Source organism: Anastrepha obliqua, chromosome 6 (genome assembly GCF_027943255.1).
Source record: "Anastrepha obliqua isolate idAnaObli1 chromosome 6, idAnaObli1_1.0, whole genome shotgun sequence".
Classification (NCBI taxonomy): domain Eukaryota; kingdom Metazoa; phylum Arthropoda; class Insecta; order Diptera; family Tephritidae; genus Anastrepha; species Anastrepha obliqua.
This window is the reverse complement of record NC_072897.1, coordinates 186926-331104: the sequence shown is the minus strand read 5'-3', so window position 1 is coordinate 331104 and position 144179 is coordinate 186926. Positions and strand designations below refer to the sequence as shown.

At 37.8% G+C, this 144179-nt stretch overlaps 2 protein-coding genes across 6 annotated transcripts; one reads left to right on the top strand and one right to left on the bottom strand.

The window, feature by feature from the left end:
• The first annotated feature begins 26249 nt into the window (after positions 1 to 26249).
• On the top strand, positions 26250 to 27665 carry LOC129250859 (tigger transposable element-derived protein 1-like). Its single transcript, XM_054890463.1, has 2 exons — positions 26250 to 27425; positions 27497 to 27665. The coding sequence occupies exons 1-2, from the start codon at positions 26429 to 26431 to the stop codon at positions 27502 to 27504; spliced, it is 1005 nt and encodes a 334-aa protein (XP_054746438.1). The 5' UTR covers positions 26250 to 26428; the 3' UTR covers positions 27505 to 27665.
• A 10241-nt stretch (positions 27666 to 37906) lies between these two features.
• LOC129250857 (inactive rhomboid protein 1-like) lies at positions 37907 to 124044 on the bottom strand. 5 transcript variants are annotated; one of them, XM_054890459.1, is made up of 3 exons: positions 123959 to 124044; positions 38334 to 42168; positions 37907 to 38257 (listed from the first exon to the last, which is right to left on the bottom strand). In XM_054890459.1, the coding sequence occupies exons 2-3, from the start codon at positions 42072 to 42074 to the stop codon at positions 37907 to 37909; spliced, it is 4092 nt and encodes a 1363-aa protein (XP_054746434.1). In that variant the 5' UTR covers positions 42075 to 42168; positions 123959 to 124044. The 5 variants fall into 5 exon arrangements, with proteins under 5 accessions (XP_054746434.1, XP_054746433.1, XP_054746436.1 ...); XM_054890458.1 differs by lacking the exon at positions 123959 to 124044 and adding an exon at positions 123547 to 123697; XM_054890461.1 differs by lacking the exon at positions 123959 to 124044 and adding an exon at positions 119554 to 119641.
• Between the last annotated feature and the right edge of the window lie 20135 nt (positions 124045 to 144179).

The window sequence follows — 144179 nt, the reverse complement described above, 5'->3', positions numbered from 1 at the left end:
CAGGAAACATAAAATTCCAAATATAGCTCCTCCGACCCTAGGCGGAACGGCACTGTCATTTAGTGATGAGGCCCGCTACTTAGGTCTAATACTAGACCGAAAGCTAACTTGGAAGGCAAATGTCGAAGATAGAGTAAAAAGGGCGACAATACACTATACTCTTGTAAACAGCTGATAGGACTAAGTTGGGGTCTCTCCCCATCTATCGTATACTGGCTTTACACGGCAATTGTCAGACCAATCCTAACATACGGCATATTAGTATGGTGGCCAGCTTTAGATAAATTGTACATCAAAAGAACTATGGCACACGTACAAAGAATGGCGAGTCTTTGCATCTGCGGGGCCCTCAGAACCACACCCACAGATGCACTAAATATTATGCTTAACATTTTACCAATAGAGCAGTACGGTAAGTAAACAGCTGCCAAAGCAACTCTCAGACTAAGAGAAATCGGCCTACTCAGAGCGTACCAAAGAGGGCACTCCTCAATTTTAGAACAATTCCCCTGCATTCGCAGCACAACGGATTTCTGTAGGACCAAGCACATCAATTTCAATAAATCCTTTGTCACAGTATTTCCTTCCAAAGAGGAATGGGATAACGGGCTCATTGTTAAGATAAATGACTTAAACATCTACACAGATGGCTCAAAACTGGACAACTAAGTAGGTGGAGGGGTCTACTTCGATAAACTCGGAGTATGCCAATCATTTCGCTTACCTGACCATTGCAGTGTATTTCAGGCGGAAGTCACTGCCATAAAAGAGGGACTTAAAGAAATAAAAACGAGAGTATTATCCGCAAATGAAGTCTTCATTTACTCGGACAGACAAGCAGCAATAAAAGCGCTGGAATCAAAAATGCACTCGTCAAAAACAGTTCTAGAATGTTTTAAACTACTAGATGACGTATCTAAGTGCTACAAGGTGCACCTTATCTGGGTACCAGGCCACAGGAACATCGCAGGAAACTGTAAAGCGGATGAACTTGCAAGAACCGGTACAACGCTCGATCTCGAACCGGATAAGGCGCTGATACCCATGCCCATAGCCACTTGAAAATTACTTATAGACAGGGAAACCATCAAAAAGGTAATTACAATCTGGCAAAACCTCACAACATGCGAACTAAGCAGACAGACATGGCCGAACTGGAACAGCGGTCGATCGAAGATCTTGCTACGATTCAACAGAGAATCTATAAGAAAAATGATAGGTGTTTTAACTGGTCATTGTTTAATAGGCAGCCACGCTAGAAGGTTAGGACTCCCGTACTTCGATTTCTGTAGAAGCTGTCTTAATACAGAAGAAGAGGAAACAGTCAGACACCTTTTATGTGAGTGTGAAAGCCTAGCTATGAGAAGGCTGCGCACTCTCGATACAGCATTTCTAACCGATGTAGCGGACATAGCCCATCTAAAACTAACGAAGCTCTGCTCGTTTATTAAAGCAACCGGATGGTTTGAAAAGGAACACGTAGAGTAAGGATAAGCTCCAGTGGTATCACAATGGACCTGCCGAAGGTCTAAGCGTGTCTTACGACAACCACCCTACCTACCTACCTACCTAGATCCCTCTGAAGAGGGGAAATAACTAACGTCTCCAGCTTAGAAAATAACGTCAATTTGTTGACATCTGCAAAGGATGAAACTTTTCGTAGATCTTGATCAGGCCCCCAAAGAACCAAACAAACTAATGGTGGTCCAGGGAGCTCAAACTACTAAGAAGAGAAACAAGAAGGCTGCACAATGCAACAAAGACGTCAAAGACGACAGAGGGTTGGGACTGCTATCGACAAAGTTTCAATACCTATTAAGAGGCGAAACAAGAAACAAAGGAGGAATCCTAGAGGAGGTTTTGTGCACAACTGGAGGACACATCTAAGTTCTCGAGACTTAGAAAATGTCTCTGGAACGAACCCTGCAAACCAAGCTTTTTGCAAAGATCGGATGGCAGCTTCACAGAAACAGGGCAGGAAACACTTGAATATCTCATGCAAACACACTTCCCTGGATGCCAAGAATGGACAAACAATGTACAAAGTTCTAGCTCTTCTGTACTTCAGATTAATGAACTTACAAGGGAAATTGTCTGTGAGACCTGGGCGGTAAACTCCTTTCAACCCTAGAAGTTTGGAGGACCGGACGGAATCATACCGATAATGTTATAGCAGTCAATAGGTACGATTAATTTATGGTTACTTAAGATCTTCAGGCCGCTGTAGTCGAATGGGCTCGTGCGTGTCTGTCATTCGGAATTCAGAGAGGACGTAGGTTCGAACCTGGGAGAAACACCAAAATAAAGAAAAGGTTTTTTTAATAGCGGTCGCCCCTCGGCAGGCAATGGCAAACCTCCGAGTGTATTTCTGCCATAAAAAAGCTTCTCACAAAAAATATCTGCCGTTAGGAGTCGGCTTAAAGTTTGAGGTCCCTCCATTTGCGGAACAACATCAAGACGCACACCCCACATAGGAGGAGAAGCCCGGCCAAACACCCAAAAATGGTGTATATAAGACCTTCGGGGTATATCCCTAATTTATGGAGGAAGGTCAGGGTGGCTCTTATTTCCAAAGCAGGGAAACCGGGCCAGAACACTGCGAAATATTTCATACCAGATAGTCTCTTTTCGTTTTTACTCAAAAGATTAGAAAGGCTGATTGATCTACACACCAAGAGCACTCTTAATACTTAACTTCAGCAAAGCACAACATGCTTACCAGAAGGGTAAATGTGCAGAAACACCACTGCACGAAGTTGTTGGAACAATAAAGAAATCTCTTAAAAATAAGGAATTTACTATAGTAGCTTTTCTGGATGTCGATGTACTCATCCTGATGACAGGGAAGTTTCTCTCGACTATTAGCGGGCTCATGCAATTAGCGTTAAGGGGGTCCAAGTGGGTGACCTCAAACAGTCTAATCGTTAACCCAACTAAGACCAAACTAGTTCTGTTCACTAGAAGATATAAGATACCGAGTTTGCAGTTACTTTCTATAGATAGAGTAACACTAAACCTATCAAACGAAGCCAAGTACCTGTAAGAGGACATTTGGCAAACTGTACAATACGATCATCATACCCATTTTGACTTATGGGGCTTTCGTGTGGCGGGAGGCGGTGCAGACACAATCCTACCTAAAGAATCTCATAAAAGTCCAACCATTAGCTTCTGTAGGAATAAAAGGTGCGCTTCGTTCTGCGCCTCAGGCCGCGCTGGAAGTGATCCTATATATTCCACCCATTGATCAAATGATAGCGGCCAAATCTGATTCCAGGACTAAATTAGCAGGCGTGCTAAAAGAAAACACGTACGGTCTTGCATCTGTCCTACTATCTGGGGAACACTTGCAAGACGCCACGAAAACAGACTATCTGGTTCCCAAGATAACTCTTAAAGAAGAGTATAAAATACGAGTACTCGACAAAAAGGATTGGCAGACCAGTCATATCGGATGATAGTGGTCAGCATATTTATTAGGTGCGCAACTAAGTTCTCACTGTTTTGTGGTTTTTTTGTTTGATGAAAATACAACTTTATTCTGAAAAAAATGGTTACAAGTGAATCATTAAAAGTATTGCCCATCGGTGGCTACTACTTTTTCCCATCTTTCTGGTAGATCTCGCACACCGTCGCGGGAAAACCTGTCCTCTTTTGAGGCTATCCACGAATCAAGCCATTTTTTGATGTCTTCATATGAATGGAGCTGCTGGTCAGCTAAACCATGTGCCATTGATCGGAACAGGTGATAATCGGACGGGGCATTTCTGGAGAATATGGCGGGTGGGGTAGGATTTCCCATTTCAGTGTTTTCAGATAGATTTTAACGGGTTTGGCAACGTGAGGCCGAGCGTTGTCATGATGTATAATCACTTTTCCATGCCTCTCCGCGTATTGCGGCCGCTTCTCGCGCAGTGCTCGGCTTATTGGCATCAATTAAAGTCGATACCGATCCCCAGTGGTGGTATCGCTTGGTTTTAACATATATCATCATAATAAATAACATCAAGTTGGTCACACCAAAGACATAGCATAACCTTCGCAGAGTGAATATTCGACCGAGGCGACGACGTAGAAGCATGAAAGGGCAGTCCCCATTACTTTATTTTCTTTGAATTGCTGTAATGAATTCATTTTTTATCACCCGTCACTAAGCGAAGAACAAAATCCTTCCTTTTTTGCCGTCGGAGCAGTTGTTCACAGGCGAAAAAACGACGTTCAACATCCCTTGGTGTTAACTAATAAGAAACCCAAGTCCCCTATATCTGAATCATTCCGAAAGCATGCAATCGCTTGGAAATGGATTGGTGGGTAACTCCTTATACTGAAGCACGCTTTTCTTGCGTTTGACACGGATCCTCATTGAGCAATGCCTCCAATTCAGCGTCTTCGAAGGTTTTGGCCTTCCTTTACGTGGACGTTCGTCAATATTAAAAACAACGTCTTTGAAGCGACGGAACCAATCTCGGCACGTTGTTTCACTTAAATCAGCATCTCCATAAACTTTTTGTAGCTCTCGATGGGCTTCAGCCGCCGTTTTTTTGACGATTATTCGGCACAAAATCGGAGATTTTCACAGAACCAAAAGTATATGATACCAAAACAAAATCACTAATGCTCGACACACAGCAGTTTGTTTTCCATATGTCTAAGCTTGGTATATGACGTTTAAGTTATGTTAGAATCGACGAGCACATACTGCTGGTGACATCTATTGACAAACAGCGAGAACTTAGTTGCGCGCCTAATATATTGACGATTTAAATATGGACCATGGCTCTGGATCAGGGGTTTACTCGGAACAATAATCTTTAAATTGCTCCTTTAGACTCCCAGACTTGTGCAGCGTCCTGCCAGCTGAGATCTACGCTATAGAGCGAGCAGCAAAAACGATAAGACGGATGGACTTACATCCAGCAAACCTTACCATTTTTGTATATAGTCAAGCAGCGATCAAGGCACTGGCCTCAACGTGCATCAATTCAAGATGTGTTAAAGAATGCACACTTTGTTGTGTTCCAGGCCACTCTGAAGTGGAGGGAAATGAAAGAGCGGATGAGTGTGGGAGGATAGGCTCTGAGTTGGACCTTCATACAATGCGATTGACCTGAGCGTAATCGCGGAAACCAATAGAAGGTGGTCTCTGACTACTAACTGCAGGATCTGCTAAGCGCTCTGGCCAAAACTGAATCTTAAAAGGACAAAATGGCTGCTTTGATTCAACAGATCAACTACCAGCGTCCTCACAGCTGTTATAACGGGTCACCCTAGCTAGTAGAATGGGTGTATCTCACAATGACTGACTTCTGCAGTAGCTGTGGAGATGAATAAGAAATTGAGTCGGTACAATACTTCCTCTGAGAATGTTCTCTGTGTCGGCGATTATTTCTTCAAATACCTGGGAAATTTGCAAAATGTTATTAAAATGTTATTTAATGGGATTAGTTACCTTCTTAAAAAGATCTAAGTGGTTTAAGCAACTTAGTTAGGGGAAGGAAAACAAATGAAAGTATCAAAATGGGGCACAGAGCCACCGAGTGTCTTGTGTGAAACAAGCCACTTGACTAACCTAACCTACTTATGCCGGCCTTCGGCTATCAACCAGTATTACCGAATTAAGCTTGTAATATTGTTTTTTTTTTATAAAATGAGCCGTTAACCGATAACACCAAGTGAAATACTTGAGGAATTACTACGAGAAAATGAATAGAGCGAATCAGCAACCAAAGTTCAGAAACATGCGACCACATCGTTAGAGAGGCAACTCAATCTGCTGAGGAATCAAACAACTCGGAATGAGATGAGGAGAATTTACCTCTTTCAGAAATAAAAAGTTTTTTACGGGACGTTTTACGGTAACAAGGTGGCAAAAATCCAACAAAAATAGAGCGAGCCGCCAAGCTCAAAATATTTTCACTGAAGACTAAGGTACCCGTACGAATGGCGTAGGGGTGACAACAAAATCAGGGTGAGCCGCCAAGCTCAAAATATTCTCACTGAAGTAGGAATGGCGTTTATGCAAGACTGAAATTTATTCGCTGCGGAATATATTATTGAAAAAGTTGTTACACATAACAACGAATTTATTCAAAAGAAAACGCCATCGTATGGGAGCCTCGTTACTGCAAACCGATTGATGCTGTAGAAATTCGAACACTTTTCGGAGTACTGGATCTTTGAAGATATCACAATCAAATTTAAAATATTTAATTTCAAGTGATCGGACGGGCGTTACTATTTTTCCTAATACTATACTACGGCGGCCGCCGTAGCCGAATGGGTTGGTGCGTAACTACCATTCGGGATGCACAAAGAGAACGTATGTAGGTTCGAATCTCGGTGAAACACCAAATTAAGAAAAACATTTTTCTAATAGCGGTCGCCCCTAGACAGGCAATGGCAATCCTCCGAGTGTATTTCTGCCATGAAAAAGCTTCTCATAAAAAATATCTGCCGTTCGGAGTCGGCTTTAAGTTTTAGGTCCCTCCATTTGCGGAAGAACATCAAGACGCATACCGCAAATAAGAGGAGGAGCTCGGCCAAACACCCAAAAAGGGTGTACCCGCCAATTATACATGTAATTCTTTTATATACATATCCTAAATCCCTCAAAACTACTCCTACGCGAGAGGCGCCGCGGGTTAAAGCTAGTATATATTTATATATACGTACCCACCAATTATATGTAATATATACGGCTCCGCTCGCGTAGGAGTAGTTTTGAGGGATTTAGGATATGCATATAAAAGAATTACAAACAATAATTTCATAGAAAATATTTTTTTATTAATAACCATACTATTACAATACCAGGAATCCGTTGAATCTCGTTGAATAAAATCAAAACAACCTATCAGAAAAATATCAAGAAAAATTATTTTGATTAATTTTCTATCTCAAACCGTTTTTGAACTTTGCATTTGGGTCATAGTTGAACAGCTTATGAGGATTATGAAGTCTAGTCTATTTCTAGGGGGAAATAGGAAAAACTAAGATTTTCTAGATTAAATTTAACACTAAACCTACCTGTATTTTATGTATTCCTATTCCTACAAATGTGGGTCAAATGACCCGTCTTTAAAGTATTATATATACTATTAAGATCACATATATTTCTCGGTAAAACAATTAGCAACAGAAGAGTAAATCTTGAAAAATACATTCGTTGTATTTTTTAATAAAAGTCGTGAAGGCAAACGACGATTTAATAATGTTATTTCTAAGAACTTCTGACAAAAAGTTTAAAATGGGTAATTTGACCCGTCCATGGTAGGTTTAGTGTTAAGCAAATATTCGATTATTAGTGACGAATGAGAGTGGTGGCGCGGCCTGGGACTGTGGGAAGGGAGTTCCATCATAAAAACATGCCTATAACCTTCATTGGGTGAAAATATGAATGTATAAAAATTTTTAAGTCATTTGGTGTTGTCGTTTCGTAGTGATGCGCGGACAACGAACTGAAAGAACAAGAACAAAATTTTTGCTTAATTCATTACTGTTAGATAATGCTAATATACACGAACATCTTGTCATATTCTGGGCAAAACTGCACCAATCAGAACAGGTTTAGAAATATTTACAAAAAACTATATTTTACCATATTCTAAGGGACCGGACATCTTAAATGATGAGATGAAGGCACAATTCCCAGGAAAATACCATTTTTGACAGTACGTAAAATCAAAGCGCGATAAATACGGAATTTAACTTTACTCGCTTGTAGACGCTGATATGTTTTATGCCCTCAATAAGCTAATTACACTAATTGGTACATCAGTGTGCCTCTGTCGACTGATTTGACTAAATTATAATATTTCTGTAGTAGGTACCATGCGTAAAAATAAGATAGAAATGCCTCCATCCTTCACAGATAAAAACCGACCTGAACATTCAAGTCAATTTGGATTTTCTGATATGGCTAATCTTACGTGCCTAAAAATAAAAGATCTGTGGTTCTTATATTATCACTTCATTCTGCTGCTGAAATTTATGAAAGTACGAATGAAAATTGTAAACTCTGCATCGTTACATTTTACAACAAAAAAATTATCCTGCAGAAAACTAGAGCCAAGTATATTTATGTTTTATTCTTACACTCGTTGGTGGATAAGTCAGCAAGTGCAGTCGAGTTTCAATAGTGCGGAAATATAAATATAATATAAATTAAAAGGCGTTAAGCTTGTCTTTAACTAGCGATAAGCGTAACGCTGTAAAGAACAGTAAAAGCTCTACGCGTGAACGGTGCAGGTTGCCTGCTATTGTCAACATAAACCAAGAATAAAAGCAAGTAAGAATCAACCAGAGAATGTTAATGCAATGAGAAGGTGCAAATGTTACTGTAAGCTTTTTTTAGTACAATTGAGATCTGAAAGATTTGTAATAAGGTCATTTAGCACACCGAGTTTATAGACACCTCACTGACTTTTGCCCACACAAAAATTAGAAACACCACACATCTTTCACCTCAACACACAGCACATTTCTCACCTCGACATTAAACCAATTAAATTTGTACTATTTTCGTATTTTTGAAATAATAAGCGAATACGTAAAATTTATTACATAATTTTTTTTTTTTTCAATTACATTAAAAAAAAAACAAACGATTTTAAAAAATAAAATTTATAAAAAAAGTTTGCACTGGGAATTGAACTCGAGTCTAACATGTGGCGAGGAAAAATAGGCGGTGCGTTTATTTCTTCGACTGCTTATTTTTTTACCATTTTGTTACTTTTGAAATGATAAGCGGATACATAAAATTTATTAAAAATTTGTTTACGATTACATTAAAAAAAAAATTTAAAAACGAAAAAAAAAATTGGCGCCGAGAATTGATGCCGAGTCACATGGGGAGGATAAATACGCAGTGCGTTTATTTCTGCGCCTGCGTTGTGAACCAAGGTTTTGTGCATGCGCACGACGCGAATTAATTTAATAAAGTTCTGAAAGTAATTCATGAAGTTTTTCATTACATACATTCATAAATGAACGTATACTCTATATGTACATAAATGATGGTACATGACAATATACATACATAATATGTATGTACATGTCAATAGGAGGTATTTGCATTAAGAAAAAAAAACGGTTTAAGATAAATCAACACTTAATTTATATTGTATGTCAATTTATAGTTTATGTATTCGACAGCATTTACATACATATGTAGGTATGTACATTTGTATATGAAAAACAATAATGCACAAGCGCAAGAACATCATCTTCCTTTCATACATATGTACATATGCATGTATGCCCAAATAACCTTGACTTATGTATGTACACAAGTCACAACACATCACATTCTTACAAGACAAATACACTTACGCACTAGCGAGTTTCTTCCTAACAAGTGCAAAAACAATTCTGCTCTATGTATGTATTATGTCCTAGCATATATACATACATATATACCTACTTGCCTTCTAAACTTCCTACAAAATAATTGTATTCATATGTTACTACATCCATGCACGTTCATACATTCAAGCATACATATCCATATGCGCGAGCACAGCGCTCCCTTCTTGCTCCGTGTACTTTTGTCTTTCAGCAGTCGATATTCAAAATATTGTACTTACAAAAACACAAAACTTTGATAGACGCAAAAGCAACAGCAAGCACAACGCGATGGCCGCTTTGCCACCACACATTCTAAAATGTTCTAGAACACAACAAAAACACATACCTCACATGCGCATGTCGCCCAAAGCTAAAATCTAAGCCTAGCGGCTACAAAAACAAAATACATTCGTAGACGCAGTCGCAGCGGCCATGATTCTATCAGCGACGGCGCTGAACAATTTGGAACAAAACAAAAAGTTCATTCATAAGTTAGAGCTCATATTTCAATTTCATTCATAAAACGAGCCGCCCATATGCCAATTTTCGCGACCATTCGAAAATAGTCAATATTGGAATATTTCGCGTGGAATTATTTGCCAATATTTGATAAATCTTAAATTTTTGTCATGTCGAGTGGCCGCGGCTCCGTATGTATGTATGCACCCTTATATGTATGTAAATATGTCTTCTAACTGTGCGACAGTCGCGAGTTAATGCGACTTCCAGCGAATCACACATTGCTGTCCGCAAAGCCGCATATATGTACCTTATGATCAGAAAGTACCGGGAATGTTTAAATTAAACAAAACAGAGTTAAATTTAAGGAAAATTTATATTATCTCCTTCAAAATATGACCCGTCTGAAGGAACACACATGTGCCAACGCTTAACCCAGTCCTCCAAACACTCCCGGCAGGCCGATTTGTATTCTCTTTGATCAGTGCGATGGCGCGTTATCACCATGCAAAATCTGAGAACGGTTTGCAACACACAGCATCTCTCTAAGGTTTCAAAACGGATAAATAATATTCTCTATTGACTGTCTGGCCCGATGGAAGGTACTCATGGTGGACTATGCCTTGGCAATCGAAGGAAACAGTCAACATCACCTTCCCGGTTCTTTTTGCTCATAGGGTATACATATCCCATGTGTCAAGTGTGCGCAGAAGCTTGTGTTCTGGGTTTGTTAGAATGGTGGTAGTTTGTACATATATTTAAACACATATGTGAGTATGCGCGTTAGGCTTCCTGGATGGATATTAGAATATTTTCTCATCAATATGTGTATGTAAGTAGTTCAGATTTGACTGAAGAAATTAAATATAGGAATGCATATTCATATGATTGACTTTATGGCTGTTTTACATATAAATCAATTCAAATGAATAATGTTATATAGAAAATAAATTTCTAAATAACTGGTATTAGAAAAACCTGAATACACTATTTTAAATCAATTTCAATTAAACCAAATATAAAAAATGAAATAAAAATATCGAATAAAGAACTGCGCACAGGATTTGAACCTGAGTCAAACATGAGACTACGTACTGCATATACGACACGTCTTTCACGATTGCGCTAATCTACAATTATTAATGATCTTTTCTAAATCACTCATTTATTCGATTCGCAGTTTTATATGTACATATTCTGCGTTAGTTGAAAGTTTGTATGCGTAATTATATGCATATGCATCTGTATATGCGCGTTTGGCTTTCTGGACGGATATTAGAATGATATTTTCTCATCAATATAATTTGGATTTGATGAAATAGATTATAGACATATGTACATATTTTCTGTTTTGATTGATTTATATAAAAATCAGGTCATATCCAGTATGAACTATTTTATACCGAAAAGAAATTTCCATTTATAAAATACAAAAAACAGTATTTTAAAGAAATTTTAATTAAAATAAACTCAAAAATTTTACCAAACTTTCCTGGTTTGAATTGTAAAAAAAAAAATGTGCAAGAAAAAAAATATGACTTCAGGACTTGAACCTGAATTAAATACGTGCAAAAACACAAAACGAATAACTTCGCCGACTTTAGCTTCTGCACCACAAACTAACTACCGCGCGGCCTTCTTAATCGCAAATTTATTCGCTTCGATTTCCTTAGTAGTGTGCCGAAAAATCTTATGAACGTCCTCAGTAGTATGGTAAACGCAGAAAATATCTGAATTCTTGGCCTAGCGTGGTAAGTAAATATAGAAACCCTCCACTCGCGTCACTCGCGTGGTAAATATCTGCAATTCCGACCTATTCAGGAAAGTTGAATTTGAAATGACCTTATTATGAATCTATAAATTAGAACTCGAAAAAAGCTCTTTTAACATTTGCTCCTTCTCATTGCATTAACATTCTCTGAATCAACAAACAAATTCTTTTATTAGGAAGTGATTTGTTACTAAAACCAGAGAATGTTAATGCAATGAGAAGGTGCAAATGTTACTGTAAGCTTTTTTTAGTACAATTGAGATCTGAAAGATTTGTAATAAGGTCATTTAGCACACCGAGTTTATAGACACCTCACTGACTTTTGCCCACACAAAAATTAGAAACACCACACATCTTTCACCTCAACACACAACACATTTCTCACCTCGACATTAAACCAATTAAATTTGTACTATTTTCGTATTTTTGAAATAATAAGCGAATACGTAAAATTTATTACATAATTTTTTTTTTTTCAATTACATTAAAAAAAAAAACCATTTTAAAAAATAAAATTTATAAAAAAAGCTTGCACCGCCACGGGCGAGGAAAAATAGGCGGTGCGTTTATTTCTTCGACTGCTTATTTTTTGACCATTTTGTTACTTTTAAAATGATAAGCGGATACATAAAATTTATTCAAAATTTTTTTACGATTACATAAAAAAAAAATTTAAAAACGAAAAAAAAAAATTTGCACCGAGAATTGATGGCGAGTCACGTGGGGAGGATAAGTACATTAAACTAATTAAATTTTTACTATTTTCATATTTTTTGAAATAATAAGCGAATACGTAAAATTTATTACATAATTTTTTTTAATTACATAAAAAAAAAACGAATTAAAAAAAATAAAATTAATAAAAAAAGGTTTGCACTGGGAATTGAAATCGAGTCTAACATGTGGCGAGGAAAAATAGGCGGTGCGTTTATTTCTTCGACTGCTTATTTTTTTACCATTTTGTTACTTTTGAAACGATAAGCGGATACATAAAATTTATTAAAAATTTTTTACGATTACATTAAAAAAACACATTTAAAAAAATAAAAAAAAATTGGCGCCGAGAATTGATGCCGAGTCACATGGGGAGGATAAATACGCAGTGCGTTTATTTCTGCGCCTGCGTTGTGAACCAAGGTTTTGCGCATGCGCGCGACGCGAATTAATTTTAATAAAGTTCTGAAAGTAATTCATGAAATTTTTCATTACATACATTCATAAATGAACGTATACTCTATATGTACATAAATGATGGTATATGACAATATACATACATAATATGTATGTACATGTCAATAGGAGGTATTTGCATTAAGAAAAAAAAAAACGGTTTAAGATAAATCAACACTTATTTTATATTGTATGTCAATTTATAGTTTCGACAGCATTTACATACATATGAAGAGGAAACTCTCATGAGTACTGCTATACCGGCATAGCAGTATACACGACTTGTAGCCTCACAGCTACACCTACGTACTAAACACCTCTCCACTCTACCACTCTCCCCGCGGAACTGACCAGGAAGGAATTACCTCACGGGGCTGGTTAGCTCATAGGCTGCTAGTTACTTCGTCTACGAACCTCCGCGCGTCTTAGATCATTGTGGATATATTTTGCATGCGCGCAGATTCGCTTCCAGTTATCGCTCGATTTTAGCATAAAATCTATAATATTTTCTCCGTTTAAAATACCACAAGTTTCGGGAGCATAGCGTGGGCATTGGAACAAGACGTGATCAGCGTCTTCTTCCCTATCCGTGCAGATTGGGCAGTTTGGGGAACTGTCATGGCCGAATATATGGAGGTATTTTCGAAATACTCCGTGCCCTGAAAGAAATTGGGTTAGGTGGAAGTTTGTTTCCCCATGCTTCCTTTCTAACCACGTCGTAAGGATGGGTATTAGCCCATGCGTCCATCTACCTTTCGGTGATCTGTTCCACCGGTCTTGCCAGTGGGCGATCGAACGACGTCTTTCTTCCTCTGCAATAGTTTTACGACTTGCTCTACTGTCGTGTTCAGATAGCCTTATGTACACTCTCTGCATTTCTTTCGCCAAGATGTCCACGGGGACTAGCCCTGCTATAACGAAGGAAGCATCATCCGAAATTGTACGGAAGCCGCAGATAGTTCGCAAAGCGCTTAGCCGATAGACGGCTGTCAGTTTTTTTGTGAAGCTATTTAAGTTCAGTGCATCAGCCCAGATCGGTGCGGCATACAAAAGAACCGAGCTGACTACCCTGCTATATAGCATTCTTTTGCTGTGGCTAGGTCCGCCATTGTTTGGCATGATTCGCGACAGGCAGGCCTGCACACTCGATGCCTTCTTTACAGCGTACTCCAGGTGTGTTTTGAAGTTTAAACGGCTGTCAACCATCACTCCTAGATATTTTATAGCAGGTTTTGAAGTAATGGTTACAGACCCAACATTTACACTTATAGTTTCTACTATCTTCCTGCTGCTTATTAGAACTACATCGGTCTTATGCTCAGCTAATTCCAGCTTCATAGACCTTAGCCAAGTCTTGATCCTGCTTACTGATTCGCTTGCGATCCTCTCAATTTCGTGGATATGTTTTGCTACCATTACCACCGCGATGTCATCCGCGAATCCAATGACTTTAGTTCTGGGGGGCATATTCAGTCTTAGAACCCCGTCGTACATTAGGTTCCATAGCAGTGGGCCCAGAACTGATCCTTGAGGAACCCCTGCTGATACGATATACTCCTCAACGCCTTTGTCACTTCTATACCTCAGTTTACGGTCCCTGAAATAGCTCTCAATTATTTTGATTATATAACTAGGCGACCCTATTTTTGCGAGGGTTTCTAGTATACGCTGCCAACTAGCTGTGTTAAAAGCATTTCTAACGTCCAGAGTTACCACAGCGCAGTATTCTTTTTTCCCGCCGCGCCATCTCTTGCCTTCAATGGCTTCTGTTGCTAAATCTACCACGCATTTGATAGCATCCACTGTTGAGCGGGATTTTCTGAAGCCAAACTGGTAAGTGGATAGAATACCTTTGTCTTCAGCGAAAGACGACAGCCTGTCGCAAATAATTCTCTCCAGAATTTTCCCCATTGTGTCTAGTAGACATATTGGTCGGTAAGACTCGGGCTCGCCAGGCTTTTTGTTGCCCTTGGGTAAAAGCACAAGTGTTTGCTTCTTCCACCTCTTTGGGAAAGTGCCTTCGTTAAGGCAGGTTTGGAAGACTGCTTGAAATATGCCCGGACGTTTGGAAATTGCTAATATCAGGGCTCTATTTGGTATGCCATCTGGGCCTGGAGCTTTCTTAGGCTTTATTTTATTACACGCCGCCTGGAGTTCTTGCTCGGTGACACGAGGGATGTCGCTTGCTTCGTGTTGTATGTAGGATGGCAAAATGTTTTCGGATCTTTGAGGAAAAAGAGTAGTAACAATTTTGCGCAGCCTAATTGGGCAAGTAATTTGGGGTGTGTGTACACTTTTCGTTTTGGATAATACCACCCGGTACGCGGTGCCCCAGGGGTTGATATCAGCTTCCTCACAAAGCTTCTTGAAACTTTCTTGCTTGCTAGTTTTAATGGCTTTTTTTAGCGCCTGCCTGGCTGATCTAAGGTTTTGAACATTTTCAACAAAGTCAGGTCTCCCTCTACTGCGCTGCATCTTGCGTCTAGCGCGGAGGCATTGAGATCTTAGTGATTTGATATTTTCGTTCCACCAGTAGCATGGGTATATGTGTTGGTGCATTACTCGCCTGGGCATGGAGGCGTCGCAAGCTTCTCTTAGTCCTTCTACTAGGAGTTTCGTCCTATTCTCAGCAGAACCAGCAGGGGTTTGTAGTTGCTCAATCATATATGTTAGGGCTTCGCTATCAAGCATCGCGTCCTTCCACTTTGGACCTGTCGGCTTGGGTGCAATTTTTAGCCTCCTTTCATTGATGTCCATTACGATAGCTTGATGGTCACTGTGCGTGTAGCCCTCACTCACCCTCCATTTGATCTTTTGAGCAAGGGAATCATTTGCCAGGGTAATATCTATGACTGACCCTATTCCCATCTTACGGTAGGTGAAAGTTGACCCGCTATTTAGAACAGTAATGTGGAGAGGAGCGAATGCTTCAAGAAGCATCTCTCCTCTTTTGTTTGTGCGCCGGCTAACCCATTCGGTTGCCCAGGCGTTGAAATCGCCCGCTATTATTAAAGGCGATTTTCCAATAGCTTCCAGAACAATGTTTTGAAGAAGCTGTTCGTACTGCACTGTAGTCAAACTGGGTCTTGCGTAGCAACTGACGAAATTGATTCCATTTATTTTGGATCGCACGAACCCTTCGCCAGCGCTATTATTCTATTGGAAAGCGAGCTCTCCACAAAGCCAGATGGCCGCGCAGTTTTTGCTGTCAGAGGCCCAAGTGCTGTGGTTTTCACCCCTGTAGGGCTCACTTATAATGGCAATATCCGCTTTAATTTCTTTAACTCTTTGTGATAATAGGTCTTGGGCGGCCTCACAGTGGTTAAGATTTATCTGAACAATTCTCATTTGCTTTTATTTGTTAGAGCTCTCCTGAATGCAGGGCACCTATAGCTCCCGGTAATATGGTTGATGTTCTCCCTTCTGTCAGTCTCGCAGAGCACACATTTCGGGCTATTTTGACAATCCTTAGCGAAGTGACCGTCAACACCACATTTCCTGCACTGCTTAGATCTATCGAAAGAACTAGCACAGGTGCGCGACATGTGGCCGTATTCTAGGCATCTATAGCATCTTTGTAAAGAGACACGTTCTCGTAAGCGACAGACGACCCATCCAATTTTGACTTTGCCAATCTCCATTAGCTTTTTGGCTTTCAGAGCTGGCAGGCTAATGGTGGCCGTTTGAGTGCCCGCATAGGCTGCTCGGAGTCCAGTTATATCTGCCAACTCCACGTCGTCAAAACCAGGCAAAGATTTAATCGCGTTATGCACCTCTTCCTTGGAGGTCACTTCATCGATATCCTTGCATTCTATTGTGATGCGATGAGTAAGCGCCTTCACTGTTGCTTCGCTACCTAGGGTGGCACCCACGATAGTTTTGAAATCAGTAGATTTTTTACACGATTTCGTCAGTTCGATTAAGAGATCGCCTTTTTGGGTTCTCCTTATTTTCGAAACTGATTCAGCGAAATTCTTGAATTTTTCGTCGCTTTTCACTTTCTTTAAAATATCAGCGTAAGAACAGTTACCCGTTTTTTCAATTATTATGGCATCGGGTCTTACTCTTCCCGTACTTTTACTAATAACATGTTTGGCCTTTTTTGGGTTTTTGTTTTTTACCAGTGTCCACTCATTTGTTGGCTTCTGCTGGGCTGGGTGAGAAGAAGCTGGTACATGAACTTCCACCACCGATTGCGTTCTTCTCACTGCTTCTGCTTTTTCCGTTTTACTTCTCGGAGAATCCTCAGTGCTAGCCTTTTGGCGTTTAGTTCCTGTTGCATTTCTTGGCCTGGGTGACGTTTGTGTACTATTCTCATGGCAGGGCATACATATGTATGTATGTACATTTGTATATGAAAAACAATAATGCACAAGCGCAAGAACATCATCTTCCTTTCATACATATGTACATATGCATGTATGCCCAAATAACCTTGACTTATGTATGTACACATGTCACAGCACATCACATTCTTACAAGAAATCAAATACACATACGCACTAGTGAACGAGTTTCTTCCTAACAAGTGCAAAAACAATTCTGCTCTATGTATGTATATATATCCACTTTATGTCCTAGCATATATACATACATACATATATACCTACTTGCCTTCTAAACTTCCTACAAAATAATTGTATTCATATGTTACTACATCCATGCACGTTCATACATTCAAGCATACATATACATATGCGCGAGCACAGCGCTCCCTTCTTGCTTCCGTGTACTTTTGTCTTTCACCAGTCGATATTCCTAATATTGTACTTACAAAAACACAATACTTTGATAGACGCAAAAGCAACAGCAAGCGCAACGCCATGGCCGCTTTGCCACCGCACATTCTAAAATGTTCTAGAACACAACAAAAACACATACCTCACATGCGCATGTCGCCCAAAGCTAAAATCTAAGCCTAGCGACTACAAAAACAAAATACATTCGTAGACGCAGTCGCAGCGGCCATGATTCTATCAGCGACGGCGCTGAACAATTTAGAACAAAACAAAGAGTTCATTCATAGGTTAGAGCTCATATTTCAATTTCATTCATAAAACGAGCCGCCCATATGCCAATTTTCGCGACCATTCGAAAATAGTCAATATTGGAATATTTCGCGTGGAATTATTTGCCAATATTTGATAAATCTTAAATTTTTGTCATGTATGTAAATATGTCTTCTAACTGTGCGACAGTCGCGAGTTAATGCGACTTCCAGCGAATCACATATTGCTGTCCGCAAAGCCGCATATATGTACCTTATGATCAGAAAGTACCGGGAATGTTTAAATTAAACAAAACAGAGTTAAATTTAAGGCAAATTTATATTATTTCCTTCAAAATTTGACCCGTCTGAAGCAACACACATTTGCCAACGTTTAACCCAGTCCTCCAAACACCCCCGGCAGGCCGATTTGTATTCTCTTTGATCAGTGCGATGGCGCGTTATCACCATGCAAAATCTGAGAATTGTTTGCTCAGATTTCCGGCGGTTTGCAACACACAGCATCTCTCTAAGGTTTCAAAACGGATAAATAATATTCTCTATTGACTGTCTGGCCCGATGGAAGGTACTCATGGACTATGCCTTGGCAATCGAAGAAAACAGTCAACATCACCTTCCCGGTTCTTTTTGCTCATAGGGTATACATATCCCATCTTTTCACTGACGGACAAGAAGACGGTCGCAGTTGTTGTTTTTTATATGCATACATTTTGCGTTCGTTGAAGGTTTGCATATATTTATATACATATGCGTGTATGCGCGTTTGGCTTTCTGGATGCATCCATGGATATTAGAATATTTTCTCATCAATATGTGTATGTAAGTAGTTCAGATTTGACTGAAGAGATTAAATATAGGAATGCATATTCATATGATTGCCATTATGGCTGTTTTACATATAAATTAATTCAAATGAAGTATTAATAATGTTATATAGAAAATAAATTTATAAAAAACAGGTATTAGAAAAACCTGAATACACTATTTTAAATCAATTTCAATTAAACCAAATATAAAAAATGAAATAAAAATATCGAACAAAAAACTGTGCACAGGACTTGAACCTGAGTCAAATATGAGACGATGTACTGCATATACGACACGTCTTTCACGATTGCGCTAATCTACAATTATTAATGATATTTTCTAAATCACTCATTTATTCGATTCGCAGTTTTATATGCACATATTCCGCGTTAGTTGAAAGTTTGTATGCGTAATTATATGAATATGCGTTTGGCTTTCTGGACGGATATTAGAATGATATTTTCTCATCAATATAATGTGGATTTGATGAAATAGATTATAGATATATGTACATATTTTCTGTTTTGATTGATTTATATAAAAGTATGAACTATTTTATACCGAAAAGAAATTTCCATTTATAAAATATAAAAAAAACAGTATTTTAAAGAAATTTTAATTAAAATAAACTCAAAAATTTTACCAAACTTTCCTGGTTTGAATTGTAAAAAAAAATGTGTAAGAAAAAAAATATGACTTCAGGACTTGAACCTGAATTATATACGTGCCAAAAAACAAAACGAATAATTCCGCCGACTTTAGCTTCTGCACCACAAACTAACTGCCGCGAGGCCTTCTTAATGGCAAATTTATTCGCTTCGATTTCCTTAGTACTGTGTCGAAAAATCTTATGAACTTCCTCAGTAGTTTGGTAAACGCAGAAAATATCTGAATTCTTGTCCTAGCGTGGTAAGTAAATATAGAAACCCTCCACTTGGATCACTCGCGTGGTAAATATCTGCAATTCCCCACTCGTGAAGATAGTTGAATTTGAAATGACCTTATTATGAATCTATAAATTAGAACTCGAAAAAAGCTCTTTTAACATTTGCTCATTCTCATTGCATTAACATTCTCTGCTAAAACAGCTATTTTGCGGCGAAATCATTAGAAGTTTGAGGAACGCAAAGAAATATGGAGCAAACGCTCTGCTGTTGGGTGCGTCGAAGCTTTAACCGAAACAGCCTAAAACTATACTACAAAATCCATCTTTGATGGATTTAGATGCAAGCACGAGCCACATTGGTGGTGAAAATAAAAATGTTCTTATTAAAAAGTGTCAGAGTTAGAGACTTTATGCAGGAAACTACAGGCAGAGGTTGCCCAGCTAACGAATGAAAACCAAAAACTAAAATCGCAGATCGAAAATAAGATGAATTCAAATGTAAACCAAACAACTTCTAAAGTCGTTCATTGTACTGATGAAGAAGAACTTGCCAATGAGACAAATTGGATCGTTTAAAAACATAAAAAGAGAAATAGAAATAAAAAGCGCAAAGCAGAGTCCTCACCAGAAGTGGATAATAATGATGATGAAGCAGCCTAAAGTTCTCAAATGAAACAAATTTCTCAGCAAATAGCGAATGAAAGGCGAAAAACAATCAGAAAACCTCCGCCAATTATGATCTCAGGAGTCAAATAGTACAATGCAATTGTATATGTTTATGCATGTTTATATACATATATTAGTATACAACATATCTTATAAGGTATGTGGTAAATATTACCATACATTTTTTCCTTCATATATAATAAAAAAATTTATAATAATAACATTAAAACAACAGGTATTATTAACAAACTTGGTTTTATTTTAAATTATTTAAGTAAATCAAATTAATAATAATCAATAAGAAGACATATGCAAATACAAATACGTGAATTTATATATGTACATATGCTCATATACATACATATCGCACCCTAAATACAAAAGGGTCACAACTCAAAATGTACTTCTGCTCAAATATGAACGAGACGTTATCAATAAAACGGTGCGCGGATGACATATGGCAAAAATAAATTTTTTGTTTTTTGGTAGGACTGTTATAAGCTTACATGGCAAATTTCAGCGTCATATGTCACATAGTTTTTTTTTTGTGCTACTGTAAACAAGTCAAGCTCGAGTGTGGAAAATTTTGAGTTGTGACCCTTTTGTATTTAGGGTGCGATATATTCGCTCACTTAAGTAGGAGAGAGCAAGATGTCGAACGTTGCCGTTCGTTTGCTTGGTTTGCTTTGTCGTTCGTTCCGCGCTTTCGCTTGCAGTTCATTCAAGGTAACGACCATGAGCAAGATAACGACACATTTTTTCGTGCGTGCAGCCGGCTAAATCGAATTATAAGACGTTATCACGTCAAAAAAACTCTCAACCTATTTATGTTCTCGTTCGAGTCGTCTGAAGACGTAAACAAAATCCATGGCATACGAAGCATTCTACACTCTATAGTCAAAATTGAGCCGGTAAGAAACAGCAAACTTATACTGCAGTGCAAAAATTGGACACACAAAAAATTATTGCGGCAACGATCCGAGATGCGTCAGATGTGCAGGCAAACACAAAACCGAAAATTGTGAGCGCAAAAACCGAAATGATGCAACTGTGGTGAAGAACACCCTGCCAATTACCGTGGTTGTGCTGTCGGCAGAGAGTTGCAGAAAATGTGTGATCAACGTAAGAAGGAACTTAACCAAAACCAAAATAGTTGCCCTACAATACCCCCTCAGCATCCACCCGCAGCACGTAATCTGAATGGAGGAAGAACATTTGCTGAAGTCGTTAAAGATACAAACGAGAATGTTTCACGTGGACATAAACCCAATATATTATACTTATTACAAACATTCATGCAAAAACAAGAAGCTTTTAACAAGCAGCTAGAGCGCCGACTTGTCGATATTGAAAAAAGTATGTACACCTAATTCTCTTTTTACACGATTTTTTTTTACACGAATTTGATTTAACACGAGTTAAAAAGAGAAAAAAAATTTTTTTTTACACGAATTTCATTTCATTTCAATTTCAATTTACATTTAACACGATTTTCAATATTTTATGAATTTTTCTTGAATCTCATAGAGCAAATCGGATTCATTGTTCGGGATTTTTGTTTTAGCATATCGGTTTAGGTTATTTGTTTAGGATCTTAGAATATCAGCATGTAATCGCATCTATACAGGATGAGCGGCTTTGGGCTGTTATCGTGTACAGCTGTTGCTATAAAAATATGTGTATATGAGTGCGATTCCCCGAATTATGCATAGAGTAAAGACGTAATGTACAATTTCATTCATAAAACGAGCCGCCCATATGCCAATTTTCGCGACCATTCGAAAATAGTCAATATTGGAATATTTCGCGTGGAATTATTTGCCAATATTTGATAAATCTTAAATTTTTGTCATGTATGTAAATATGTCTTCTAACTGTGCGACAGTCGCGAGTTAATGCGACTTCCAGCGAATCACATATTGCTGTCCGCAAAGCCGCATATATGTACCTTATGATCAGAAAGTACCGGGAATGTTTAAATTAAACAAAACAGAGTTAAATTTAAGGCAAATTTATATTATTTCCTTCAAAATTTGCCCCGTCTGAAGCAACACACATTTGCCAACGTTTAACCCAGTCCTCCAAACACCCCCGGCAGGCCGATTTGTATTCTCTTTGATCAGTGCGATGGCGCGTTATCACCATGCAAAATCTGAGAATTGTTTGCTCAGATTTCCGGCGGTTTGCAACACACAGCATCTCTCTAAGGTTTCAAAACGGATAAATAATATTCTCTATTGACTGTCTGGCCCGATGGAAGGTACTCATGGACTATGCCTTGGCAATCGAAGAAAACAGTCAACATCACCTTCCCGGTTCTTTTTGCTCATAGGGTATACATATCCCATCTTTTCACTGACGGACAAGAAGACGGTCGCAGTTGTTGTTTTTTATATGCATACATTTTGCGTTCGTTGAAGGTTTGCATATATTTATATACATATGCGTGTATGCGCGTTTGGCTTTCTGGATGCATCCATGGATATTAGAATATTTTCTCATCAATATGTGTATGTAAGTAGTTCAGATTTGACTGAAGAGATTAAATATAGGAATGCATATTCATATGATTGCCATTATGGCTGTTTTACATATAAATTAATTCAAATGAAGTATTAATAATGTTATATAGAAAATAAATTTATAAAAAACAGGTATTAGAAAAACCTGAATACACTATTTTAAATCAATTTCAATTAAACCAAATATAAAAAATGAAATAAAAATATCGAACAAAAAACTGTGCACAGGACTTGAACCTGAGTCAAATATGAGACGATGTACTGCATATACGACACGTTTTTCACGATTGCGCTAATCTACAATTATTAATGATATTTTCTAAATCACTCATTTATTCGATTCGCAGTTTTATATGCACATATTCCGCGTTAGTTGAAAGTTTGTATGCGTAATTATATGAATATGCGTTTGGCTTTCTGGACGGATATTAGAATGATATTTTCTCATCAATATAATGTGGATTTGATGAAATAGATTATAGATATATGTACATATTTTCTGTTTTGATTGATTTATATAAAAGTATGAACTATTTTATACCGAAAAGAAATTTCCATTTATAAAATATAAAAAAAACAGTATTTTAAAGAAATTTTAATTAAAATAAACTCAAAAATTTTACCAAACTTTCCTGGTTTGAATTGTAAAAAAAAATGTGTAAGAAAAAAAATATGACTTCAGGACTTGAACCTGAATTATATACGTGCCAAAAAACAAAACGAATAATTCCGCCGACTTTAGCTTCTGCACCACAAACTAACTGCCGCGAGGCCTTCTTAATGGCAAATTTATTCGCTTCGATTTCCTTAGTACTGTGTCGAAAAATCTTATGAACTTCCTCAGTAGTTTGGTAAACGCAGAAAATATCTGAATTCTTGTCCTAGCGTGGTAAGTAAATATAGAAACCCTCCACTTGGATCACTCGCGTGGTAAATATCTGCAATTCCCCACTCGTGAAGATAGTTGAATTTGAAATGACCTTATTATGAATCTATAAATTAGAACTCGAAAAAAGCTCTTTTAACATTTGCTCATTCTCATTGCATTAACATTCTCTGCTAAAACAGCTATTTTGCGGCGAAATCATTAGAAGTTTGAGGAACGCAAAGAAATATGGAGCAAACGCTCTGCTGTTGGGTGCGTCGAAGCTTTAACCGAAACAGCCTAAAACTATACTACAAAATCCATCTTTGATGGATTTAGATGCAAGCACGAGCCACATTGGTGGTGAAAATAAAAATGTTCTTATTAAAAAGTGTCAGAGTTAGAGACTTTATGCAGGAAACTACAGGCAGAGGTTGCCCAGCTAACGAATGAAAACCAAAAACTAAAATCGCAGATCGAAAATAAGATGAATTCAAATGTAAACCAAACAACTTCTAAAGTCGTTCATTGTACTGATGAAGAAGAACTTGCCAATGAGACAAATTGGATCGTTTAAAAACATAAAAAGAGAAATAGAAATAAAAAGCGCAAAGCAGAGTCCTCACCAGAAGTGGATAATAATGATGATGAAGCAGCCTAAAGTTCTCAAATGAAACAAATTTCTCAGCAAATAGCGAATGAAAGGCGAAAAACAATCAGAAAACCTCCGCCAATTATGATCTCAGGAGTCAAATAGTACAATGCAATTGTATATGTTTATGCATGTTTATATACATATATTAGTATACAACATATCTTATAAGGTATGTGGTAAATATTACCATACATTTTTTCCTTCATATATAATAAAAAAATTTATAATAATAACATTAAAACAACAGGTATTATTAACAAACTTGGTTTTATTTTAAATTATTTAAGTAAATCAAATTAATAATAATCAATAAGAAGACATATGCAAATACAAATACGTGAATTTATATATGTACATATGCTCATATACATACATATATTCGCTCACTTAAGTAGGAGAGAGCAAGATGTCGAACGTTGCCGTTCGTTTGCTTGGTTTGCTTTGTCGTTCGTTCCGCGCTTTCGCTTGCAGTTCATTCAAGGTAACGACCATGAGCAAGATAACGACACATTTTTTCGTGCGTGCAGCCGGCTAAATCGAATTATAAGACGTTATCACGTCAAAAAAACTCTCAACCTATTTATGTTCTCGTTCGAGTCGTCTGAAGACGTAAACAAAATCCATGGCATACGAAGCATTCTACACTCTATAGTCAAAATTGAGCCGGTAAGAAACAGCAAACTTATACTGCAGTGCAAAAATTGGACACACAAAAAATTATTGCGGCAAGGATCCGAGATGCGTCAGATGTGCAGGCAAACACAAAACCGAAAATTGTGAGCGCAAAAACCGAAATGATGCAACTGTGGTGAAGAACACCCTGCCAATTACCGTGGTTGTGCTGTCGGCAGAGAGTTGCAGAAAATGTGTGATCAACGTAAGAAGGAACTTAACCAAAACCAAAATAGTTGCCCTACAATACCCCCTCAGCATCCACCCGCAGCACGTAATCTGAATGGAGGAAGAACATTTGCTGAAGTCGTTAAAGATACAAACGAGAATGTTTCACGTGGACATAAACCCAATATATTATACTTATTACAAACATTCATGCAAAAACAAGAAGCTTTTAACAAGCAGCTAGAGCGCGGACTTGTCGATATTGAAAAAAGTATGTACACCTAATTCTCTTTTTACACGATTTTTTTTTACACGAATTTGATTTAACACGAGTTAAAAAGAGAAAAAAAATTTTTTTTTACACGAATTTCATTTCATTTCAATTTCAATTTACATTTAACACGATTTTCAATATTTTATGAATTTTTCTTGAATCTCATAGAGCAAATCGGATTCATTGTTCGGGATTTTTGTTTTAGCATATCGGTTTAGGTTATTTGTTTAGGATCTTAGAATATCAGCATGTAATCGCATCTATACAGGATGAGCGGCTTTGGGCTGTTATCGTGTACAGCTGTTGCTATAAAAATATGTGTATATGAGTGAGATTCCCCGAATTATGCATAGAGTAAAGACGTAATGTACTTTTTACGCAATTTAGTTTGGTTTTGAGAGTTGAAAAGAAAAGACGCTTAGTTGTTGTGAGTATTTAAAACATTATAAGTAAAATAAAGTTAGTGCTCGTATAGATTTATTAACTCAATAACAGGTAAGCTTTAAATAATTTTCAAATCTTTGCATTATTAATATGAAAAATATTTTGGTAGCCTTAACACAATGTCACATAATTCACCTGTAATAAAAGCCAAGAGGAAGGCGATCAGTTTAGATACTAAAATTAAAATTTTAGATCAACTTACAACAGGACAAGGAGCAACGGCTGTAGGAAAGCATTTTGGTATTCATGAAGCTACCATAAGAACGATCAAGAAAAATGAAACTGCGATTAGAAAATCGGTATGTTCTGGAACGAAAATAAGTGCTAAATCATCGTCATACATAAGAGATGTTGTCAAAGAGAAGATGGAAAAAGCTTTGGTAATGTGGATTGAAGATAAATCACAAAAAAGAATACCAGTAGATGGAATTGCTATCAAACAAACTGCATTAAGAATTTATAAACGTATTAAAGAAGTTGAGCCAGGCACTTCATCTCAGTCAAAACAATCCGAATTTTCTGCAAGTACAGGTTGGATGACAGGTTTTCTTAAACGACATGCTCTCCATAATGTAAAAATTAAGGGAGAAACTGCGTCTGCAGATGAATTGGCTGCCAAAAAATTTCCTGAAAAACTTGGAAAAATTATTGAAGATGGAGGATACACCCCAGATCAAGTTTGGAATGTAGATGAAAGTGGCCTCTTTTGGAAAAAAATGCCGAGCAGAACTTATGTTGCAAAATCGCAGAAAACTGCCGGTGGTTTAAAAGTAGCAAAGGACCGTGTAACATTGTTGTTTTGTTCCAATGCTTCAGGAGAACGTATGTTAAAACCAATGCTAGTAAATCGTGCTTTAAGACCACGCTCGATGAAAAGTATAGATTTCAATAAACTGCCAATTCACTGGACAGCAAACAAAAAGGCATGGATGACCAGTGCAATCTTTACAGAATGGTTCCAGAAATACTTCATTTCAGAAGTTAGACGCTACATGAATGCAAAATGTCTAGAATTTAAAGTTCTTTTAATTATAGACAATGCACCTTGCCATCCGCTCTTGGAGCACCCAAATGTGCAATTTTGCTATCTTCCGCCTAACACTACATCCTTAATACAACCGCTAGACCAAGGGATCATTGCTACTTTTAAAAAGTACTACATAAAACGTTCATTCCAATACGTGGTAGACAAACTAGACCATAATGAGGATTTAACAGTCATTGATATGTGGAAAAAATTTTCTATTATGGACTGCATTAATCAAGTTGGGTTAGCGTTAGCTGACTTAAAGCCATCAACCTTGAACTCATGTTGGAAAAATATTTGGCCAGAATGTGTCAAAAGCAAAGATCCTGATCCTGTCATCCATAATAACGCTGTTTTTACTGACATCACAACGCTGGCACATACAATTGGTGGAGATGGATTCGATGATCTATCATTTGCCGATATAGAGGAATTATTAGCTGATAAAAGCTTGAGCGAAAATGAAATTATAGACCTCACCCTTGAGACTCATCAAGACAGAAAACATAGGGATAATGACGAAGAAGATCCTCCCATTTTAAATGCAACTCTAATTAAAGAAGGTCTTGATCTTGCCAGAAAATTAGGTAATCATTTTCAACAACATGATCCTGATGAGGAACGAGCTGCAAAATTTCAACGTGAACTGAAATCATTAATGGCATCTTACAGGGAACTTTATAAAGGTTTATTACGAAATCAAACACAATCTTTAATGACTGATTTCCTTCTAAAAACTACTGAATTATCAACACAGGAGCCTAGAGATGATAATCCAGAAACAATTTCACAAGATGATGAACAAAATAATTCTAGTGATGGCAGTGATATTCTAGTCTTACGCAAACGTATGCGTTTATTGTCAGAAAGTGACAATGCATAAAAGTTTTTTATGTTTATATTATTTTTACTTGTTTTATATTAATGAATTTCAGATATTATTTTCTTTTTTTCAAAGAACAATTTATTTCTTATAATATATTTAAAGAATTAAAATGTGTAAACACGAAATAAATTCTTTAGTGAACTCTAAAAAGAATTTTTTAGTATTGTTTTCACCTAATTCTCTTTTTACACGAATTTTTTTTTACACGAATTCTTTGGGAACGTATCTATCGTGTAAAAAGAGAATTAGGTGTATTAACAATGATGAAAGCGTTACGTAACATGACATGGAATGCAAGCGGGTTGATAAAACATAAAAATGAGCTTGAAGCTGTTCTAGAAACCGAAAACATTGACATTTGTCTAATATACGAAACACATTTTACTAATGAGTCCTACATGAACTTTAAGAATTTTACTCTATACCACACAATTCATCCCAGCAACAACGCAAGGGGCGGAAGTGCAGTTATTATAAGAAAAAATATGCAACACCATGAGGAAGAGCACATTTGTACTGATAAATTTCAAATAACAAATATAAGCGTAAAAATGGAACAGGAATTTCTTATAGTTGGTGCACTATACAGTCCACCAAGGCACACAGTTACTACAGAAGACTATAAGCAACTTCTTGCACGCTATGGACATAAATGTATTATTGGTGGAGACTTTAGACCGAGCGCTATCTTACGCACTAAGAAAAAAAATGGGACGCAATATCTACAGCAAAACCAACATACTGACCGACTGATTGTGATATGACTCCAAATTTATTGCATTTCTTTATAATTAACAAAATATCAGCCAACTTTTTACATATAGAGGAAGGCTTAGATCTAAGCTCGGATCACTCTCCAGTTTATTTAACCTTCAGTGACGATATTATGTACAAAGAATAAACTCCCTTTCTAACCAACGGCAGCACCGATTGAGTACACTTTCGCAAGAAATTAGATGAGCACATTGAGTCTGAGGCAAATATATACAACACCGATGACATAGAAATCGAATCGCTTAAGTTTACTAAGACTATACAAAAATCTGCATGGGAGAGCCCACCTCAGAGTAGGAGAAAATTATTCGGCGTGAATTACCCACGCGACTTACGAGATCTAATAGTCCAAAAACGTAGATTAAGAAAAAAATGGCAACTTACCTGATCACCCGCTGACAAACACAACTTCAATAATGCAAGCCAAACTTTAGAACGGTCTTTAAGAGCGTTTAAAGATGATTCTATCAATTCGTATGTTACCAGCCTAAGCACGGAGGGGAGTTCCGGATATTCTATGTGGAAATGCACAAAACGATTGAAAAGGCCAATAAAACATATCCCGCCGATTAAAAAATCAGATGGCAAGTGGGATAGAAGTGATTCCGAGAAAGCCAACGCTTTTGCAGAAACTCTAATGGCAACTTTCTCTACAGGTGATCATGATGACGCAATAACGAATCAAGATTCCAATATGCCTAGCAACGAAATATTGTCTCAAGTCACAGTGCAAGATATAAAACACATTATACAACGTGAACTTAAAAAAAAAAATTACCAGGTTTTGATAATATCACTGCAGAGGTTCTGAAAAGGCTGACTTACAAAGCTATAAAGATATAGCTTTATAAAGCTATATAGATTAGCAGACATAATTAATGCTTGCCTTGCACTAAAATATGTACCCACCTGCTGGAAAGTTGCATTAGTCATAATGATACCTAAACCAAGCAAACCGTCGACGTCGTACAGGCCAATATCGTTACTGCCGACGATTTCAAAAGTTTTTGAGAAAGTACTACTGCAACGCTTACAGCTCTCTATTGAATCGAATCTTATCCCGCAACACCAATTTGGCTTTCGCGCTCAACATTCCACCACTGAAAAAATTCATCAAATAACTAGTAAAATTGAAAAATCCCTTGAAAACCAACAAGTTTGTTCTGCTATATTTCTTGACGTAGCTAAGGCTTTTGACAAAGTTTAGCACGCAGGTCTAGTTAAAAAATTGAGAAGCATTCTTCCACCTGACTTCTGTGACATTATAGAGTCATACCTACAAGACAGATTTTTTCAAGTAAAATATAAAAATAATTTTCTGATCTAAAGCCAATCAAAGCAGGGGTTCCACAAGGCAGCATACTTAGACCTGCCCTATATTTACTCTACACATACGACATGCCATCATCTGGAGATTAATTCATAGCCACATTTGCAGATGACATTGCAATCCTGTCGATGAAATAGCGGCTTGGACTACTAAATGGAAAATTGCGTTGAATAACTCAAAATCTACACATATTAACTTTACAACCAAAAAAATTACATGTCCCCCAATAAGCATATTCGGCAATCAAGTATCGTACTCAAATACAGCAAAATACCCCGGTATGACACTGGAAGCGAAACTTAAATGAAAGGAGCACATCAAGATGAAAAAAGATGAATTAGAAATGAAATTACGAAACAACCAGTGGGTCCTGAGCAGAAACTTGCAACTGTCTGTTCACTGCAAGCTGACCAAATACAATCAAATACTAACGCCGGTCTGGATGTATGGTGCACAACTATGGGGTTGTGCAAAGAAAAGCAATACAGAAGTCATACAGCGCTTCCAAAATAAAATACTCGGAACTATAGTAAATGCCTTATGGTACATAAGAAACAGTGACCTTCATCGTGACTTAAACGTACCGACCATCACCGCAGAAATTAACAAATTGGCAGTGTCTCAATAGGAAAGTCTTCGCCTACACCCAAATCAAGGAGCTAGCAATTTGATTAATATATACTAGCAATCTAAGAACACGATTGAAGAGTACAAAACCTTTTGAACTGGTAGCTCATGCTCAATAATATTCAATAGAATGTATTGATTTTAAAATATTATGTTACTCGATGTAAACAGCTCGTTGGTCAGTCATGACTAGTTGTTGTCTTAAAAAATAAAAAAAATAAAAATAAAAAAACAAAAACTCTTATTTTGTAATTTTTACTATTTTTTACTGGTTGTATAAAAAAGTCTGAGATACATATGTATGTATGTAAAGAGGTTTTCTGTTCCTAATCTGTGTTTTGATCCTATTTGATCTTTTAATGTATCTGAATAAAAAAAAATGATTTTATAAGTGTTATATTTATCTAATATATCCCATAACTTTCTTCCATTACGCGCACCCCTTTGAAGGTTAACATATTCAAATCTGTTTTGCCATTTAAACAAGTCATTTTCTGCTGCTTCTGCAGAAACAAACCATTGTCAACCATGGTCAGCCCCCAGAATCATAATGCCGCTGGAATCTTTTACCATTGCATTTTTGTTGGAAAAATGTACTGAGTTCTTATTTTTTGCTTACAGTTAAATTTAAATTATAACATTTTCTAAATTGGTAGTTTTAAATTAAACGTTAATGAAAAAAAAAATATAGAATAGAATATACATACAATATTTAAAGTTCACAATATTTGCTTACGGACTAAAAATTAGAATTTTTAAGCAAATAAATTGAAAATATGGCAACGGCCTTAAAGGTCGTCTGCCGGAATATGGAGTATATTTTTAGCGTATCCCGTACATTCATTTACAATTAATTCTTTGTACTTTAAAGCACCAGTTATGTAAGAAACTAGCTTTTTCCAAGACTCATCATTTTTGGATGTAAAAAAGTAATTGATTTCGATTTTTATAACTTCCACCAGCGATGTTTTATAACAGACTTACAGATACAGACTCATTTCTTTAATAAAGAAATAATAAAGCATATAAACCAAGAGATCTGGCGATGAGAAAGAAAGGAACGTATGAAATGCACTAGGTAAGTGACACGATTTTTCCTGCTAAGTATGTTAATTATGAAATTAATATATATATTATAATTGGGGCGTACACCCGTTTGGGGTGTTTGGCCGAGCTCCTCTTCCTATTTGTGGTGTGCGTCTTCATGTTGTTCCGCAAATGGAGGGACCTAAAGTTTCAAGCCGACTCCGAAAGGCAGATATTTTTTATGAGAAGCTTTTTCATGGCAGAAATACACTCGGAGGTTTGCCATTGCCTGCCGAGGGGCGACCGCTATTAGAAACAAATGTTTCTTAATTTTGGAGTTTCACCGAGATTCGAACCTATGTTCTCTCTTGAATCCGAATGATTGTCACGCGCTAACATATTCGGCTACGGCGGCCGCTGTAATATTACCATCGCTTGTTTATAAGCACAAACATTTTAAGCTCTATTAGTAAGAAGGCTCGCCAGCAGTTATCCAGCAAGTTACTACTGGAAAGTGCAATCAGTTTCACAACATTGCCACAGAATGAAAGTTTGAAACGACTAATTTATATTCGGTGAATTTCAGAAAGAATAAAGGCAAAAGCATGTAGTACACATGACGTGAGAACAGATCATTTAAGTGCGTATTATACGACACTAGGAGCTTAGTATTTAAATAATTTAAATCGTGTGAGTCGTTTAAAAATATATGTCATGGACTGGTCTATTTCAGCACCTACGCCTTATAAATCGATATCTAGTCAATCTGCTCCCATCTGAAATGCATCTTTTATTTTAAGCGACCTGTGAAGAATTCTTTAGTTCGTTGGTAACGCTTATTCTGGAACTGCCTACTGGTGCCTTTAATCTACCAATCCAGAGCAAAGTAGTTAGCGACGATGCGATGACAATTGCGCAACTTTGTGCACAGGTTTGGGAACTGACACAGTGGCAGACAGGCTTTGGGGGTGGCGTTAATGTCAGAACAAGGTGGCAACGTATGTAAAGGTATGCTTTTGTCAACAGAAACCAAAGTCATATCACTATATAGCAATCAATTTTTTTTCATATACTATTACTACATGCTTTTGTATTGTCGGTATCGAGAAAATGCAACAGCCTGGTAAGGCCAAATCATGAAAAAAGACGTGACAGGAGAGAACAGAACTCAAACGCAAGCTTTCGGGCGGTGTGCTTCTTATTTGGTGCGCAGTTTTGCTTTTATTTACGAAAGATTTAAAACCAAAAAATTAAGTGGGGAGAGTAATCCGCAGTAAACGCAGTCAGTCGCGGTAACCAAAAGGTACAAGGTCTTACTGGTTTAAGTAACCTGGAATCAAGGTCAAAAGTATCCCATAGTGAATAAGAGCATCACATGCACAAGTGGCAGGGCGCGGATACAGGCGTTTTTCTTCCCACGGCAAGAACAAAAGAGGCCTGCAAAATAGCATCCAATCCAGTGCAGGGTAACTAGTTAAACACACTTTCATTAACGAATACCTCGCCTTACAGGGTAATTTTTGTCTTAGGTGAGCCTAGATGGTGAAAATGAATAACTCGAAAAAATTATAATTTAGGGTAACTAGTTAAACACACTTTCATTAACGAATACCTCGCCTTACAGGGTAATTTTTGTCTTAGGTGAGCCTAGATGGTGAAAATGAATAACTCGAAAAAATTATAATTTAAGTTAAGTTGGAGGCGTGCTTTTGTCTGATCTCAATACTATTTACATCGGATCTATATTTTTTTCAACGTCTTTCCTTTCTTGGACTCATCACTTTCACGAAATTTGATCAACAGCGATCTTAACATATACCTAAATATTATTATTATTATTATTATCCCACGCAATGGTCTATTGCATGCTAATGTTTTGTCAGAGTAAATCGTTCAATCCCAGTAGATTTTGTATGTATCGTTTTCAATTATTGTGTCTGGCGTGTATTTATAGTATGGCAGAGTGTTTTCTTGAATATTTAGATTTTTAAGTATTTCTTTGTGAATAATTTTAGCTACTATGTTATGCCGCTCCATGTATTTTGTTGCAGCAAATATTGGACAACCTGATGTTATATGGTCTATTGTTTCAACATGTATATTGCATTTTCGGCACTTATCGGATATAACAGTCGGATCTTTTATTATATATCTATGATAATTTCTGGTAGATATTATTTGATCTTGTATTGCTAAAATAAGCCCTTATATTTCTGGTTGCAATTCGCCTTGGGTTAGCCAAGTATAACTATTGGATTTGTCAATATTGCTGTTTTCAATTATGTGTGGGTGCTTCCATGGAGTTGTTTTTGTTTCCATAGGTTAGAGTTAGGTTATTGTCTGCCTGGGTTATTGCTGTGTGAAGGGTTGTGGTTTGAGTGTAAAAATATGTTCTTAGATTTTGTATTTGGTTGATATGTAACTGCTGGATATCTATGTATTAGCCCCCTCCCTCCATCTTTTCGGGATATTCTTATTCTTTCTTTGCATGCATGTGGGTGGTGTTTTTGATATTTTGTAAGCTTTGTTCTGGTGGCTATTTTTAGATATTCTATATCTGTGTCACTGAGTTGTTTTTGTTTTCATATTTCTTTAATTTATTCTATTGTCGGTGTACGTCTGATGTGGTTGCGATGATGTAGATTAAGAGGAGTTAGGTTATTGTCTGCTGGGTTATTGCTGTGTGAAGGGTTGTAGTTTGTGAGTAAAAATATGTTCTTAGATTTTGTATTTGGTTGATATGTAACTGCTGGATATCTTTTACCTCCCTCCCTCCATCTTTTCGGGGTATTCTTATTCTTTCTTTGCATGCATGTGGGTGGTGTTTTTTATATTTTGTAAGCTTTGTTCTGATGATGCCAAATGAGTATGTTAGTAGTGGTATAGCATACGTATTTATTGCTTTGAAAAGTTTTTTGAATTTAAAAAGGTCTTTGTGATTTTCTTAAGCCGTGTTAGATATGCATTTGTGATTTATTTTTTGATTGTGGTGTGGTCTATTTTGATGCTTTGAAGAGAACCTAGGTATTTGTAAAGTTCTTTTTCTTCCATGTATTGTAATATTTCGTTATGGTTCTATGGTTCAGTATGTTTGAGAGAGGATTCAAACATATGCAGAACCATAACGCACTTAGGGAATCTCCCTGAAAGATTCCTGTTTTAATTGCTATTTTATCTGTGATGATATTTTTTGAGTGAGTTTAGAAGTGAATGTAGATTACCCAGTTTGTCATATTTTTTTGAAAAAAAAGTAAGTAACTGGGATGTATTTTGTATATTTTTAAGACTTTTATTAGCCAGCTGTGCGGTATTTTATCAAATGCTTTTTTTAATCTATATAGCATGTGTGGAGATTTCTTTGTTCTCTTATTGCTTGCTGTGTGATTATTTGGTCTATTATGAGTTGATCCTTGCATCCGTGGCTATAACTTCTGCTCAAATATGAACGAGACGTTATCAATAAAACGGTCCGCGGGTGACATAACTCAAAAATAAATTTTTTGTTTTTTGGTAGGACTGTTATAAGCTTACATGGCAAATTTCAGCGTGATATGTCACATAGTTTGTTTTCTGTGCTACTGTAAACAAGTCAAGCTCGAGTGTGTTCTTCGAATTTAACGATGGAAATTCAAAGAATTTGTTTGAAATTTTGTAATTCCAACAAAATTTCGGCTTCGCACGCCTTAAAAATGTTGCAGACAACCTATAGGGACTCTGCTCTATCGCGTGCACGTGTTTTCCAGTGGTACAAATCGTTCAAAGAGGGCCGTACATCGGTTGAAAACTTGCCTCATGAACGTCGTCCAGCAACATCAGTAAACGACGAAAACATCGGAAAAGTAAAAGAAATTGTGCTTGAAAATCGCACAAATCGCAAAATCGGTTAACGCTGAATATTATTTAGACGTTTTAAAGCGTTTGCGCGAGAACATTCGTCTTAAAAGGAAGGAATTGTGGGACAACAAGTCATGGTTCTTGCATCACGATAATGCACCAACTCACACATCACGTCTTGTTCGCGATTATTTGAACAAAAATAATGTTAATATCGTTCGGCAAGCACCGTATTCGCCTGATATGGCTCCATGTGACTTTTTCCTGTTTCCCAAGCTCAAGTTGCCGCACCATGGAAAACATTTTGAGACAATTGAAGTCATAAAAGGGAACTCGAAGAACACACTCGAGCTTGACTTGTTTACAGTAGCACAGAAAACAAACTATGTGACATATCACGCTGAAATTTGCCATGTAAGGTTATAACAATCCTACCAAAAAACGAAAAATTTATTTTTGCCATATGTCATCCGCGGACCGTTTTATTGATAACGTCTCGTTCATATTTGAGCAGAAGTTATTTCCTGCAAACTTTTTGTTCATTTGTTGGTATGTTATTGTCTATGAGGTGTATGTATATTATATTTTGTGTGATATGAGTGATGTTATGATTTTGTAAAGAGTAGGAAGACATGTTATTGGTCTGTAGTTGGCTGTTTTTAGGTTTAATGAATATTATGCCTTATGTGAGATAGAAGGTATAATGAATTTTGCAGTGTGCTGTTAATAAATGTGAGAAGTTTGCAATGTAAAGATGTTATTGACTTATACCAAAAGTTATGTATGTGGTCAATCCCTGGGAATTTCCAATTATGAGTGTTACTGAGGGTTTGCTCCAATTCTGAAAGGGTTATTGTAATATTTTCCTGTTGTATTAGGTTTTGATATGTTTGTTCTTCTTGTTTTATCCAGGTGCTATTGTTGTTGTGTTGTGTGGAATTTGACCAGATATCCAGTATGTTTGTATTTCCTGTTTTGTTGGCGGGTTTGTACATAGTGGATTTTGGTCTTGTGTTAGATGTTTGTAAAAAGTTGTTTCACTGTATTTAAATTGTATGTTTTGTTTCCTTCTTGTGTCTGCTTCTGTATATTTGCGTAGTCTGTATGAGTAGACTTTGAGCTTTTGAATGAAGTTGCCTATTGTAATAGTTAGTGGTTCTTTGCGTTTGTCAAATTGTTGCATATGTTTCATTATTTTCTGTCAACGGTGAACCCTACAAAGGCATAATGAACAATTGTGGCCGGAAATTGGAGACATAGACTTATACGATCTTTGGTTTCAGTAGGATAGTGCACAATGCCACACAGCCCATGCCACAATACATAGATATTTTTTGTTAGTTCGGTAATCGTGGCCACCTCGGAACTGCCGTTTGAGAACTTTAGACTATTTGTGATATATTACAGGATATATAGATATCAAAAGGCTGAGAATGGTGAGAAGAGTTGATTTAACCATGTTTGCCCGTTCGTCCGTCAGTGCATATGCCAATAAAACTTGGTACACATATTACTTTTTGTTTAAGGAGGTAAATTTCGGTATTTTATTTTGGTAATTTGGGATTTTAAATTTCGAAGTACAGATATCGGCTTTTTTATGAGCCACCACAAGAACCCCAAGAGTTATTTCTATGAGCATAGCTCATAGTAAATTACAATTCAATCTTGATCACTAGACCTTAAATTGTGGCCATTTTATTGAGAGTAGTGTATCTCCTCTGGAACAAGCATATTTCGTTATTATATTGTAAGACTTACACTTTAATTTCGATTATAGCTTCATATCCATTCATCAAAATATTTGGTTCACATAACATCAGCTTGCACAAATTTAGCTTTAATCACCAATAAAATAATAACCGCATTTCAAAATCAAATTCCATTGGATGCCTATATGAACTTCTCTAAAGCGTTTGATAATTATAATTCAGGTATTCTCTGGGAAAAACTATGTGCTTTTCGTATATCAGGTACTCTAGGTACAGTTACTAGGATTTTTTTCCAAGCTGACTAGACAATAGAAAATTTTTGTTCAAATAGTTATACTGAAATCACAAATATAAATAAATGCTTGGTCAGGGATACCACAAGGATCGCATATAGGCCCACTCTCAAAACGCAGAATCTACGGTTAGTGCGTAGTCACTTAGATTACTGTTGCCTAATCTGGAATCCGTATTATCAACTATATAATAACAAAATTGAAAACGTTCAAAGAATTTTTACAAAATTTGCTTTGCGTACTTTATCATGGTCTCCCAAACTATTTATATATTGGTAGGCATAAACTACTCGTATTGCAGAGTTTGGAAGATAGAAGAATATATTTGTAAATTTTATTTGTGTATAATCTTTTAAATTATAATAGCAACTGTTCGTAAATCGCTGATCTATTTTTGTTTCAAGCCCCATACTGCGAATTAAGAAGAAACTAAACAACTAATTATGAATTTATTAAGACACTCACAAGATGCATTCGCATATGAAATCATTATGCTGAAGATCTAAACTTTAGCTCAGAAATATATACTTGTATAAAATAAACACAATAAAACAAGAGAAATGTGTAGGACTGTGGTGTAATTTATTTTATGTGATGTCAAAGAAAATACACTTCGTCGGGCCTGTGACCTTTCGATGACATGTTGCGTCTTTTGAATAACGCACAACCCCCCTGGGATTAATATATTTTAACTCACCTGCGAACATAACGAAGCCTCTTCGTGAAAAAATCCATTGACGAAATCACAGTATTCGCGGGTAGTAATGCGACAATCGCCATAGGCTCCGGTACAACACGGATGACCAATGACTTCACAAGCCATGTGCTCTGCAGTATTATCTTTGTAGCGGAAACGTTGTGAAAAAGTGTTTGTCTTGCGGCAGATGGGCCATTTAGTGATATCGTCTGGCCATTCGTAGGGTGCTATAGATGCTGGTGAGTCGCAGTACTTTGGATCCAGGCCACAAACCGATCCGGAAATGCGACCACCAGGTCCTGAATCACCAGGTGACCACTTTTTCCATGTTGATATGGACTTCTGAAATAATGTATGAAATGTTTTTGTTGTAATATCCATACAATCATTATTTACTACTATCATATCTTTTACTTACTGTTGGAAAAAGTCCGCGCACGGAACAGTCCGCCTGTGAGCTTTGTACGCACCCAGAATCATCATTACGAATGCAGCAAGCTGTTTCACGTTCTTGGCGTCGCATTTTTAGCACCACATCCATAATGCGAACATCGCTTCGCATACAGATAGCGAACTTCGCCCCCATATGCACCAAATCATTATTTCTAGGCCCGATCCATACGTTACGTTGTTCCATGTGTTGCACCGTTTGCAAACTAAGGCTAGTAACCAATACCTGCCCAGTCTTTAACTCCACTCCAATACCTACAGGCCCAATACCATAACAGATGAGAGACAATAAGAGCACTACTATCTGCACTGTGTTGATCCAATAAGTAAAAAATAGTCGGTGATCGGCACGATCATCGAGATCATTAACAGAAAGTAATTTCACTTTTCTCTGAATGGGACGTCGGGAATTCTCAAGTACACCATCGAGTAGCTGTGGTGATATGCGATCCCCTCGCGTCCCGTTCATGAATTGTACGTTTGGCAGTGAGGCTGCTACATTTCCCGACTTTTTGGATTTGTATGAACCGTCGTTGCTTGGCTGTTGACCCCCAAATGTGCCACTGATTTTCGAGGTTGGCTTTAGCAATACTGCTGCAATTCCTTGTTCATTATTACTGGTGCTATGTGTGTTACCGCTCATTACAGCCGACGTGCGCCAACCATGTACGCGTTCACCCATGTATATCTGCCGATGATATTCGATCATTTTCACACCATTGTTAGCAGGCTTGTTGGGGCCCTCGGTTCTCATAACTCCGCCAACTGCGCCATTATAGCTGTTTCCACCATTTGAGTTTTCATTGGCTACGATTTGCTCAGTACCAGTAGAGTCGAAAAACATTTCGTCTTCTTGTAGTGCTGATAAACCTTCAAAAACATCGCTTGAGTTGACAATGTCATTGATATTGTTTAAATGAGCTGGCGCGAAGCTGCGAGACCATTGTCGATAATTACGCGGCTGCCGTCTATTTAGAGAATAAACAATATAGTTTAAACTGGATATAATCATAGTAGACACAGACGCTTTGCGCTCGACATTATCGGCTATTTGAAAGTCGGCATACACGAAGTGGCATCGACGTGTGGAATATTCAATTGGCAAGCCATTATTTTCCGTATCCTGAGTGGGTAGTATGTCAGGTCTTTCCGAATGATGATAATGATAATTATGGTTCTGTTGATTAGTCCCACCGGTGGCACCATAACAGTTCAATCGGTTGCTAGCCTCACCTGGATTGTTATTGATGATTTCTGCATGCAGCTCACTTTCGCATTTCAACGCACCAAAGCGTCGGAGGGCCAAACGTCGTTGGCGACCTTGCCATACAGCAAACTCCTCAGCTTCCGTGCGGGCATCTATGCCAAAGAAGCGTGCTATCTCCTTACGAATATATTGACTGAAACGCTTTTTACGTGGAAAGCGCCGCATGGATAGTTGTTGTAACGGCGACGGCGGTTGCGGCTGATGTAGTGATGTTTGCTGCGACTGTATAAGCGATTGTTGAAGTAGCTGACGACCACTATCCCCCGCTTGATGTTGTTGCTGCTGGCCGCCTACACTGTTGCCAACAACTGCAACATGCTCCGTGATTATACCTTGCGTTACAAAATTTTTTGGTTGCTGTTGTGACTTTGGCGCTAGGTATATTTGGTCACCCTGTTGGTGTTGCATCTGTTCGATGCCATTTAAGTTGTCATCATCGAGTTTATTAGGAAACACAATACGTGAATGGTATGTACCTGATGGTGAGAGTGGGGAGATGTGCGACGCGCTGGTGGATGGCGTTAGTGTAAGCGACGTTTGATCTAGTACATTTTTCAAAAAACCACTATTGCAACTGTTCATGCCGACAATGCCACTGCTGCTGCCATCCATCATTTGCGGTAGTGGTATAGGACTAATTGGGCCCGTTGTCTGTGTGGTTTGGTGAACGCCTGTTGTGCGGCGAACTGTATTGCAGTGTAAGCAGGTGGTAGCTGATCCAGTACCTGAACTCATGCCGGTACTGCTGTTAGTACCCCTTCCGGAGGAAGGCTCCATTTGCGCTGTGGTTGTTGTACAAAGGCGACCGACCGCGGCCGTTGCAGTGGCATTTATGTATTCAATACTTGGTGTACGTTGAATGTAATCGTTTATTACATGTGCCTTATTTATGCGTGCAGTATTGGTCGAACTTAACCTATTGCCTCCAACAACATATGTTCCATTACCATTGTCGCTAGCAACTGCTACCGATGATGTAGTGGACGTTCTGACTGATGTTGCCATAGCAGCGGAACCTGCCAACGTTGAGGAGAAAATCCATGACGTAGTGCCATGCACCTTAGCGGCTGACGAATGGCCGTTTATTTGCATTTGTTGATCATGCAAAATGATTGTCGAAGAATCTTTACCCGAAGCAGTAGTGGTTTTAGAACTACCTGCACCGTTGGTATTGTCATTAACATTATTACCACTATTGGAACCGCTGCTGTTACGGCCATTGTGACTATTGTGGCTGCTTTTGATAAAGATTGATCGCGTTTGTGGCGAGGAGCCGTAATAATCGCTTAACGATAGTGGTCGATGCTCAAGATTATGCGTCAAATTCGAGGAGGCTGTATTGGCTGTCTGTATTGGTTGACTTTCGTTAGTGCAACATTTCATTCGAAAGCGATAAGGTAGCGTACTACCATGGTGTGTTGATGCACGCCCTCCTCCACCGTTAACGCCAACCATATTGATATTCGCTCCGCATTTGATTGATGTTTGCTGTACCGGAGTTGGCTGCATTGATATGTCCGAATATAATTCATTTGGCGGAGGAGGTGTTGGTACATATCGTTTCACTGGAGTGTGAACTGTAGATGAAAGGTATGTGTATGTGTCGCTCGTCACCAGTGGTGTATTTTGTTTTAAAAAGTGCGTGGAAGAAACATATCGTGTGGTACTGGAAGGTTGCGATGTAACTGCGGTCGATGCATATGCTGGTTGGCTACCAACGCTGGATGGGCTAGTCATTATCAGTGATTTAGGCAGAGCCACCTCACGGATTCGCTCCGGTAAACGAAAACGCGTATTCGGTGAAATGGAACACTCTTGCAAGCTACTTACGTACTTTGGTGTCAAATTTGTTTTACTAATGCCATTAACATCCAGCGGCGATGTTGGTGAAGATGATGAAAACGATTGTGTCGTCTGATGAATGTGTCCGTTCGCATTTGCTTTATTACAGCCGATGTCACCATCATAATTAGTATATGCCGTGTGCATTTCCAGGCAATTAACATTATTAGAGAGACCACAAACCCGTGTTTGTGGGGATGTCACACTCATTATGTAACGATCACTATTCGGTGCTGGAGACGGAGGCGGCAAACAACAATTTGATGTATCATCAAAGCCGGTGATCGGCTGGACTGACAGTTTTCCGTGATGCTGTTGAAACAATTCGTTCGGATGTGGGCTATAACGGCCGCTGGCCGAGCTGGTTTCGCTGCAGCTAACTCCAATCATAGCGTCACCATCGTCGGCAAGGGCCAACTGGGGGTGATAGCCCAACATTGACCTACAGCGCGTGCTGCACACATTACTGCTGACTATGCCGCAGCGATTGCTACTGCCACCATGCCCGTTAGTTTGCGAAGCGGCTGTTGCTGTGTGGTGCGCATGGTGATGAATATGGTGGTCGCATTCACAGCAATTTGAAGCATTAGGTGTGATCATGTTTCGATATCGGACGCGGTAGTTGTTGCCACAGCGTCAATACCTAGTGGCCGCTAGCGCTGAGTATTGTGCGCGTTAGTACAACAGTAGTAATCTATAAGTCATAGACAAAAATATTTGTATTTCTATGCTTCTCGACATTGCGTAATAAGCATCTTATAAGTTGAAATCGGTTAAATAAAAACAATTGAAAATATTATTAGCAAAATAACTGTAGAGTGCAAGGACAACAGAACGCAATACAGTAATTTTTAACAATTTTATCCGTCTGCTCAAATGCCGTTATTTCCAGAGGGGATAGACCGAATTATATGAGACATTAACTGACATGTGACGGTCATAGGTTACATTTTATTTGCTGGCGTCGAAATAATGCTTAGAGTTCCATTTACGGACCGATTCGGCCTACATTTGACCATTAAGTACACCCAACTCTCTTTTTGCATGGTCTTGTTTTACACGATTTTGAACTAACGCGGTTCAGTAATAAACTTACGTTCTTGTACGAATCTCAAAAAAAATGTTTTTCTACACAAAACATAATTCCTAAAAGAATGCCTTATCAAGTAAATATTTTTCGAGTAAGATAAAAGCAATAAGTACATTTTAGAACTAGCCAAGTCCAAATTTCAACGTACTCTTTAGGTTGATTGTAGCTGGATAACACGTATTGTACTAAGCGGCGCAAAATTACTCAGCCAATATTGTTTTTGAACCCTTTTTTTAATGCATAAAAAATTTATTTTTGGTGATGGAAATCTTTGCTTGCAAAAATTATAAATTTTTAGAAACCAAAGGAGGACACATTTTGTTACATGTTTGTGAAAATTAAGTGAATGGCTTGGTAATATTGTGATTTGTGACCTTATAACTAAACTTTAAACTAATGAAAGCGAAGTGCTGCGTGTTAAATTGTGAAAGAATAAATTAATATAAAATCTCCAAATACAGTTTTTTTGCGGAAGACGCCGTGGCAAGAAAGTGTGCGCTTTGTGTATAATTTCTTGTGTTCGGTAGTTTCTATTGCTCCCCTTCCTTTTGTTTATATAATATATTCTCGGGGCGAAATCGGAAGTCGCAATCTCTTATTCCATCATTCTTGGTTATACCTCTCTATTTTCAATGCTGCCAACTCTCTTAAAAAAATAGCATTGAAGAGAATTTGGTTGCTTTAACTTTTTTAATTCTCTTTTGATGTTCCTGTCGTGCTCACATACCTTGTAATTGTTAAATTTTAGTCTACAGTCTGTCACAACATTGAGAAAAACGAGAACACAAAGGGTTTTGACAAAGCGTCAACGAGTTGAAGCAACAAAAGTTTCCCTCTATGAACGCGGTCGTACTAATACTCATTCAATGCTTCCAAACAAATGAAATTTTTGGCAGCTCTTTTCCAGCTCTACCAACATATGTTTCTTTATAACAGTAGCATCATCTATTCTCCAATTGCTTGGTGAATCGAAGAGGTCTTAAAGTCCGACAAATGGGCTGGGCATATCAACTGATGATAGTATTTTTGGTTTAGTCCATAATAAACGTCCACACTTCTTATCAAGTAGCGATGAATAGTTGCAAGACTGATTTGAATTTAAATTTATATATGTTTTGTACTTATGGATTGAATTTTCTATACACCTTTATTTTAAGTTTTGCGTTTTTGTTTTATAAACACTTATGCTATATTCGATTTTGAAAATATTAGGGTTTTCTCATTTTATACGATTTTTTAAAATTGTAATAGGACTATGAATAAGTTCGTGCGGTTTTTTTCGAAATTTGAATTTCGGATCATTCCCATGGCTTTTAAACGTTTGGAAATGGTTGATTGATCAACTCCCAAAGTTTTTGCAACCTCTTCTTGCGTTTGAGCCGGATCTTGATCGAGCAATTCCTCCAATTCGGTATCCATGAACTTTGGCGGCGCGGCCAAAATCACCACTTTTAAAGCGTGCAAACCACTTCTGGCACGTTCGCTCAGCTAGAGCATGCTCACCATAAACTTCCACCAAGATACGATGACTTTCGGCTGCTTTTTTCTTCATATTAAAGAATTCCCCGCAAAAACACATTATTTGGCACGAAATTCGACATTTTCAAGTGTGGTAAAAATATTGTTGTTTACGCTTCAAATAAAAAACTTATACTGACGTTTGTGCCTTACGACAGTAGCTCTCCAATGAATGTTTGGAAATGTGGATCGATGGAATAATAATCAAGTTACGCCATCTGTTGTAAAACCGCACGAACTTATCCAGACCCAAATATATTGTATGTCGCATGTAATTTTTATATACATTTTTGCACGCTCTTCTAAGGAGCGTATGTATAAACATTAAATAAAACTGATATTTAATGCAATTTTACTAATTTTAATTACGTAAATAATGACGATATCAAATACCAAATTGCTGAAAATCAGAAATAAGACACTTTTCTAACGTTGCTTTTCTCTGATATACATATATGATACATAAGTATGTACATGCGTATGTAATAAATAAGTGGACTCAGGGTTTGCGTTGACTAATGAAAACATTGTTCTGCTTTCGATACTGCTCTGAACATAAACAGATAAGTAGTGGAGCAGGTAGCGCAAAACGCGGGATCAACTATTTTGCTCATATTTAAGAACATGCAAATATAAAAAGCATTGTTATTTACTCTTTTACATGTCCGTGATATTATCATTTGCTTTAGTCTACCAGCTGTCTTCTGGCCTCAGAGAGCGAGGGCACCGTCTTGGAGGATGATTATTCTTCAGGTAAATCTTCAGCACTCTAAGGCGGTGTCCGCCAACCTACTAGTCCACCTTGAGCAAGGTGGAGCTGATATAGTCCTGATCCAGAAGCCGTGGCTGAGCAGCAACAGCATTTTTGGGCTCAGCAAGACAGGTAAACCAAGTTCATGTATACTCATCAGGAAGGAACTTAACGCTTTTTTTTTGCCTAATTTCAGCAATGAAGACATAGTACGGTGAGCCTGGATGACCCTTCGGGAAAGCTATGGCTGATGTCGGTCTAAATGGCTCATGACGACGAGGTGGAGAAACCTCCGGTGCTGCTAAGGAAACCCTGGCTGAAGCAAAACCGCAGGAAAATCGGCGTTATTATAGGCCCTGACGCGAACTCCCATCACACCTGCTGGTGTGCAAGAGGTGAGTCACTCTTTGATTATATTTGAAACGAGGACTTCTTTATCTGTAACAGGGGTAAGGACCCCACTTTTATTACCGCAGCCAGAGAAGAGGTGCTTTACCTCACTCTGGATTCTTCTTTACTGATAAACCGAATCTCCGATTGGAAAGTGCTAAATGTTCACTCCTTCTCGGACCATACGTATATTCAGTTCTCTCTCGCTGAAGCTTGTTCAATAAGATCCCCTACAGAAACAAGAGGAGGACGAACTGAGATGCATATTACAGAAATTTGCTGAACCTATTTCCCAAAGCACGCGGTACTCGTCTAAACCTGGAGGACTCATGGCAGCCCTCTACGCTCTCGCAGAAGCTTCTCCAAGAGTCCTTCTTAGCCTTCCTAATTTCGGACTTATATAATCCTAGCCCTACTTTATACAGCTTCCATCCCGAGGGAAACCTAATTATTTTAGCCCTGTTAAAAAGGCGTTTACATGAGGCCCTTAGCTCAGAGAGCTCCGTTGTCCACCAAGGCGGTTTTTCCTTTCTGGAAAAACCTTTTGGACAACCAGGGGAATTGTTGCAAGCTGAGGTGAATGTCTCCACCAGTTCGTCGATCTCTTCTTCCGATAGATCTAGATTTTCTCCCGGGTACTTAAGAGACAAATTGGGACGTCGGGCGATGAGCGGCTAGGAGTCACTAAAGTTACTTCTCGACGCCCATTTTCCAACGAGCCCAGCACCGGCCTGGAAAGTATTTCAACTTGCATTCGGGACCGGGGTCGGTTGTCGCATACCCAACATGCTTCATCTCCATCTACCGGCAGGTGTGTAGGGACACTCCGCAAGGTGGTGTTCTCCCGTCTTTCCTCTGGGTTGTTGTTATAAATGACTTGCTGGAGAAGCTGGTGAAAGGGTAATTGCCTACGCGGATGACGTGGCACTAATCGTTAGAGGAAAGTGTGTGGATACTCTATACAACTTGATGCAAGGATATCTGAACGTATTGTTAGATGGGCAACGGATTGCGGCCTGTCGGTGAATCCTTTTAAGACGGAGTTTGTCCTATTTGCGAGTAAATATAAAATGCCCAGAGCTCAAGTTCCCTCACTAGGGGGCGCTCCTCTGATGCTTTCTGACAAGCTGAGGTACCTAGGTATTATTCTTGACAGCAAGCTTACGTGGAAGCCTAATATTGAGGAAAGAGTGAGGAAGGCAACAATCGCCTTGTATGGGTGCTAGGGAGCGATTGGCAAAGATGTGGCCTTTTGCGTAGATTTGTTTTTTGACTATATAATTCTATTGTAAAGCCTATCTGGTTATATGGAGTCATAGTCTGGTGGAACTCACTAGGAGGATGACATTGGTGAAGAAGCTGCAGAGAGTTCAGAGGTCGGCACTCATTTGAATCAGTGGGGCGTTTCGAACGACTCCTACTCTGGCGCATAACGCAATGTTATATGTGGTACCCGTAGACATCGCAGGCAGAATTGCCGCTACACGTACCGCAATCAGACTGAGGGGCTGGAGCTATAAGCTCAACTTCACTTATGGGCACTAAAGCATTCTCAGAAACTTCGAAGAATCAGTGTATACTCTCGCTTAGTCCAAACGGAACCTTCTCTACTCATGTTCCATCAAGGAAAGAGTGGTCGGGGGGTACACTTGGGAACAGGGCCTGGTGAACTTGTTCACGGTTGGATCGAAGTTGGGAGGAAAGGTTGGCGGAGGAGTTTTTTGCGAGGAGCTCCCCATCAGACTCAAATTCTGGTTACCGGACCATTGCAGCGTGTTCCAGGCAGAGGTAGGCGCAATCAAGGAGGCAGCTGATTGGCTGCTCACATGCGTACTAACAGTCAAGAAAGTAAATATTTACTCGGAGAGCCAAGCGGCAATGCGGGCCCTCGGGTCGGTGACGGTATCACAAAGGACGAATCCGTTTTTCTTCGTCCAAGCGTGCTCATTCATTGGGCAACCATACCAATCTAACCTAAACTAACCGGCTAACCTAAAGCCGAAAAACATAAGCAATAACAAGAAGACAACAATATCTAACTCGAGGGACTCATTTTCATGTTATGCAAAAAGTCGTTACAGCAAAAGATGAATGCAATCATTGATGAAGTCTTCGGTCAGAATATTAAACGGCAGAAGTTTTTGTACGGTCGGTTTTGACATGATTAATTTAAAACAATTATTCCTTTTTGTTTGCGGGAATATATTATAAGCTAAGTAATATTAGGCCTCATTCACTGTTTCCCCGCACGCTATCTCTATGCTCGATTTGCTTGGCGAAAAATTTACATGCGAAAGCAATATATAAGTTATCGAGTAAGGCTTGCCGCTAGCGAGTATGGTTATACTTCATTAAACTGGTATAACTCACTATCTTACAAACACATGTATTTTAAGGCAGTTCTCTTCCCGCGTTGCCGACATATGTTCATTTGCTCCATCTATTCGCCACTTGATAAGTCTTGGCGAATAAAAGAGCCCAATTATTAAGAGCATTGACACACATATATCTTAAAATATTCAACATGTTAAGTTTCTTGTAGAAATATTATATAACCTTTAGCCCATAAATTATCCATCAGTTCTTCAAACCTTATTTTCAACTTTCAAGACGAAATATTGGGTTGGGGAATAAGCTCATAGCGTTTTAATATTTTCTATGGAGGTTGAATTAGTTTTAAAGGTTTTTTCGAAGATTTGGGGCTTTATTGTGAAAAAACGGTACAAAATATTTTATTCGAAGTATTGGCCATCGCTAGCTACAACTTTCGCCCATCTTTCGGGCAACTTTCGGATGCCGTTTCTCCAAAATTCTGGCCGCTGCTTGGCTATCCATGACTCAACCCATATTTTGGTAGCCTCGTACGAGGAGAACCGCTGGTCCTCCAAATCGAGACTCATATGCCGGAACAAATGATAATCGGAGGGAACTATGTCTGGACTATACGGCGGGTGGGGTAACACTTCCCAGCCAAGCGTTCCAAGGTATTTTTTGACAGGTTGAGCAACATGCGGCCGAGCGTTGTCATGTTGCAAAATAACCTTGTCGTGCCTTTTTACCGTTTCCGGCCGTTTTTCTTTCAATGCCCGGCTTAAACGCATCAATTGCAGTCGGTAACGATCCCCCGTGATTGTTTCGCCCGGTTGGAGCAGCTCAAAATATACGACGCCGACCTGATCCCACCAAATGCAGAGCATGATTTTCTTGCCGTGAATATTCGGCCGTCGACGTTGATGCGTGGCCGGGCAAACCCCATGATTTTTTGCGTTTTGGGTTATCGTAGTGGATCCATGTTTCGTCGCCAGTCACCACCCGATGCAAAAAACCCTTCCGATTTTGTCGCTCGATCAGCAATTCGCACGTAAAAAATCGCCGTTCGACGTCGCGCAGCTTCAACTCGTACGGGACCCAATGTCCTTGCTTTTGGATCATTCCCATTGCTTTTAGACTCTTGCAAACGGTTGATTTATCAACGCCCAATGATTCAGCAAGCTCTTCTTGGGCTTGGCACGAGTCCTCGTTTACCAATTCCCCCAATTCCGCGTCCTCGAACGTTTTGGGCTGGCCAAGACGCTCCTTGTCTTCGGTGTGAAAATCACCACTTTTGAATCGTCGAAACCAGTACTCACATGTTGAAATCGACGGAGTATGGTCTGGGTAGGCCTCCTGCAGCAATTCACGGGCTTGGGCTGTATTTTTTTTCAAATTGAAGCAGAAAAGCAAAGCTTCCCGCAAATTCCGTTTCGACGGCACGAAAGTTGACATACTCGGAGCACAAAAACACTGCGTTGTTTATACTTCAGTGAAATGACAGATACTGATAAACAAAGCCTAGGGATGAGGCTTTGTCATGAATATACATTCAGTATTGCCAACGCGATAAAGTGATAAATAGCGCCATCTGTGTGTCACTTTTAAAACTAGTTCAACCTCCCATATTTTACAACGATTTGTTTGCTTTTTGTTCGTTCAATAGAACTCTACTTTACTCTACTTTAGTCTACAAAACTTTGTTAATTTTATTTTTGAGTTATTCAATTTTTTATTAGTTTCGGGGCTTAGAAATGGAATACCCAGGAGGCAAAATGAACCTTTTCACCACCGGCTCTTTTTTGCATTTCATCAAGATCAAAAAGCTGACGAAGTATGAAGAAGGTACCACAGGCGAGTCTACAGCATGAAAATGGTTTGCAAAGTTCAAAAATGGCTACTTTGACCTCGATGACACGTCCCGCAGCAGAAGGCCATCTGAATTCATTGAAGAACGTCTCAAATCCTTTTGAAGGAGAACGGTCGCCAAAACAGTAGTGAGTTGATGATTAACTACGATCATAAAACGATTCTCAATCACCTTCATTCAATGAGATTTACCGAAAAATTGGGAGCCAGCGTGCCTCACGAGCTCAACGAAAAAAACAAAGAAAGTCGCCTTCAAATTGCTTCTCAGCATCTCGCCGGCCATCGAGCATCACGCGAGTTATGGAAACCCCCAGAACACTTACAACAACACAACCACGAACCAAACCAACAAGGTTAAACGTAAATAGCTAAGTCAATGAACTAAAGGTAGAATTCATAAGAATTATTACAAAAAACTTCATTAATAATAAACCAATTGCCAAATAAACTAACAAAAAACTTGCAAAATTCTAATTAAGCATTACTAACATTTAAATAAAGAAACTAAAATTAGAAAGAAATTTAATTAAAATGTAAAAAACAAAATAAATTCTTAAGAATTATTACCTATTGCCGAACAAACAAAAAACTTGCAAAATGCTAATTAAGCAATACTAACATTTAGACAAATCCAACGTAGAATCTCTCTTGGCAACAAGTATTACTTTGGACTAAGTAGGCAATTGAGTAGTAAAGTCCTCTCTCGACGAACAAAATTAACACTCTACAAGACTCTCATCATGCCCGTCTTAACGTATGGGGCAGAAGTGTGGACGATGACAACATCCGATGAAACGACGCTTGGAGTGTTCGAGAGAAAGATTCTGCGCAAGATTTTTGGACCTTTGCACGTTGGCAACGGCGAATATCACAGACGATGGAACTATGAGCTGTATGAGCTCCGAATGGATACAAACGCTCCGGCTCTGAAAGTATTCGATGCGGTACCACCTGGTGGTAGTAGAGGAAGAGGAAGGCCTCTTCTGCGTTGGAAAGATCAGGTGGAGAAGGACTTGGCTTCACTTGGTGTGTCCAATTGGCGCCGGTTAGCACGCTTTGTTAAACTCGGCCAAAACCGCGTAAGTAGTTTTCGCGCCAATTAGGAAGAAGAAGAACATTTAGACAAAAAGGAAAATAAAATTATTAAGAAATTGGTTTATTATTAAAATACAGAATAAGCAATTTTGTAATTACTTTTTAAGTTTCATTTAAACATTTTGAACAATAAAAAATCAATCGTAATTCAGTGGTAAAAGAAGCAAGAACATTGTTTTTATTTTTTCCATCTTTTGGAGCTCAAATTACAACTGGCACAGTCGGCTTAGGCCAGGTGGACGATTTCAAATTCCATTGAAAGTGCTTACTGAAGAACTGTGAAGGTAGCAGGTTAGAAGAGCTTATAAAAAATAGCTAAATGAATGCAACAATACACTTATAAGAGGAAACTGAAACAGTGGAAATTTTTAATAAAACCAAATCTTGAAAAAAAAGAAAAATATATATGTAAAATAAAAATAATTTTTTGAAAACATTAAAGGAAAAATAGGAATTAAGGGAAAAATACAATAATAAATAAAAATACATATATATTCATGCATACGAGTACATAAAAATATATTTGAAGAGCTTATAATAGAAATAAGAAAACAGTAACTATACTGCTAGTAGGTGAACAAGTGAAAAACAGGTAAAACTATTTCATTTTGACCATACCCTAATACACTTTTTAAAAGTAGGAGTTCAAGTTCAATATCCGAAGATTCTCTTTTGACAGATACATCTTTTCTATTAGAAACAAATAATATGGCTATTCCTCCAAGCGTACAGCCAAACTCTGTAGGGAACCCTGTCCCAAATTTCCCCTTAGACTCTCTTTGAATCTCTTCGTATTTCAGACGCTATAGAGGATTTGCCAACATACGAAGGCAACACAAGACTTTTAAATGAATTTATTAACAAAGTGGAAGAAATTTTGTTTCACATAACAACCTGTGATGCAACACCACAGGGTCAGATATTATTGCGAGCCATCCGCAACAAAATCATCGGAGAAGCTAATGAGGTGTTAAATATGTACGGAAGACCTCTTGTTTGGGACGACATTAAACAAAACCTTATCCTACACTACTCAGATAAAAGGACCGAAAGTTCTCTAATTAGAGACCTCCAATATTCGCCAAAAATTCAATAATGTAGAAAAAATTTTGCAGCGAAATAATAGAGATCCAAGCAGCTCTACTTAACAATATCGAAATACACGAAAGAGATGAAAGGGTAGTAAGATCATAGAAAGAACTTTAGTCTGAAATATGTCTAAATACCTTTCTGATTGGATTAAGGGAACCACCTCGACCATAAGGGCATCCAAGCTAAACTCACTAGCAGAAGCATTTTCATTATGCATTAAAGAACAAAACATTTTTTATATGAAAGCAGATCTCATTACAACCCAAAATAAATTGCAGCCAAGGCCACACAATTCGTTTTATGGTGGAAACAGGTATAATAATCGATTTATACCTTTTCCCCAACAAAATCAGTTTACATACAACAATCAATATACACGTCCCCAACATTCAAAAGAAATAGTAAATTATAATGCCCAAGCCTCTCAACGTAGGATAAACTCCAACTTCCCGAACTAAAACTACAACCAGAACCCATTTTGAGGTAACACGTTTCAAGGATACAGTAAGCCAGAGCCTATGGATGTAAGTTCCAGCTATGTGAAAACTCAAGTACCAAGATCCTTTAAAACTGACCATACGATGCGTACTCTTGCATCCGGAAATCAATATAAGAGAAGGGAGCTTTATAACCTGCAAAGCAACAACTATCTAGATTCATTACCACCAATCGCAGGTTACCAGCAAAACTTAGACCAGTACCAAGAAACAAAAGAAGATCATTCAAACATTGAGGACGACACAAATTTTTGCGACTTTGCCTGAAACAGCAGACGGGATATATAGCATAAATAAGCATGGTAGCGAGTTAGGATACATTAATATCTCCTCCCAATTCGGACGACCTCTTAAATTCCTAATTGACACTGGAGCCTCCTCATCATTTATAAATCTTTCAGATCAAATAACATGTAAACCAATTACTATAACAACGATCCTCAACAGATATGAACTGAACAAAGAGGTTAGACTTCGAAACTTTGTTGAGTTTAACGAACCAGGGGAATTAAGATTTCTTTTATTTAATTTTCATATTTACTTTAATGGACGGATAGGCCTTGACATCCTTTCACAATTAGAAGCTAAAATAGATTTGGAGAAAAATTAAGTTGTATCAAAAAACTCAATAATTCCTTTAGAATTTAAGCCCAATTTCTCATCAGGGAAGCATATTATTCCTGTTAATTCTAATTTTATAAGAAAAATTCCAGTATACATGAGGGACGGAGATATCTGCATAGAAAAAACTTTTATTACTGCTTCACTTTATATTCCAGAAGGTATAGAAGTAGATGATATTATACATAGAGCAGCCATTAAAGTTAATAAATACAACTGTCATGAGTTCATAGAAGCCCTTAACTTCCAATCAATTCAAACAGGAAACTGTGAATGCTATATTTTAGAAACACTTAGAAGAGACCATTTAAACAGTGAAGAAAAATTACACCTATTAAAACTCTGCCGAAATTATAAAGATATCTTTTTTAAAGAAAACACAAAATTGGCTTTCACCCATCAAGTTAAGCATAAACTAGCAACAACAGACGATATCCCTATACATACAAAATCCTATAGATACCCTCAAGTACACAAATCTGAAATAAAAAAACCAATAGCAGATATGTTAGAACAGGGAATAATATGCCCAAGTTATTCTCCTTGGAGTTCTCCTGGGTGGATAGTTCCAAAAAAACTCGACTCGAACAAAAATAGCGGCTGGTAATAGATTACAGGAAACTTAATGAGAAAACCATATCCGATAGGTATCCCCTCCCCAATATAAGCGAAATTCTAGACAAATTAGATAAATGTATGCACTTTACCATACTGATTTGGTAAGTGGGTTTCACCAAATTGAGATGCACGATAAACACATACCAAAAACTTCATTCACAGTAGAACGCGGACATTTTGAGTATCTTAGAATGCCATTTGGGCTCAACAACGCCGCACCGGTTTAGGTGAACTAGTAGGTAAAATATGCCTAGTATATCTAGACGATATTATTATTTATTCCACATCTCTACGAGGGCACATACAAGCCCTCCAGTTGGTTTTCAGTAAGCTTCGATCATCCAACCTTAAAATTCAAACAGATAAATCCGAATTTCTAAAAAAAGAAACAAAGTTCCTCGGGCATATTATATCAGCAGAGGGAATAAAACCCAATCCGACAAAAATTGATGTTATAAAAAACTTTCCAATCCCTCGAACTCAGAAGCAAATTAAAAGCTTCGTTGGCCTCGTTGGATATTACCGAAAATTCATTAAGGATTTTCATAACTAACAAAACCCCTAAGTGAATGCATCAAGAAGGGTAAAGACATAGACTTTAATGAGAGATATATGAACGCTTTTGAAACATATAAATCTATCTTAACTAACGACCCCATTCTACACCATCCTAATTTTGTATTATAAAACCCTTTATACTAACCACGGACGCAAGCAACTTTGCGTTAGGAGCTGTTCTATCTCAAGGTCTCATAGGAAACGATAAACCTATATGCTACGCTAGTCGAACCCTTTCGGAATCCGAATGCAACAATAGAAAAAGAGATATGGCGATAGCATGGGCGACAAAATATTGCCGCCATTACCTGTCGGCTACGGCGGCCTTACCCAAATATATTTGCTGATGGCTCGAAAATATTAGACGAAGTAGGGGCAGGGATCTATTGTGCAGAGCTGGGTATCAGACAGCCATTTAAGCTCCCTGACTACAGCAGTATCTTTCAAGCAGAAGTAACGGAAATATAAATATATACGTTGACAGCCAAGCGGCGATAAAAGCAATAAACTCATATGAAATTTCATCTACAAATCTTCTAAAAAGAAGGGAAGCCATAGAGAGACTAGCCGCAGACAGACGGTTGCATATCTATTAGGTACCCGGACATAAGGGCATTGCAGAAAACGAAATTGTAGATAATATTGCAAAAAGCGCTGTTTACATACCATTTGAACAAGGAAACGACATACTGAATCCTTTAAATACGATATACAAGGACATCGCTGCGGACATGAAAATACGGATAGAGAGGTGGTGGAATAATCTAGATACTTGCAAAACTCGTTTCGTACTACTCTGCTGACAGACCACAATTTGCTAGCGGCGCACGCATACAATATAGGACTTAAAAACAAAGATAGCTGCAGATTTTGCAATGAACTGGAAGAGAGGGAAACGCTAGAATACCTTCTATGTTCTTGCCCTGCGTTAGGTAGAATGTTTAGGCGCTTTACAATATGAGAAGTTAGAATGCTTCTCGGCGATAGAGCTTGAAAGTTTACTTAGATGCGCAAAAGACACAGACGTATAGCAAGATGTTTACTACAAAGAAACGTAAAGGTCTAGCTCCATCTGGTAACACTAAGGGCCAATAGGTCTATGTGATGGCTTTCAGCCAGCCAGGTCAACCTAACCTAACCTAACCGACTGATAATAAAATTATGATTAAGGACTGGAAGGTTCTGGAAGAACCCTCATTCTCAGACCATATCTACATCAGCTTTAATATTGATTTCCATTTCACAAAAATTAGCAAAGTTCTGAAGAATCCCAGAAACACTAACTGGGATATCTATGGAAAGCTTCTGATTAAGGAAATGGGGGAAAATGCACCGATAAATTCTCACGAAGACGTCGAAGTTTTACTTAGCAGGCTTGCAAAAGCCATTTTTAAAGCATGCAATATCTCTTGTCCCCCAACACGAATAAAAGGCAAAACTCAGCATCCTTGGTGGTACAAAGAGCTGGGCGCTAAAAGGTAATATGTTCGTGAAACCCTCAAGCTAGCGAAGTTTGCAGAATGTAAGGTTTTTTGCGAAGAATACAAGGATATACTTAAGCTCTTTAAAAAGGAAATCCGTGCTGCCAAGAGAAACTCCCTGAAGGAATTCAGTGCTGGTATACACAAAACGGTTGAGGCTTACCAAGCTATTGTCAAAGTATCCTTCTCTAAAATAAACGTAATTACCTACGAAAAGAATTAGAATCTCTCAAATCGCCTGGACCTGATTGTATTATTCTGGCCATGATACAAAGAGCTGCACGCTTAGTAATCCCATGGTCGAAGAATATTTACGAGGAATGTTTGAAGTTAAATTATGTACCGGCTAAATAAACAGTTGCAAGGGTCGTCTTTATACCCAAAGCAGGTAAAAGTGGCCATCTGTAATCGAAAGATTACAGGCCTATTAGTTTTATATCATTCATTCTCGAAATCTTTGAAAAACTTTTGGCGAACCATATAGGAGGCAGATTAGGTCCCGAAGGGCTATCAAAATCACAACACGCGTACATTTGGGGTAGATCCACGGAGACTGCACTACATACTCTAGTCTTTAACGTTGAAAAAGCTTTGGAGTATAAGGAATATGCTCTAGGAGAATTTCTGGACATTGCTGAGCATTCAACAATGTATCAACTTACGCTATCTTAGAAAGTCTTAATGGTTCCCGCTACATATCAGTGGATTGCTAGTCTCCTGAGCTTCAGGAGGATAGTGGCGGAATGGAATGAGACTATTTTAACGACGAAAGCACGTAGAGGGACTCCTCAAAAGATGTCTTATCGCCGTTTCTTTGGTACTTAGTTGTAAATCAAATACTCACTCAATTTGAAGGTAGAGCTCCAAGACTGATTGCATATGCAGATGACACTACTATAGTCATTACAGGAAGAAGCCTTTCTACGCTAAGCACTCTAATGAGCAACGCTCTCAAAGAAATACATAACTGGGCTAGCAATGCTGAAAAAACGGACCTATTACTCTTTACAATGGAGGTGGTCCGCGGATATAGGGTGATCATGTGCGATGATCAACTCTCCCTACAAACAGTTGTGGGCAAGATCCAGAACGATTGGGAAGGTTCGAGGCTCAAACTAATCTCGGCCAGCGAAATCCCTCGACGGCCGAGGGCTCGCATCTGGATACCGAACAGGGAGCTCGAAGCTAAGCAACTAATTCCATACTTGCAAGCACACAACCGTACACAAATAAACCTGCCCCACTCGCGGACTGCAACGGACAACCTAACCGTTCTCCTGGCGGATCAGGACGTCGACATCCCATTAATCCAGGAACCCTGGGTGCGGAGCACCAAGGTGAAGGGGTTTATTGGAAATAACCATAACCTTTTCTACAAACGGACTAAAGGTAACCCCAGATCTTGTATTGTAGCTAAGAAACATTTGAACATATTTTTGATCCCATCATATTGTTTACAGGATGTGACGGCTGTGGAGGTAGAAGCCGTTGACGGTGTCGGCGTCATACTGGCTTCCATCTACATGGCACTTGATCAGCCAGCACCACCCGAGGAGGCTCATCGGCTTGTGCGTGAAGCTAGAAATAAGAACCAGCTACTCGAATGCGATGCCAACGCAAGGCACTCTCTATGGGATAGCTCGGAGACGAACGAACGAGGTTAGTCTTTTTACGACTTTATTATCAATACTAACCTGACGGTATGCAACAGAGGTAACACCCCCACTTTCACCTTTCCTAGTACGGAGTACTTTAGGGGATGGGCGGAAGTAATTGATGTTACTTTACTGTCCGAAAACAGTTCGGTAAGGGTAGACAAATGGAGGGTTTTCAACAAAAAATCTTTCTCGGATCACAGCTTGACCCTTTATGAGCTGGATCTGAGGGTGGATACACCCTTGCCGTATCGAAACCCACTAAGCACTAATTGGAAAAAGTTCAAAAATGTAGTGAACAATAAGTTGGGAGGAATTCCGATCAGCCAAATCACTCTCACGGAAAACCTTGAGAGTAGGGTTACAACATTGGAGAAGACATTTAGTAGGCCCTACATGACGTCGTGTTCAATTAAATATAGCAAAAAAAACACATCCTCCCTGGTGGAGCAATGAGCTCTCGAAATTATAGCAAGAAGCCAGACAAAATTTTAATCTCAGCTACTCAACAGGTAATTGGCAACTGTACAGAGATAGTCGGAGACAGTACAAAAAGGCAACTAGGGCCGCCAAGAAGGAGAACTGGAGAGATTTTTGTTCTTCGATTGAATCTACGAGAGATTCTGCTAGGCTCAGCCGTATCTTGTCCAAAGATCATTCAATGGCTTCTTGGCTCAAGAAATCAGATGGCACTTGGACTTCTACGGCAGAAGAGTCCCTAGAACTTCTCTTAAATACTCATTTTCCGGGATGTAGCGCTCACGATAGCGATGTTGGGAGAATTCGGCGGAGCCGCTATGACCAAAGCGTGTCTAAACCTAGGTTATATTCCAAATAGCTGGAAACATGTTAGAGTCATCTACATACTAAAGGCAGAAGGGTATATGAATCAACGAAGGACTTTAGGCCAATTAGTCTGTCGTCCTTCCTTCTAAAAACATTTGAACGGCTTTCAGATACACACATTAGACGCTCGCTGGAGAGCTCTAGTATATCAATTGCACAACATGCTTACCTCAAAGGCAAATCGACGGAGACAGCGCTTCACGATGCTATCCAACCGGCGTTAATAGACTTAAGGGAGGAAAATTGTATCAGCAATTGGATCATCTCTATTCTAGAAACCAGGATAATTAGAGCTAATATGGGTAATATCAACATAACAAAAAGAGTCCACAGGTGCACTCCGCAAGGGGGAGTACTATCTTCATCACAAAACTTAATGGAGGAGGGGTAAAAGCGGTGGCGTACGCTGATGATGTGGTGCTAATGGCATCGGGACTGTGCCCCAATACGATCAGTGGGATCATTCAAAGGGCGCTAAGCGAGCTTAACTCTTGGGCTACAAGCCGTGGCCTAAGTTTTAACGCGCGTAAAACAGAACTCATGCTATTAACGACCAGATATAAGGTACCAATTTTTACTCTACCAAGCATTAACGGACAAACCCTCTCACTTTCACCCAGTGCAAAGTACTTAGTGGTAATTTTGGACTCCAAACATAGCTGGAATTAAACATTGAAGAACGGGTAAAGAAAGCAGAAATCGCTTTATATGCCTGTAAACGTATGCTGGGAAGAAGACGGTGTCTTCAACCCAAGTATACATTATGGTTGTATAAGGCGGTTATAAGACCAATTTTAACGTATAGCTCGGTAGTTTGGTGGAAAGCTCTAGACAGAGAATACAACAACAAATTACTTAGCGGAATACAAAGATCAGCCTGTGCAATAGCAGTCGGTGCGATCAGACCATGTCCTAGGGAGGCCCTGAACGCTCTGACACACGTTCTTCCGGTAGATCTACATATCAAGAAGATGGCAACAATGAGTCAGTTTGGGTTAAATGAAGAGGGTCGTTGGAAGGAAAAAGCTCATGGCCATGCCAGTCTTTTACTACGACAAACCCAGTATACCTCGAAGAGAACTGACTACATCGTCCCGACGGTGACATTCAGTAAACATTTTGTCAATCTCTTTCCATCTCGGAATAAGGGATTCTCACTAAACAAGTTCGACACTACAGTCTATACAGATGGTTCTAAAATGGATTGTGGTGTTGGAGCTGGTATATATTCTCATAGACTTAAAATTGAAAGATCTGTGCGTCTCCCTAATGCTTGCAGTGTCTTTCAGGCGGAAGTACTGGCAATTGGGGAAGCTTGTAGACTACTAATCGCAAATCACTCTTTTAAGTGCAATATCGCTATTCTTTCGGATAGTCAAGCTGCAATTCAGGCACTGGGCTCAGCTACAACAACCTCTAAAGTGGTGGAGCAAAGAAGGACTAGCCTCACCACCTTGAGCGAAAACCATAAAGTTACCTTAATCTTGGTCCTGGGACATCGGAGCATCGAAGATAATGAAAAAGCCGATGAACTGGCAGGAAGGAGATTTGCCATAAACAACGCTCTTGCAGAATCGGTATTCACACCATTAGGTCCAGTCAAGAGTGCAATTTCCCTAAAACACCTCCGAATCGCAGATTGTAGATGGAGAGACCAGACGAAATGCAAAATTAGCAGAACGTTATGACCCACCTACAACCTTACGCAATCGTCAACATTGATAAACATGAAACGACGGGACGCCTGGAGAATAACGGCAGTCATAACTGGCTTTTGGTCTGTGGGAGAACAAGCAGCCAAAATGGGCATCCCTCACAACCCACACTGTCACAGTTGTAAACAACCGAAGAAAAAGGAAACAATCTTCCCTTTCCTCTGTGAGTTCCCTGCTCTACGGAAGGACAGAATGTTAACCCTGGGTAAGCCGCTGCTCGAGAGTCTGGAACAGCTGTCTGGCTTAGATGTTAACAACCTGATAAGGTTCCAAGAACCAAGAATATGCCGCTATTATTTGGAGTCCGTACCAAATAGGCTTTTCTAACCGGGTTGAGAGAGTTCAAAAAGTTTTTCTTCGTCTTACGGTCCGATCTATAATCATTCTGAGCCTTTACCATCATACCGCTCTCGATGTTTATTGATTGACTTAACAACACTTGATTCTATCGTACTCATTAAATATTCGTATAATTACTGGAATTATTGATTCTTTTTCACTTTCTCGATTTCTAGGGTATGTGCAGATTTAAATTTGTTTTTCAATTCTTCTGGTGCTGATTTTACATGTCCGTATGGGATCTTAGTCACACCTTTTAAATCGTTATTTTCTTAGTAAACTATTGTGCGATATTACTACTAGTATATGGAATTCACACCAACTCAGGTACACAAGCTTTTAAGGTCAAGGGATCCTTCTGTCTGCGGGTAGATAAGTGCTCGAGGAAGCTTCTAAGGTTAACAAAACCTCAGCTCCCGAATTTTGATATATTATAATTGATCCTTTCGTATATATTATACTTGATCCTGCCATAAGTTCTGTTACATGTTAAGTCCGATGTAGATATGAAATTATAATTATGAAGTTAGTTTTATTTAATCATTTTAATATTAAACTAAACTAAATTTTCATTCGAAATTGACACCATTTGCTTTTACACAAGCCTTCAAACGAATAAGTCATTCAACTACTGCAGCACGCACGCTTTCCATGGATATTGATGTCGGTGCTCCAACTAAATATTGTTAGAGACTCTCCAAATGTCTGTGAGGTCTTCGACAGGCCATGTTCTCCAATTCTGACCACAAACTGCAGTCCAATGGACTGTATCTCTCCATGGAAGAGAGTACTGCTCAACGGCTTCACCACGCCTAAGACATCCTCCTGACACACTATTGCCCCAGTCTTAGCACCTTTTTCACGGAAATGAAGAGATGTAACATCTTTACAAGACCCTCTCCACCACACCATTACGGAGGCCGGATGGTGGCCACTCTGAACCATTGGAACAACATTTTTAGCGTCTTTAGAAGTTTTAGCATAGATTTTGTTGTTTTTCTTATTAAAAACTTCTTCCACAGTGAAAACTTCCTCATCTATAAAAGTAATATTTTCATAATCGAGTACAAATTCCTGTCGAGTTTAAGTTCCTTCAAGCGCGTTGTCAAAAGATGACAAATTGAGCTACGGAAGGCTTTCATGTGGTAACAAGGATGTGGCAACACAAAGGTGCGGAAGCGCTAGTTGGATTCTGGAAGAATCAACCAACTCTTGACAAAGAAGTACAAGCTTCCAGCGTGGACATTACCCTTGCTCGACGGCGTCTCTCTATCTCTGATATCCTACACCAAATACCTAGGAGTTAAAGGTCAATAAATTGACGTCTAAACCCAATATTTAGGAGAGGGTGAAGAAGACAACGTTTTGCTTTATACACCTTTGAAAGGATTTTTGGAAGCACATGGGGTCTCTCACCCACTTTTATGCACTGGTGTTACCCTGCAATCGTTAAACCTATATTACTGTATGTGTGGTGGTGGTTACCGGTGTGGTGAAAGACGGTGCGGAAGGAAACATATCTCAAGCCATTGGTAAAAGTTCAACAATTCTCGGCACTATGCATTACGCTATGAAATCACCTCCAACGGCAGCTTTCGAGGCTATCCTCAACCTAACACCGATTGATCTCTAGGCAGAAAATCGGGCTGCAAATTCATCTGTGAAGCTACAAACATATCGGCTTACTTCTAGAACCTTCGCACATAGCTCTATTACTGGGAATGCCCTGGTCACTTCAGGCTATATGGTTCCAGTTATGAGTTTTAGAAAACCGCTAGAGACGGCAAAGGCTTAGTTCCGAGTAGTCACACCACCAATGTCTTAACCGATGGATCAAAAATGTAAGAGGAATTTGGCGCTGGCATATATTGAGCGGAATTAAGCATCGAAACGTCATTTAAATTCCCTAACTTTCGTACTGTGTTTCAAGTTGAGATAAAGTAAAGAAAGTAATATAACTTATATGTACGTGGATAGCCAACCGGCTATAAAAGCGATAAAATCATACTCTCTATCATCCAAAAATGACCATGAATGCAAGGAAGCAATTAACAAGCTCGTTCGTGACCGCAGGCTTTGTGTATATTGGGTTCCGGGTCATAAGGGCATAGAGGGATGTGAGAAAGTGGATGGAATAGCTGAAAAAGGTGCGTAACTTCCCCCTACGTAGAATTCAAAAAGAATTAGAGGAACATATGGTGAGAAAGGCGAATGATTGATGGCTTAGTCGAACTAACTTCAAAATTGCCAAGGTCATGTGTAAACACGCTTATGATAACAGTTATACTAAATCGGTTAGATTTTTCGATAGAAGGAACTGTAGAACTCTAGCTGTGTACTAACAGGGCACTACCTAGTTGCAGCGCATGCTTACAAGTTAAATCTAACTCTAAACGATGTTTGCAAGAGATGTAATGAGCCGGGCACAAGAGAAGCCCTGGAGCATCTTCTATGTCGCTGCTTGGCTCTCTAGAAAATTAGACTACTTTACCAGGTTGCTCACAGCTTTGTAAAACTGGAATCTATCCCTGAACCGGAGCTTGAGCGATTCGTAAAATTTGCGAACAGCATGCGCATTTTGAGTGATACATATTTTCGCTAAAAAAAAAACAAAAAAAGGACTCTCATCTGGTACCGATATGGACTACAATGGTCTCCGCGTAGCTAGTTAAAGAATAATTTCATTCACAAATAATAAATAAAAATAGTTAAGTAAATTCTAAGTATAATCATGCAGAGCTGAATAAAACAAAACATATTTTAAGAGTACCTAAAGATAAACATACTTATGTATTTTAAGAATAACAAAAGATAAACATATGTATTTTAAGAATAAAAAAAAATAAACATATGTATTTTAAGAATAAAAAAAAGTAAACATATGTATTTTAAGAATAACAAGAGATAAACATGTTTTTCCTAAACAGCAAACAAAGAAACTAATACACAAGTCGTGTACCTAAAACAAAGATGAGGTATGAGTATGTGTAAGCTGTCAAATATGTTGGCAGTCAGTCCAGTATTAACATAGTGTAAAAACTACCCTAAAATTTAATCCAAAAAAAAAAATTTATATATTTCCAAAGTCAAGCAACTATCTTCCAAGTCTTTAACTGGCGATCCTGCCAGTAGTGTCATATACATACATTGATGCTACAGTGAGCGGACCAAAAAATAGTCATCCTTGTCGCAGCAAGGACATACATACATAATCTTTCATAATAAAGGACAAAATCTTATGTAAAAAAGGAAAAGAAGTGAAAATACATTGAACAAAGAAATAAAAAAATTTGTGATAGAAAAACTATTCATGTTCCTCCCATTAAAAAAATAAAAGCAGCGATCTAATTCTCACAGAAAGGAGCAGATGAGAAAATCTATGAAGAAACGTAATAAACTTAATACACGAAGAAATTTGGACACCATTGAAGTTATGGAACAAATCGACGTGAACACCATGATTCAGCAGATGGCTAATTTGCAAGTAATGCTTCAGAGTATCCAAGCAGAAAATGCACCATTAAGAGCCCAGATAGATCAGATCCAAGTTAACCCAGCAATGATTCCACAACAAGCAGAACGATTGAAACTAGTCAACATAACTCATACCAATCCAACCGATATCAACCTGAACGTTTTTAAAGAACTACCGGTATTTGACGGCAACATTTCCAAATACGGCGTATAGAGGGAAGATGCCTCTAGACTTATCGATGGAATTAGTAATTATAGCAATTCCAACAGATACGTAGAAGCTCTATCAATTATAAAAACTAAAATACAAGGTGCAGCAGCTGGCGTGTTGACCAACCATAACACAATATTTAATGTAGCACGTAGAACGTAGGTTCGAATCTCGGTGAAACACCAAAACTAAGAAAAACATTTTTCTAATAGCGGTCGCCCCTCGGCAGGCAATGGCAAACCTCCGCCAATTATATATACGTACTAGCGGACCCTCACCCGCTTCGCTGGGTGAAAGAAAAATATGAATGAAAAGTGGTCTTTGTTTTTTTCTTGTTTCATCATTTAATTCATGCTCAGCCATTATTTTGTGACTTATTCTAATAACAATGTTTTATTTATTTTAGTGACTTACTCTAATGATTGTAAACTAACAACTTATTCTAAAGCCTTCTGATACACAAAATTTTTGGTTTTATTTTCACGCGGTGTATAAATATAAAGTAACGATGGTTTCAATACTCGAGAACATCCTACATACAGTTGCCCATGTCTAAAGCATGGATAAGTTAGGTCAATTCCACATAATTGAAGTGTTTGACCTTGAGACTTATTGATTGTAATAGCAAAAGCAAGGCGAATGGGAAATTGAAGTCGCTTAAAATGAAAAGGCAAATCTGTTGAAATCATTGGAATGCGCGGAATCAAAACATATTCACCTTTAAATTTGCCTTTCAAAATTGTTGCTTCAATTACATTGTTCATTGTTCCCTGCTAATCTTGTTCCATTGCATAGTTTCGACTGATTGATATTTCGCAACATAATGATCACTGCGCCGACTTTCAATTGCAAACGATGTGGTGGCAAGCCGGCAAATTAAGTAAATTCCAAAATTCAATTGGATAATTCACTACATCGTCGGGATTAGTGATTGAATCAATTGATTTATAGGTGACAACTTCACCTGGAATTTGAGTCAAAATACTGGCATTGATTTCATTGACATCGACATTTTTGGCAGCTATATAGCTCTCTCGTTTAGCCAATCTTGATTTCGATAGTTTTGTGCAATATTTGGGAATACAGTTTGCACTAATTGTACTTTTGATTCTGTTACGGTACAAAAATTAGTTGGAAGTGTGATCATGTCCGTATTCTTATCAATTGGCTTTCGTCCATTTCCAATTTGCAACAAATGTTCGGAAAATTCAGCAGCTGTTGGATCATTCTGTAACTGCACACGAACATTAGTAGTTAATGTGAGTTTTTGAACATATCTCCACAGATTAGAAGATTTAAGGCACGCTCTCAATTCATCAGCTGCTGTTGATTTGGGAATAACAGGCAAAGTTTGTCGAAAATCACCGGCCAATAGAATTGGTGCACCACCAAATATGTTTGTGTTATTTCGAAAATCTTTCAGTGTTCTATTTAAGGCTTCCACTGATTTTTTATGAGCCATCGTACATTCATCCCATACAATAATTTTACATGTTTGTAAAACCTTTCCCATTGCAGAATTTTTCGAAATGTTGCAAGTTGGTTCTTCATTTACTTGCATATTTTATGGTAACTTTAATGCAGAATGTGCAGTGCGACCGCCGCTATTCCAGATGATGCCAAAGCCAATGCAATATTATTCTGTGATCGAATGGTGGCCAAAATTAACGACAACAAAAACGTTTTTCCAGTCCCACCTGGTGCAGCTAAGAAGAATATTCCTCCTCTTTCATTTGCAACGTTGTCTATAATTGTGTCATATGCCTGCCTTTGTTCTGTGTTTAATTTTGGTAGATTTGTTGTTACAAATGTGTTCAGATCATTTCGATCATATTCGTTTTCACGTCTTAATTCTGCATGCATCATGCATCGGACGATTTGGTGCGATTCAGAGTTTTATTTGCAATCATCAGGCAAAAGTCTTCTATTTTAATTAAATAGTTCAAATTTGGATTTGCAGTAATGCGACGTACTTGATGTAGGATATCTTCTGTCATGTATTCTTGGTAAGTACTCCACAATTCTTTTGGGTTTGCTGGGAAACATGTAGCAATAATGATGGCAAATAGTGTTCTTATTTGGTGTGGAGAGCTTGTTGCATATGCATCCATAAGAGTTGCATCCCACTAATTATCATTTTCAAGTAAATTCAATTATTTGCATGCTTGCTGATAAGTACAACAAAGATGACCATTAACTCGTTTCAAACTTTCGAATGATCTTGGGCCGGGAATATCAACTAAGAGTAAACGTAAATAGAAACATTCCACTTTACTTGGATGCACAGTGTAAATTCGTCCGATTGCATCACCCAAATGAACCGCTGGATATCCATCTACAGGTATTCCTCGTTGCCTTCGTACCCAGGACCTTGATGATGCATTCCAAGTATAATATTTAGGAACATTTGAATAAAGCAATGTTCTTGCAAATGAATCTGTTTCACATAAGTTGAAAAATGCAGTTAGTGTTGTTGCTGGTGGTCGTTCGGCCATTTGTTGAGCAGTATTTTCAGTGAAATAAACACTTTGTTCATTTTCTAAATGGACTGACAAATGAATAACAGCTGGATGGCGATCATGAATCGGATAAGATAATATTCTCCAAACTGCTTCGTTGCTACTAATGTATCTTCCCATTTGGTAATTAGTAATTTCATCATTTCGATTTACAACTCCAAATACTGCCATATCACTTCCTTTATTGATATATTTGCATATGTATTTGATGGATTTCACGGAGTTACAATATCCAACATTTATATGTGCGTTAAATGTTTTCGATAATAATTTGGAATACGGAACTATCCAACGGTTATCGATATCCACATCTTGATTACTTATTTTCACAGTGACTGTTTTTCCATTATATTCTGGTGATCTTCTACGGTACAATGGATATCCATCATTTCCAGTCATTGTTTCAGCAATTAATTGCCTTGGGTAGTTTTTTGAACATTTACAATCAACCATACATGCAGAATTTTGATTTAACGTACCACACGGTCCATGAATCATGTTTTTGGTTACAGTAGTATGTAATTCTGGATCTTCATTTATATCTGGAATTTCAGCACATATAATATGATCAATTTTATCTGTGGTTAGTTTTTATTTTAACCAAATCAAAATATGCGCATGAGGCAAGCCTCTTTTCTGCCATTCCACAGAATACATGAAACATTGTACATCTCCGTAAACTTTATGTTTTGCAATGAAATCCATTAGAGACTGTAGCTTTCGTCTAAACACTCTTGCAGTAATGTCATGCCTATCAGTAGCTGATTGCCCAGTATATAAATGATTCTTAATATCATCCCTTTTCGGATTGCATATGAAAGTTAAGAATAAGTCGGGTCGACCATAATTTCTGACATAACACATTGCATCTTGGGCGTATTCATGCATATGCCTTGGACTGTCTGTATACGATGAAGGTAATATTACCATTTGACCAATGTTATTAACGTTGGTATCGTTGTTAATTGCATCTCGTAAATGTATGTAGCGTAATTTTCTTTGGTTGAATCTAATGTAATTTCATCGTTCTGTTTCTATTTTCGCATACATGTCAACAATATACTGATGAAATAATTTACGACATATTAAAGTGTGATTCTCTTGATTTTCTCTTATCATGATTCTGTATGCATAATAATTCATTGCGCTTACAGTTTTAATTGTTTCTTGACCATTTGCTGGATTTATTTGTTTTATATCAATCGAATAATCATCTTCACCACGACAGAACATAAGAGGATATTGTAATGCATCAAATTTTCGATGCGTTTCATTAACACGTTACAGTGTATCAGTGTATCTCTTGGTTGAAATTCATCTCCAGATATAGCAATTGCAACCTCGTTGCTTGATGTTCGCCGGCAGGCGTTTTATTTGCATCAATTTTAATTTTATGATTATCAGATGACAATCTTTCGATTGTTGTTTTAAAACTTTGCACCAAAACATTGTGTGTGTGTAATAAATCTTGTAACTCTCTCATAATTTCTGGAAAATGCACACCGTGCGTCAAGTTCACCATCGTTGTCATTAATGAAATAAATTTGCAAAAATTTTGACTCTTGATCGGGTAGTGGTAGTAATGAACCTATTAAGTGATATGCTTGCCCTTGAATCTGAAAAAAGCCATAATTTGTGTCCATAAAATCTAATGATTCATTAGATGTGTCAGCGAATGTTGTTGAACGTTGAAGTTTATGTATTACCTTGAACGTTGGCATGGAGTTATCGGTTATAATTTTTCCAGCACCAAAAGATATCATTTGAAAAGAGGAATTATATGTGGAAAGTTTTTCAAGAAAATGTTTGGAGTCGGGTGATGTTCCCGATAATAATGTAGCTAATGGTTCGGGCGGATATTGTATGTCTGGTAAACGAACTTTTCCTGCAGCGCAACACATGCCTGGTGTTTCAGTTTTGAATTTCAATGCTTGACAAAATCCGCAAATTTTATCCATACTTCCAATGACAACGTATTTGTGAGATGGATAATCAAGTTGTGGATTATATTGAAATGCTGCACCATTCAAATTTACAGAATTGATATTTATTAGCCGATTTTGAGAACGTGACCTAGTACGATCTCTTTGTTGACTTAATCTATCAGCATGATTTTCCTCACTTTCATTTTGTCTGTGATTTTGCACATTTCTATTGTGACGTGTATGACGTCCGATGTTAGCATGTCTTCTACCTCTTGGCATTTCTTTTACCGAATCAAAGTGGTCTTCTTTATGTCACTCTGAGCTCTTGTTTGCTACTTTTCTTGTTTTTAAACTGGAATTCAAATTAACATACTGTTAGCGCCATCTTTTAAAAATATAATTGAACTGTGAGCACGCGTTGGAATGAAAATTACACAGAACAGAAATGGGAAATGATCAGCAAAAATAATATATATATTTGAAATTTTTCTTGGAAATATCTACGGAAAGTGTGAAAACAATCTCTTTTCTTTAATATCTTAAGTAAAAACTTCTAAAATATTAATTATTTTTGCCGATTTCTGTTGTGTGCATTTTTCACACCATTTATTCACTGTTTCACTTGTTATCAATCATTTGCAAAATTAATATATATTTTGTAAATTTTTCGTGAAAATATTGTTGGAAAGTGTGAAAACAATCTCTTCTCTTAAATATTTCTGACGCACTTTTTTTATCTCTTTGGTTGATGCCTGGAAACTGCTTCCCTTGAACCAAATATAACACTTTCTTTTTAGTTTTAACACTTACTTTCACTATGCACTATTACTGATAAACTTTGGTAATCTTCTAAGAAAACGGCCTTGCTTAAGTACTTTTTTAGCGACGACCTGTTCAGGTTCGGTTAGCTAATGGTTTTGCTTCGGTTATCCCGAAGTGTGGGTGTAAAGAAGAAGTATTTAAGCAAAGTGTTAAGTTAGTCACAGCAGCATTGTGTTACGATTAATTATTGCAGGCGGTCAGCTACAGCTGTGCCTGCTAATTTTTATGTTTCTATTCTATGCGAATGCAGGCGTGCAGCCACTGCTGTATGAATATCTGTATATGTATGTATGTTTGCATTCCATTGAAATGTATGTAATGGAATGAAAATTTAGGCATAAATACTGCTGCGTTAACTTGTACATATGTGAGTAAAATGTACGCTCCATGCAACCGTTTACAATAACAACCACACGCGTAAAAAGAACGCTGCCTCGTGTATACTGTGTGTTGACGAAGAAGTAAAGGAGATTTTAACCAAACATAGTTACAAACCTTTTCCACATGTGTCTCTTCAATGTGGCAAAGTTTGGTTAAAACCGGTTAAGCCATTCTCCGTAAAGTTCATCACAACGCGACAAACGGCTGAATTTTTATATATATAGATATACATATGTATATACCTATGCTGATCGACGACCTCTATATGCGTTGCAGGACGAGATGAGGAGACTCACACAAGGTAAACACAATTTAAGTGAATTCCATTACAACGTGAATAGAGGACTGACGCTTATCACGTCAAAAATATCTATGTCTGGTCATAGCCAAGAAGTGACCAAATTAATGACTGATTAGGCAACACAAGAAGCGGTAAGAGTGTTTGAGGATGGAATAAATAACTCATATATTCGTTCCACCCTGTATAAGTATTTAAACTAACGGGTTGCCCAGTATAGTAATGAATGATGGGAAAGTAAATTATAATGTTTTAGTAGATACAGGTGCAACCCATTACTATGTTAAGAAACCTTTAAAATTTTATATAACCAAAAAAGTAAAACCATTAAAAGTGATATTAATGCATGGTAATTCTATAATTAATACGAAACAAACTATTAAGTTTATGAATGGAGATTTAGATTTTTTTGAGGTAGATTAGATAAATGGATTTTATTTGATACTAGGATGGAACGGAATAAAGAAATTGAAAGCGGTTATAAATTTGAACAAGATGACATTGGAGGTGTTAAGAAAGTTGGAAATTAGTGAAAAAATTATGCAAATTACACTATACAAATAGACACGTATAGAACAAAAATCGATAGGTTAATGAAGGACAATAATGTCGTAGGACCGTTACCCGTCACTACAAGGATTGAAGCTAGCATACGGACAGATACAAAGGATCCTATATGGACCAAACAATATACAAGTAATATAAATGACGTAGAATTCGTAAATAAGGAAAATGACAAATTATTGAAAGCGGGAAAAATACAAAAACGCTACAGCACATACATTTCACCCATGTTAACCGTACATAAGAAAGGTATAGATGAGGTTTTAGATTTTAGGAAATTAAACCAACATACGGTTAGGGACAGATACATAATACCAGACATAAATATTACGCTGCAAAACTTCGGGAAAGCCAAATTTTTCACTACACTTGATTTGCAGTCCGGCTTTCATCAAATTAAGATAAAAGAAATTGACAGAGAGAAATCAGCGATTTGTGTGAATGGAGGTAGATATGAGTTCATTCGAATACCTTTCGGGTTGAAGAACGCCCCATCTATTTTCCAAACCCTTAACTTTACATCTTAAAGGAGATAATTCTAATATCGGAAAAAATAAAAGTAAGAGCATAAAAATTAGTTTAGACCAAACAGCCATAGAAGCCATAAATAAACTGAAAACTTGTTTAAAGGAACAATACGCTTTCAATATAGCCATTGGAGCTATATTGAGTCAAAATAAAAATCCAATTTATTTTTTATCACGCACACTCAATACCACGGAACAAAATTATAGTACCAACGAGAAAGAGTTACTCGCTATTATATGGTCGCTACAAAAATTACGAAATTACATATACGGCATTACTTACGCCATATCGGATAAGAATCCGAATCATAAATTAAAGAGATGGAATAATATTATCGAAGATTATGGAGCAAAAATCGTGTATAAACCAGGCGCACAGAATGTTGTAGCTGACGCCTTGTCGCGACAAATAATTAACACATCTTCTGTGGGTATTGTACACTTATCTGATAGTTCATACAACGACAAAATCAAGGCAGTACGCCAACCGCTAAATGCCTACGGTATCCAAATAGAATTGACACCAAATACACAAAGGAATGAGACAAGTTCGCGTATTTAATTTCAAAGTAAAATACGTCACACAATAACCTTTACTTAGGAAAATTATCTGATATCCGAATTAAAAAGGTTTTTGCATCCAAAAAAATCACAGCAATTAATACAACAGCTGAGGATTTATTTAGATACGGACAAATTATAAAAAACAAGTTCACAGATATAAAATTCGTATAGACACCAAATAAACACGAAGAACAGATAGACTGTCAGAATTAGTTAAACAAACACTTGAGCGAGCACACAGGGGATACAAAAATAAGGTAAAAGAACTCTAAGAACAATACTATAGGCTGAACATAAAACAACAATGTAAGGCATACATCAAAAAGTGCACAGTTTGTCTTTTCGGCAAATACGAACGGAATCCCACAAGAGAACCATTAAGAGAATCAGACGTACCAACACAACCAGGGGAATACATACACTTAGGTATTTATTTTAATGAACACAAAACATAGTTACAAGCAGCAGATAAATTCTCAAAATACATAACTACACGGTGTGACAAAAAAAAAAAAATTAAATATACTTTTATGGAGACCTAGCACGATTTGTGGCTATAGAAAAACTAAAAAAAATGGTATAGGAGAAATTTCCAATACACCCCCAAAATCTCATTTTATGGCCATAAAACCGTTTTTCAGTAGGTTGATGTGAACAATCCCTCCTAACTTCGCCAATTTCCATCCAATTTCGAATTTGTTTTTTTTAGTTCGAAAGAACAAAAACAAGCCTTTTTGACAGTGTGTTGACAATTTTTCTGAAATGACAACTGACGAGACTGTAGACGGAAGTATTCGGAATTTTTTTATTTTTTCTCAATTTTTTCAACTTTGACATCATTTTTGCGATATTATCCGATATTGAGGATGTTTTTTAGTAGACTACTGTTATAGTGAATTTAATTCTGCGTCGAATGAGCTATATTTGACTGTAATTGAATTAAAATTCATAGAGTTGTGCGAGTTGTGCGTGTTTTAAGATTTTATTTTTTTTACTAATTTTATAGCAAGTGTCAGTATAAACACATCATCAGTACGAAACAGTACAGGTTTAAAATTTTAAAAGATGTCGGGAAAAACTAATCTTCATTTCAAAAATGTTTGCTAGACCTGCTCCGTTTATAAGAGTCATCACTTGTTTTACGTTTCAAGGACCAGCAGTAATCAGCAAGCATGTTGATGGAGTTCTTCCCTTGAAAACGTTTTTCGATGACTCCTATCTCCTGGTGAAATCTTTCACCCTGTTCATCGCTCATCTGGCCCAGGTTTTCCGGGAAAAAATTCAAATGTGAGGGCAGAAAGTGTATCTTGATGGACATATTGCATTCCATTTTTTCGTACACACTCAAAAACTCTTTGACGACTTCAACATAATCAGAGCTCTTTTTATTTCCAAGAAACTTCTCACACAATGATTTAAAACTTTCCCATGCCCGTCTTTCCACTGCACTGAGCTTACTCGTAAATTTCTCATCTCGCATGAGTTTTCGAATCTGAGGCCCGACAAGGATCCCTAAAATTGTGATGACTCTTATAAACGGAGCAGGTCTAGCAAACATTTTGAAATGAAGATTAGTTTTTCCTGACATCTTTTAAAATTTTAAACCTGTACTGTTTCGTACTGATGATGTGTTTATACTGACACTTGCTATAAAATTAGTAAAAAAAATAAAATCTTAAAACACGCACAACTCGCACAACTCTATGAATTTTAATTCAATTACAGTCAAATATAGCTCATTCGACGCAGAATTAAATTCACTATAACAGTAGTCTACTAAAAAACATCCTCAATATCGGATAATATCGCAAAAATGATGTCAAAGTTGAAAAAATTGAGAAAAAATAAAAAAATTCCGAATACTTCCGTCTACAGTCTCGTCAGTTGTCATTTCAGAAAAATTGTCAACACACTGTCAAAAAGGCTTGTTTTTGTTCTTTCGAACTAAAAAAACAAATTCGAAATCGGATGGAAATTGGCGAAGTTAGGAGGGATTGTTCACATCAACCTACTGAAAAACGGTTTTATGGCCATAAAATGAGATTTTGGGGGTGTATTGGAAATTTCTCCTATACCACGTTTCTTAGTTTTACTATACCTACAAGTTGTACTAGGTCTCTATAAAAGTATAATTTTACTGTCGCACAGTGCTATCAGACAATTAGACTCAAAAACAGATATGAACAAAAGAGTAGAAGAAATTCTTATCAACAATTTTCCGAACTGTAAACGACTCATGACATATAACGAAAGTGGTCTGAATACACCAATGTCAAAACAAATGTGGGTAAAATATAATATCAGCAAAATACAGTATAATAAGCAATACAGCAAAATAATATATAGATCAAAGGCAAACGATCAGGTAGAACGAACGCACAATTCCATATCAGAATTGGCAAGAATATTAAAAATAAAGATTTCAACATCAGCAACCTAGGAGCTATATATAAAGGAATTGAACAACACAACCCATACCGTCTTCTTCTTTTTAATTGGCGCAATAACCGCTTACGCGATTTTGGCCGAGTTTAATAAAGCGCGCCAGTCGTTTCTTTCTCGTGCTAACCGGCGCCAGTTGGACACACCAAGTAAGGCCAAGTCCTTCTCCACCTGATCTTTCCAACGCAGAGGAGGCCTTCCACTTCCTCTAATACCACCAGCTGGTACCGCATCGAATACTTTAAGAGCCGGAGCGTTTTTATCCATTCGGACGACATGACCCAGCCAACGTAGCCGCTGAATCTTTATTCGCTGCGCTATGTCTATGTCGTCGTAAAGCTCATACAGCTCATCGTTCCATCGTCTGCCATATTCGCCGTTGCCAACGTGCAAAAGTCCAAAAATCTTACGCAGAATCTTTCTCTTAAACACTTGAAGCGTCGCTTCATCGGATGTTGTCATCGTCCACGCTTCTGCGCCATACGTTAGGACGGGCATGTGGAGAGTCTTGTAGAGTGTCAGTTTTGTTCGTCGAGAGAGGACTTTACTACTCAATTGCCTACTTAGTCCAAAGTAGCACTCGTTGGCAAGAGATTCTACGTTGGATTTCAAAGCTGACATTGTTATCGGTGTTCATGCTGGTTCCTAAGTATGCGAAGTCCTTTACAACCTCGAAATCATAACTCTCAACAGTGCCGTGGGTGCCGCTACGTGAGTGCGCCGACCGTTTTTAAGAGGCGGTTCCGAAACCCAGCGCACAACCAGCTATCCTGGAATGTTTCGCTTTCTCACTTTAGCTCCCTCCTGAACGGGTGTTCGGAAGCTACCCACACCGTCACAGAAAAGTAAACAAAGGATATATATTTTAAACTAATAACATACAGCAAGGAAAACATTACAACGCACTGTGGTCAAGTAGCCCGGCGTTCTGGCCAAAAATCCCAAAATCGAAAGTTACCGTTTGAGGTAAAGCTTCATATATTCGTCAACAGATGGCACTGGAGCATTAAAATCCAAAGGGACAGATGTTTACATTGAACAGATATTCCGTGGTGAACGCTCAAACTTGACATTTGTCGGGAATCGCGCGCGACAGTACGCATGCACGTTTTCGAGCGCCACACAAAAATAGTTGCAAATTCACCATTTTTCAACGAAAAAGGGCAAACTAAAATGGATGTTGTTTGGAAAGGTACGTACATTACGAAAATACTTTACTGTAGCCATATCGTTGTATTTTTAGAGGCAATATTAATGACGCAATACAAGCTTTTTTTCCCCCTTTTTTTCAATTGCACTTCTTCTCGTAGATAATTATTTTTATTGCCACGAATTGCCACGGAGATATTATATTTACGTTTCCTAGTGCAGAAAAGTATACAGATTTCGAATCCGTTTAGATCTTGCTCCCGCGCTATCCCCGCTCGTCAAAAATACGCTTTCTTTGCAGCAGGTCGCTGCCGAGCTTGAAGCGCGTGTTGGGGCATTTGGGCCGCGGGGGGCGATCGAAACTGGCTTTATTTGTGTGTATGCCTGGGAAATGTTAGGAATGAATGTAATATATGCAGAGTGTTTATTTCTACTTTTATCCCAATTTCTGTAGTGAATATTGTTATTAAAACAATAAATAATTATTAATAAATGCAAAAGAGTGCTAAAAATCATGTTTTGATTATATTCAAAAATCATATAATAATAATAATAAAATAATTAATGTAATAAGTATTTTTAAATGGTAATTAAATTATTATTTTAAAGTAATTTTTTTTTAATAGGATTCAAGAGCAAAATTTTTTCATGGACAAGGATGAAAATATTCGATGCCATCCATGATGTTTTTCTGTCAGAAAAATTTGATAATTTAATAGAAATTATCTGTAATAAACTAATGGACGACGCCACACCTTCCTTTGTTATCGAAAAAAAATCAAAAATGGCTTTGATAAAAGTTATTTCGGTTTTGAAAAAGAAATGGAAAAATGCTCGCAGTACGGAAAATCGTTTTCTGGAGAGTAATAAAAGCTGGTTGGACGATTCAACGAGCGTAACGGTGAATAGTTTTACATTAATATAAATATATTTTATATATTTATAGTAATTTATATACATTAATGAAGTTTTCATTAAACCAGATCAACTTTATGGATCTAAAAGTCAGTGCTGATGACAGTTTGAAGTCAACGACACCAAGGAACAGTGGTGGGCGCGGGCGTCCAGAAACTTCTTTTTCGGAATCCAGTGATCGCTCAAAGAGAAGGAAAGCTCAGAAATTGCGTGACAGTTACAGTGCACAAGAGCTATCGTACGCCACGAAAATGGTTCTTCGTGAGTCTGGAGCTACCTTAGCATCGAAAGTCGTCGCAGATGTTACCACCACATCTCCCATGCGAGCAAGCAAGTACATCAATGCCATGAAGGCTAAAACGGAAACACAAATGTCCCCAAACACCGCTTTAGCACTCGTATTTGATTCGAAATTTACTAAGTCTCAGTACATAAATATGAGACACATCACGCAATTGCATAATTGTAAAGTTTTTCCCAGTTACAATTCCGTTTTAAACGCGAAAAAACTATGCTATCCCGAGGATATTTCTATTTCCGAAAACTGCGCACAAGTTAGATTGCAATCACTTTTGAATCATACAGGGCAACGGATATTAGAACTCCAAAACGATGTCTTACATACCATGAAAGCCAGCATTTATGAAAATTTAACGCTCGTTGTAAAGTGGGGGTTCGACGGAAGTTCCGGGCAAAAGGAGTATAAGCAAAAATTTTCCGACCCTAATAACTGCGACACAAATGTTCTCCTCACTTCCCTCGTGCCCCTGCAACTCATTGGCTACGACAAGGACGAATACGATGATGTTGTTATTTGGAAAATACCGCGACCCTCCTCTCCATGGTATTGCAGACCTATTAGATTGCAATGCATACGCGAAACCGAAGAATCCACACTTGAAGAGAAAAATATTGTCGACGAACAAATCTCAAATCTGAAACCTTTGCAGGCAGTGATAGACGGAAAAGATTGTAAAGTAGGTTTTAAATTGACTTTTACAATGATTGATGGCAAAGTCTGCAATACAGTAACTGGCACTAAATCTGCAATGAGAATATTTGCAATGCGACATCGAAAAATTTTAATGATTTGGAGGCTATGCGAGAGTTGGAAGTTGATGATTCAAAATTAATTTACGGATTATCTACATTGCACTGTTGGATCCGATTTTTTGAATGCTTACTTCATGTTGGTTATAAACTGAAAAGCGAAAAATGGCAAGGTCATGGCGAAGATGTTAAGCTTTCTTTGAAGGAAACAAAAAGTTTCATTCAAAAGGCTTTCAAAGATGAATTAAACCTCCTCGTTGATCGCCCAAAGCAAGGCATGGGTAACTCGAATGATGGGAATACGGCTCGGCGTTTTTTTGAAAACACTGAGACGTCTGCTCGCATTCTAGGAATCGATGTTGAACTCATCAAACGATTTCATATAATTTTGCAAGTCGTTTCTAGCGGGTTTCATGTAAAAGTAGATAGCTTCGGCCAATATTGCGATGAAACCGCCGATTTATTTGTAAAGTTATATCCGTGGTACTGTATGTCGACAACTGTGCACAAAGTGCTGTTGCATGGCCCGCGAATAGTAGAACTGGCTATTCTGCCAATAGGACAGCTCTCCGAAGAAGCTCAGGAGTCACGAAACAAAGACATACGAAATTATCGCGAACACTTCTCCCGCAAATGTTCGAGAGAAAAAAATATTGAAGACATTTTTCTCCGACTTCTAGCTTCTTCGGATCCGTTGATTTCTAGTTTAAGAAAGACTCCTCCCAAAATAGGAAAAAGTTTGTCACCGGAAGCAATTGCCCTTCTCAGTTATGAAAGGCATGATTTCGCAGATGCTGAGGCAGACAGCATCCTTGATGTAAACAATGACGAGGAGATATGAATAAATGTATGTTCTTCCTATTAAAATTTAAGTTTATTTCATAAATAAATGTATGATACGTCACTTTCAGTTTAAGTGTATTATTTTTCAAGACATATTTTCCCTCCTTTTAATGTGGCATATTCTTTTGAAAATCGTACGTCTACTGTCGAAATCAGCGACCCCAAAAACCTTGGTAATGTGAATTTCAGTAAAATCTGAAAACTTTTCGCAAAAACTGTCCGCCATTTTGGGTCCGCCATTTTGAATTTTGAAATTCTGATCTCATATTCACAATCAGCGACCCCAAAAACCTTGGTAATGTGAATTTTAGTAAAATCTCAACACTTTTCGCGAAAAATGTCCGCCATTTTGGGTCCGCCATTTTGAATTTTGAAATTCTGATTTCATTTTCAGAATCAGCGACACAAAAAACCCTATATATAAAAATTTCATCAAAATCGTATTATTTCTCTTTGACTTATTGTTTTATGACCAAAACGTCTGGCTACTTGACCACTATGCAACGTCTGAACCAGGGAACTAGACACCGAACTTTCAAACAAGGAGAGCAGATATTGGTGTTAAGGACTAACATCAGAAGTAAAAGCAACAGTCGTTACAAAAAGTACGTAGTGCAGGAAGATCGTGAGGACACGATTTTGACTAAGGAGGGAAAAGTTATTCACAAAGACAACGTAAAAAATTACACAGTTACAGAAAACGACAATGAATTACCTGATATTACTAGCCATGGCCATCATAATCGCAATTCAAGCAGAAGGAGACACCAAAAATAACCACCATAACTAAAATGGAAATATATTCTAACTAGAACCGACGATGCTTATTTATTTGACGAAATCAGATTTTTATTCCACGTAACTAATTCACAAAAAAATATATAATACATCATACGAACAAATATTTGATAAGAACTAAAAATTCTATAATTGCTATTTACAAATATCCTTTCATAATTAATCATTGTAAACTATTTAAATTCACACCACTTAGAACTAAGCATGTACAAATTTTCCCCGATAAGGAAATTGCCCTTTGCAACAATATTTACCCGAGAGTGAATAACTGTAAAAATTATTTAGGGAAGAACAAGGAACTAACATTAATTCGGTATAAATCGGGACGATTTAATTTAGAAAGGGGAGAGTTAAGGAATGATTTCATTCACAAATAATAAATAAAAATAGTTAGATAAATTCTAAGTATAATCCTGCAGGGCTGAACAAATCCAAACATATTTTAAGAATACCAAAAGGTAAACATACATATGTATTTTAAGAATAACAAAAGGCAACCATATGTATTTTAAGAATAACAAAAGATAACCATATGTATTTTAAAAATAACAAAAGATAAACATATGTATTTTAAGAATAACAAAAGAAAAATATATTTTAAGAAAGAAAAAAAGATAAGCATATGTATTTTAAGAATAACAAAAGATAAATATATTTTAAGAAAAAGAAAAAGATAAACATATGTGTTTTAAGAATAACAAGATATAAACATGTTTCTCCTAAACAGCAAAGAAACTAATATGCAAGTCGTGTACCTATAACAGTAAGATGAGGTATAAGTATAAATTCGACTGTCAAATATGTTGGCAGTCAGTCCAGTGTTAACATATGTAGTGCTAAGAACTACCCTAAAATTAAATTCAAAAAAATAAAATTTTATATTTTTCCCAAGTTAGGCAAGTGCTTACCTATCTTCCAAGTCTTTAACTAGCTTTGTCCAGCCAGTATAATCTAACCTAAGAAGAGTTCACTGGTCTGAAGACGATATAGCCCACTTAGATATACTACACTATACTGCAAAGAGGATTTCCCTCTTCCTTCTCTACACACTTTAAACGGATGGCGGAAAAAATCACAACTTTACCATATAATCGAACCAGTGATGAAGATATTGTCTGCTGCGGTTCAACTCACCGAAAAATAAAAGTTATGTATGCTAAGATTCGATGGTACTGCTCATGAATTCCAACATGACATCTTGACTGATATTACCCAGATGACAGAACACGTTATTGTCGTTTCAAAATGGTAATAATTCCAAAAACAATGAAATATACATGGTTACCAAGAATGATAGATTATTCGGTTTGGCCAACACCTATGGTGAAAAAGAAAATTGTAAAGGGAACTTTGGCTGCCGCGTAACGGGGGTGATTCGCCAGCCGAAATCTGCACGATAATTTCACACACTCGTCCAATCAGTCGTTGTTCAGATAGCAACGATGCAACAGGAGCAAAGCCTATGTTGATTTTTATTCAGATACCACTAACACAATCTTATCGCCATCTTAAATGATAATTTCACACGCTCGTCAAATCTGTCGTTAATCAGACAGTAGCGAAGTGCCATTGTACTCATTTTTTTCGTATATCACTAACACATTCTTAGATTTTTCGTAAACGAACCGATTTATAATTCTTGCTACATGCATGCCTACATATGTACTCATAAACATACTTATACATGCATCAGTTCAGTAGAGACTATAGATAATAAGATGCGAAACTGTTAGATGATGAACGGGCGATAGGCGAAATGGCAGGCTGGCAAAAAAATTGTCCACTGTGAGCTCTTTCTAGGAAATTGACACCTGAATATCTTTAATAATAGTATGTAAGGCAGATTCCACTGATCTGCTTTTACAGTAGTCATGTTGGGTATTCGACAAGCACCTCCTAGGAATTTCGCCACTTGTGTACAGATAAATCACACTCGCAAGGGCCTTCTGCAAGAACGATGAAAGACTGATTGGTATGAAACCTTTAGAAAATATATGTGAGAATCTACCTGCTTTGGGTATGGAAGTAACTCTCACAACCTTCCAATATATGGAAACAAAGCTCCTGTCTATAAATAGGGAGCAATCAACAGCACGATAATTTATTAATATAGTTTGTTTCTGTATATTAATAGATTATTAACAATTTTAAAGAAATTTTCCAGACTTAAAAATGGCGCCACATTAACTGGACGAACCCTACATCTGCGATTTATCCCATTAAGCTCGCTATACGCTTCATAAGCTGTGCCTATTATCTGTGCAATTTTAGCACTTATTGCTGTGAAATGGATGAGAAATTCCTAATCGTTTATGTTTAATTTCTTCTTATCCTAACAGAAATGTCAGCCACAAATTTTAAAATAATATAAACGCAAAAATTCTAAACAACTTGCCGTTTCCGCTTTCAAAATGTTTATGAAGCTAGTTTCAGGATGACATTTGTAAACAACTATCGCTACGTCGTGAATGTGCCGTCCTCCATGTGTTTATACCATCTATGCGGAATGGTCCGGCAGAATTCAGTAGCACGACGAATTCGTTCAACGAATATTCGAGGTCATAGATATATGATACAGTGACTCACACCTTATTTTTACAGATCCGATTTTTTTGTAAAGTGTTCCATGTTTCACAATATTTTGCGAAAATGAAAAAGTATGAGTATGTAAACATCTTACTTATTTTGCTTTATTTCATTTCTCAACATAAAATATGATACAAAGAAGTGTTAACTCATTTCAACGTAATGCAAAAAACAAAAACTTTGAATTCACTCCGCTGCTTAAATATACAGTTAAAAGTATAGCTATTCTCGGTGCAAATTTCAATAAACGAAATTATATTATAATTTCAGTAAGCGAAAGTTTGTAGAGTAAGGGCCTCCGTAGACCGGTCGTATCGTCATCATATCCTCAGCGGCACCAAAATATTTGGCCTAGCGACCATTACGATACGCTTGTTTGTCCGCACACAATGCAACTAGCTATCGTAAAATTACGAGTAGTCAATATATCGAGCGATGAAGAGGAATTTATTTTATTGTATTATCTTCTCTTGGTGCATCCGTATATTAGGAATAACTTAAGCAGCAGATTATTCATTGCCACGAGGGAGTTACAAGAGGCTGATTACAAACTTCAGACTTCTGCTTACACAAATTATTACAATTATTATACATTTCAGACATTTTACAGAATGCCTAAAAATGTTTTTAAGGAGAATGAAGTCGACTATTCAAAAACAAAACACTAACACTGAAAATCAAAAACAAATTACAAGCGTATCAGATATTTGACGGCTCTGCTGTACGAAAAGCGTCATGCTGCATACTTGCTATGACAAGTTGGAGTAGTGACGACTCGTATTCGTTTTGCCATTTGATGTTTACATTTTATCGCATACGCTACAAGGACGGTACGACCCGTATGCGGATGCTCTATGTCTGACATAAAGTAATATTCAATTTTATATACGCTTTTTAGCCATGGGACCACGTACTTGGACAAAAAAGCGTGAGTTAGATTTGGAGCATTTAGAAAAAAAAATGTTGTATCGTAATTATTTGGATTTTATGTAGCGCGAGGCCAATACGGAGCTCAAACCCCAAAATTTGCGAGCTACTATAAAATAAAACACGGCGGTGTCAACGCTATGGTTTGGGCATGCATGTCATTAAACGAAGTTGGAAACTGGACCTTTATCAAAGAAACAATGAATAAATATGGTTGTTTACAACTTCTGCGAGAAAATTAGCATAACTTTTCATTAAAAAACATCGGTATAAAGCACTCATTGCACTTTTGACAAAAAAAAGAAGATTATTGGACAAAAATTAAGAAAATGCCTTAAATCAACTTATTCGCTGCCTCTATATGCTAAAAAAGTTGAATAGGCTTCTTTTTTAAATTTCTTGTTTGATTTCACAATGTTCCAACTAAAAAGATTTCGTATAAATAAAAATGCAGTTGAGAAAACTCGAAAGGGGCCGTGTATTGCACGAGGTGATACTGCGTATGTCGCTATTCAATACCTTTATGGCGATACTATTGATACCAATATGAAGATTTCCTTCCGAAACTGTATACAATTCTGACTCATGATTATTAGTGCTATCGTTATCTGGCTTTGCAATACCAATAGCGATATTTGTTTAGGTATTTTGAAATATTGGTATCGATATTCTTATTATATCAAGAAATAAAGGTTCGACATACACATATTAGAGCGTCCCTTATATGACAAAAAAAAATTCCAGCATAATCGCAACCAGTGCCGACCGAGCTTTAAAGTTTTGTAAAAATCGTGTTTTGTCCTGATATTTCCTTCTGCTATAAAATCACTATAAATGGAATAAATTAAATGAATAGAAGTAAGAATTAAATGAGATAAACATTAATATTTAATTACAAACATAAAGTAATAACAATCAGTCAGAGTAACTTCTTTTTAGAGTAGTTTTTTACAGTCTGGATACAGTTTTTTATACTCCTGGACACACAGAAAAAACTGTTTGTGTTCTTCTTCAGCCGAGATAAGTCCGTTAATACAGGGTGGCTGATGAAAGCCGCTACCAAAAAAAAATTGAATAACTTTTTTTCTTTTTAAGTTATCTGTTCCATTTTTATTTTAATTTGCAGATTGATCTTTAAAATTTATTAAAATGGATAACTGGGACACGCAAACAAGAATTTGGATAGTCCGCCGCTATCACGCATTGGAGTCCGTAGTTTTGGTACAGAGAGAGTACAGGCGGATGTTTGGCGGCGATCCCCCGAGCAGATGGACCATAATGAGACTGGTGAATAATTTTGCTGAGCAAGGAACAGTCGCAAGAAGGCCTTATCATCGAAACCCACCAGTTCGGATGGAGGAAACGATCGCTGCTGTAGCTGCAGCTATACAAAGCAATCCAAGGGTTTCAACAAGAAGCTTATCTGCTCAACTTGGTGTCAGCCGACAGTCTTTGCAAACAATAATGCACAAAGATTTAGACTTATTTCCCTACAAAATTCAAATGGTTAACAAACTGAATGCAACAGACTTGCCGATTCGCTTGGAATTTTGCCAGAAGATCCTGCAAATGGTGGAAGAAGACCAAAACATGTTAAACTGCCTTTTCATGTCTGATGAGGCCCATTTCGATTTAAACGGCAAAGTGAACAAACAAAATTGTCGAATATGGAGTAGGTACTTCTAACCCACAGATACTCCACGAGACGGAATTGCATCCTCTTCGCGTGACAGTGTTGTGTGCGGTTTCTTCACGCTGTATTGTCGGGCCTTATTTTTTTTTTGAAGAAAATGGTCACACCGTTACGGTTACTGGAGACCGTTATTTGAAAATGCTGAAAGAATTTTTCTATCCAGAACTACGCCGAAAGAGAATTCCTTTCAACTCTGTGTGGTTTCAACAAGATGGGGCAACGTCTCACATAGCCCAGACTGTTATGACAGAGTTGCGACGAAAATTTCCCAATAAACTGATTTCAAGAAACTCCGAATTTCGTTGGCCCCCCAGGTCGCCTGACCTTACTGCACCTGACTTTTTCTTGTGGGGCTTATGTAAACAAGAAGTTTATAAAACAAAGCCAACAAATTTGGATGAACTAAAACAATCCATTCGGGCAACAATTGCGGCTATTCCTGTCGCAACTCTCAAAGCAGCAATGAACAACTTTTTACTAAGATGCCGCACTTGTGTCAACGAACATGGAGGGCATTTAAATTCAATTATTTTTAAAACTAGTTAAGCTACATTTAATAAAATTTAATGACCTTCAACTTGAAAAAAAATAAATAAATGAATTCCATACACTAAAAAAAAAGTTATTTGAGTTATGTAGCAAAATTCATCAGCCACCCTGTATCTTGCATTAGTTTAACAGCCCTTTCAGCTTCATTCACAACTCTCAAATCACGTATTCTTCTTTTGGCTTCCAGCAAAGCAGCATTATTATCCCAAGAAGATACATCTACCTTTAGAAAATTGTCGTCGATCTGCATTAGTGATAGAGTGGTTTGGTCGTTAATTTAACTTACCAAACAACTTTTGGGTCAGTTCTTCCTTCGACGCGTCGTAACGTCTGATAAAATCTGAGGTTTTGGCCGTGTTGAAGTTGGCAATCATTTTCTTTTTAGTTAATTTATCAGCTTCATCAACAAACAGTAATAGAATGACTGTCTCTTTACATAAATACCACAAGAGATGACTAAACTTGCTATTAGAAGTTGTTGCGTCTACTTTTTCATACTCTTTCACATCTTCAAGAAACGTAAATCGTGGTTAAGTGCTTTGGTCGGCACTGTGCATACAAGTCAAGCTGTAACATACAACATCACGACAAATAAGCAAACATCTTGTAGAGCCTTAACAAAGCTTAAAAGTCTGTCTCGGCGGCACGTTCTTTTATGAAATTAAGAGATGGTTCAATGTTACTAAAATCGATGTTTTCCAAATTTCCCTGAACTTTTTGAACATCAGAATATCTGGACTACTAGTAACTTGCTTAATCTTGGTTTCAAAAACAGCTTTAAGGACTAATCATAAACATGATTACGACAGGCGAAAAGTACCAATTCTCTTCCTAAAGTTTGCTCCAAGGAAGCACAAGCTCTATTGCAACGGGCAGTCTTGGAAGTTGTTGTGTAGCAACACATTATTTGCACTTTATTGTGAATGGTCCAGTCAAACAAAGCTGTTGAGACGGTCTTGGCTTGATGTTTTGCAGAAGAAGCAGTATTTGGCAAGCGTTCTTCTTTTGAACTTTGTACATCCAACCAGGGTAATAGTATTCCATCTCAATGGACTGTGACTACAATGTAATATATCATTTTTGAAGTCAGATTTTATTGCTTCTGCCCTTGATTTTCTAGTTTCAGTACGAATTCGGTGAATCGAGGATTTGTTATTAGGGAAATTATCGCTACTCAGACTAAGATCATGCAACAGGCAATGATTCTCTTTGTCTTAAAATCCTTTCCTCTTCTTCCAGTCGTCGTCGTCTAGATCTTTCTATTTCCGCCAATTTTTAAACTACATAACTTAAGCATCCCGTGCGACCGTGCTCTCTCTGTTTCATTAAAACTAATTTATCTTCCTCTATTTTCATTCTCTCACAATCATCAGCAATACCAAACAAATTATCAACATCAATTTTGAAATTGTTCTTACGGCTCTTGAACATAACCTGAGGTTTCTTACAATTTTTCGTGATTGTCCAAACATGATATAAATCAACAAGTTTCTTTACGCAGTTAGAAAATGCCCTTGTTGGAATTCTTGTTTTTCTTTTCAATATATGATGCACCCCTAATCATAAGATTTGCACTTTCACTAACAATCAGTTTAACCTGGCGAATATTGTAAAATAGGTCTGAGCTGAACTTGATGGAACTTGTCAATTAGATGGTACTTTGCACCATTTATTTGATAGGCAACCCGATAAGGAAAATAGTTTGTTTGTCACTCCATAATTCCACCGAAATGTTTACGCACTAATAATCTCAAGAATAACGTGTGAAATGACGAAAAAAACATGTAGTTACAAGTCACAGCGCAGTACTCATGCAACTTGTATGAACAAATTTAAATCGTAGGCAGCACGTTAGAACATTCAATGGCTTCTTGGGTCAAGAGTCTAGATGGTGGTTGGACTTCTACGGCAGAAAAAAATCTGTAACTTCTTTTAGAGACTCATTTTCCGGCCCTTACAGAGAAGGTTTCATGAACAATTAAATCATTCTCACCTTTCAAATCTCCAGGCCCTGATGGAATCTTTCCTATGATGTTACAGGAAACTCTTCATACTATTCTACCATGGCTAATGGAAATTTTCAAAGCGTGTCTAAACCTAGGTTATATTCCAAACAGCTGGAATTTGTTAGAGTCGTCTTCATACCAAAGGCAGGTAGAAGAGGACATGAATCAGCGAAGAACTTTAGACCAATCAGTCTGTCGTCCTTCCTTGTAAAAACTTTTAAACGGCTTTTCGATATGCATATTAGAAGTTCGCAGGAGAGTTCTAGTATATCAATTGCACAACATGCTTACCTCAAAGGCAAATCGACGGAGACAGCGCTTCACGAGCTAATCCGAAAAATAGAAGGGCAGCTTTTCTTGACATAGAAGGCTCATTTAATGACGTTAGCACTGATGCTATCCAAAGAGCGTTAATAGACCTAGGGGTGGAAAATTGTATCAGCAATTGGATCATCTCTATGCTAGAAACCAGGATCATCTAAGCTTCTTCTTCTTAATTGGCGCTATGACCGCTTACGCGATTTTGGCCGAGTTTAACAAAGCGCGCCAGTCGTTTCTTTCTCGTGCTAACCGGCGCCAGTTGGACACAAAAAGTGAAGCCAAGTCCTTCTCCACCTGATCTTTCCAACGCAGAGGAGGCCGCTCTCTTTCTCTGCTACCACCAGCTGGTACCGCATCGAATACTTTCAAAGCCGGAGCGTTTGTATCCATTCGGACGACATGACCCAGCACACCTAGCCGCTGGATCTTTATTCGCTGCGCTATGTCTATATCGTCGTAAAGCTCATACAGTTCATCGTTCCATCGTCTGCGATATTCGCCGTTGCCAACGTGCAAAGGTCCAAAAATCTTGCGCAGAATCTTTCTCTCGAACACCCCAAGCGTCGCTTCATCGGATGTTGTCATCGTCCAAGCTTCTGCGCCATACGTTAGGACGGGCATTATGAGAGTCTTGTAGAGTGTTAGTTTTGGCACAGATTGCAGGATCGCCCTTCTTATGGATTGGGCAGAGCACACTTAAATTCCAATCGGCAGGCATTCTTTCATCAGACCCTATTTTACATAGGAGTTGATGCATGCACCTTACCAGCTCCTCGCCGCCATGTTTGAATAGCTCAGCCGGTAGTCCGTTGGCGCCCGCCGCTTTGTTGTTCTTAAACCGCGTTGTCTCTATTCTCACCTCGTCATGATCGGGTAGCGGAACGACAATTCCGTCGTCTACGATTGGGGTATCGGGATCTTCACATTCTTGGTGACATGTGCAGCTGTCACTGTTTAATAGGTTTGAGAAGTGTTCCCTCCTTAATTTTAGATTGTTCTGTACGTCAGTCACCAGATCGCCGTCTTTGTTCTTACAGGAAAACGCGCCGGTCTTAAAACCTTCTGTAAGCCGCCGAACTCTCTGGTAGAATTTTCGGGCGGTGTTCCTATTGGCCAACATCTCAAGCTCCTCGCACTCACGTATTTCGACCTCTCGTTTCTTCTGTCGGATAATCCGTCTCTCTTCATTTTTTAGCGCTCAGTAGCGATCCCACATGGCTCGCGTTGCGCCCGATCGCAGCGTGGCTCTACAGGCGGCATCCTTTTTTTGCTGCACACAGGCGTGTGCGCAGTTTGGCTGCAACAAGGTAGTAATCCGAGTCGATGTTGGGTCCTTGCCCACCCTGGCGTTAAAGTCGCCAAGCACGATTTTTATGTCATAGCGGCGGGGGCAGCGCTCATAGGAACGTTCCAAGCGCTCATAGAAGGAATCTTTGGTCGCATCGTCCTTCTCTTCCGTCGGGGCGTGGGCGCAATTTAGCGATATGTTAAAAAATGGGCTTTGATGCGGATTGGTGACGAAGTCTCTCTCCCACAACAAATCCAACACCGAATTTGCGCTCCTTTGCATGACAGCTGTAGTAAACGTCACAAGGTCCTACTCTTTTCTTGCCTTGCTCCGTCCATCGCATCTCTTGAATGACAGTGATGTCAGCCTTCACTCTCACGAGGACATCAACCAACCGGGCAGTGGCACTTTCCCCATTGAGGGACCGGACATTCCAGGTGCATGCCCTTAAATCGTAATCTTTATTTCGTTTGCAGTGATCGTCATCAGTATAGGGAGGTCTCATCCGAAGCTTTTTTAAACTTTTCATTGGGGGGATTTTTGAGTGGCGGGTCCCAAACCCAACGCACAACTAGCTATCCTGGAATGTTTCGCCTTCTCACGTTAGCTCACTTCCGAACGGGTGTTCGGAAGCTACCCAGAGGATACGTGGGCTAATCCCGGCAGTTGTGAGCTGCTTGAACCATATGCAGAAGACTCGTCCTGGCCATTCCCAAGTGAATGGCGATCAGTAACTTTCCCCACTTGCGTGGACTTCTGCACATGGAACCATCCTCAAAAGGCATTAGGCGAGCTTAATTTCTGCATTAGTGATAGAGTGGTTTGCTCGTTAATTTAACTTACCAAGCAACTTTTGAGTCAGTTCTTCCTTCAACGCGTCGTAACGTTTGATAAAATCTGGCTGCATTTACATCTCCCTTTCCAAAAATTGGGAAAATGATTGTTTTTTCGAAAGTTTCGTCGATTCTTCCGGTATCAAAAATTATATTGTATACCTTTGTTAACTCCAACTGAAATTCTGGCGAAGCAAACTTTAGCAGTTCATAAGGTATTCTATCTTCTCCTGGCGCTTTATTTATTTTAGCCTTTTCAATGATTTTTTCAACTTCCATAAAAATTATAACGCAGCTGCGTAATAAATGTCTTTTGTTAATTGCGGTTGGTTTAGTAGGCTTTGAAAATAGTATTTAAAATCGTTCGCAGTGATATTTGTACCAACTTGAAATGACTTTCCTCTTATATCCTTCGCTAAACTCCACCATTCTTTTGCATTTGCAGTTTTGTTGATTCGTTTTTCCATTTTTTCGTAATATTCTTTCTTTGCTTTTTCACCTGCGTTTCTATAAAATTGATTTGCCTCAGATATTTTTGCTTATCGTCTGCAATGTTAGATTTTCTAGAGTCATTCAGATATTTGAAGGATAGCTTTGAAATTGAGCCATGCATTTTTAAAACTGATTTTAATATTTCTGGCAGGTGACTGGGGCACTCACATTTTTATGTTGGCAAGCTTTTTCAGATCCATTACTTCTCCTCCATTTTTAAACTTATTTAGGTGTTGGTTTAGTTTTAATTGATAATTTATCTAATCGTTTTGTTTAAGCATTACTTTTAATATTAATTTAATTGGCATGTGGTCAGACCATACTTTTGATTCAACTTCGAAAGTTTCAATGTATTTCAAACCTTCTTGGGAAACTGCGCATATATCGTTTACGGAATTACCAACTGCACTTATGTATGTCAAATTACCTTCCTCATCACCAGCTGTTCTGCCATTCAATATAATTAGACCATAGTCTTCATAGAAATCCATAAAATGTTTGCCTCTATTATTTAACATCGCGTCTCTGGAGCTCCTTTTTCCAATATCTGCTGAGAATGTAGCTGCGTATAAGTCTTCGATATTTTGTTGTATATTTCCAACTCTAACATTTAGATCTCCCATGACAACTGAAATCTTCTCTGTTTTTGCCTTGAAAAAATCCTTTGCCACTCAATTTCTTCGTGCCAAGCTGCTCTTCTTATCTACAGTGCTCTTCTTATCTACAGTGTCGTATGCCCTTTATTGCAACTCTTTTTTGACTCCATACACGCAACCTCCAGACGCTCTTCCAAATTTGCTGCTACGACTTGCTGGTTTCCAGTAACTGTCAAAATCCGGGAAATATTTCTTTTCTTGATTTATTTTCTCTTCGGTTAGGTGGATCTCTATAAGTTCAAAAACGTCATGCTTTTTAACATTTGTTTACAAGGCCATTGACATTAAAGGAAATAATATTAATTTTAATTTGTGCACATTTTAAATTATTTTCAATTCTAATACTCTTAAGGTTATTTTTGTTAATCATTTTGCTATGACAGACGTTTTCTAATTTTTTGAAATAATTTTACTTAACAATACATCATAATCTGTTTCAATGTTCTGAAGTCTGTTTTCATATAGAAGTTGCAAAGTAATATTATATTTGCATCTTTCATGCCACATACTAGCTTTCTATCTTTATTCCATCTCAACCATTTGTTTGCTTTTTTCATCCTATCATCTCGGACGCCAATTCAGTGTTTAGAGGAAATCGCCATAATATCCTTTTTCAACTGCATCATAACTTTCTTGTCTTGTTGCCGCTCTAAATTAAGATCTCTTTATATATAGATTGTTGTTCCCCCAAGCTTACTTGAGTTTTTGAAGATATCTCCGATATCCTTTCCTGATCTGATTTCTGGCACCCCCGTCATTTTTCGATCTCGCTCGTAGATTTTCTTTGTCGATTTGACAATAGATGCATCGTTTATCTGTAGTTCTTCCTTGCACACTTTATCAACTGCCACCTTGGTCGAAGTATTTACAGTTAGACCTTTGAAAATTAAATTTTGTTTTTTGATATGGTCTTCCAACTGATAGTCTTCCAAATAGATATTCATTTTGTTTCTTTAGCTCCGCAATATCAGTACTTAATTCACTTAATTTTTCAAGCATCTCATTGTTACGCTCTTTGAATAAAAACTTAAGAGTTTCTACATCCAAATCACCAACTTTTTGGGCACTGATTTTGTACATTTTTGGGGTTTCGTTTTTAGTGTCCATTGGGGACAGCTGCTCAGCTTTTCTCCAGAATGCTTAGTTGCGCCTTCTACCTTTTTTAGGATGGTATTTCACCTCCTTTAGCTAATAGACCCACCAAGAAATCGTTTTAGTATAATGTCCTTCCGCCAGATGTCGCTTCACCTTTCAGTTGTCGGAATATTCATTTAGCTAATGCACCAACCAAAACATTGTTTCAGTATTTGCTCCTTCCGCTAGACGTCGCTTCTCCCTCTAGTTGCTAGAACACTTATCCGCGCGAAGAAGTGAACAAAAGAAACACCACCAGGCTAACCTGCTTATTTCCCAATTCCAACTTACTCGTCCAAACGTTTCGCCTTACAACTGCAATCACCAACAGTACCACTTCCGGTCAAACTGCCAGAGCTTCTTTTTATCTCAGAATATCCGTGGTAAAATCAAGACTTTTATAGGAGCGCACAAGTTACACAACTGTCACCATGCAGAGTGAAAAAAAGGAAGGAAGGACAGAATGTTAACCCTGAGCAAACCGCTGTTCGAGAGTCTCGAACAACTGTCTGGCTCAGATGTCAACAACTAATAAGGTTCTTAAACCGCTCAGACTGGATATAGTCATGCCGTAAATAACTGGTAAACAAGTTGGTAACGAGGATGTGGCAACAAAATGGTGCGGAAGCGCTAATTGGATTATGGAAGAATCACCACTCAAACCAACCAACCAAACAGCACGGGTTATCGTTTATAAATCGAGATTTAGATTTATTATTATTTGTTTGCTTTTCACCCTTCGCCAATTATTCAGTTTGCTACTTTAAGTATTGGAAAGACTTCCGATTAAAAGACTGTTTTCACCATGCCTAAAGCAGTAAAGCATCTGAAGTTACTGTCTAAATGCAATTCCGCTCCAGAACCATTTTCAGTCTTAGAACCGTCAGTGAAGAAAAATCTTACGGAGTTTCCCAACGGAGTCTCTGGATCTCTCCATTGCCTTCTTTTAGGAAGGTTATCGGCATTCTTTCCTCCAAACGATATTCCAGATATTTATCAGTTTGTTATTAGGTGCCAAAAACAAAATGTAAATAACTCCCTGTATTGAAACTTGGTTCACTGTGTCATAATATATAATATAAGAATGCAGTCAATACTTCGTTTTCATTGAATCGATAAGTTCAAAGGTAGCAAATCCCATAAAGCATTATGAGCAGATCCTGATGTACTCATGACGACCGTAATGCCTAGACACTGGCGGTTTATAGCCCTTTTAAAAAAAAATTGTGGATTTGACCATTGCTCTGCACCACCATACAAGTACTATAGCGGAAAACAAATAACATTACCTATCTTAGACCTAATTTCTCTCGCTTACACGGATAAACTTATGATAGGTCCACATATAAGCAGATTCTTCTTCTTTTTAATTGGCACCATAAAAGCTTACGCGATTTTGATCGAGTTTAACAAAGCTCGACAGTCGTTTCTTTCTCGTGCTAACCGGCGCCAGTTGGACACATCAAGTGACGCCAAGTCCTTCTCCACCTGATCTTTCCAACGCAATGGAGGCCTTCCTCTTCATCTGCTACCACCAGCTGGTACAGCATCGCATACTTTCAGAGCCGGAGCGTTTGTATACATTCGCACGACATTACCCAGCAAATGTAGCCGCTGGATCTTTATTCGCTGCGCTTTATCTATGTTGTCGTAAAGCTCATACATCTCATCGTTCCATCGTCTGCGCTATTCCCTGTTATCAAGTGCAAAGGTCCAAAAGTGTTCCGCACAATCTTTCTCTCAAACATGCAAAACGTCGCTTCGTCGGATATTGTCATCGTCCACGCTTCTGCGCCATACGTTGGGACGGGCATGATGGGAGCCTTGTAGAGTGTTAGTTTTGTTCGTCGAGAGAGAGCTTTACTGCGCAGTTGCCTACTTAATCCAAAGTAGAACTTGTTGGCAAGAGAGATTCTACGTTCGATTTCAAGGCTGACATTGTTATCGGTGTTAATGCTGGTTCCTAAATAAATGGAGTTCTTTACAACCTCGAAACTATAACTGTCAACAGTGACGTGAGTGCCGATACGCGAGTGCGCCGACTGTTTGTTTGAAGACAGGAGGTACTTCGTTTTGTCCTCGCTTACCACCGGACCCATTCGCTTTGCCTCTTTATCCAGTTTGGAGAAGGCAGAACTAACAGCGCGGTTGTCAAGGCCGATGATGTCAATATCACCGGCACACGCCAGCAATTGTACGCTCTTATAAAAAATGGTGCCTGAGCAATTAAGTTCTGCGGCTCGTACGATACTCTCCAACATCAGGTTAAAGAAGTCACACGACAGCGAGTCACCCTATCTGAAACCTCGTTTGGTATCAAACGGTTCGGGGAGGTCCCTAACAATTCTGACGGCGCTGGTGGTGTTGAGCCACGTCATCTTGCAAAGCCGTATTAGTTTTGTAGGTATACCAAATTCAGACATCGCGGCATAGAGATAACTCCTCTTCGTACTGTCGAATGCAATTTTGAAATCGACGAAAAGATGGTATCTGTCGATTCTCCTTTAATGAGTCTTTTCCAAGATTTGGCGTATTATAAATATTTGGTCAATGGTAGACTTTCCAGGTCTAAAGCCACACTGATAAGGTCCAATCAGTTGGTTGATGGTCGGCTTCAGCCTTTCACACAATACGCTCTCTAGAACCTAGGCGATATTAAGGAGACTAGTCCCGCGGTAATTAGCACAAATTGCAGGATCCCCCTTCTTATGGATGGGGCAGACCACATTTAAGTCCCGGTCGGCAGGCATGCTTTCATCCGACCATATTTTGCATAGAAGCCGATGCATGCACCTTACCAGCTCCTCGCCGCCATGTTTGAATAACTCAGCCGGTAGTCCGTCAGCGCCCGCGGCTTTGTTGTTCTGAAGCCGCGTTGTCTCTATTCTCACCTCGCCATGATCGGGTAGCGGAACGACAATTCCGTCGTCGACGATTGGGGTATCGGGATCTTCACATTCTCTGTGACATGTGCAGCTGTCACTGTTTAATAGGTTCGAGAAGTGTTCCCTCCTTAATTTAAGATTGTTCTGTACGTCAGTCACCAGATCGCCGTCTTTGTTCTTACAGGAAAACGCGCCGGTCTTAAAACCTTCTGTAAGCCGCCGAACTTTCTGGTAGAATTTTCGGGCGGTGTTCCTATTGGCCAGCATCTCAAGCTCCTCGCACTCACGTATTTCGACCTCTCGTTTCTTCTGTCGGATAATCCGTCTCTCTTCATTTTTTAGCGCTCAGTAACGATCCCACATGGCTCGCGTTGCGCCCGATCGCAGCGTGGCTCTACAGGCGGCATCCTTTCTTTCTGCGGCAGCATGACATTCCTCGTCGTACCAATTGTTTGTTCGGGCTCGCCGGAATCCGATTTCTTCTTCGGCGGCGGTACGTAGACAACGAGAAATGTTGCTCCATTGTTCGTGCATGCTGGTTTGTTGGGCAGTACTCTCTGAGCAGGAGCGAGAGTCGAGTGGCGAATCTTCTGGCTGTCTGTTGTGATTGCAGTTTTTCGATGTCGAACATTCATTGCGTAGGTAGACGCACGTTTTTTGCTGCACACAGGCGTGTGCGCAGTTTGGCTGCAACAAGGTAGTAATCCGAGTCGATGTTGGGTCCTCGGATCGTACGTACATCTAACACACTAGAAGCGTGTCTTCCATCTCTCACAACATGATCGATCTGGTTTCGTATTTTTCGATCAGGAGACAGCCAGGTGGCTTGGTGAATCTTCTTATGCTCTGCTACCACCAGCTGGTACCGCATCGAATACTTTCAAAGCCGGAGCGTTTGTATCCGTTCGGACGACATGACCCAGCCAACGTAGCCGCTGGATCTTTATTCGCTGAGCTATGTCTATGTCGTCGTAAAGCTCATACATCGTTCCATCGTCTGCGATATTATTATTACATAGCAGTTGAAGTAGACGTCGGAAGGTCCTATGTTTTTCTTGTCCGTCCATCGCACTTCTTGAATAGCAGTGATGTCAGCCAGGTGCATGCCCTCAAATCGTATTCCTCATTTAGTTTGCAGGGGTCGTCATCAGTATAGGAAGTTCTCATCCGAAGCTTTGTATATCTTTTCACTGTGGGAGATTTTTAGGTGGTCCCAAATCCAGCGCACAACCAGCTATCCTGGAATGCTTCGCCTTCTCACGTTAGCTCAATCACGAACGGGTGTTCGGAAGCTACCCAGAGGATACTTGTTTTTTTTTTTTAATAAAAAAAGCTGATATACTCTCCATTCCATACGAGTGTCCATACACGCTTTGGTCTACTCATGTCAATTTTAGAGCGAATCAGCCATATGTGAACGGGTAGATTAATTTGCTGGATTTATTGCTAATCGCTGCATATGTGAACGTACTATTAGGTTCACGCCTGTAAGCACTGGATTGAATCATTAGTTTTATTTTCCACGTTTATGAAACAATGTTGTTTGGCCATAGTACAATGGCTGATATTCTTCCCTAAAGTTAGCAAGCTAGCAGGAAAATCAGTCTTTTACAGTTGTTTCGTCCACCCCGTACACTTAGTTAGCCTTCCCCTTCCCTTTCCTCCAAATAGTGGAAACATGGCCAAGCTGCAGATGAGCCAGAAAAATTCTTATAAAAGCTCACATAAACTTGTCTACTCCACACTTATGCATTTTCGGATACACACCATCCAGGCCCAGTGACTTAAAATCATCAAAAGATACCGACATCTCAGTCCCCACCCGTGATGCTATAGAAGAGAGAGAATCCACCCTAACCGTTTGGTCTTTTGAAATACCTTGCACAGCCTTTTTATGTTGTTAATATTACTGCACAGGTAATAGTTCTCCATAAGAGTTTCCGATGTTTGTTAAGGTCGGCATTACCTCATGGAAGCGGTTTTACCTGCCTAATTCCTCTTAGCTGACATACTTCATCAAAATAACCAATCAAAATACTCGCTTCCGCAATGTACTCGCCTCTTCAATTTATTTGAGATTTTTGAGTTTATGGAGATATGGTATTCTCGCTTCAAGAACCATTCCAAACTTTTCACAGTCCGCCTTTCTGGGATTCTAACCTTTTGAAACTTGAAAAATAGAGATATCCGTTCTAAGACCAGCCATCCATTGACGTGTTCCACTACAACTTCGTTGGTTAAGGTTAGAACCGGCACTTGATGGAAAAGAAGATCTGTTAAATACATTATGTATAGTATTAGCAGTCCAGAGGACATAATATAGTCTAATTGCTAGTTCCCACGGGAGTTGCACTTTGTGCTACAACACACAGTATTTTGTGAATTTGTGTGATCACCCTAATGGGCCTAAAGCTACAGCCATTCAACTAGGCGTACTGAACAATGGGTGGGAACTGAAGGAGAGCGCGACAATGCCTTCTCTAATACGAGAGCGGTTCAATAAGTACCCGTGTTTGATGACAGGGCGTTCCTGAGGGAAGTTGGGGTTAGCATTGTGTGCTGCAATCTATCAAAGGACGGCAAAACAAATTTCAAGCTAATTGATAGATTAGTTTGGATTTGGCAGCTATTTGAGTAAGACGTATTTCGCGATTTTTGCAGAAATGGAAAAAGAGCAATCTCGTTCGGTAATTCGCTTTTTGTTTTGGATGGAAAAAAGCAAGGAGATGAAGGCAAAGTTGGATGCTGTCTATGGAGACGCATCGCTATCTATGACCACATTTAGATATTGATTCAACGAATTTAAACGTGGGCGAAATTCCGTTTTCGATGAGGAGCGACCACTACGCCCGCAGACGTGGTTACCGAGCAAATCATTCAAAACGTCCACGACATATTTCTCGCTGACCGACGAACGAAAGTACACGAAGTAACAGAGGCCATAGGTGTGTCGGCCGGAACGGCACCGATGGGTGCCGCGATTGCTCACGGTGGACAACAAGCGGATGCGACTGTTAACTTCGAAGCAGTGTTTAGAGCAACGAGAGAGAGAGAGCGAGATCCGAAAGAATTTTTGCATCGAGTTGTCACCGTTGATGAAACCTGGACTCATCATTACTCACCAGAAACTAAGCAACTATCAAAACAATGGATTTCACCTGGTGAATCTGCTCCAAAGAAGGCGAAGACAGTCCCATCGGCCGGAAAGGCCATGGCAACGATTTTTGGGATGCGAACGGCGTCATCCTCACAGATTTTTTAGAAAAAGGAAGAACAATCTCTGGACAATACTACAGGGAGTTATTGGACCACTTTCACAAAAACTTGAAGGAGGCATGGCCGCACTTGGCGAAAAAGAAGATGCTTTTTCACCACGATAACGTACCAGCACATTCATCCGCCTAACTGTATGAATTGTGTTATAAATTGCTGCCGCACTCCCCGTATTCACCCGATCTGGCTCCCTGCGACTTCTTTGTTCCCCAACATGAAGAAATGGCTTGCGGATAAAAATTTAGTTCAAACGAGGAAGTCATCGCCGAGACAGGGGCGTATTTCAGAGAGTTCGACAAGTCCAATTTTTTGGAGGGGTGAAAAAATGGCTGCAGCGTTGGGAGAAGTGTATCTTTCTAAAAGGGCATTATGTTAAAAAATAAAAAAAAATTGTTTGTAAAAGGGGTGTCTTTATTTCTAACCCGGGTTCTTATTGAACCCTCGTCGTATAGATGACTGTGTAGTTGTGAAATCCTTGTGAAACCTAATGTGATTGGCATTCATCCTAAATTTTTTTAATCTTTATTGCCTGAAATTTTACCTTATGTATCTTAGGTATGTCTTAAACAGCATTTTAACCACGTTTGTTTTTCCTCACTGTTGGAAGTGGGACTTTAGAGCCATCGTATTGCGATTACTTTTACCTTTTTTGTCCAATTTACTTGAGCGCATAATGCATGCCGAGTTAAATTTTTTTCTGAGGCGAAATTTGCTGGTTAATCGGTATCAATCTGGTTTTACATCCAACCAAATCTGTATAACGGCGCTACTTAGGGTATCGAATGACATCACACCCAACATTGACAATGATCGCGTATTTCTGGGTTATTCTAAAGCTTTCGACACTGTCAATCACGAGCATTTAGCTTTGAAACTTAGTAGCTTGTTGAACTTAATTAAGAGAACGTAAATTCATAGAGAAGTCTCGTGCTGGAAACAGTCACCGCCGTAAACGTAGTCCCCTGTCAGCTGTTACGATCAAACTACTGAGAGCCCCATATAAATGAAAAATTACTTCCCTTCCGTATCGTACTATCGTAGATTTTCTCGCAGGATATTTGGAAATTGCTCTCTCCACACACAGTGTTGCCAAACAGTACATTTCGAAACCATTTACAAAATAAACTTGAAAAAATTTTAATTTTTGTCAAAATAACTTAAAAACAACGTTGAATAATGTTAATTATAGATAAATGAACTATTTGCATTTGTTGGTTTTTGGCTTTGGTTTATTAAACAATGAAAAATTTTAACTGATAACGCGGATGTGTGAAAAAGTGTGTAAGCAAAAATATAATTAGCAACATTGTGTAGATACAACCAAACACATACACACACAAACCGATGTATTGTGTAAATATGTAATTAAAAGAACGCAGTTGTTCTCTATGGGATGAGTTTTGCTCAACTATGTGCTCTCTAGGGGCTGCGGTAAGGGACTACGGTAACACAGTCCCCTGTCACCTGTTACGATCAAACAAATGAGAGCCCCATGTAAATGAGAAATTACTTCCCTTCCGTATCGTAGTATCGTAGATTTTATCCACGGATTTTTGAAAATTCCCGTAGAACCGTATCAGCTGATTGCTCTCCCACCACACTGTGTTGCCAAGCAGTATATTTCGAAATCATTTACAAAATAAACTTTGAAAAAATAAAAGTTTCGTTAAACTAACTTAAAAACAATGTTGAATAATGTTGATTATAGAGAATTGAACTAATTGTATTTCTTGGTTTTTGGCTGTAGTTTATTAAAGAATGAAAAATTGTAACTGACAACGCGGATGTGTGAAAAAGTGTGTAAGCAAAAATATCAATGGCAACATTGTATAGATACCACCAAACACATACAAAAACAAACCGATGAGAGAGTACAGTTGCTTATTATAAGCACATCTGCTCAGACAATTGCATATCTTTCCTTTTTTTCTAGTCACACAAAAAAAGTAATAATAATAAAAGAAAAAATATTCATAGGCATATACATGTATATTTATAAATTAAGAAGATATTTAGCGAACGGTGCAAAGGGTTGATGGGAAGAGAGAGAATAGCTGATTATCATCTGCACATCTGTCAGACAGCTACGGTAAGAGGTGAATGACATCTGACTCGCACAGGTATTAGCAAACCACCCAACAGCATGCCGAATAAGTCTCCGGGCATATGCGAAGAATCGAAGGAAAAGAGCGATAGGATCAATCCGTTTTTGAGACGCTCAACTGTGAAAAACACAAATACTCACTCCTGAGCAAAAGCACGCTTAAAAACACCAATGCGAACATAAAACTTCAGACATGGAAAAAAGCGACTCGCAACAGCAGAAGGAAGAGGAAAGGGAGCAAGCGACAAAGCGAGACTCAAACGAGGAGCCGCGACGTGTGATGGGAGAAAAAATAAAAGAGCTCATTAGTATGATGGAAATGCAGAGGCATATCAACATTCCAATAAAAGACTTTGTGAGTGCAATAGAGAGGCAGCATCAGAAAGCATTAGACATGCATGGATGAACTGGTTAATGACGATAAGCAAAGAAGCGCGGCACTCACAGCAGGTGACTTCAATGCGTAGGCAACAGAGTGGGGATGTAAAAGAATGAACCCGAAAGGCAGGGAGCTCTTAAATGCACTAGCAGCGCTTGTGGCACAAAGAACACATTTAACAAAAATGATACTAGTTCCATCATAGACCTTTCGTTCATAAGCAGGGGACTATGTAGAGCTACAAGATGGTACATCAGCGACTGCTACACACATACGATCATAGGGAAATAGTCATTGCCATCGAAAAAGCTCAAGTAGGCAGAACGGGTGGAAAACGAAAAGCTTCGACGAGAAGTTTTTTGAGATAGCTTTCGACGACACCGAGGTGATATTTACGGTTGAGACTGCAACGTCGGGGATAAGGTCAGCTATCACCAAAGCATACGACACCGCTTTGGTCCGACAAGGAAAACGCCAAACACGTAAACCAGCATACTGGTGGAACGACGAGATTGCGGAGTTGCGAGCACAATGCAATCGGCCCAGAAGGCTATGTCAGCGCTCACGGAATGCAACCAACCCCATAGAACTCAGGCTCAACTACAAAGCTAAGCGTAAAGCGTTTAAACAGGCCATTCGCGATAGCAAGCGCAATATGTTCAAAGAGCTATGTGACGACGTCAGTAATAACACATTGGGCTTGGCCTACAAAATAGTGCGGAACAAGATTAGGCAGACGGTACAACCAACATGAGCGACTCTCTTGGACCAGATTGTACGAGAACTCTTCCCTTCGCAGCCTGACTTTGTTAGAACGTTAGGTAGCGAACCAACCACCAACATCCCGGCGGTAAATTCAGACGAAGTGATCAAACTAAGTACAAATTATCGCCTCGAAAAGGGCCCGGGCCAGATGGAGTTCCAAACATTGCGTTGAAAAAAGCAGTGTCGCAAAACCCATGCTTGTTTGAGAGAGTTTTTAATGTGTACCTGCAAGAAGGTGTCTTTCCAAATATCTGGAAATAACAAAAATTGGTACTTGTACCAAAAAAGCCAGGTGCTTGCTCTCCAAATGAATACCGTCTACTGTGCATGCTGCACTCCATTGGTTAGATGTTTGAGATTGTGATTAAAAACCGGCTGGAAACATACGTAGATGGACAGCTGTCAAGCTACCAGTTTGGCTTTAGGAGGAAGCGATCTACCACAGACGCGAAGGCAAGCGATGGTTAGGTGGCGCAACAGAATATTGCCTGGTAGTAACATTAGATGTCAACAGTGCCAGATGGATAGACATACTACACGCCCTCCGCGAGATGTAAGTGCCTACCTATCTACAGCATATCATATCCGTCTGATAAGGTGTTACGTTACGACAGCGACGCCGGAATCGTTGACTACAAAGTCAGAGCTGGTGTGCCACAAGGATCCGTACTAGGGTCTCTCCTGTGGAACATTATGTACGACGGCATTTTGCGGCTAAAGGTACACAAGAGAGCATCATTCGTTGGCTGCGCGGATGATATATCAATCGTTGTAACCGCGAAAATGCTCGCGGGAATTGTAAATATCGCGCAACACGCTATAGGCACGGCTCAATGATGGCTAGACGCGAACGGTTTAAAGCTAGCTACGCATAAAACAGAAGCCGTACTCATCAGCAGCCGAAAGAGAGTTGAAAAGGTCAAGATTAAAGTTGGGGACAGCATTATCGAGTCAAAGCCATACGTAAAATACTTAGGCGTCTTGGTAGACCACCGAATTAGCTTCCCAGAGCACTTGAAGTACGCTAGCAACAAAGCTGCGACTGCGACAGCAGTCCTGGTTAGAATAATGGCGAAAACTGTAGGACCAAGACAGCAGGCAAGACAGGTCCTGGCTGGAGTAGTGAGGTCTATCCTTTCATATGGCGCGACAGTTTGGCGCGATGCATTCCAACACGCTTCTAACGTAGGAAGTAGTAACTGGACATACCGCTTGTGTGTTCCTAGAGTCTGCTCCGCCTTCAGAACAGTCTCAAAAGATGCGGCGCTCATCATAGCTGGTCTATGCCCACTCAACTTGATAGCGCAGAAGAGGTACAAAATGAGACGTATGAGGAACAACCCAGCCCAATGCGACCAGCTGGCACTGAGAAAATCCATAAACCACCGCTGCATGGACCAGTGGCAGACGCGGTGTGACAGTGCAAATAAAGGCAAGAGGACCCACCGTCCCCAACGTTGATTCTTGGCTCCAGAGAAAGCACGGAAAAGTAGACTTCTATCTCTTCCAAATTCTAACCAGTCATGGCTGCTTTAAGGCGTACCTTTACCGCTTTGGACACGAAGAAAGTCCATACCACAAGCAGTGCACACCTGCAATTGAGGAGGACGCAGAACATGTGCTTCTCACGCGTAGCCGCTTCAGAAGAGCAAGGGCTAACTGGAAGACAGCCTTCTGATGCCAGGCACTATTAGAGCAAAGTCCAACACATGGCTGTCGAAATAATGCAGCAACTCCGACATAGCAAGGAGGATGCGCGAACACCAAATAAGAAGTGAAGCAGCAAACCTATTCAGAGATGAAAACGCAGGTAAACTGACGATACCACTATTAGAAACTAACTTTTCTATGGTAACAAACATGGACATGGGGGGAGGGGGTGGTTCTCTTCAAATATGACTTAACAGTGGTGGTAATAGGCAGATGCAGCTTGTGACATTTTGTATCAGAACAGTAACTGACGTTGAGTGCAACGCTCAAACCGCCTCCCAATGAAATATTTGACGGTAGTACGGGCCGATCGGTATTTTGACGGTAGAAGGTTTGGCTCGGGTTAAAGTCCCACACTGACGTGGTAAGGCTTTCGATGCTTCCTCCTCATAAAAAAAACAACAAACCGATGGTATGTGTTGATATGTAACTAAAAGAACACAGTTATTCTCCACGGGATGAGTTTTGCTCAATTGTGTGCTCTCTAAGGGCTGCGGTAAAGGACTACGATACGTCGGCCACTGTTTGCAGCATACGGCTCAGTGTATCGTTATTTACAAACTCGATTACTACAGTGAAGTGAAATTGGACAGCTCTGTTATAAAATTTGTTGACACTGCCATATATCTACAGGTCAGGTCTACGGTATACTCCATTCATTATGGGCTATTCAGCACTTTGCTCCAATGAAAATACGACTGCTTTAAGCTAAAAGATATATAATATAGGGTGTTTTTTTTTAGAGATTAGGTTTTCAAGATGAAATAAAACGCATATAATTTAATGTTATGGCGAAGAATTTAGCTTTATTATAAAGATAAGGGTTTGCCATTATGTTTTAAAAATGATTTCGGGCAAGTGGCCGCCGCGGCTGGCTCGAATAAATTCCAGCCGAGAGGCCCAATTTTCGACCACTTTTTGCAGCAATTGGGGCCGTATGTCAGCAATAACGCGCCGAATATTCTCTTCCAAGACGTCAATCGTCTCGGGCTTATCTGCGTAGACAAGCGACTTCACATAGCCCCACAAGAAATAGTCCAGCGGTGTTATATCGCACGATCTTGGAGGCCACGCCATAGGTCCACGGCGCGAGATAATGCGCTCACCAAAAGTTTCCTTCAATAAATCGATTGTTGCGTTGGCTGTATGGCATTTAGCGCCGTCTTGTTGGAACCAAAGGTCGTCCACATCAACATCGTCCAATTCAGGCACGAAAAAGTCATTAATCATGGCTCTATAGCGCTCTTCATTGACTGTAACATTATGGCCTGCTTCATTTTTAAAGAAATATGGACCACTGATTCCCTCTGCCCATAGAGCACACCAAACAGTGACTTTTTGAGGATGTAACGGCGTCTCAGCAATGTCTTGTGGATTATGTTCACTCCAAATGCGACAATTTTGCTTATTGACATACCCGTTCAACCAAAAGTGAGCTTCATCGCTGAACAAAATTTTCTTCGATGCGTTGCGCGAACCGAACCATTATTTTCGTAATAAATTTGCACGATTTGCAAATGTTGTTCAGGTGTAAGTCTATTCATTATGAAATGGCAAACCAAACTGAGCATAAATCAAGTGACAGCTGTCAAAAAGACCATCTACGAAAAAAGAAGTGCCAACTTGAAAACCTAACCTCTAAAAAAACACCCTTTATGTATCTTACCAACCTTGTTGCATGGATGTGAATTGTATGCCAATTGTGATAGTCTATGTCGTGGTAAACTTAATGTCCTCTGCAACAACATCGTCAGGTATGTGTATTATGTAAAACATCCTGATCACATATTAGTTTTTGCCCTAAAAATATTTTGTGTAAAATTTGATAATTTATTAAAACTAAAATGCCCACAAAATTTCTAATATGCACCTACATTCGAGTATATAGGTTCTATTAATGCTTCTTTGTTCTTCTCCTCCTATATCCACCTTTTACAACCTACTATTTCCACTTCTCCAATCCTTTTCCCTAAAATACTTTTAGTTTTAATGTTGTTTTTAAACTTTTAGAATTGAGCTTAAATACTGTAAAATAACTTATGGTTGTGTGTTTGATTAATAAATAATAAGTAAATAAAATTAATTAATGTGTATATTCGTATTTTAAAAAAATCGGAATATAAAAAACTTGGTTGTCCTCCAAGCAGCCTGAACCCTGGCTCTTGAAATGCAAAGCAAAATGTTTAACTGTTTAGCTTTTACTCTATGGGGGTCAGTTTACGCTAGAACCTAGTATTTTTTTTCATTGTATTTCAGGCGTTTTGTAGCTAATAATTAGTGTGATGCAGGAAGATCTAATAAAATTTGTGCATACGAAAAGGAGATGGAAAAGTAGATATACACAAAACTTCTGGGAGTATTTTTTATTCTCTATTAAGAATGTTATTGCGATTTTTGTAAATATGTTGAGCTTCGTTTTACTGGCAAGATATGGCGATTATTGTGCTGTCTCGCCTAGCCAAAAGTTATGCGAGACTATGTTGCATTGTTTGGAGTAGTGTTGAAAAGAATTATCGTTCGGCTATCATTATTTTCCAATTTGGAACTGCCATCCTACGGGTATTACTTTGTCATTTTCTTACAATAATGTCGACAATTAAACCGAGAATAGCGGAGTTGCAGCAACAACTGCATGTTTTGTTGCGAAAGCTTATTCGGTATTATGGTTTGAGAGAAAGAGGCGAACCATAATACTTACCCTTATATTCTTAATTTATTATATACGGTTTTTATTCGTTCCAATTTGGAATATATATTTATATATAATTGACTCGCACACCCTTTTTGGGTGTTTGGCCGAGCTCCTAATCCTATTTGTGGTGTGCGCCTTGATGTTGTTCCACAAATGGAGGGACCTTCAGTTTAAAGCCGACTCCGAAAGGCAAATATTTTTATGAGGAGCTTTTTCATGGCAGAAATACACTCGGATGTTTGTCATTGCCTGCCGAGGGGCGACCGCTATTAGAAAAATGTTTTTCTTAATTTTGGTGTTTCACCAAGATTCGAACCAACGTTCTCTCTGTGAATTCCGAATGGTAGTCGCGCATCAACCCATTCGGCTACGGCGGCCGCCAATTTGGAATAAGCTACTTATATCTGTACAAAAAGTCATAAAATCTATGTAAACAGATTTGAATGGGTCCAAAAAGTTTCTGAATTAAGATCCATATTCATTCACGTTTGTTGAGACAATTCGGAATATCAGGCATATTTGCTTTTGGCTAACTTTATACCTCTGGAAGCAAGAACATCAGTCCTCTCGCTTTCGTCGCTTTGTAGCCTTAAGTGAGTTTAATTTAATCTCGGGTTCTGTCCACCTACACTTTTCATCTCCGAAAAGTGCATTTCAATTACTTTGTATTCTATTTCTTTGGTATTCAAATTTTAGTCGTTGGAAATAGTCTACAAGAAATTTATGTTCAAAGATTAAATAAATAAATAGCTTTATTTCATAAAAAAATTAATTAATTATAAAAACAATTTAAAAACGGTATTTAATCAAGTTAATTATAGATAAATGAACTATTTTCATTTGTTGATTTTCGGCTTTGGTTTATTATATTGTACAATGAAAAATTTGTAACTTTTCTCGAAAACCATCGATATTTACTTTAGGTAGGTTTAAGGTAAAGGCGCTGGTTGCTGATACTGATCTAGAAATAACGTTACAATATCGATATCTGGTTTCGCGCCGAGCTTGGAAACCGTCATGTAAAATCCTTCCCCAAGGAACAAAAGAGCAAAGTATCGGATGACGCCAACGCAAATAAAATGAATCATGCACCTGGAATGTCCGGTGGGAATGGAGAAGGTGCCTCTATCCGGCTAGTTGATGTCCTCGTAAAAGTAAAGGCTGAAATAACCGCTCTTCAAGAGATGCGAAGGACGGGGCAAGGCAAAGATACCGCAGCAAACTGAGGCTCATTGACATCGTCTGGACCGAAGCATGCTAGTCCGCAACATCACATTGTCTCCTGATCGAAAATACGATTGTGCAGTAAAAACCTTTCGCCATTCGACCCTGAATCCGGTTCTCAGAGAGTAATACCCAACAAGTACATTCCTAGTCTTTGCGTACTGCCGCCGAAGAACAAATCGGATTTCAGAGAGCCTGAAGAAGCAACTGGAAGAGGAGGAATGTCACGCTTCTGCGGATAAAATGAACACTGCTTATAGGGCCATGCTGCGATTGGGCGCAACGCAAGCTATGTGTGATCGCTACCAGGAGCTGAAAAAGGAACAGAGACGTATTACTAGAAAGAAGAAACGAGAGACCGAAAGCTTGAGGTGCTGGCCGATAGAAAAATCTCTGAAAAATTCTATCAGAAAGTTCGGCAGCTTACATACATCGGGGCGTTTTGTTTTTGTACTGCTGCTAACACCATCGTCTTCATTCCGCCTTATGTTAACTTGCTTTTTACTTACATACATTCCAAATTTCAAAGTTCTACTTTTATGGGAAGTGCCGCATAACTTTGATGAGTTAGTGAGTCAGTAAGAAAACAAATAAGCGATTTTCAAAATCGCATATCTCAGAAATTGCTTGACATAACTTTCTTAGGGGTAATTGAACTACTTATGTGAATTTACATACCAAATTTCATACTCGCTCAATCTCGCTCCAAAGTTTCGTGCACATATAAAATAACCTCTGCGCGTGCCAGTCAGAACTTGGCCTATCGCATTGCCGTGCTTGCTGATTACTCGGAAAGCATGCATGTATACATACATATATATGTACATGTAACTACATATTATACATATAATATAATATATAACTATAACAGTTATGATTAATTTTTCATTCCATATTTTAAGAGGAATAACAGCACATCTTTTAATGATAAAACACTTAAACCGAACTCAAATTTATATTAAAGACGTATATTACAAACACACATCCTCAAAAAATGCATAGCCAGTCAAATTGTAGATACTTACCTCTTGAATGTGACTTTTGCAGTGTTTAAGAATGTAAATATTGAAAAGTTTAACTAAACAGATGTTGTCATGCAAGAATGATAGAATACAAGACTGCACCTTCCAAATTTGCGGTGAGGTGTGGGCAACGAATAAACAAACAAAAAGAAGATAAGTTATTTTTCTGAAGAGCTTTTTTAGCTTTTATCTTTTGAAACAGTTGGTTTAAACAGCTGACGCACGTTTCGTGTTTTGTTTCACTGTCAAACATCTTCAGTTTGGTCTATAATTTAACCATGAATCGTCTTACAAACGAACAACGATTGCAAATCATTGAATTTTATTTTAAAAATGCATGTTCTGTTAAGAAAGTTTATCGCGCGCTTCTTCCATTTTATGGTCAGTTTAATCGACCCACTGAAGCGGATATTCGAGAATATTGTGACTAAATTTAGAACCAAATTTACATTATTGGACATCAAACCACCAACACGCTTACGTAGAGTGGGAACTGAACAAAATATCGCAGCTGTATCGGCCAGTGTTAATGATGACCATCAATTATCGATTCGTCACCGTTCGCAGCAATTGGGCCTCTGTTACTCAACAACGTGGAAAATTTTGCGAATGGATTTTGATGTGAAGCCTTTCAAAATACAGCTGGTGCAAGAATTGAAGCCAAACGAACTACCGCAACGCAGAATTTTGGTGAACGGGCTCTTGTAAAGTTGGCCGAAGATCCACTTTTTTATCGAAAAATTATGTTCAGCGACGAAGCTCATTTTTGGATCAATGGGTACGTAAATAAGCAGAATGTCGATTTTGGAATGAAGATCAGCCAAAAGAATTGCAAGAGCTACCAATGTATCCAGAAAAGGTCACATTTTGGTGCGGTTTATGGGCTGGAGGTATCATTGGACCGTACTTCTTCAAAGATGCTGCGAATCGTAACGTAACTGTGAATGGTGAGCGCTACCGTGAAATGATATCCAACTTTTTTTTGCCCAAAATGCAAGAGCTTGACTTGCATGACATGTGGTTTCAGCAACACGATGCCACATGTCACACAGCACGCGTAACAATGAACTTGTTGAGAGGTGAGTTCGGTGAACATTTTATTTCACGTTCGAGACCTGTCCATTGGCCACCCAGATCGTGCGATATAACGCCTTTAGATTATTTTTTGTGGGGCTATGTTAAAGCTCATGTCTATTAAGACAAGCCTGCTTCAATTAACGCATTGGAAGACAACATTAAAGCATTTATATGTGAGATACCGGCCGAAACATTGGAAAGAGTATGCCAAAATTGGACTAAGCGGATGGACTATATTATTTGAAGCGTAGTCGCGGTCAACATTTGCATGAAATAATCTTCAAACATTAAATTATATGGACTATCGATTTAAATAAAAATTGCATGCATTTTTCTGAATTATACGTGTGTTTTTTTGAAAAACTTTCCTATAGCTTTTAAAAAATCACCCTTTATAATATAATTTAATAGAAGTGGACCAAACTATTAACATAAACATAGCCAATAATATTGGAGAGTTAGACAAGATTCCTTATGTGGTGAGGAATTTACGTGTGTTTTCAAGCCAACCAAGTAAATTTGGATCGTGGAAAATAGGGGTTGAAAGGATCATACAAATTTACCAGTCGATCGGTGAATCGCCAAAATTTTACGGCATAATAGGCTAACCGTTCTATAACTCTTCGCAGAGTTGCATTACGATTTCACGCTGCTTGTGAACACGTGTCAGGATACGTCGAGATAAAAATAAGCACCCTCATACTTTATTGTAAGAAATTAATGAATATAAAATAAATACGCTTGAGGCGCGTAGATCTGTTAGCGACCGTCGTGTTTGGCGTTCGTTCGTTTACTGCCGTTGACGATTTTAAAATATCATGACAACAGCTTCTAGTTGCCATAAATCGCTATAATTTACGGTTGCCATGTGTTTACTGTCGGCCACTCCTGAATATACAAGCGGCCGCGCTGCTAGTTTTCTTCTTCGTCGGTGCTTTAGTCACCCTCGCTAAGTTTTGTGTCAAAAGCTGACAGGTTACACAATGGTCGAAGCTTATCGGAAAATATTCATGTGTAATGACGTTTTTGCATGAAGCATCTGGAAGATTGGTTATGACGTATCGATCACGATCAAGAGTTTTGCTTATGATAAAGGGGCCTTTCTGAAGTGGCTCTAACTTTCGTGATTCCCCTGTGCTAGCTGGTTCGTTCTCTGTTAAGACCAAATCTCCGACTTAGTAAAGTTCTGGGTGCGGTAGGTTTTGCGTAGAAATGTATTTTGGATTTTTCTCGGTGTCGGTTAACTCGCTCGGCTGCTGCTTGTCGAAGATCGTTGATATCTATATCTTGCGTGTCGTTGTCGTTTAGAATTGTCCTCAGTTTGTTTTTGAGAATATCCCATAGTTTGAATGAATTTACTAACTCGTATGGGATTTTGGCCTGTCGTTTGATTACGTGTTGTGTTGAAAACCCATTAGATGCCCGTGGTTTTGTCGTCCCATTTCTTTTCCGTTTGTGTCATCGTTCGTAGCATACTGAGCAATGTTCGGTTAAATCGTTCAGCATGCCCATTCGCAAGGGGTGTGTGAACTGCGTTTTGAATGTGTTTAATATCGTAATATTTACAATATTTTACAAATTCTTTAAATTTAAACGCTGTTCCACGATCTGTTACAAAACGACAAGGAACTCCGATGAAGCTTATTACTTCGTCGAGGATTGCTAGCACCTATTTGGTCGCAGTACTTTTAACAGCGCGAATTTATGTAAGCTTGGTAAAAGGGTCAACCAAAACCAATATGTGTTGGTCCCTATGTGAGCTAGTCGGAAAAGGATTAGGATGATCTAGATGTATAGTTTTAAAAGAAATCGGTTCCATATCACCGTAGTTATACACCCCTTCTTTCCTTCCGCTCGTCAACGCAATATTTTGTGTAAGCTTTTACAACATTTCGCATTCGTGGAAACCAAAGAAGTTTTGCATACGGTCGATTGTTTTGTCTACGCCTGTCCAGCCTTATCATGACAGTCATAAACTATCCGCCAACGAAGTGATTTTGGGACAACCCACAGCTTCTTCTTATTGATGACACGATGCAACCTGTCTTTCTCAACGCAGTACCCTCTTACAGACAATTCATTTAGTAATATTAGTTTTCAATATGCGCAATGATGCTGTGCCAACTTCATGTGCATACTCAACTGAAGCTCGGCTAGGCGCACCAGCGTGTTCCATTCGCTTTCCGGAACGATGCTCAATGACGATGTCCTAATCTTGAACTTTCAGACACCATAAGTGGTCTAATTTCACGTTTTTCATCACAGTGTTAATTGCGTTGCAATCTGTGATTACCTTCAATCTTCTTCTTCTTAATTGCTTACGCGATTTTTGCCGAGTTTAACAAAGCGCGCCAGTCGTTTCTTTCTCGTGCTGACCGGCACTTTCCTCTGCTACCACCAGGTGGTACCGCATCGAATACATTCAGAGCCGGAGCGTTTGTATCCATTCGGACGACATGACCCAGCCAACTTAGCCGCTAGATCTTTATTCGCTGCGCTATGTCTTTGTCGTCGTCGTAAAACTCATACAGCTCATCGTTCCATCGCCGCGATATTCGCTATCGTCAACGTGCAAAGGTCCAAAAATCTTACACAGAATATTTCTGTCCAAGCTTCGCTTCATCGGATATTGTCATCGTCCAAGCTTCTGCACCATACCGTACAACGGGGATGATGAGAGGCTTGAAGAGTGTTAGTTGTGTTCGTTGAGGGAGGACTTTACTGCTCAATTGCCTATTTAGTCAAAAGTAGCAATTGTTGACAAGAGAGATTCTACGTTGGATTTCAAGGCTGACATTGTTATCGGTGTTAATGCTGGTTCCTAAATAAACGGAGTCTTTTACAACCTCGAATTTATAACTGCCAACGGTGATGTGGGTGCCGATACGCGAGTGCGCCGACTGATTTTTTTGAAGACAGGAGGTACTTCGTTTTTTTCTCGTTCACCACCAGACCCATTCGCTTTACCTTTTTATCCAGTTTGGAGAAGGCAGAACTAACAGCGCGCTTCTGAAGGACGATGATGTCAATAACATCGGCATAAGCCAATAATTGTACGCTCTTATAAAATATTGTGCCTGTGCGATTAAGTTCTGCGGCTCGTTTAACGCTCTCGAACATGAGGTTACAGAAGTCACACGGCATCGAGTCACCCTGTCTGAAACCTCGTTTGGTATCAAACGGCTCGGAGAGGTCCTTCCCAATTCTGACGGCGCTGCTGGTATTAAGCAACGTCATCTTGCAAAACTGAATTAGTTTTGAGGGCATACGAAATTCAGACATCGCGGCATAGAGATAACTCCTTTCGTACTGTCGAATGCAGCTTTGAAATCGACGAAAAGATGGTGTGTGTCCATTATCCTTTCATGGGTATTTTCCAAGTTTGGCGTATTGTGAATATTTGGTCAATGGTAGACTTTCCAGGTCTAAAGCCACACTGATAAGGTCCAATCAGTTGGTTGACGGTGAGCTTCAGCCTTTCACCCAATACGCTCGCTAGAACCTTACAGGCGATATTTAGAAGACTAGTCCCGCGGTAATTAGCACAGATTGCAGGATCCCCCTTCTTATGGATTCGGCAGAGTACACTTAAATTCCAATCGGCAGACATGCTTTCATCTGACCATATTTTGCATAGGAGCGGATGCATGCACCTTACTAGCTCCTCGCCGCTATGTTTAAATAGCTCAGCCGGCAGTACGTCGGCGCCTGCAGCTTTGTTGTTCTTTAGTCGCGTTATCGCTATTCTCACATCGTCAAGGTCGGGTAGCGGAACGACAATACCGTCGTCGACGATTGGGGTATCGGGATCTTCACATTCTCTGTGACATGCGCAGCTATCACTGTTTAGCAGGTTCGAGAAGTGTTGCCTCCATAATTTAAGATTGTTCTGTACGTCAGTCACCAGATCGCCGTCTTTGTTCTTACAGGAAAACGTTCCGGTCTTAAAACCTTCTGTAAGCCGCCGAACTGTCTGGTAGAATTTTCGAGCGTTGTTCCTATTGGCCAGCATCTCAAGCTCCTCGCACTCATGTATTTTGCACTCTCATGTATCTGCAACTCTCCCTTCCGTTTTTAGCTCTCTGTAGCTTACCATATATATCAAGCAAGAGCTTCCACAATTGCCAACGTCTCCAACTCGTAGCTGTGAGACTTTTTTTCATTGTTGCTAGTTGATCGCCTATAGTAGAGTACGGGTTTCATTTACCACCTTCATATTCCAAAATTACCACGGTTAAACCAATTGTACTGGCATCAGTATGGATTTCATGTTCTGCTTCCGCGTTATACGGCACCATGACTGGTTCAGATGAGAGAATATCTTTAAGCCTGTCGAAAGCTATCTGTTTGTCCAATTAAATTGTCGTTTGTCCAATTCAATTGGCTGTATTTTCGTTAAAGTTTTCTTAACGGTTCAGATAAAATAGCATATCCCGGAACAAATCCTCGGAAAAAACCACTAAGCCCTAAAAATTGGCGGACTTGATGAACGTTACTTGGTGTTTTAAATTGTTGAACTGCAATCGTTTTTCTCAACCCTGGGGGAGTACCACCGAAACTAACACAATGGCCCAAAAATTTTATTTTTGTTTTTAAGAACTCACATTTTTTAATATTAAGCGTTAAATGTAGCTCACGTATTGCTTGAAAAACTCATTTGATTTTCTTAAGCCTTTCGTCGATTGTGTTACTCTCTACGAGGATGTCATCCATGTAGTGTATTATTTCAGATGATTTAATTCTGGCTTTAATTTTCGCCATGAGACTTGAAATACAGCTGATACGTTCTTAAGTCCGAATGGCATGCACTTAAAATTAGATAGACCTTCAGTAGTAATAAACGCTGTGTATTTTTGACTTTCAGTAGCTATTGGCACCTGGTAATAAACCGAACTTAAATCAAGTGCTGTATTATACTTATAATTCGAAATTCCTTCGATATTGGGCATTGGGAAATTTTCTTTTTTCATATTGGCGTTTATTTTGCGCGATTGGGACATCCGTGACCAATTTAATTTCCATTTCAGTCGTATTCGTTTTTCCGATTTCATTTAGATCACTTGCAAATATTTCACGGTATTTGTTGACTATGTCTAATAACTGCGTTTTAATTTGCTTATCGTCAGTACATCTAATATCATTTTCCGTGTATAAATTTTTTACACCCGAAAGCTTTTTAAGCCATTGGCCACATTTAAATTTACTATTGTCGACACTACCGCTCGTATTTTTAAATATGCCTTGGCCAAGAAATAAATCAGCGTTTATTAAGTCATCATCTAACACATAGGCAATTATTTCACGTACCAACTCGTCGATTTCTATTAGCAATTTAACTTTTTAATTTGCCGCTTGCATACCGCCACAAATACTATTAATTGATATCACACAATTTTCCTGCGTATTTGGTAATTTATTTGCAACAGATTTACGGATCATGTGACATTGCTTACCCGTATCGAGAAACGCAATGAAAGTTTGTCCGTTTATTATCACTGATTTCTTAAAAATTTTCTCGAAATCGTTGATTTCTGCTCGTTGCACGTTCACTGTTCTCTTTCTTCAGTCTTTGGTTCACCGCGGCCATGCACTTTGTTGCAGTCAGCGCAACGCCGTTGTGGTTTTGGACACTGATTCGAATCATCACCTCGAAACAATTATAGCAAACAATAGCACGTTTATTTGCCTTCTTATTAGCACTTTGTTTGGAGTTATCCATTTTAGGTTCAAATTTCGGTTTAAACTCGTGTTGTGTATTCGCTTTATTGTTGTGTATTCGTGAATTAGAAACATAATTTTGAATAGTCTCCCGCATATGATTATCGAATCAAATTTCAAAGCTGCAATTGCCTTTTGCAACTCACGATGTCTAAGTCCTTCCCGCGTATATTTAATAATAGCGACGTCACTCAACTCGAAATGTCGCCCTAACATGCATATGCGAAAACAGTATTCAGTAACACTCTCATCATTTTGTCTAGTGGCATTACACACTTTGTAGTTGGTGTCTACCTCATTCATTTCGTAACTGAATTCTTGTTTCATACTTATCGCGAACTCATTCCAATTAGCAAACAACACTGGCGACGAGTCTAGCCACATCTTTGCTACACCACACATTTTACTCTAAACAGCTTGCATGACACATTTTTCGTCCCAATTGCAAGCACTCAGTGAATTGTTTACACGATTTAGGAACTGCTCTACCGTAACCTAACCTTCTGCATATGGATTAAAATCAGGAAGAGTCTTGGCAATTTCTTTCACTGAAGCCGTTCGTGTTCGTCCTTGCACATATGTTCGTTCGCTGCCACACAGTGAATGAGCAGTTGGTATTTGTTGCGTTGTCGTTGGCGTTTGCTGAATCGGAGCTTGCATGGCTACCCGTTGCGATTGTAATACAATAGGCTCCTGCACTGCTGTACTTGCGTTCATCATTGTGTTCATCATAGCTCGTAGTTGGTCTAATTGATCTTGAATGGAATCGTCTGCATGCTCGTCAATTTTGACTTTGGCTTTCCCTAAGAATTCACTTAGCTTAAGAACAAGTTCTGATTTTTACCCAGTTGTGAGCAAGTTATTTTGGCGTAGAATATCATTTGTCTTCTCGCGTTTTAAACTCGTAATCTTTACTGTATTAGCCATTATGAACTGTTTCACTTTTCCTTATACTATCATTCTGTTCTAAATATTTTCACTTGACTCTCGTATAATTTCACAGAATTGTTTATCAAACTTTACTAATTATTAAAAATCCTACTTCTGAAACTGTCAAAATACATCGAGGTAAAAATAAACACACTTTCAAATAATGCTTACAATTATACTTTATTGTAAGAAAATAATATGAATATAGTATACTCGTAAATACGTTTGAGAGGCGTAGATCTGTTAGCGACCTACGTGTTCGTCGTTCGTTCGTTTACTGCCGTTGACGATTTTAAACTATCATGACTACAGCATCTAGTTGCCATACATCGCCGTCATTTACGGTTGCCATATGTTTACACACGCAGGAGTTCCGAATGACTATCTTAGTTAAAGATAATTTGGCCAAAAGCGTACGCACACTTTTCTTTAATTCTAAATAAATTTACATACCATGTGTTTACACACGCAGGAGTTCCGAATGACTATCTTAGTTAAAGATAATTTGGCCAAAAAGCGTACGCACACTTTCCTTTGATATTAAATAAATTTACATACATTGGCCCAAAATGCCGACACTTATTGAAACAAACCTATCCAAATAAAGCATTCGACACTTTGGCTAGAGGCTTAAATGAAGATTTCCTAGACTTTTCGGTCGACCGATTTGCCCCATGAAAATCCAATAATTAAATTCAATTTTGCCACCACGCAGAATGAGCCAATAACAATTTTATTTTCATTTAGCAAATTATCTTCACCCATAGTCGACCCTTCCAACCAAGATTCCGAACAAACTCAGATAATACCGGGTATTCGAAAAGCTATACTTACCCAATGTGCTTAAAAAAACCAAATTAAGGAATATTCACGTTACGGAATTAGTCCGTCTCGTCATCAGTCCAACCAGCTGTCTACAGTTCCCTCTGTTTAATGACAGGCGGATATGCGACAGTCGGTCGGACGTGAAAAGTAACATCAGTTTTGTCCATCTACACCCTCTCTCAGCCTACCAGTCTCGCTTGTGAGTTAAAGTGACCCGTTTGCTAGCCTTGGCTTTGTTAGCTGCAGAAGGGAGTGGCAGAACGGGCTCTGAAGCCCACATCCTAGTTAAAGAGATACCGTTACCCACGATACCCACGTGTCTGGGGAACCATGTTTGTATCAGGGTATCATGTCTACCGATATAGTTCAGCCTGGATTCACAGAACTCAATTACCCTTGAAGTGGTTGGAGGGCTGTCTAAGGCGATGAGCGCAGCTTTGGACTTTTCTTACGAATACACGAATTTTGGACTATACCAACTCACAAATAATAGCCATAAAAATGGGAACTGGAAGACTACAAGACGGAACTTTGCAATTAATACACGTAATTAACCTCGAACAGTACGAAGACACTATGACAGAAATAATACAATCATATATCATAAAAAAAATAGCAGTTACTCCTTCTTGGCCCATACTATTGACCAAATAAAAGACATTCTATACGTACTTAAACGAAGAAATTTAAAAACATCTTTAAACATATTAGGAACTGATTGGAAATATATAGACGACAGGACAATCAAATAAACATAAAAACTATAACAAACAAGTAATAATAAATAGAATGACGATTCAAAGACTAGAGGGAATTTCAAAAACTACTAATAATTTATAGTAATTGCAATATACTCGAAAGTTTGCCATTACCTGCCGAGGGCGACCGGTATTAGAAAAAACTTTGTTTTCATTTTGGTGTTTCCAGCACGGAGCTGCGAACCTACGTACCCCGAATGCTAGTCACGCACCAACCCATTTGGCTACGGCGGCCGCCATATATCTTTACTAAATAAAAAAAATTATCCAAGAAAATATTAATGAAATCTTAAACCAAAATAGATATACGAACATAAAATTGTCATATGAAAGTATTTTATTTTGCAATGAGAAAATACTAGGACTTAGGAATAGTTGTAAGACTATAATAATATATCAATTATTAAACCAGTAAATTGACGTGGTCAAATAACCTTAAAGAGATTTCTCGTGAGAAGCACCTACGCAGCTCTCTTGCAGTTAGAATTATGCTTTTTTTTAATAATTGTAGTAGTCTTTAAGTACAGTGGCATTTAAGCAATAAACGAAATCAGTAGCTCAACCTACTTAAAAAATATTTTTTTACTCACTTTTAATAAGAAAAACTGTAATTTACACAATGGCATTCTAATTCTGTTTACATAACAGTTGTAGGTAACAGCCCAAAACGATTGGAGGTAGACATAGAGGAGTCGATTTACCCCTGTATATTCGTCCGTCTGTCCACACGCACGATAGCTCGAGCAAAAATACACATTTTTAACGTAAAATATTCCTATTGATTCTTAATGATAATTCGTAAAAAGTATCATAAATCAAAATGCTGATATATTGACTACATTTATGTGCAATAGTTTTTAAATTAGGTCCACGCATTTAGTCATTATTAGCAAAACTTTCGTGATAGTACTGCAAAGCCAACCCAATAAATTTTCATATGAATGGTAAATCTTCAGGGTTGGCTTTCCATTGCTAACATGATAAATTTACTTATAATGGCTAAATGCGTGGACCGAATTTGAAAGTTATAACAAACAAATGCGGTCACTTTATCAGCCGTTTGATTTATAGTACTTTTTATAAATTATCGTTAAGAATTAGTAGCAATATTTAACGTTAAATATGCTTTTTTTCAAAAGCGTGAAGAATGCCGTATTACAGACGCTTCTTTTATTTAAATACAAACACAGAAAAGTAATAATATTCACTTATACTCGTAAACATTCTTTACTAATTCAAGATTTGAGTTAAAGCTATGTTTACTCAATAATACCACGAATTTTAGGAAAATTCTGTTATTATAAATGTTCTTCTAAACGCGCGATTTTTTAGCCTGCGGTGCTTTTTTGTTTAAAAATGTACATATGTATATATCATAGATGCGGCCGACGTAGCCGAATGGGTTGATGCGTGACTACCATTCGGAATTCACAGAGAGAACGTAGGTTCGAATCTCGGTGAAACACCAAAAATTAAGTAATACATTTTTCTAATAGCGATCGCCCCTCGGCAGGCAATGACAAACCTGCGAGTGTATTTCTGCCATGAAAAAGCTCCTCATAAAAAATATCTGCCGTTCGGAGTCGGCTTGAAACTGTAGGTCCCTTCATTAATGGAACAACATCAAGACGCACAGCACAAATAGGAGGAGGAGCTCTCCCAAACACCCACCAAACACCCGAAAATTATAAAAAATAAAATATAAAAAATATTCATATATGCATGCTACAAAAACAAAAAAATCAATTTGTAAAAAGTCGCTTCTTTAATTTTAAATACATATTTTTACAAATACTGAAACTTTGGAATAAAAATCGCGCGATTATTAGTCAAAATTTTCGCCTGTGACGCTTTTTTGTTTGAAATGTACATACTTGTTGCAAAAAAAGAAAATATTTATAAAATGGCGCTTTTTTAATTTTAAATATATATTCTTACAAATACTAAGAATCGCGAGGTTTTTATTCCAAATTTTTGTTTCCAAATACATACATGTTAGAAAAAACAAAATATTTTATAAAATTTTTATAAAAATAATAAATTTTTTGGCAGCGTCTCCTGTATACATATATTACGATTAGAGCTGTGATAGGCATGCAAAATAGCAGGCCAAAATATGCAGGCAAAAATGCATGAAAAACTCTGGAATATGCACGACAAAATGGAAAAAAGACCAAATATGCACGAAAATATATACGAAAACATGCAAAAAAGGTCCGAAATAATATTCCGAAATCTCTCAAAAAATACGAAAATTGCAAAAAAGGTAGTTCTTTCTCCTGGGCTACAGGAAATTTTAAAAAATGTTTTTTCACATGGTGTCAATGCTGTTATATAATATATTCATTTGATGCGCTAGCTCGTGAATCTCCATTCAAAATATCATTAATTTTAAGCAAAGAACTATATCTAACATTCCGAGATAACACTTCTTCGAACTTATTCAAAAAACGGTCGTCGGTCATTGTGCCTAAGATAGCATGAACTTCTTCATACAGTTCTATACACTTTTTCAATTCAAGTCCTTTTGATTCTAAAACCAAATGCCAAATCTTATCTAATACTAAACGCTTTTTTTGCATCTCGAATACATCTGCATCATTTAAATAATCAACAACCGATTTTAAAGCGTCAAATTTGTCGGCATAGTAATCACATGCTTGTAGCCAAGTTCCCCATCTAGTGACAATTGGTTCGGGTGGCAGTGAAAAGTTCGAATTCGCTTGCTTAAACAGCTGTCGTCGAGCTGCTGACTGTGAAGGAATTTAATGGTTTTTTTAATATAAGAATTTGAACCATAGATAAAAATAGCAATACGTACTTTGACGAAGGTAGCCTTTACTTTTGATATCAACAAATTTACTTCATGGAACTCTGAACGAATAAATTCTATCAATCGATGCAATCCATGGGCAAAACATGTAACGTGTAGCATTTTTGGAAATAAAACTTAAAGAGACTTCTTTGCCGAAATCATATATACAGCGGCATGGATAGTAACGGGCATAATATTTTCATATTGAACTCCTTCAATACAAAAGAAACGCAAAAAAAAGGTGTTAAGGTAAACACTTACATACCTTCAGGTCATAAAAGTAACAATGATTCGGTAAAAAATGTTGCGATCGTTGTAGCGTTGCATTTGTCTAATTCTTTAATGTTCAAAAAATAAGATTTTCCGCGCTCATTTTCATCATCCAATATGCCAAAAACAAAATTCGCAACTGATCTTTTTTCAATATCCGTTGTTTCAGCCGGAGTAACCCAAATATATTTTCCATCAGCTTTTAAACACACATACTTACGAAGAAGTATACTTTGATCTGGAACTGATTGTGAAGTGTATTTTTCTATGAATTGTACTACACTCGGATAATTCACTTTATTTAATGGAATGTTGGCTTCGATTAAGGTTTTACATAAATCCATATTGAATTTCGAAAGATTTTGCCCATGTTTCTATTGATGATTTGATATTAACAATTGGCTCATTTCACGTTCAGAATTCTGTTTTTTTTCTTTCTTGAGCATCCTTATGTTTCACTGAATCAATGTGCTGTTTGACTTGAAATATTTTTTTAGCAGAAACAAAAAAAATTGCATTGTGAACAAAATAAAACTGATTTGTCCGACCGAAAAACATTGAGAAACTGGTTTTTCATATGCACAATAAATTCACCCGGCGTTTCTTTTCTATCTTTTGGCATCTTAACCCAATTTTCAATCAACCGATTACTTCATGCAATAACTGAGAAGAATATGATGGAACTTATGCTGAAAACAGTGAACACCGTAAACACAATCCCGACTCAGCTGTTCCGATCAAACTAATGAGAACCCCATGTAAACGAAAAGTTCCTTCCTTCCGTATCGTTGTACCGTAGATTTTATTTCACGATTATTAAAAAAATCCCGTAATACCGACTCAGCTGATTGCTCTCTCACCACACAGTGTTGCCAAGAAGTACATTTCGAAATCATTTACAAAATAAACTTAGAAAAATGATAATTTTTGTAAAAATAGCTTAAAAATACTGTTGAATAATGTTAATTATAGATAAATGAACTATTTGCATTTGTTGGTTTTTGGCTTTGGCTTATTAAACAATGAAAAATTTTAACTGATAACGCGGATGCAGAGAACGTTAAATATAGAGAATTCTCACGAGCTACGAATAGTGTGAATTGTCAAAAATGAAGTGAAACCGCGAACACTATTTCACCTCGCTTAACTCGACAGCGGGGAAGTTCTTAACAGAGCTGATTACAGTGAACTATGTACAAGTACATTGGATCTGCTCAGTTTTTGGTTTCTGTATGAAATCAAATTGACGAATGCCGACGGCATTTTGCAAGGCATTTGCTTGTGCATTTTTATGTTCCCTTGATAAACGAAAATTTATTCAATTTATATTTAAAGATTTAAAATCCAACATTTAAAATCAAAGTAACTTTAATGTTTGTTGCTTTAATTTTAAAAGAAGAATTTAAACAAAATACATTATAAAACGACCTCTTATTTTGTTGTGCGCGTTTTAGTAAATTTGATGAAAATTTTTACTAATTTTTCGACTCGAAATTAATTTTAGACAAGAATTCAAAGAGCATATTGGTATATTGATGAATATATATTGTAATATATGTACATATATCAATATATGTATATATACATATATTATGATAGTTATATGTATTTGTGCAAAAGTTCAATTGCATCTTCAATTCTTATAGTCTTACAAATGTATGTGCACACGCACTGCAGCAACAATGACCTATCTCACGACGCATTGCCTTATCATATTTATGTCCTTTTGAATATGTATTTTTTGTTCCTTTGCCAAACGAATTTTTTTTCAATTTACATATGTATTTTACAGAGAATAATTCATATATGTATGCATTTTATAGATAGTATAAAACTTTGAAATTTAAAATAAATAAAATAAAACTTCAAAGAAACATATTTGCATACATATGTATATGGGACAACTAAGTTCTATTGCATCTTTAATAAATATAGTGTTGCACGCATATGTATGCACTGAAGCAACATGACCTACCTCACGAGCATCGCCTTATCATATTTCATGCAATAATTAGGAAGTAAATATTTGAATGATCGAATTCCTGCAAATGCTAAAACCACTTCTTCTGCATATGCATCGACGTGTGTGCATGTGCGTATATGCACACTTGATCCCTACTATACCTATCTATATCTATATCAATTGATCAAATCAATAAATTCTGTATACAAAATGCTTCATGATGGCATATGCAAATATAAATATGTGAATTGAATTCAAGCAAAACAATGCTTATTAATATACACATATGCATGTGCATACAACCGCACACACAGGGCACTCACTTTATTCCTCAAAATGCGTATGTCGTTCAAAGCTAAAATTCTATACCTAGCGACTACAAGAACAAAATGCAGTCATAGACGTAGGAGTAGCGGCCATCATTCTACTTGCCATAGCGCTGAATAGTCGCGGCGGCGCCGAACAGTTTCAACTATTGTACTGTGCAACAAAAACTCATCATCAAAAAATTCATTGATAAATTCGAGCTCATAGTTCTAAGAGCAAGAACTTTCATTCATAAAACTTGCCGCCCATATGCCAATTTTCTCGACAATTCGAAAATAGTCAATATTGGAATATTTCGCGTAGAATTATTTGCCAATATTTGATAAATCTTGAATTTTTGTCAAGTCGAGTGCCCGCGGCTTCGTACATATGTATGAATCAATATATGTACGTAAATATGTGTATATGTACAATGCTGTGCCTATGAATGTGCGCAGCGCCTATGAGTGCGCGCTGGATTTCTTGAGAAGTCTACCGTTTTATTTTGAGCTGTCGCTAGTGAGCATACATACACACAGCATATACATATGCGCATATGTATATAAATTCACAAATTTACATTTGCATATGCCATCTTCCTGTGCGCCTGGTAATGAAGCGTTTTCTATAGAGGATTTGTATTCAGTTGAAGGGATTTAACAAAGTTTTACAGACACCAGACAGACAGACATAACATACATATGTATATAATTTTGGATGATTTGGAAAAATTCAAATATATAGGTCATATTAAAAAGCTACCTAACATTCTTTGCTTCTAATCACCAAGAAATTCTTATCGACTGCTGCTAAATTTACATAATTCAGCCCCTTACTGTTAATTTTTGTTGAAAAATGTGTCTGTGGTGAAATTGTCTTCGCGAGACGAGTACCCCTCGAAATTCCATACGTTCCTGTCATTGAGACTTCTCTATATTTAACGTTCTCTGGCGGATGTGTGAAAAAGTGTGTAAGCAAAAATATCAATGGCAACATTGTATAGATACAACCAGACACATACACACACAATCCGATGTATTGTGTAGATACAACCAAACACAAACACACACAATCCGATGTATTGTGCAGATACAACCAAACACATACACACACAAACCGATGTATTGTGTAAATATGTAATTAAAAGAACGTAGTTGTTCTCGGGGGTGAGTTTTTGTGGGTTCCATCGTTATAATGGTATGACCTTGCTCTTTTTATTGGGCATGGTGCGCGGTGACACACCCCCATCCAAATCTATCGTGGAACATCCAAATTGCAAAAAAAAAAATTAATAAACTTTTGCAATTCCTTTTCGGCTGTTGCTGAGCAGTGCGGAAGGTACAAAAATTAGTAAAACAACATTATCCAAGTCCGTTTTATAGATATACTCTTTACCGTTTTCTAAACTTGAAACGATTGCTTTAGAAAAACAATTTAGTGCATTTGGTATTAATTTTTGCTTCTATGTGAAATTAAAATAAAAAAAACGAATTTTGGATAAGAACAAACAAAGTGGCAACCGTTCGCCGAAACAGATACATTAATAGGCATTGGCGTAAATAGTCACTATCGCCGAATCCGTCATCGAATATGACCAAATTCGATATCACAATGAAGGGAAAACAAAGGTGACGCTATCCCAGCACCACTACTTTGTTCTTGGCGAACTTTACAGAATCGGCTGTTTTGAGTGATTGTATTCTATCATTCTTCAATCAAAAAACTTATACATAGAGTGTAACCGCTGCAATTGCGTGAAATTTCTTTGTTTCACTTTATAAGACCAATATTAGTTTAGTGTACATATGTTGAAGGAATATGTATGTCTGTATGTTTGGTGGGACATATATTTCCAGCCTAAATTTCCGTATGTACAGAACGCAGGGTGGTTGAGTATGAGCGTTAGTATTGATTATTTTTTCGCACTTTTCTTGCTTCACTCACTATAACTAACTATTTTTCACACATTTATTGCATTTTCCAGTAATATATTTGATTTAGATTATGTTTATTTCGCTTTAGTCTTAGAAAAGCTTATTTTCACTTTTCAGATTTTTCACAGATTCCACTGTCAGCAAACACATTAGCTTTTGACCAAAAAAATATGCATTCAAGCTCACAACAGCATCAGCAGGGCTGCCAAGACATTGAAAACCACTAAACGTGTGTAATACTTTTGGGAAAGAGTGCCCAATGTGTTTTAGTATACACTGCTACACTCCAACTAGTAAATTGCATTCAACAAACGTTGGTAATTGCTGACTGATTCCTGTGGCATATTTTCTGATTCTCTTTAATCAAAAAGTTTGCATAACACCAAACATAGATTATCAAATTTATCAAAGATTTATCAAACCTGCAAGATTTTTGGTGGTGGAAAATGCCATCGGCTTTACTGCGTCTGAATTTAATTTTATTTGGCCCGTAGTTGCAGTTCCTGACATAATAAAGGCAAAGTTACAAAGTTGTTATTACGATTAAATGGGCGCACCCATGGCAAGGCGTATATAACTTTCGTGAGCTTGAGCGAGATAAGCATACAAGCGAAACGCTCAAAGCGGTAATTTAGGTACGGAAGTACCAGTTACTAATGTTACTAATGACGACAAGTTGCCATGAATGACACTGACAAAAGGCCAGGATAGTTTTCGTTTAATCGCAAAAAAATTGCATATAAAAAGGAACATCTCACTGGCGACATTGCTGTTTCACGAAGTATGCAATATATAAGTTAGTTAGTTTGCGACATATACGTTCTATTGTTGTTTTGCAACTTCACTCTTCTTTTCATGGTTATCGACATTATTCTCAGAAAGAGCAAACTACTGCTATTTGATGCATACTTCGTAAAATAGTAATACCGCTAGTCAGCTGTTCCTTTTTATATGGAATTTGTTTTGCGATAAAATGGAAGCTATGCAAGCTATTTGCCCCTGACATTCATGGCAATTCGTCGAAAATAATTATTAACGGCAGCGAAGCGACATGGGCTAAGACTGTGCTGGTTTCTTTCGCATATCACAATTCTCAGCTTTTCGTAAACAAATCGCTAGGATGACCAATGCGACGTCAGCCAATCAGCTGAATCTTTCAAATTCGCTGAGAGCCGATTAACGGTATGATCTTGGCCACACCTTTAAAAATCCTTTTACCATGGTTGCTCAGACGGCAGCGAAGCAAAATGAGTTAAGACTGTGTTGATTTTTTTGGTATATTATCAACCCAATCTCCGTTTTCTTGCAAACAAACCGCTGTGATGACCCATGTGACGTCAGCTAATCGGCTGAATATTTCAAATTGGCTGGTAGCCGGTTAAAGGTCTGATCCTGGCCACACCTCTAAAAATCTTTACATCGTCGATGTTAAGCGAGGTCTTTGACCAAAAATAAAGAACCAATTAAAAAAGAAAAAAAGAGATTAACTGCTATTGGGAGTCCGAGAAAGTCAGTTGATGATAGTGTACGAATTGAGTTTCTTGAACTCAAAACGGATACAGGCAAAATGCAGGTGCATCTAACAGCGTGGCAACGACTACCCAGAGTAAAACATACTCAGCGCTAATACTGATAAAACTAAACTATTCGTATACAAGGGGTCAGCTCTTTAAATCTTTTTCTGGTTTCTGCATGCTCAAAAATATATATTTTCTGCTGTCCGATACATGTCCATGAAAGTTTTACAGTGGTGAGGAATTTACGTGAGTTTTCAAGCCAACCAAATAAATTTGGATCCTGGAAAAAATGTGTTGAAGGGATCATACAAATTTACCAGTCGATCCGTGAATCGCCAAAATTGTATGGCATAATAGGGTAAGCGTCCTATAAAACTTCGCAGTATTGAAGTGCGATTTCACGCTGTTTGTGAACACATTATCGTGACACTTATTGAAACAAACCTATCGAAATAAAGCATTCAACACTTTTGTCAGAGGCTTAAATGAAGATTCGCCTAGACCTCTCGGCCGACAGATTTGCCCCAAGCATCTCAAATTAGAACACCGAACTTATCTTAATAATTTTGCTTATGAACATAACTCAAGAAAATCCATAAGCAAATTGAATTTTGCCACCACGCAGAATGAGCCAATAACAATTTTATTTTCATTTAGCAAATTATTATATATTCACCCATAGTCAACCCTTCCTACCAAGATTCAATTACAATCTACAAGACCGTTATCGGTAACAATATTTAAAAGGAGAAATCCGAACAAACTCAGATAATACCGTGTATTCGAAAAGCTATCCTTACCCAATGTGCTAAAAAAAACCAAATTGAAAACAAAATTAAGGAATATTCACGTTACGGACTTGTAAAGAAATGTATTGATTTAAAGAAAGTATTGTTTGTTATTTGAAATATATTTATTTATTTTATCGTTTCAAGCTAGACATCCAGCTTGTAAAACGATTGTTTTCTTTCTTGTGTCTTACATACTACGTACATTCGTTTTTATAGTAATTTTTGTCAATGCAAGCCAATAACAATTTTTCGGTGTTTACTTATGTAATATGATTCTGGCATTCACGCGCCGCACATAAAATAATTACGTTAGCTATGTTTGCGTTTAATTTCAAGTGTAATGAACCTTTTAAGAAATATGATACTCTATTTAAACGGCACAGCAAAGTGAATGCATAAGTGGACAATAAAATAAAAACCAAAACAAAATGTTTATGAATATTAATGTTAAGGCATATCCGACTTATAATCATACTACACCTCCCTTCTTCGGAAGAATGCTCATACAACTTTTTTTTTGTATGAACATTCTTTTACATTGAATTGTTAAAATAAAAATATGTACATAAGAGTAATCTTAATTTTATATATATGTATATATTGTATTAATTTTCTAAGTTAAGACGCGTCTTTAAAACTACTTATTGTTGATAAATCTTAAGACTATTTTTGTGAACTATTTGTTCTTTTAAAGAGAACTTATCGACTATAGTAACATTATTTTTATTATCTATTGCTTTAATGGTATAAGGCCCACAATATTGGGGTTCTAGTTTATGGGCCACTTCATTCCTAAGTAAAACTAAATTGCCTATGCTAAAATTGTGATCTAAACTATTTTTATCATAAAATGTTTTTTGCTTAATTTTAGCTATGTCTATCATATTGCGAGCTCTTTTATGTGCTACTTCTAGCCTAAATCTTACTTCTCTAGCGTAGTTATCTATGTTATATAATGGAGTAATTTGGTCTACATTTTTGAACTGCTGAAACATGTTTGGTGTTTTTCCAAAAACTAATTCATACCGACAATAGTCATGTACTGTAGAAGGAGTGGTGTTAAAACAGTATGTGAAGTATTGTAGCCACTCATCCCAGTCGTTTTTGTCAATCGATATGTAAGATCTTACGTATTGATTGAAAGTTTTATGTGATCTTTCTATTACTCCTAGTGTTTGGTGGTGGCAAGCAGTTGAATTAATTTTCTCTATTTTTAGCAATTCACATAGCTCTGTTAGTATTGAATTTTTGTATTCTGTACCCATGTCCGAAATGAACGTCTTCATTGGACCGTAGGTAAGAATAAACTTTTCAAATATTGCTTTCGCCACTGTCTTGGCGTTTTTGTCTTGGATGGGTATCGTGACTAAATATTTTGTCATGTCGCATGTTATTGTGACTGCATAAGTATTGCCATTAATTGTTGTAGGTAGTGGGCCTATTGTGTCTACAATAACTGTATCAAATGTACCTGTAGGTGTTGGTGTTATAGTCATTGGGCTTTTTAAATGCTTTGTTATTTTGGTTTTTTGGCATTTTTCGCAAGATTTTACATACTTAGCAACATCTTTTGACATTTTATTCCAGAAGTAATGTCTTTTAATTTTCATAAGTGTTCTGAAAATTCCGCAATGACCGCCTTCTATAGGGTCATCGTGGTATCTTTTTAGAATGTCCATTACAGTTTTAGCATCATTAATGTGGGTCACCTCATTCAGTAGCGCTACTTTTACTTTATTTAATATCATATTGCCCTTATTTTTAAAATCATTAATCGAGACAAATTCGAAAATTTTCTCGCTAGGTGCCACTTGTAAATTATTAATGCCATATTTGTCGGCCACTTCGTCGAGCCTAGAGAAGAATTGTACTAAGTCAATTTTCCCATTAACAAATAAGTCATCAATTTTTATATATGCCATTATAGATTTTCCTCGTTTGACGTAACATCGCGTGGGTGTAATCTTTAATTTATTGTATTTCCTGACGTCAGTGTTATTAATTGGGACATATATTTTGGGCTTATCATATGTTTTAATGTGCTGCTGTGTAGTTGGATTGCTGTTATTTTTCGACATTGATCTAGTCACTATTTTGTATAAATTTTGATTCTTTTCATTTATTTCTTTTAAGTCATTGATTGTAATGCGAGACAAAGGTTCCGCGACGTGATTATCTTTTCCTCTAAGATATTCTACTACGAAATCATACTCTTCTAAATAAAGTCTCATTCGTGTTAGTTTTGAACTTGGATTCTTCATTGAGAACAGGTAAGACAGGGGTCTGTGATCGGTTCTAACTAAAAACTTTGTACCATAGATATAAGGTCTGAAATGAGTTATTGCCCAGTGTATTGCAGCTAACTCTTGTTCAATTGTCGACTTGTTGCTTTCTCCTTTTGTGAAACTTTTGGATGCATATGCTACTGGTAAATGTTTTCCTTCATATTCCTGAGTAAGTACTGCACCACACGCGTATTTGCTTGCGTCTGTTGTTAAGCAAAATGGTTTCTTAAAGTCGGGATATTGTTAACAATGTAGGACTCATTAATGCTCTTTTGAGGTACACAAATGCATCATTGCATTCTTTTGTCCATTCGAAAGCAACTCCCTTTTTTGATAACCTTGTTAGGTGTCTTGAATATTCAGCGAAGTTTTTAATAAACCTGCGGTAGTAGTTGCAAAAGGCGACGAACCTTTTTACACTATCTCCGTCTGTGGGTGTAGGATAATTTTTTATTACCGAGTACTTATTGTCGTCTGGAATTATCCCCTTGTTTGTACATTTATGCCCGAGGTAGGTTACTTCATGCATAAAAAATGAACATTTTTCAGGGTGTAATTTTAGATTATGTGTTCTACATAAATCGAAAACATTTTTCAAGTTTGAAAGCATATGTTTTTCAGAGCAACCAAGGACTACTAAGTCATCCATATATAAGAAAGCTTGCTCTGGTTTTAAACCACTGAAAGCAATTGTCATCATTCTTTGGAATGAATTAGGTGCTACCTTTAAGCCATATGGTAGTCTAGTAAATCTGTATGAACCGTTGTTGGTTGAAAAGGATGTTAAATTTCTAATTTTTATCAAGTTCTATTTGATGAAATCCAGTCATTAGATCGAGACATGAAAAATACTTTGCCCTTCCGAGTTGGTCTAAAATGTCATCTATTCTCGGTAACGGGAATTTATCTGCAATTAATTTTTTGTTGATTTGTCTGTAGTCGATTACTAATCTCCATCTTTTTTCAACTGAGTTCGGTAGAGACTTTTTTGGTACCAATAGTATTGGACTATTGTATTCTGAAAATGATGGTTCGACTATTTTGTCTTCTATAAGTTTGTTTACTTGTCTCTCAATTTCATCCTTATGTGTGTGGGGTATACGGTAGTTCTTTATGTATACCGGCTGTTTGTCTTTAACCATTAACTTTTGCTTATAAAAATTATTTGTTGTTATTGTTTCTGTTTCTAACCCAAATATGTCACTGTATTCGGAACATAGGTTTGTCAATTGTTTCTCATATGTTTTAGGAAAATTTTTTCTCAATTTGTTGAGAATATCCGTTTTTCTTTGTGCATTTCCTGTGTCATTGTTTATTATGTCGTAATCAGAAACATTTTCAGTTAAAATGTTGCTTTGCTTTAAAGATACTGTATTATAATTTGTATTTAAAATGCGGATATAGGCGTTGTCAGGTTTTACCAAGGTATTGGCTACAAATATTCCAGGGTGTGGTTCTTGATTTGGAATCAGTGCTTCATCCAAGGTATTAGGTAAGTTTATTTTTCCTATAACTTCTGACCTTGCGGGAATGATTATTTCGTCGTTACATGTTGTTGTTATTGGTATTTCTATAATTTGTGTTAAATTGTCTGGTCTCAGAATTAGAGCATCGTAATTTTGAGTAAAGTCTAGTACACAATTGAATTTTTTCATGAAATCCATGCCTATTATACCATCACATGGGATTGAAAAGTTATCTGGGATAACGTGAAATTTATGTGGAATTAAAAATTTCGTAAATTTTAAATCAAAAAATATTGTACCAATAGAACTAATTTGGCCTTGCCCTATACCGCTTAATGCTGTAATGTGTTTTGTGTTTATTTTTTGAAAAGTGGATTTATTGAATTTTAAGAGTGATATATCTGCACCAGTATCTACAAGTAGTGTAATGTTTGTATTTAAATCTGCTATTTTAAGTTGTACAAAAATGCTAAAGTTAAGGTTAAGCGTATGTATCTTAGAGGAATAGATTAGTTTTCCGAGTTGTTTTCGTCCGATTGGGCAACTCGTACATTGTGTGTCATGTTCCGGTTGAAATTTGGTCTGCCTTGTCGGTAACGATTTCTATTTTGATTATTATTTCCTAAATTATCAAAATTTGAACGATTTTGATTTCTAGGGAAGTTGTTTCTTCTTTGAAACCTTCCATTTCTTGCAAATCGTCCATTGAATGGTCGTTGACCAAAATGTAGTATTGTGTTTTGTTGTCCTGTAGCTTCAGTACAGCTACCAATGAATTTGCTTATCGCATCGTTCATATTTGTAAAATGGCCAGCTTCCATTATTAATTTGACTTTTTCAATGCTGCAGTTTTTGGTCAATGCTTTTACTGCAGTTTGTGTCGAGTATTTGCTTGCGAGTTCTGCCGACAATCCATCTGTGATATAGGCATTTTCTAAGTTTTTTGTAAGAGCTTCTATCTCATTACAATAACTATTAGCTGGTTTGTTGTTCTGTCTGATACTCATTATTTTTGCAGCTAATACTTCTACCGATTCTCCTTTAACTGACCTGTTAAGTTTTGTGATTATTTTAAAGATTGTTGTTTCTGTGTCTATGAGATTTCTGGCATTCCCTTTTAATTTTGTTTTTATGAGTGAAACAGCAACAGTTTCGTGCTCACCCTTGATCACTTCAACTAATTCTAAGGAATCTAAGAATGACCGTAGATTTTCTGGTTTACCATCGAATTCAGTCACTAGCTTTGCAGCCGTGCTGAGAAACTCCACAACTGTTTGTGTCATTTCGCCTTCTTCTTCTGATTCTATTTCTGAATTAGTAATTGGACAATCTGTTTCTGAGGAAACTGCTTCAAGCTTTTTTAATAGATTAGCTGGTGGGTTTTCAATAATATTTATTGAAATTTTCTCATTAATCGAATGAGATACTTCCTGTTGAATGTTGTATTTGGCTAATACTTTTACTAATTGATCTCGTAGTTGCCAAAATATGTCAAGAGCTTCTTTTTGATGATCCTTTGTAAGTCGCTCGAAATTTGTATAAGTTAAATTTCTAATTGATTCTAATGCTAATACTAAGTTTTCTAAATGTTTTTTAACTGTTTCCTGTTTTATTTGTATATTTTTATTGATACATTTAAACGATTTTTTGAAATTTTCCTTTTCTATCAGTAAAGTTTTATGAATTTCGGACCATTTGTTCATATTTTGTCTAACTCATTAGATCTACTCATATACTTTTTCTTTAGTTTTTTATTATGCATAGCATATAATTTTAATGCTAATATCAATAAGGTTATGACTGTGATTATAATTAAGCAAATTTTTATTAAATTTAAGCCAGTATTAACGACTACTTCGTTTACTATTGGCATTGGGTTTATCAACTTTTGATAAGGTTTTTCCCATTTCTGAAAGACTATCTATTGGGGACCTTATACCGTAAATCAAATAATTTATGCAATGTAATAATTTATAATGTAAGGATATATATTTTGTTTTTTACATTGGATTTATGTATTTGTTTTTTTTTTTTTCAAGTTAATTCATTCATTAAGTAAACACATTATATTTAACATATTATAACAATTCAAACATTTTCATAAAAATGACCTTCTGAGTAAATTTTATTCATTTACAGTCGAATTTTTATAAGGCAAACATATAATCGACAGAAGCCAAAGTTGTTTAACTTTGCCATGTAAAGAAATAAATGAAAATTATTTTTGTCTCGAGCGGTTAACGCTTACAGACTCTAACTGTCTGCATTCAATCATGCACAGTGTTTTATGTATAAATTATGGTTAAAGCACTATGTGCTTATTAAAAAACGAAAACTGTCTTTAAAGCACTATGTGCTTATTAAAAAGAAACCCGGAGGTTTTTGTTTGTAGCGCGATGCGCTCTTCTTTATTTCGAGTCAAAAACGGAACTGAACTTAACTTATAAATTAAAATCTAACTTGTCCCTATTCTTGGCACAATTATTTTTCTGGCAAATACTTTATTGTTGTTGTTGGTGGAATTCCAAAGTTGTTGTTGTAGTTTGCATAGGTAGTTGAATATGGAGTTGTTGTTGTAGCCTGCACTTGCCGGTAATTATGAATATGATCCCTACCGCTGCAGTTGTGCGAATTTAATTGTAGTTTGCATAGGTAGATGAATATGGAGTTGTTGTTGTAGTCTGCACTTGCCGGTAAGTATGAATATGATCCCTACCGCTGCAGTTGCGCGAATTTAATTTGTGGGACCATGAAAAGTTTAGCTTTCCCACGCTAATGCAAAGTAGCTAAGTCTGAACATGGTATTCATATGTCACTCATCGGAGTCATGTGTTAACTTATATTTACTTAATTTCTTTTCTCTGCTGGAGCAGGAATTCCAGTTGGGTTACGCGCTCCCAGATTGCGCTAGCTTTTTCCCAGGATGGTGGTGGCTGCTGGTTTACCTCCCTGATGAGTATGCTTATTCCCCTCTTTATTCTGGTGGTGTAGCCTCCTCTTCTTTTTGGCTTGCTCACCTTTGGGATGGAAACTTCTTTTGGTTTTTTGTTGAGGCCGTTCCGTCTCCTGTATTCCTCCAAGGAGATTGGTTGCGGCCCTTGAGCTGGGTTGTTCATCTATTTTTATTTTTTTGGTTGTAATGGCTTAACCAGGTTCTTCCTTCCGCAGCTGACGGATCGTTTTGGCTGATCACGTCAGGACTTAATATTTGGTGCTTTTTAGGGCACTTGCAAATATATTGCAATTTTTGGTGCAGATACTGTCAGCACTCATGCAACATTTTGCACTTTGGTTGTGCAAGAAACTTGCATGTAATAGCTTAGCAAAAGCAATGCTCAAGCTGGCAGGATCGCCATGTAAAGAAATGTATTGATTTAAAGAAAGTATTGTTTGTTATTTGAAATATATTTATTTATTTTATCGTTTCAAGCTAGACATCCAGCTTGTAAAACGATTGCTTTCTTTCTTGTGTCTTACATACTACGTACAAGTGTTTATATAGTAATTTTTGTCAATGCAAGCCAATAACAATTTTTCGGTGTTTACTTATGTAATATGATTCTGGCATTCACGCGCCGCACATAAAATAATTACGTTAGCTATGTTTGCGTTTAATTTCATGTGTAATGAACCTTTTAAGAAATATGATACTCTATTTAAACGGCACAGCAAAGTGAATGCATAAGTGGACAATAAAATAAAAACCAAAACAAAATGTTTATGAATATTAATATTAAGGCATATCCGACTTATAATCATACTACAGACTATCCAGGTCCCCATACAACTCCCCTAATCGTCATATTAAAAATATACACACTTCCAAAAATTATAACCCAGGAGGCACTAAATTGTCAAAACAAACTAGAAGATAGGAAAGAAGTTTTCAAACAGATATAAAGAAGAAATAAAAGCAGAAGATGAAAAAATATACTGTTATGGTAAGATCTGGTAGTATTGTTCACAAAGGGCTCATAAGGAAATAATATAATATAAAAAAACACAACAAGGACAAACAAAACAAGTAAAGCAAAATAAAAATAATAAATAAAAATTTATAGCTTTTAGAATAAGAAATATTTTTTTAGGAAAATGATGGATCGCCTACAAGATGAGCTTTATATATTTTCGCTTATTTCGACTTTTTTTTGTCAAGACAAACTAGCAAGTCCATTTCACTGCACCTCCGAGGAAACCTGGGTAGATCTTGTTTGTGGTGCCAAGGAGCGAAGGTGGTGGCTTCTTAGCATATCAGTGCCAAAGACCTCAAGCCTGATTCAAGCGAAGGCTGAGCAGATGCACAGAAAGTGGTCCGCCGTCTCATCCTCCTCCCCACATGCTGGGCAGAGTGCACTGTCTGAGATGCCTACCTTCCCCATGTGCTTCGCTCATAGAAAGGGGCCCGTCATCAGTCCAACCAGCTGTGTACAGTTCCCTCTGTTTAATGACAGACGGATCTGCGACAGTCGATCGGACATGACAAGTAACATCAGTTTTGTCCATCTACACCCTCTCTCAGCCTGCCAGGCGCGCTTGTGGGTTAACGTGACCCGTTTGCTAGCCTTGGCTTTGTTAGCTGCAGAAGGGAATAGCAGAACGGGCTCTGAGGCCCACATCCTAGTTAAAGAGTCAGAGATACCGTTACCCGCGATACCCACGTGTCTGGGGAACCATGTTTGTATCAGGGTATCATGTCTACCGATATAGTTCAGCCTGGATTCACAGAACTCAATTACCCTTGAAGTGGTTGGAGGGCTGTCTAAGGCGATGAGCGCAGCATTGGACTTTTCTTACGGATACACGAATTTTGGACTATACCAACTCACAAATAATAGCCATAAAAATTGGAACTGGAAGACTACAAGACGGAACTTTGCAATTAGTACACGTAATTAACCTCGAACAGTACGAAGACACTATGACAGAAATAATACAATCATATATCATAAAAAAATAGCAGTTACTCCTTCTTGGCCCATACTATTGACCAAATAAAAGACATTCTATACGTACTTAAACGAAGAAATTTAAAAACATCTTTAAACATATTAGGAACTGATTGGAAATATATAGACGACACGACAATCAAATAAACATAAAAACTATAACAAACAAGTAATAATAAATAGAATGACGATTCAGAGACTAGAGGGAATTTCAAAAACTACTAATAATTTATAGTCATTGCAATTGGCGGCCGCCGTGGCCGAATGAGTTGGTGCGTGACTACCATTCGGAATTCACAGAGAGAACGTCGGTTCGAATCGCGGTGAAAAATCAAAATTAAGAAAAAGTTTTTTCTAATAGCGGTTGCCCCTCGGCAGGCAATGGCAAACCTCCGAGTGTATTTCTGCCATGAAAAAGCCCCTCATAAAAAATTTCTGTCGTTCGGAGTCGGCTTGAAACTGTAGGCTCTTCCATTTGTGGATCAACATGAAGATGCACACCACAAATATTACGAGGAGCTCGGCCGAACACCCAAAAAGGATGTACGCGCCAATTATGTATGTATATATATATATATATAATTGTAATTTTACTGTAGTACAATCTTGCGAAATTCTATAGAAAGCAGTTATAAGAAGCATAGAAAGTGAATAATAATATACATACATTTAATACAAATGCATTACTATGCAGCACAATGGACAAAATCGGGTGAAGTTAATTCATTTATATGTACTATCAAACTATGAGATAAATATTATATAACAAGAACATTTTTTGAAAAGCTAGGTATGTCTTACGTCAATATGAGTGAAGCATTAGAATTTAGTGAAGTAAAATCTGTTTCAAATATATTCACTTTATATTATACGAGGGCGGGTCAATAAGTCCGTGACTTTTTGTATTTCTGACCTCTTTACTGAAAAAGCAATACTGTTCCTGTCAACAGGCATCTGTCAGTTGACTCCTGTCAAAATTTGAACGTGCTGCGTCAGTTAGTTTGTGTTTTACAGCTACCTTTATCAGACTATTGCTGTTACAATTAGAATATTTTTGACCCATAACGCTTTTGGGAAAACGAAAGAAATCTAAAAAAAACGAAAAACGAGGCGCCCGGAGACAACCCTTATCCTTCAAATCCCTACAGCGAAGACGCAGTTCAAATTAGCAGGGGAAGAGTAAGCGTAACAGAAGTGAACATGGACTTCAATTTGTGGTCTAGATTAGATTAGATTAACAACAAATTAGTTACAAACATTGCTGACGTGGTCAAATTACCTTAAAGAGATTTGTCGTGAGAAACACCGACGCAGATCTCTTGCTTTTTTTTTTAATAATTGTAGTAGTCTTTAAGTACAGTGGCATTTAAGCAAGAAACGAAATCAGTAGCTCAACCTACTTAAAAAATATTTTTTTACTCACTTTTAATAAGAAAAACTGTAATTTACACAATGGCATTCTAATTCTGTTTACATAACAGTTGTAGGTAACAGCCCAAAACGATTGGAGGTAGACATAGAGGAGTCGATTTACCCCTGTATATTCGTCCGTCTGTCCACGCGCACGATAGCTCGAGCAAAAATACACAAAAAAATATTCCTATTGATTCTTAATGATAATTCGTAAAAAGTATCATAAATCAAAATGCTGATATATTGACTGCATTTATGTGTAATAGTTTTTAAATTAGGTCCACGCATTTAGTCATTATTAGCAAAAATGAAAGCTATAACAAACAAATGCGGTCACTATATAAGCCGTTTGATTTATAGTACTTTTTATAAATTATCGTTAAGAATTAATATAGTAGCAATATTTAACGTTAAATATGCTTTTTTTCAAAAGCGTGAAGAATGCCGTATTACAGACGCTTCTTTTATTTAACCTTCATGTGCCCGGCTTACTACATTTGTAGTAAATTGTGAAAAAAAGTGAGATAAAAAAAAATTTTCCGAAACAACAATGCCCGTATTTTTTAGTAGCTTCCTGATTATCAAATCAAAGTCAATTAAGAGTATAATAACACTTGAACTATTATTTGTCTGACCTCTAGACCCTACTTGAAAAAAACATCATCTTGCGGCCGGCTTACTACATTTGTAGTAACCATATAAAATGTATGCAAAATAGTATTTTATAGTTGACTTCAGCTTGTCGCAACACGATTTTTTATAACTGTCGCTTCGCTTAGTTACCGAAGTACGTTTGTGTGTGTGTATGTGTACACGTTTAGATACATATATATTTCCTTTGCCAAAAATGCTAAAAGGAACAGTCTACTATCAGTCTAAGGTACGAAGAAATTCAGGATCATGTGCAAAACATATTGCACGAGCTTGATGAGGAGGAAGAGCATTTCGACTTGGAGGATGATAGCAATGTCGGCAATGATGAGTGTTCCAACCCGAACGATATTGGCGCTGGTGGTTTGATTGGTATCAATACAGAAGAATCCGACGCTGAAAGTGAATTAGTTATTGAAGAGGACGACATTCGCAATGATGAGCAAGAAGAGGGTGCAATATTCGAAGCAGATTTCGAGCTTAAGAACTTTCCTAGCCAAGCTGTTCGCTTAAGTAGCCATAATGAGCACTGTTGTGGGTCCAACTCGTGCTACCCAGGGTCTAATTGAGTCTGACGTCTTTGAGTTGATATTCACTCCATCAATGCTTCAACAAATTCTAGTAGATACGAACGAAAAAGCACGAAAAGCCTATGAGACTTGGAACGAGAAAAACTGCACTGAAGATAAAAGAATCTGGGAGAAATTAACCTTAATTGAACTAAGAGCATTTATAGGTCTTGTGTTACTAGCAGGTGTAAATAAATCAAATGACGAAGATGTGGATGTGCTATGGAGCCAATAATGCATTTGCTTTTATCGAGCAGGAATGCCTAAGTCACGCTTCAAAGAAATTGTTCGATTCATTAGATTTGACAGCGAGCGTACAAGAGCAGTTAGGCTAGAAGCCGATAAGGCTGCTCCAATATCTGAATTGTGGACACAAATGAACGCAAATCTGCGCAAATATTACCAACCATCTGGAGAAATTACTGTGGATGAACAATTATTTGCTTATCGCGGTCGAACTTGGTTTACTCAGTACATACCCTCTAAGCCTGCCAAGTATGGGATAAAGGTTTGGTTTGCATGCGATACTAAGTCGTTCTATCCACTCAAAAGTGAAATATATACTGGAAAAAACTCAAATGCTGGTCGAGCAAATAACGTAGGTGAAGGTGTTATGCAAAGGTTAGTATGCCATTAGAAGAACACCGGAAGGACTATTATTTCTGACAATTTTTTTACATCGCTAAGCTTAGGCAAGTATTTAATGTCCAAAGGTCTTGCTATTCTTGGTACTGTTCGTCAAAATAAAACGTTTGTCCATATGAAATGAAGGCTGACCGCAATCGTGCTGAAGAATCTTCCATTTTCGGGTTTCTCGATGGAAAGTTTTCTTTGGTATCTTATGTTCCAAAAAGAGGCAGATCAGTTATAATACTTGCCAGCACGCCTTTGACAAATTCAATTGTAGCTGAAAAGAAAAACAAGCCGCAATACATCCTTGATTACAATGCAAACAAAGGAGGCGTCGAAGCAATGGATAAAATGCTTTCTGCATATTCAACGAAACGCAAAACATTGCGTTGGCCCTTGGCCATGTTTTATAACATGCTGGACATAAGTGCACTTGCATAATTCATCATTTACTCGGAAAACAATCCATATAACCGTCGCACAGACGCGCGACGAAAGTTCTTGCGGAGCTTGTCTAAGCAGCTTTTTATGCCAGCAATTGAACAGCGCTCTCAGGTTCCCCGGGTGCCGGGATTCCACCAACCACGTAAAGCTATCGAAATGGCACTGGATCGATCCCTTTCTGCTACATCTAATGTTCATTCATCTATTTTACCTGATATTTCCAACGATAAACAACCAAAATATCCTGTACCTTGTCAATACTGTGAAATAGGATGTCGTAACAACACACGAAAAATCTGTAATTGGTGCAAAAAAGCAGTGTGTAATGCACATGCCGAAACATATATTTTAGGAAAATGCTGTTCAATTCCTGAAAATTAAAACATTTTTTGTATTTAAATTATCACCTGAATTCAATATTTTTAAATAAAAAGGTTATTACACACGTACAAGTAAAAAAAAAAACACCATACAAGTCTTTTTTTCTTAACATTACATTGGTTTTGCATGCAATTACGTAGTTACTACAAATGTAGTAAGCCGACCGGGTACGTAAGTTTTATATCCCGGGCACATGAAGGTTAAATACAAACACAGAAAAGTAATAATATTCACTTATACTCGTAAACATTCTTTACTAATTAATTCAAGATTTGAGTTAAAGCTATGTTTACTCAATAATACCACGAATTTTAGGAAAATTCTGTTATTACAAATGTTCTTCTAAACGCGCGATTTTTTAGCCTGCGGTGCTTTTTTGTTTAAAAAAGTACATATGTATATATCATAGATGCGGCCGACGTAGCCGAATGGGTTGATGCGTGACTACCATTCGGAATTCACAGAGAGAACGTAGGTTCGAATCTCGGTGAAACACCAAAAATTAAGTAATACATTTTTCTAATAGCGATCGCCCCTCGGCAGGCAATGCCAAACCTGCGAGTGTATTTCTGCCATGAAAAAGCTCATAAAAAATATCTGCCGTTCGGAGTCGGCTTCAAACTGTAGGTCCCTTCATTAATGGAACAACGTCAAGACGCACAGCACAAATAGGAGGAGGAGCTCTCGCAAAACACCCGAAAATTATAAAAAATAAAATATAAAAAATATTCATATATACATGCTACAAAAACAAAAAAACCAATTTGTAAAAAGTCGCTTCTTTAATTTTAAATACATATTTTTACAAATACTGAAACTTTGGAATAAAAATCGCGCGATTATTAGTCAAAATTTTCGCCTGTGACGCTTTTTTGTTTGAAATGTACATACTTGTTGCAAAAAAAAGAAAATTTTTATAAAATGGCGCTTTTTTAATTTTAAATATATATTCTTACAAATACTAAGAATCGCGGGGTTTTTATTCCAAATTTTTATTTCCAAATATATACATGTTAGAAAAAACAAAATATTTTATAAAATTTTTATAAAAATAATAAATTTTTTGGCAGCGTCTCCTGTATACATATATTACGATTAGAGCTGATAGGCATGCAAAATAGCAGGCCAAAATATGCAGGCAAAAATGCATGAAAAACTCTGGAATATGCACGACAAAATGGAAAAAAGACCAAATATGCACGAAAATATATACGAAAACATGCAAAAAAAGTCCGAAATAATATTCCGAAATCTCTCAAAAAATACGAAAATTGTAAAAAAGGTAGTTCTTTCTCCTGGGCTACAGGAAATTTTAAAAAATGTTATTTCACATGGTGTCAATGCTGTTATATAATATATTCATTTGATGCGCTAGCTCGTGAATCTCCATTCAAAATATCATTAATTTTAAGCAAAGAACTATATCTAACATTCCGAGATAACACTTCTTCGAACTTATTCAAAAAACGGTCGTCGGTCATTGTGCCTAAGATAGAATGAACTTCCTCATACAGTTCTATACACTTTTCCAAATTCAAGTCCTTTTGATTCTAAAACCAAATGCCAAATCTTATCTAATAGTGGACGCTCTAAACCCTTTTTTTGCATCTCGAATACATTCCGAATCTGCATCATTTAAATAATCAACAACCGATTTTAAAGCGTCAAATTTGTCAGCATAGTAATCACATGCTTGTAGCCAAGTTCCCCATCTAGTGACAATTGGTTCGGGTGGCAGTGAAAAGTTCGAATTCGCTTGCTTAAACAGCTGTCGTCGAGCTGCTGACGCTGAAGGAATTTAATGGTTTTTTTAATATAAGAATTTGAACCATAGATAAAAATAGCAATACGTACTTTGACGAAGGTAGCCTTTACTTTTGATATCAACAAATTTACTTCATGGAACTCTGAACGAATAAATTCTATCAATCGATGCAATCCATGGGCAAAACATGTAACGTGTAGCATTTTTGGAAATAAAACTTAAAGAGACTTCTTTGCCGAAATCATATATGCAGCGGCATGGATAGTAACGGGCATAATATTTTCATATTGAATTCCTTCAATACAAAAGAAACGCAAAAAAGGTGTTAAGGTAAACACTTACATTCCTTTAGGCCATAAAAGTAACAATGATTCGGTAAAAAATGTTGCGATCGTTTTAGCGTTGCATTTGTCTAATTCTTTAATGTTCAAAAAATAAGATTTTCCGCGCTCATTTTCATCATCCAATATGCCAAAAACAAAATTCGCAACTGATCTTTTTTCAATATCCGTTGTTTCAGCCAGAGTAACCCAAATATATTTTCCATCAGCTTTTAAACACACATACTTACGAAGAAGTATACTTTGATCTGGAACTGATTGTGAAGTGTATTTTTCTATGAATTGTACTACACTCGGATAATTCACTTTATTTAATGGAATGTTGGCTTCAATTAAGGTTTTACATAAATCCATATTGAATTTCGAAAGATTTTGCCCATGTTTCTGTTGATGATTTGATATTAACAATTGGCTCATTTCACGTTCAGAATTCTGTTTTTTTTTCTTTCTTGAGCATCCTTGTGTTTCACTGAATCAATGTGCTGTTTGACTTGAAATATTTTTTTAGCAGAAACCAAAAAAATTGCATTGTGAACAAAATAAAACTGATTTGTCCGACCGAAAAACATTGAGAAACTGGTTTTTCATATGCACAATAAATTCACCCGGCGTTTCTTTTCTATCTTTTGGCATCTTAACCCAATTTTCAATCAACCGATTACTTCATGCAATAACTGAGAAGAATATGATGGAACTTATGCTGAAAACAGTGAACACCGTAAACACAATCCCGACTCAGCTGTTCCGATCAAACTAATGAGAACCCCATGTAAACGAAAAGTTCCTTCCTTCCGTATCGTTGTACCGTAGATTTTATTTCACGATTATTAAAAAAATCCCGTAATACCGACTCAGCTGATTGCTCTCTCACCACACAGTGTTGCCAAGAAGTACATTTCGAAATCATTTACAAAATAAACTTAGAAAAATGATATTTTTTGTTAAAATAGCTTAAAAATACTGTTGAATAATGTTAATTATAGATAAATGAACTATTTGCATTTGTTGGTTTTTGGCTTTGGTTTATTAAACAATGAAAAATTTTAACTGATAACGCGGATGTGTGAAAAAGTGTGTAAGCAAAAATATCAATGGCAACATTTTGTAGATACAACCACATTCACACACAATTCGATGTATTGTGTAGATACAACCAAACACATACACACACAATCCAATGTATTGTGTAGATACAACCAAACACATACACACACAAACCGATGTATTGTGTAAATATGTAATTAAAAGAACGCAGTTGTTCTCGGGGGTGAGTTTTTGTGCACGGTAAGGGCATGCGGTAAGGGATTCCGTGCGGTCTTCACTGTTTTCAGCATAACACGTGACGCATAGCACTTGTCGTTGTGCTCTCTTCAGAAATCATAGTAACCAATAATTGCGCCAAACTCATTTCGTGGAAATTTTCGAGTCTCATTTTTATAAACAAATTTGTCGCCTCATTGTCGCCTGTTAGCGACCTACGTGTTCGTCGTTCGTTCGTTTACTGCCGTTGACGATTTTAAACTATCATGACTACAGCATCTAGTTGCCATACATCGCCGTCATTTACGGTTGCCATGTGTTTACACACGCAGGAGTTCCGAATGACTATCTTAGTTAAAGATAATTTGGCCAAAAAGCGTACGCACACTTTTCTTTAATATTAAATAAATTTACATACCATGTGTTTACACACGCAGGAGTTCCGAATGACTATCTTAGTTAAAGATAATTTGGCCAAAAAGTGTACGCACACTTTCCTTTAATATTAAATAAATTTACATACATTGGCCCAAAATGCCGACACTTATTGAAACAAACCTATCCAAATAAAGCATTCGACACTTTGGCTAGAGGCTTAAATGAAGATTTCCTAGACTTTTCGGTCGACCGATTTGCCCCATGAAAATCCAATAATTGAATTCAATTTTGCCACCACGCAGAATGAGCCAATAACAATTTTATTTTCATTTAATAGCAAATTATCTTCACCCATAGTCAACCCTTCCAACCAAGATTCCGAACAAAATCAGATAATACCGTGTATTCGAAAAGCTATACTTACCCAATGTGCTTAAAAAACCAAATTAAGGAATATTCACGTTACGGAATTAGTCCGTCTCGTCATCAGTCCAACCAGCTGTCTACAGTTCCCTCTGTTTAATGACAGGCGGATATGCGACAGTCGGTCGGACGTGACAAGTAACATCAGTTTTGTCCATCTACACCCTCTCTCAGCCTACCAGTCTCGCTTGTGAGTTAAAGTGACCCGTTTGCTAGCCTTGGCTTTGTTAGCTGCAGAAGGGAGTGGCAGAACGGGCTCTGAGGCCCACATCCTAGTTAAAGAGATACCGTTACCCACGATACCCACGTGTCTGGGGAACCATGTTTGTATCAGGGTATCATGTCTACCGACATAGTTCAGCCTGGATTCACAGAACTCAATTACCCTTGAAGTGGTTGGAGGGCTGTCTAAGGCGATGAGCGCAGCTTTGGACTTTTCTTACGGATACACGAATTTTGGACTATACCAACTCACAAATAATAGCCATAAAAATGGGAACTGGAAGACTACAAGACGGAACTTTGCAATTAATACACGTAATTAACCTCGAACAGTACGAAGACACTATGACAGAAATAATACAATCATATATCATAAAAAAAATAGCAGTTACTCCTTCTTGGCCCATACTATTGACCAAATAAAAGACATTCTATACGTACTTAAACGAAGAAATTTAAAAACATCTTTAAACATATTAGGAACTGATTGGAAATATATAGACGACAGGACAATCAAATAAACATAAAAACTATAACAAACAAGTAATAATAAATAGAATGACGATTCAAAGACTAGAGGGAATTTCAAAAACTACTAATAATTTATAGTAATTGCAATATACTCGAAAGTTTGCCATTACCTGCCGAGGGCGACCGGTATTAGAAAAAACTTTGTTTTCATTTTGGTGTTTCCAGCACGGAGCTGCGAACCTACGTACCCCGAATGCTAGTCACGCACCAACCCATTTGGCTACGGCGGCCGGCATATATCTTTACTAAATAAAAAAAATTATCCAAGAAAATATTAATGAAATCTTAAACCAAAATAGATATACGAACATAAAATTGTCATATGAAAGTATTTTATTTTGCAATGAGAAAATACTAGGACTTAGGAATAGTTGTAAGACTATAATAATATATCAATTATTAAACCAGTAAATTGACGTGGTCAAATAACCTTAAAGAGATTTCTCGTGAGAAGCACCTACGCAGCTCTCTTGCAGTTAGAATTATGCTTTTTTTTAATAATTGTAGTAGTCTTTAAGTACAGTGGCATTTAAGCAATAAACGAAATCAGTAGCTCAACCTACTTAAAAAATATTTTTTTACTCACTTTTAATAAGAAAAACTGTAATTTACACAATGGCATTCTAATTC

Coding starts and splice junctions, on each gene's coding strand:
- LOC129250859 (XM_054890463.1), top strand. CDS start 26,429: ATGCCGAGCAGAACTTATGTTGCAAAATCGCAGAAAACTGCCGGTGGT.
- LOC129250857 (XM_054890459.1), bottom strand. CDS start 42,074: ATGATCACACCTAATGCTTCAAATTGCTGTGAATGCGACCACCATATT. Junction 38,258..38,333: donor TGCGCGGACTTTTTCCAACA/GTAAGTAAAAGA, acceptor ACATTATTTCAG/AAGTCCATATCAACATGGAA.